Raw genomic sequence first — 144,179 nt, 5'->3', positions numbered from 1 at the left:
AAGAAGGTCCACCAAACTGGCGTCTACTGGAGACAACACTAGTTGAAGTTTGGTCTGACGTGATATCAGCGCAGAAGTTGGGGCACAAAGATTCGTGTTATTGAAACCAAGCGCCCTTTATGGTCTCACGATGTGAACATCAATCGGAGCTTTCATTAGCGTATGAGGCCGAGCTCAAGGCATGGTTTATTATTCGACCATTCCAGTAACTATAGGCGGCACATTGGTATGTCGAAATGGTGGACCAGACGTTGATGTCGCCAGCGTGCACGTCAGCGTCGCAGAGCGAGAAGACGCGTTCATTGGTTCATGACTACTGAGAAACCAAACTGCGTCACTGACTGCGTCGCACATTATCACCGTGTGACAGCTTCGCAGCACGGCTACATGCCACCGCCTGCGTCACTGGAATGGCCGAAAAATAGCTTGCTAAATCATAGGAATACAAACATAATGTTCATTACACTGCAATAAAAGAGCAGTCATCATTCTAACGAGAATTTTTATTCACGTGGCATGGCGTCTGTGTCTTAGGCTTACGAATACAATGTTCAATGCTTGGTTTTAAAATTTTATGGCCTCACTGCAACTACAAATTAAATGACACCGACTTTATGCTTTCACGGTGTCTTTTTCCAAATCAGCAAGAAAACACTTCATGGCTCTGTGGCAGAATACCTGACTGCCCTGGGATCATATCTTGTTTACATTCTGATCTATCATATTTGCATTTATCGAGCCTAGCCTTGCGATGTCAGTTTCTGTAAACGTTCTCGCATTTGAGTTACTGATGTCTGTTCTCGCTAATCTAGAATAAAAAAACTGTCTATCACCTGTGGCATATACTCGCATTCGTTGGTCAATCGTATGCGGGTATGAGCCACACGTGTCGGCAGAAAAGGTCGGTCGGTCGGTCGGTCGGTCGGTCGGTCGGTCGGTCGGTCGGTCGGTTCCTCAACACCTTGGCGCAACCCACCTAGGGGGATAGGCCATGAATGGGACTGTGCCTTGCTTTTTAATTCAATTACCTTCTTGAAAAGGAGGGCTGAATATTTAGGTAATATAGGTGATAATTTGAAGGTGTTGGGTTTCTAAACAAACGAAAAAATTTTGAAAAAACATAATAAACGCATAAAAGAAGGGAAAAAATTCTATACGTAAAATAACTGAAGTTATTCATTTTTAGCATTTCATTCTTTTAGATTCTCGTAAGAAATTTGTAACAGCAGTAAAAGCGCTCCTGTGGCTGAAGCTACTGCGCTAAATGAATCAAAGAAAGTGTTAAGTTCAAGTCCAAATTTCTTAGGGGTTCTTCTAGTAGATGTTTCCTTAGACTTTCGAATTTTCGGCATGACAAAAAGAAGTGCTCCACAGATTCACTCTCATTACAATAAAGGCACAAAGCGACTGTGCCAGACCAGACCTGTGAAGGTAACAGTTCGATGAAGGGACTCGACAACGCAGCCTTGTAAGTACTATTTCTTCTTTTCTTGATAAACAACACTTGTTCTTTCAAGGGAATTTTAGCTGTGGAAAGTCTGATAAAACAAAAGGGAGACTTTTTCAAGTTATCGGCCGTTGTGCGTTTTTCAAAGCATGCTGCTGTGATATATTCTGAAGTAGGCAAAATAGGTAAAACAGGACCATCAAGAGAAGATACAGCTAGTGCACCTGCATACTCATTGAGGGCTAAACCTCTATGGCCTGGTACCCAAACTAGTCGAACGAGTCGCACATGACTAGGAATGAGCGAGTAGAAAGTTTCTAAAGTACGCGAAAACGTTGGTGAGCTAAAGGCAGTACAGACCGAGAGACAGTCTCTTAGAACAATCACCACTGATAGACCTTGGGGTACTTTACGCAATGCTAGGACTATTGCCAGTAGCTCAGCTTGGTAAATAGGAATAAAGTCGGGTAATCGAAATGAGAAAGCTCGATCTAGAGAGGATGATACGATTCCTACGTCAGCTTTCTCTTCATAAACAGAAGCGTCCGTCGCTATCACAATCGATGTCTCTAGATTGACCAAATAATTTTCCAAAATATCATTTATATACTGGTATGGTAATTTTTGCATTCTTCGGATATATAACATTCAATTCAATCCTAACTCCATCTGCAGTGTCGAGTTCAAGTATTCCCTGAACGTTAACTCTTGAGGGGTCCAAAAGTTTCTTTTCATATATTACTTGAGGGCAACGTAATTTAGACCATTGGTGGTTGATGAATGAGGTCTGCTGGTTAATGAACACATAGTGTGCCCTCTAATGAGGTAATACACAGATTTTAAAGAAGGTTCGTACTGTTAGAATATGAAATCTTTCGATAAGAAAAGGCAAGCGGGGTTCTTCGTATAGGATATTGTTCGCAACGTATTAAGGTTTGCCCTAGGCATAAGAGTACAGATTCACGTTCTAACAGAATCAGTGGTCGAACTTTGTAAGCCGGAGAGCCAGAAAACAAAACACAGCCGAATTCTAATATCGGTCGAATGTATATGCAGTATATCAATACGAGCACGTCTCTACGCGAACCGGCACGATAATTACTGAGCCTTCTCAGCGTCCCTACGGCACGTGCTCCTTTAGCAGCCATGTTTTCTATGTGGGCACTCCAGTTAAGTGTTTCGCTGTAGGTTACCCCCAAGTACCTAACTGACTGAACCTGAGGCATGGCGTCTTGTCGTTACATTAGTGAAATTCCCCCTGGGGAATTTTGTGCGAAAACTATGATTGTGCTTTTGTTTATATTGAGGCATAGGTTGATATCCTCCAGCCACGTTTCCAGGCTATTCATGTATGTCTGCAGAATCAGATACAGTGTGTGAATGTCCACCGACGCAGCAAAAAATACAGTATCTTCGGATTACACATAGACCTGTACATTTTGCTCTATGAAAATGCTACATAGTATTGCATTAAACAATAAGGGCGATACTACTGACCCTTGCGATAGATTTCTCGTTTGCCTATATATCGAAGATTTGACACCAGATTGCGAGCAGTAAAACTCTCTATCATCTCAGAGAGCATGGATCCAAGCCACAAAGTATTAAGGCAGTCCTAAGTTCTGAAGCGAACCTAGCAGTTTCACATGCTCCACGCTATCATGGGCTTTTGTGATATCTAAGGTTACCAAAGCGGAGTATTGTTTATGATATCGAGCAAGTAGGATTCTGCTTGCGAGATCCACGTGCGCACACCAAATGAAGCAACCATGTCTAAATACATTTTGACATTGGCTAAGTGTCAATTTTTCTGACATCCATCGATCTATACGTCTTTATAAAATTCTTTCAACGAGTTTTATTATGTTCGATGTAAATGCAATGGGCCTAATATTGTCTAAGCTAAACCTGGAGCCTTGCTTTTTTAATAATGGAATCAATTTTGCCATTCTCAAATTGGGTGCAGTCCAAGAGCTTCTGAGTGAATGATTGATAATTTCGAGTAGGCCAAGTGGGTATATTTTATGTACTGATTTTATCACCGACGTCGCCATGCCATCAGGACCAGGAGCAGGATAGGGTAGTGTTCTTACTACGTGTGCTAGTTCTGCAGGTGTGACCTCTTCAAAATCCTAGGCCCTATGGGGGCACTAGGCTTGGTATGGGAGAATTGTCGTAAAGCGACTGTTTAGACCATGAGCTATATCTTCTACAAAGGACTTCAGTTCAACTAGTGATGATACTACACATTCTATATTTCTTAGTTCCGGAAAAAATTTCTTATTGCTCAGAAAGCGATAAAGTGCTTTTCTATTGATCGGCTTTCAAAGGGAACTCAGATTGGTTGTTGCTAAATTTGTCCTTCGCATTAGCGATGGTTCTATTAAGTATAGCAGCCTCATATTTATAATCACTCCAGGTCCTTGGACACTTGTTGAAAATAATTTTTTTCCATGCAGCTTTTTTTAGTCTATAAGCCCGCGAACACTCTGCATTCCACTAAGGATTGGTAGAAGGTTTTAGACCTTTCAATGGTGAATTTTAAATTATTCAACGACAATTTAAAATTTCCCTTATTTTGATGGCGTCTAGTTACGCATAATTCGTTTGGTTAGATAAAGCACCTCGTAATGATTTCTCGAATGTATTGAAGTCTACATGCGTAACCGATGACCTTTCTTGGAGGTTAGTGGACATGCCACCTCGAACAATATTGGCATATGGCCACTGCTTGTCCAGGAGTTAATCGCAGACCATGATAAGGTGGACAAGTTAGTGTTAGAAAAAGTTCGATCAAGCACCGAGGAGGACTGATTACACATAAAAGTGGGAGTTTTTGTGTTTATGCATATCAAGTTATTCTTGTTCACCCAATCCCACAAACGTTTGCCATTCAAATCAGTTTTAAAACCCCCACGAAATAGAATGATAATTGAAGTAACCTAGTAATACAAAAAGTTTTTGGCAATAGCAAACTGCAGTATCTAGAATGGAAGAATTTAGAACACCCGCAGGAAAATAAGCAGTAATAAATGAGAATAGGATGAACCCAGGTATAGTAATGCTTAATGCTAAAATGTCGCTTTCTGAAGTGATTGATTGATAGATAATTTTAGCTCTATGGGCGATTTTAAATGAGACATATTGCCAAACCTCCACTCCGAGTTCGGTGGTCTTGACGAAATGTGCGGTAATTTTTTATTCTAAAATACTTGTTTTCTGCAAGCCAAGTTTCGTTTAAAGCAACAATATCAGAGGAATAACTATTGCAAAGATGAAGTAAGTCTCTAAGTGCTGAAAAAATGCAGTGGCGATTCCACTGTAGTACTTTTATAATACCTATTTTGAAAAGATACCAGCAGCACTCACTGCTTTCTCTAAGGTGCTATCCTCTGAATATCCTTTTTTGATGGATTTTTCTTCTCATATTTTTTTATTTCTTGAGTTAGGACTAACTGAGGAGCCTGGTGCCTCCGGAGAACCACGTCTTTTAATATTTATTGAGTCCTAGTTCATTTGTTCTGGTTGTGAGACATAGGAATCGGAGTCAGAGCTCCAATCTAAGTCCTGCACAAGAGGCATAGTTATTCTAAGGCCAGAGTTCGGCGTATCTGGCTTTGACTTCGAAGGGCCTGGTTCCAATGAAATACCAGTAACCTTAACTGGTGAAGGTAGAGAAGGAGGCATGGTAGGTTGGTTATTTCCCTGCCAGATTTTAGTCAACTGAGTGCTCACTATTTGTGCCAATGACTCTATTAGGCTTACGAATAGAGAATTCATAAGCTTCGTTATGGCCCTTTCCACCATTGATGTTACTAGATCTGGGAACGACGACTCAAGCGTCTGGTTTGCCCGATTGGAAACGGTGGCATAGCCACGTGAGCGCTCAGAGAGAACAGATCGGCCCTCACGCCGGGAGCATCATTGTTGTTTGATGATCTCCAGAAGTTGCAACTCATATGTCCTCATGGGGCAACTTTCATCGTCAGCTGCGAGAATTTTTCCCCATAGAGAGCATCTCATCTCTTGAGTTTAACATTTATCGGGTTTATGTTGGTCAGTATATGTGCGACACCTTACATCCGATCTTGAGGGTTCGCCCATACCTCCAGCAATTTTTATACTGCAATGGACGAGGGGATAGTGCATCTACACAGTAAGTTAGTGGCCATGCCTTCATATCGGTTGGTCGAGTCGTGCCGGCAAAACTCACTATCACTGCATTTGTGGGGACCTTCCTGTTCTCAACTTTTCGCGAGCATCGAAGTACAGAGACTGCTCCTGCAGCCGCAAACATTTCAAGTATTTCGGGTGGTGTAAGGCTCAAGTTCACTCCTCGAACTAGTCCCTTCACACAGGCCAAATGGACAAGTACGAAACAGCTCACCGGATTTGAGGCAAACGTTGCGCATTTTAGGAGATCTGTGGTGCAGGCCTGGTTCGGCGAGCAGCACAGGATGTCTCTACGTCCGAATTGATGCGCCTCACTAATCATTTGGTAATAATCGGAAATCTTCCGGAGTTCTTCCTGAATTCGTTTCGAATTTTTCATGCGAATAGACTCGCCATTGGTTGAAACCAGGGCCCCAGGAACGCTCTTCAGACCACTGCGCTAAAGCAGATTGATTGGCAAATCGCTGTTAGGAAGGGAAGCCGACCAGGCGGAATATGCCTGGCTGGGAGAAAAGAGAGGTATCAGGTTGATAGGCTTAACAGCACCGCATGATCCGGCCGCACCCCCACAGGAGGAAGCACGAAGGTGCCCTTGAAGTAGCAGCTGAGGTATATCCTGAATTGAAACCGGACGCTCAGGCCTCAGGAAGCACTGGAGGAAACCTCGAAGATAGCGAGGACAGGGACATTGTCTTGTCTCCTCTTGTCGCCTAGAATATCTTGACTCATACCCACAAGGGGGATTGGCCATACTGTACCATATGATGAAAATTTCTTATACAAAGCTTGCTAAAAAACAGAGAAATCACCTTTCGTTCTTCTTCTTCTTCTTCTTCTTCTTCTTCTTCTTCTTCTTCTTCTTTTGGGAACTGAATGCACTAAATGGGAAATGTACTAAAAAATAACTGAATGTACTAAATGTAGAAGAAGAAGAAGAAGAAGAAGAAGAAGCTTGGGCAACCAAGCAGTCACCATGAGTGCCGCTGATCACCATCGTTACCAAAGCTTCACCCAGCAGTTCCTTACGTTTGCTGCCGTCATCGCGGGCAAGAACGGCATCTTCACTTTACCCAGACTCCTCTTCATTCATGGAGGAGCGCCGTTCATGATCGCCTACACGACGCTCACAGTAAGCGTCGTGATCCCGGTGATGCAGCTGGAGAGCGTGCTTGGTCAGTTCACGGGAGCCGGGAACATCGGAATCTTCGACACCGTGCCGGGAATGCGGGGCCTGGGCTACACAATGACCTTCTGCTTCACGCTTGGCATGGCAATTTTCGTGACCGAATGCTCCTACGCGACCGTGTTCCTGTCCAGTCTGATGCGGTCTCCTCTGCCGTGGTCCGACTGCAGTCATGCGCGGCCCTCGGACTCGTGCTACGTGCCCAAGAGGAAAATGGTGCTCTGCAGCAGCGTGCAGGAACACATACTGCAGCGCTACCGACACTCGCGCGATACGCAGGGAATGCCGGTCACCGATGGCACGACCACCGTGCTCGTTCCCGAGTCCGTCTACAACAACTTCAGTGTAGGGGACTGCATCAATGGTACCGAGAGTTCCACTCGCCTCTTTTTCGACTCCAGGGTTCTGCGATTTCCCGCGGACGGCAGCGACTTGTTTCACCCGGAGATTGCCATCGCAATGGCGGTTCTTTGGCTCACCGTCTTTGCTGCCACTAGAAATGGTCTCCAAAATGCCGGGTATGCAGTCTACGTTATCGCTTCCTTGACCATCACTACACTGACGCTGATGCTAGTCAATTCGTTGGCACTAAAGCACAGCGATCGCGGTGTCGATCTATTGCTCAGGGCACCGCTGTCAGGAGTCATCAGCTACAAACTCTGGCGAGACGCATTGAGGATGTCAATAAGCAACATCGGTATCTTCAGTGGAGGTTTCCTGAGCACCGCACGCTTCAACATGTTCAAGACAAATATAGGAACATTTTCAGTTATCGTAGCGTTAATGCAACTGACATCTTCCCTGCTCTACGGCCTCCTATTCTACGCACATGTTGGCTTTCTATCTTCAGTAAAGGGCACGGATATCGAAAGGGTCTTAGAAGGCGCAGATATAGAACACGTGATAATGCCGGAGACCTTGACTATCTTGGATACCACGCGGTTTTGGTGCACAGTTTACTTTACGTGGTTGTTATCCAATGCCCTCGGCTATATGATGATAGGTCCGGATGTTGTCCTCGAAGCAGTCGTGTTTGAATTTCCAGGTGTAGCGAGGTTCCGAAATGAGATTCGCATGGCTGCCTGCATCAGCTTTTACCTTCTTGGTCTTTGCCTAAGTTCTCCACCTGGACCATACATTATCAAATTGCTGCTACCTAACGTTGAGATTATGGCCACCCTGTCCCTCCTGTTAGAAGTTCTTGTTATTGTACACATTTACGGCCTTCACCGAGTAATGGTTGACTACCACACGATGACGGGCCACTATCCTAATATAATAACGCGATTATCTTGGACCTTTGGAGTACCTTTTCAACTAATGGTGCTTCTGGTGTTCGAAGTGATAGAGCCACTCCCAGACGGTTACAAGGGTGTCAAGTTCGGCGTCTTCGCCAAGATGTTCGGAATATGGATCATTGTCGCCGCATTTAGTTTCATTCCTACGTACCTATTTGCACTTCTGACAGTCGAACCTTGGGAGAAGGCGACGGAGCCGGCGATCACCAGGTTACCGGATGACAGGGTGGCTACTCGCGAGTACCGAGCTCTGCTGAGAGAATTCGGCTGCGCCTCCAAGATGGGACGAACCTCGACAAACGTTGTCGACCAACCGAGTCTGGCCACAAGCGGTCAGGCGAGCGTTGCTGCGGCGAGTCGCGGCGACACCGTTACCGTGGCGGAGACCATTGACCCACGCGAGATGGTTGGCAACACGGAAAGGTCGGTAACCTTCGCCCCCGACGTGATGACGACACCTCGCTGTAGCGAGAACTTCAACGAACTACTGGAACAGCAGTTTGGACTACGATCGTCGCGAATCTCATCTCGAGAAGTAAGCACTGAACATGGCTTGCTGGACGAAGCTTCTTCGAGCATTCAAATCAAGGGCCCTGGATTCGCAACAAACATTGACGCCGTGCCTGCTACCGTCTTCGCCAAGGAAGACGTTGAAGAGATTCGAAAGCTTATCGGTGCCGTCGATACGGTGATGGGGACGTATTCCCCGGGAGATGCTGGTTCTTGTGGGCACAAAGGCAAATCAGAAACCAAAGAGGAAAATGCTGAATCGCTCCTTCTAAAGAAAATGAAGGATGTTAGACAAAAAAGGCAGACGAGGCGTGGCACTATGGCTGTTTTAGCGCCTGTTATGTCTCCAGTGCAAGCACCTGAGCTTTACGAGCAGTGTACCATAGATGCTGATGAGACGGAAGAAGGAAAACAAACCTCCGCTCTGCAGCCGCTTCAATTAGCGTCGCCTATGCAGCCATTCAAATGCGATGAAAATCCCGCGACTGACCTCATGAAGGAAAGACGTGGTAGACAAAGCGCCGTTGTTCCACAGCTTTCAAGCGCTGCTTTGTCGCATCAACAAGAATTAGACATCAAGCCTACAAGCATGGTCAGCGCTGAGAGCAAGGTCGAGGGCTGGCAAACTTTACTTCCGGCTCCGGAGTTGATAACACCCGTTGCACAAGCAAGCGAAAGAGCCCTCAAAGGTTCTGACGACCAGGCTGCACATTCTGGTTATGACAGCCAGACGCTGAGTGAAAAACAAGCGAAACATTCGGTGACAAAGGAGCGGTCTGGGCTTAAAAGAAAGAAGCGCAATAGGGCATCCCCTTCCAGGTCTACGAAAAAAAGGGCATCTAGACAACAGTCGAAGCTTAAAAAGTCAATCGGCAAGAAGCGGAAATCATCCGAGAGTGAAACCACTGATGCTACTCAAAACAAGCACACTGCAGAGGAGATGACTAAAGGCAGCCCCACTGGAAGCCCCTGTAAAGCAAGCTCTACAAGAATATTCAAAGGAATCAATGAAGACGGCAACGATTAACTGTGCATCAGACTTTGTTCCTGATTTCGCAGTCATTAGTGTGCAGAAGGAAAAGTATGTTCTTAGCTGGAAATAGAATAAGCTAACTGACAATACAAAGAATGGCTTTGTTCTTTTTGTCGGCAATGTAAAATACTTGGCGCGATTAGTTATCTCTAACCTTATTCACTTTTTCAATGAATCAATACAACCTCTGCGCCTTGTTTCATACAAGATATTTCTTTTAACCACTGAATAAATTTCGCCCGGCTCACTGTTGCACGAAATGCCTATAAGCCGTTTATAATTTTACCTGGTCGGAAATTGTCGAAGGCAGCAGTCCACGTGTTGAACCTTGCATTGTTTATTTGGCTGAACTTATGGTTGGGAAATTGGAAGTCAAATTACGGCTGCAATTACAGTCTATATTTTTCGTTTGAAGTTAGCGCTCTTTGTCTCCACTTTTTTCCTTTCCGTCCTTGTTTTTTTTTTGGCTTTTGAAAATTGTTTTCTTATGCAATGGACGCTGTGTACAGACTCCGGAGAATAGAGCGTTGGCCGTCAAACTATCAAGCGGTGACGCGCGTTGGCAGTGCCGTCAAAGATTCCAGCGATATCGCAAGCGGTCATGTGAGTTCCAGAAGAAACTTTAATGTTCACGTCGTGCGCGTAATCATCTCAGATGGTCCTAAGATTATCTCGATGGCTCGTAGTGAATCCGCGTGCTTTGTTGAAGGCAGCGCACACACGTGTAATGAGCCATTAACAAAACTTCAAAAAAGAGTGTGGCATTGTCCCCCGTATAAAATAGGCATCGCCTCGATGATATAACAGCAAATGAAAGTACAAGAACTGAGCGAAAACTAGGGGACCCTTAGGCTTCACCTTTAAAGGTTTAACGCGGTAGCGATAGTCTCTTGTGACTACTTTAACCACTTTGTGAGTGCTTATATTAACACTATGTGGGGTTTTAATTCCCTAAACCACCGCATGAATACGATAGACGCCGTGGATGAGGGCTCCGGGTTATTCGCCGATCTGATGTTCCTTACGTGCCCTGACATCGCACAGTTCATTGACCTCAACTATTTCGCCTCCATCTAGATGCGCCCAGTGCATGAATAGTTTTTATTGTATGATGCAAGCATGAAAAGACAAAATTGTAGATTGATATAATGTAATCGATAAAGTTGAAAGTGGCTTGTGTCAGTGAAGCTGTCGCATGTGCCTGCATTCCGCCTACTGAGTAGTGTGATTTAAACCTCGAGCAAATATCAGGGTGAAATATTTTCGACACTTCCATGGACCCACTGCGTGGCGATAGGCGCAGTAACGTGTGAGCCTTTTACAGCGAAAGCTTTTACGAGATCACAACACGGGTCATGCGCAGTTGCCCGCCGCCACCACCGCCACCGCTGGTGTCTGTAACCACATCGCGCGAAATAAAAAATTGGCAGATCCAACGTACATTGGGAATCTATGATATGCGAAGCATGAATGAGGAAGGTTGATATGTCATTCTAAAATTACCACAATGTTACGAGGTGGAGGTAAATGATGCCGTACATGACTTACGTGTCATGATTATCATATTTCGATGTGTCGTTTACCTTCGTCATCTATTCACGTCACGTGATACCAAATTAAGTATATGTGGAGCTAGCGAAACGCCCACGAGCACGCTATGAGCGTGGTATGTCGTTATTTTCTTGAATGACGCGCTTATCAGCATTACCATGTTTGCACCAGTCATATACTTTCGTCATCCATTGACGTCACGTAACACGAAATTTGGTATTTTTCGAGTTAGCAAAACAGCCGGGAGCGCTTCATGAACATCAAGAAAAGCCCAATATACTCCAATGTAGCGTTTACGCGCGCGCACGCTGAGCACAGTGACGTTACGTAAGCAAAACGCCAGCACTCTGTTCACCTTTTCATAAACGCTTCCCTGGGCGCCGCCATAGCCCTCCTTGGGCTGTGCAAGTTGGCGCGTCCCCTCGAAAATGCACTGACAACGCTGCGCCCTTAGCCTTTGTACTCCCGCGCACAGCCCATCATGGCGGTGTTTTTTTTCTTCCTGTGAAAAGTTGTATAGTCTCACGCCATGCGCGACCGGAGTGACCAGCGTCCACCGGTGCAGGAAATCGCAACCGGTGCGAAATGCGACATGTTGCATTTAGGGCTGATGCGTTGCTCAGACAACACTGCATCTCCCTCTTTTCGTGATGGAGCGATGCTGCACACGCTGAAACGCGCATGCATCCAAGCAACGCAGTGAGGTGCACGCCTGCGAGTATAAGGTAAGACCGGCGCCTGGCGTGGCAATGCTGGCGTGACCCGACGAAATGAACGCCGATGAGCACGTGCACCGCGTCACGTCGAAATGTATTGACGCCTTGACTGTGGTATGTAGTCATGTTCTCACATGACACGCATCTCATGATTATCATGTTTGACCCAGTCACACACTTCGTCATTCTTTGGCGTCACGTAATACCAAATTTGGCATTTGTAAAGCTAGCGAAACGGCCGCAAGCGCACAATGACTGTGGCATGTAGTCATGTTGTTACATGACACGCATGTCGTGATCATCATGTTTGTATGTGTCATCTACCTATGTCGTCCGTTCGCGTAATAACGAGTTTGGTACATGTGAAGCTATCGAAACGGCCGTGAGCGCATCAAGAGCGTAGCATGTAGCCATGTTGTCACATGACACGCATCTCATTTTTATCATGTTTGCACCATTCACATCCCTTCGCAATCCATTCACGTACCGTACTACCGAATTTGATATATGTGACGCTGGCTAAACGGCCGCAAGCGCATTATGAGCATGCCATGTAGTCATGTTGTTACATGACATGCATGTCACGATTATCATGTTAGGGTCTCTCGCTCGTGTTCGCCATGAAATCATGTCATACCATACAAGTTTTGCAACATGCCATGTGAACGAAACCACCGCAAGAGCTGCAGGACCCTGAATTGTAAATCATGACATTCATGACATACATTATATGATTGTTATGTTATGACTAGTTAAATATGTTCTTCATACAATCTTGTTATGACGTACCAGGTTTGATATCGATACCATTATCGCAACGGCCAAGAAAGCTAAAAGTCATACGTGGCCAGACAGACAGACAGACAGACAGACAGACAGACAGACAGACAGATAGATAGATAGATAGATAGATAGATAGATAGATAGATAGATAGATAGATACGCTCAAATTAGCGCTAGTTAATTAACGCTCAAATTACTAATTACTAATTACTAATTTGTAATTACTAATTACAAATACTAATTTGAGCACTAATTAACGCTCAAATTAGCGCTCAAATTAGCGCTAGTTTTTTAAATGCTTCGCATTTAAAAAACTAGCGCTAATGACACAGTGGGGCTCGAACCAGGGTCCGCTGGGTGCTGCCCAGTATTCTACCACTGAGTTACGCTGGTGCTTGGGACTTGGCAAACTTTCCTTGCGCCGCCTTGGTGGTCTAGTGGCTAAGGTACTCAGCTGCTGACCCGCAGGTTGCGGGATCGAATTCCGGCTGTGACGGCTGTATTTCCCATGGAGTTTGAAATGCTCTAGGCGCGTGTTCTGAGATTTGGGTGCACGTTAAAGAACCTCAGGTGGTCGAAATTCCTGTAGTCCTCCACTACGGCTCTCTCTCATAATCATATGGTGGTTTTCTGAGTTAAACCCCCCATACCAAATCAAATCAACAATTTTGCTTTAGGCAAGGCTTGATGTCGGGAAAGCTATCGCGTAAATACGACTTATAATAAGCTTTAAAACAGCAAAAGAACAACCAGTCATTTCTCAATGCGAATAGCGTAACCAGTCGGTCGTCAAATGCTCCAACCCTTTACAAAAGCGCGTTCTTGTTCCTCTAATAATTGCGGCACATACCCGATTCAGCCATAATTTTTCATCGTCACCAGCAGCTGCATGGACAATTGGCACGAAATTTCTTGAAAGTGGTTAGCAGATACAACGCTTCTCAGAAGAACGACAAAAATAGCATAAAGAATGCCGGCCTACTACCCAAAAAGTTATTAATAATGCCCTAATGGGTATCAGGCAAATGTGCTCTCAGTAGTTACCTAATAAGTGTTTTTAAAATGCTCGAAAATGTCGCTCTTCTAGATTTTGCTGTGACTCTGTTTCGCCTTCCGTGCAGTCCCGGCGTTATTTATTGGTTGGCCAGTTTCAAAACACGATGTAATTTGGATAATCACTAGCTCTCACAGATTTCGCCACAAAAATATACGTAGATGGAAATGCGGCGTCTCCGTTTATGCGAATTTTTTAAGGGACGCCTGGCAGTGCTGGGCATGACGGTATGTGTGTTATCGAGGCTTGTAAAGGGTGGTGTCGAACAAGGCCTTGGCTCAAAATTGTATACGACTGCGTCAATGAAGGTTCTCTAATTCAAAGCTTTTATAAGGTGATCTCTTTCACTCGTAAATTTTAAAATAGAAGTCCACTTACCTTGACGACACAACTAAATGGCAAAGGAAGAAACACACGACATAAGGTGGCAGAGGGAGCGCTCACTCTGCCGTCTGCCTCCCAAGTTCAGCCGCCGATAGTGACGTTTTCCGCTTCGTAAAATCCTGCATCTTCGGAGAAGTTTTCAGTGTTAAATAAAACACGTTTCTGTGCAATGACAAAAATAAAAAGCTTAGCGCGTGCTTTTTTAGAAATAAATGAACCGCTTTGACGCAAAGAACGCGTTGCCGCCAATGCATCTTTGAAGTGTCCGGGCTCTACGTGAACGATACTAATCCGAGTCAAGTTCGAAACTCACATATACCGTGATTCTCTAGCATCCATCAGTTCATTAGTGCCATGTTTCCCTCTAGGTAGTTTTTACATAAGCTCATTTAGGTCTGACGCCCAATGTCATTGTACGGACGTACCACGGAATATTATTGCGATAATACACGCTATACTGTGAAGCCTGTATACATCTGTTTGTAAAACAGAAACGTTATTTTAACTGAATTTTATAAAAGATGAAGACTTTTCACCACTATTACTAAGAAGACGTATGACCTGCTAACCACAAAAAATGGCCCGGGCTAGATACTCACTCTCACGTGGAAGTTTTTATTATTTACTTTATTTACATCTTTCCCGATTTTTCGGGGACGCACAAGACGATAATTTTTTGCTCACAACTAATGACGCCGGAATTTCTACGAAACAAGTTCGTTGATGAGCTCGTGTTACAAAAGAACTATGAGTAAATAACACGAGCAAGCAATTACAATACTAAAGAAAAAAGTATAGCCCTCAGGCTCTTTAAAGCACATAAAACGGTTTGAGGCGCACGACAAGAACGACTTCGGGTCGCGCATGGTGTATCGGGCATGTGCTATTCAGCTACAGCTGATGCCGCTCGCACATGCTCAGTGTGCTGATGCAATGATATAAACACGACGCATGCATGAAAACCTCGTTTGTTCTTGTTCTGCACTCTGCTATTGCCTCAGTCATTTGCAAGGGTGTTACATGGTGTCAGAAGTGGTGCCAGCGCCGCCCGCGAAACAGCAGTGATGGATCTAAAACTCCCGGAACCTTTGCAGCTGACTGGTAACCTGGGGCCGAATTCACAAAGCTTTCTCTTCGCTACGCATTTTCTTAGCCAAGAATTGTCTTATATGAGGGATTACTATATAGTGTGGGTACGAATTCAACTCATTCGACACTTAAGAGGGCGAGGAGGACACACGATAGCCGATGAAACGACAAGGAAAGAAAGAAGTGTGTGTCAATAATATCAAGGTAGCACGCAAAGCGTCTAGCATTGAGAGTTTACGATGATAGCCAATAATTTGCTGAATCTAAGTTTCAGTTCAGCGAGCGTCTCCTAGAGAGCTTACGGGATGCCACGTACGTTGTAATAGACGTTTTGGTATGCTGTACAAAGCCAAGCACTCGCCTTTCATCAACGACTCTAGCTAAAAAAAAGAATTTGCTGTATAGCCTTAAGCCATCGAGCAATCCATGCACTATCTTGCCAAGCACAAGTAAACAACACTCCAGGTGCACCACATCAATAAAACCACGCATAAATCGATGCATGCAAGATGTGCCTCAAACGTCTTCCCCGGTTAACGCTACTATTTACCTTATATAGTTACCTTACCAGTCCGGGCAGGCAGCCATCCTTAATGAAATGAAATCCATACGTTCTACGCTCCTGCAACAAGAGCAAAAATTTGAATAAATTACTAAAAGACTTTCTAAAATTGAAGACAACTGCTCTGTAATAGCCGCGGTAAAAGAAAAAGTCGACGGCTTACAAACACTAACTGAGCAAAACTGTGGTGATATCGCTAGCCTTGTCGCCAGGATGGACGTCTTTGAGGAAAGACAGCGACGATGCAACCTTGTCTTTTACTGTTTTGAAGATGCCAGTGACGAGACCTGGGCACAGTCTGAGAAGCGCGTCATGGATCTATGTCTTGCCAATCTGGAAGTTTCAGTCCAACTTAGAGACATTCAACGCGCTCACCGCATAGGGTGTTTTCAACCAAGTAAAAATAGACCCATCATTGTCCGGTTCTGCCTTTTCAAGGATCGAGAACTAGTGCTGTCCAACGCCAAAAAACTAAAGGCACTAATTACAGCATTAGCGAAGATGTTTCCCCCAACACACGCAAGGCCCGTAAGCCCCTCATTGAATTTGGTAAAGCATCTCGCAAGGCCTATAAACTTTGGTACAACAAACTAACCATTGATGGCACCACTTATGTTTTCGATCGCTCTTCTGAAAAAGTAATCCCCCTCCGCCCATAGCTACCAACTCCTACCTCAGCGAATCCTTAATTAATCTCTGAACTTTTGTCAATTGTACCCACTAACATTAGAAGCCTCTTGCCGAAACGCGACTCGCTCTTTAATCTTATCTGCACGACAGAATGCAACTATGTTCTCTTAACTGAAACGTGGCTAAACCCTTCAATAAGCGATTCCGAATTAGCACCATACTTTCCTGGCTTTACTATTTTTTGGCGAGATCGTGATGGTAAGCGTGGTGGTGGCATCCTGATAGCTGCTCACAGTCGATTAAATTGCTCCCCAGTGGTCATTCCTTCCAGCCTTGAATTACTGTTTGTTTGCTGCAGAAATACATATCTTCCGGTTATTATCGGAGTCTGTTACCGCCCCTCTGACGCAGATGCTTCATTTATCGCAAATTTTCACAGTGCTTTTAACTTCCTGAATGCCTCTTATCCTATCATACCGGTTATTTTATTGGGTGACTTTAACTTCCCAGGAATAATCTGGTTTAACCTCGCGCTCACGATATCTAAACAAACTATGGAAAACGACTTTGTTAACACGTGCCTAACATTTGGTTTAACTCGACTTGTTTCATTTCCAACGCGAGCTACTGAGCACTCTTCAAATATTCTCGACCTAATTTTCACGTCACACCCAGACAATCTTGCATCCCTAGTTCCTCTCTCAGAGATTAGTGATCACGCTGTGCTTCACGCTTCGTTTTCTAATCAACTACCAGGCAAAAGCCATTCCAAGAAAACTCTCACACTCTACGATAAGGGTAACTATGCCGCCATTAAAAACAAACTATCCATATTTTGTGAATGGTATTTAAACGACTTCTTCCAACGCCCCCTTAAAACTAACTGGTCTTTTTTCAAGTGCAAAATCCATGATTTCATCATTAGATTTATACCCACAATTACAATTACGGAACGGGCGTCTTCACCTTGGTTCAACATATCTCTTAAGCGTCTTAACAATAAGAAAAAACGATTATATCTATCGGCTAAAATGTCTAACAGCGCGAGCGCTTGGAACAAGTACCGCGGAACGGCAAAAAAATTTGAATCACTCGCTGCGAAGGCTAAGCGTTCTTTTTTCTCTTTTACATTACCTAATATGCTACGAAATAACCCTAAACAATTTAGGAGAGCCATTAACCCCAACCCCACAAAAACGTTATCCTTACTTGATGAACAAGGTGGTCCTATTCCAGAACATGTTACCCCTCAAGTACTAAATACTGCCTTCTCTTCCGTATTTACCCCTGAATCTTGCAGCCCGCTTCCAGACTCCCCATTTCTTGATCATCCTGTCATGCCAGGCATTACTTTCGATTCATACGGTATTGCAAAACTAATTGACGAATTGAAATTAACGTCATCCACGGGAATGGATGGCCTCAATTCCAAAATTCTGAAAAACACTAAGCCTATAACAAGCATTATTCTTTCACACATATTTCAGCAGTTCACTTCATACGGAGTGGTGCCGGAAGACTGGAATCTTGGTAAGATTGTTCCTGTCCCGATAAAAGGTCTTTCATCATCACCGAGTAATTATCGCCCCATATCCATCACAAGTGTATGCTTTAAATTGTCGGAACAAATAATTTATTCCCACATAGTAATTTTTCTACGTTCCGTACATTTCTTTCACCCTAACCAACACGGTTTTCAAAAAGGACTTTCATGTGACACTCAAATCGCCCTGTTCGTTAATGACCTGAGTTCTAGCCTGGATAATAACATACCTGTAGACGCCATTTTCATTGATTTCGAAAAAGCCTTTGACAAAGTTTCTCATAACAGATTATTTTTGAAGCTTTGACGTCTTAACATTAATTGTCTTGTTTTTAATTGAATATGTGACTTCTTGACTAACCGTAAGCAGTTCGTTCGTGCTAATAACCATCGCTCCTCTCTATCCGCTGTAACCTCCGGCGTACCTCAAGGCACGGTCCTTGGTCCTCTACTATTCCTAATCTATATTAACAACCTCTCCAATAACTTAGCGTCTTACATTCGTCTGTTCGCAGACGACTGTGTCATTTATCGCCCTATTCACAATCCTAACAGCCCTGTCATCCTACAGTCTGATCTTTGTTTTATTCAATCATGGTGCGAAAAATGGCTGATGTCCCTTAACATAAAAATTTCCTTCCATCGCCGTCAATCCTATTCCTCCAATAAATACTTCCTATTTAATTCTGAAATAACAGCAGCTAATTCATGTAAATACCTCGGTATCACTCTAACTTCAGAACTGACCTGGTCATCCCACATTATGAACATCACTAATGACGCCAACCGCGTGCTTGGCTATCTCCGAAGAAACTTACGTCTAGCCCCACCTTCTGTTAAACTTTTAACCTATCTAACACTAGTCCGCCCGAAGCTAGAATACGCATGCGCCATCTGGGATCCCCATCAAATAACTCTTATTAAAAAGCTTGAAACTATCCAAAATCGTGCAGCCAGATTCATTTATTCTGACTATTCCTATCTTAGCAGCGTCACCGGTCTAAAATCTCAAGCTAACATGGTTAACTTAGCTTCACGCCGCAAAATTTCAAGACTGTGTTTCTTTCACACATTTAATCATGCATTGCACCTAAACCATGTTATCGTTCCAGCCCATCGTCTTTCAAGCCGTATCAGCCATTCGAAAGCGGTTTATCCACCCCGTGCGCTTACCACTGCCCATCACTCTTCATTTTTTGTGCAAACATCAACAGAATGAAACCATCTTCCTGCTGACATCGTGCACCACTCCAGCATCGCCCATTTCAAAGAAGCCATCGAACAAATCATCTGTGAACTGTCTACCCCCTCATGTAAAACCCCTTGACTGGGGCCCTTGAGATATTATAAATAAATAAATAAATAAATATTTAATGAAGCTGCGCTGCTACTCAACTATTCCGGTGTAATCAAGCACGGTATAGTAGTGAACGTAAGGGTGTTTTGTACCTAGACGTAAAAGGTTGCCTTTCTCACAACATTTCTATTACAACACACAGGAGCGACTTTTGTGCCTGCGGACAAATTGTGCAGAAATATAGAACAGCAGTAATCAAATGAAGTTGTGAGTAGAATTTTGCTAGTCCCATGCACAGCAGGAATTTTATGAAGCCGAAATGCGAGAACGTGCATACGCTTACGCTTAGATATGTGTCTACACTCTAAAGAAAGAGCGAGTAAAAAGGGTGTCTTTTTGTCCCAAGCAATTATCGTCACCTATATTGTGTTCCATCCTTGCGCTATCGCCCCGCGCCAGGTACATTCCGGTCACAATCGACATGCCCATTATCAGGGTTACATTGAATTCTCGATAGGAAAGTGGCCAGCGCCGAGTTTTCAGGAAAGGAAGCGCACGCAAGCCTGATCACGATTATTGTTGTGGGACAAAAAGACACCCTTTTTACTCGATATTTTTTAGAGTGTACGTAAAATGAGGGGGACTCGTCGGTAGGTGTTTCAGTGCTAATGCTTTTCACAAAACATGGTACAAATATTTCGTCCAGCGTTGTTTGAGTGAGCAAACAAAGCAAAGGACGTGTATGTGAATCTTGAAGTAGAGAGACGTTATCACAAGTGCGAAAAGGACGAAAAAAAAACAGAGCGAGACTCTCGCTTCACCTCCGCGAAAGCTTGAAATTGATAGATAATAAAGACAATTTCCTGGCCCAGCAGACGTAAGCAAAACTTTCTGCAAAGCAGCGTCGGCTGCTTGAAGAGCATAAAAAAGTGGAGTGGGCGTTTTATGGGAGCGACAGCCACACAGAAAGAGAGATGTAGTGTGACCGCCTTTAGATGTGAGAATCAATGCTAATTAGAAGAGTTGTGAGTTAATGAGCCAAATATTTCTTAAATAACTATAATGGAAACAAACTGAGTATTCATCTAAGAAAAGTGACACTGGTGACAGTGAATTCATAATAGTTGATTAACGTTGTCCCAGGCCGATATATATAATTATTTTTATCATTTATATTTGGCAAACTATGAGAAGGTAGCGTACGTTAGAACCGGCTATCCCAACATGATGACAGTAACGTTCAAGATGAATAGTGCACGGTTATACAGCCACAAGTAGCGGTTTCTATCTACTAACTTCGGGCAAACGCATTCTATTTTTTTCTATTTTTGCCCATGTTTCACCAGACGTTTTTGCATTAAGCGTCATTCGAAGCATTGCCGATATATCAGCAATAGGGTGAACGCAAGCACTGCTGCAGTGGACAAGCGGTTACACTGCTCAGCTACGATATAGGAATTACTAGGTTGAATCCGCGGTGTCACCGAGCACTTTTTTTCTTTTTAAGAGGTTGCCTGGCCTGAGATTATGCGTGGCGGCGGGTACTAATTTTTGAGAAGGTGGCTTTTGCGCTGTCTTCTTTCACTCCCCTATTGGCCCAAAAGCGCTGTGCCGTACTCCTTCATAAAATGCGTAACTCAGGGTTCATAATTTTCCCCTCCATCTTCTCTTATCGAAAAAGTGCCCAGTGCAGAAATACCAATATCATACCTGGTATATTACTTTTCACGTGTTTCGATATTCAACCAGCAATCAGTCGTCATGTTGTTTTGAGGAAAACCTAGACACGCAGCGAGCTAATTGCTTGTGACCAAGTTGACTGCCTTTGTCAGGACGCTTTTTCGTGCTAATTTGGTTTGATCATTACATGCAGCAAAGCCAAAGAGCGCGGACAGTTAGAGCAGACACAAACAGAGTGATTAGTTTGTGTCTTCTTTCTCGCTATCTGTCATGCTGCGCGCTTCAGTGTAATGTCGCTGTCAATGGTCAAAATGAACTATAGCCGTTAATCTAGTTCCGCTGAGAGTGTTCCCTATTGCCCAGAGTGGAACAGAGCAATGACAATTCGATTTGTGTCATATAGAGATACTCTGCTTTTGTTTACTACAATAAAATTTTAAACCGAAGTTTATTCTTGATACAGTTCCAACAGTTCCAGTACAGATGAAAGGTGCATAGACAAAATTCGTGTATTCAGCTTGACTAAGTTTGTGGCTTCAATAGTAATTGCCAACCGGTATTACATTATGCATAAATATCGCACACATATACAACCACGGGTGATAGCTTGTTTATTCCAATTAAAATTGATATGTTGAAATTGACATATTCGACCAACGCAATGTGCAGAGTAGCTATGCTCTAAACTAATCTTCGCTGGATGGTTCCATTTTACACAATTTCTTGCTCATGACTGTGCGTTGGCAAATGAAACAACTTCTTTAAATGTACATGTTTGTGTAAGGTTACATTTATTTTTATGCAGTAAAAAACAAATTGAAATGTGTAATGGCTCAGAAGAAAAAGAAATAGAATCAAATTCAGCCCAATCATTACCAAACTTACTCATCTATGACAAACTGATTCTCATTTAAAAGATACATACACACACACACACACCTACGTACATACATACATACATACATACATACATACATACATACATACATACATACATACATACATACATACATACATACATACATACATACATACATACATACATACATACATACATACATACATACATACATACATACATACATACATACATACATACATACATACATACATACATACATACATACATACATACATACATACATACATACATACATACATACATACATACATACATACATACATACATACATACATACATACATACATACATACATACATACATACATACATACATACATACATACATACATACATACATACACACATACATACATACATACATACATACATACACTGAGGTGTAAATATTAAGACGAATGGCTATAAAACAAGAAATCTAGTACACTCGTTTTAAATACAGAGAAAGTAACTTACGAGAGAAATCTACCAGCACGGTTAGTTCTGAACTCAGCGTTTCTCGAACCATTTCGGAAAACCTTAATGCATAGTTTCTGCTGCTGCCCAGTGACAAGCAGTTTTTATAAAAAACACAAGAATAAATCCCTTGACCATACCATGCTAAAACAGGGCTGTGCATCAATATTTTGCAAATATCTGCAATATTACTCCGTTTGGCTCATTCTTGGCTCATTCACAACACACTAACAAAGCATGTTAGGACCCTTGGGCTGAAAGTCGGCAGAGTGCAAAGAAATTTTACACAATACATAAATAAAACAATTCTAAAATACTAAGCTCCTTGGTGCAAACATTGTTTATATTGATAGCTATAGACCCATTTCGTTTCCCGAAAACACTAGTCGAAAAGACTTCAAAGTTTGCACATCAACACAGTTCCCACACAGCTGTCTGTTAGTCTGCTTCAAAACAAATTCAGTTCATTGGTGGGCAAAGACTGTACACTAAGTATGCGAGGTGATGCTCCAGTGCACTTCATGCATGTCTTGCTGCTGTCCTCAACTGCGATGATGCTCAGCACATATGTGTAAAATCACAACCGATCTTATGCCACGGCAAAGTGATTATGTGTCCTTTGCATGAAACAAGGACCACAATAAAATAACATATTAACATTTACCTTCACACAGTTCAAAAAGTGCAAATACATTTCCATTGAGTTTTCACAACTCAATTGAGAATAGTAATAATGGTTATAAACACACTTTTACTTCCACTAGCAAACTATTTTAAGATGCCAGATTCAATATTAGAGTATACCAGTACCAGTAGGGCTAAACAAATGTATAGGCTCCTAGAAAAAGATAAGTAAATACATGCTATAGCTACTTATAAATTAAAATAAATACTTTTATTTCTAGTCTGAGTAAAGCTGCATAGATGATAAGTCACTTTCATAGTACACAATTACATTAGGAACAAACCTATCCAAGCAAAGTATACATCAAAAAGTTACACTTCAACAGTAGAACCAAAGACGTACACTGTTGGAGGATGAACAGGCAGTGGGATAACAATACACAAGCACTAAAATCTACTGTTAGATATACTAGGAGTAGTGATGACCCCCTTCCTTCCAAATAAAATAATCCACATACATTCACTTCCCAGAGCTTGTGCACACATAACATCACTGGTGTTATACAAATGAGTGTATACCGAAGGATTATAGCGACTAAGTACAAGATTACCGCATCCATGGCTTTACTTCTTGTACTACAAAGAATGCAAACACAGTTACCATTGCCGATCATGGATGCTGTGGTTTGTGGCAGTTAAATGGAGAGACACGCAGGCACTTTGATTAACATGCAGGTTAAAACTTCAGCTCAAAATTATTTGCCCTCTTACACTACAGCAGACTTTAAATCAGTGTCATAGTTTGGTACAATCCATGCAAAATGTAAATCATTTGAAATGTAAGCAAAGAAACTGCGGAATAGTGCACTGCTAAGAAGTTAAACTTAAGCTGCACAGAATGTTACTCCGTATACAATTCAAACTGCTCCTGACATCACAATGTGCTCTTTATGATGTCGTAAACTTTGCGCACGAGAACAGCCACTGGCAGTCCCTTTCTACTTGTTGGTCTTCTGTGCTCTATTCTTGATTCACTGTACATGACCATGGACCACCGGATTCCTTGTTACTGCTGGAGCTTAGAAAATTACAGATCGTTGTTGCAACCATACTACATGCAAAAGTGTACAGTCATTAATTATGTGCTCATATTTATAGATGCCGTTTTTTCAGAAGCCAATGACAAGCCTCAACACACACACAAACAGTAAATACTGAAAATATATTTTATCATGATACGAGAGCAAAACTTGAATGTTATACATGAAAGCATGAAACTTCTGCCGGACATAATAAGGCAATAAATTTTCTTCTATTTCGACTTCATACTAGGGGCGAGAAGCAGACCATAAATAAGTTCACTAAAAAACACAAGTTAGATGAACATGCATTACAACACAACAGCTAATGTTCATAACTTTAGGGCTGTCAAACATAGCCAGCTCACCATACCGCGTATAGGAGCAAATGGGCAGTCTAGAAGGCACAAAGCAGTTGTGGATTATGAGTGTGCTTGTTGCTGACACCTATTATTTCAAACGAAGAAAACCTTTGAAAAATGCCCTTCATCAGGGGGAATAATCATACGCAACAAACACTACGAAATCCTACTGGTGCAACCAACACTCACCATATTGTTGATATCAGTGTCTTGCCGGATGGATATGCTGTGTGCTGTAGAGAACACCAAAGGAGCACTTCATGACTTGGCTTGCATGTGTGCTGGCTGCATCGCAATGCTGCTGAAGTAGGCTAGCTACAGACAGAGAGATGAGGAGCCATGGCTTTGAAACACACTGAACGTCACCTTTAGAGATCAACAATGCACACTTAGGTCAGGTACAATCGGTAGAAAAAATATATCACTATGTAATCGTGGTGAAAACGTTCGGCTGAAACACAACATGCCTCAGCACTGAGAGAGAAAAAGCTACATCAAGTAAAAGATGCAGTTACTGACCCTCTGTCGTCTGAGGCTTGCTCAATAGGTCTTTCTCCTTGCAAGTTGTGAACAGACAGGTGATTTTCACCCACTTGCTATTTCTTTCCAGAGCACTTGATCCACAGAGTGAGTCACAAGATCGAGAGCTCAATGAGGAATCAAATTATTTGTGCTCGTTCAAAAGCCCGAGCTTTTGAGCCTCAGATGATTGGAGTTTCATTCATAAGCTGCAGGCTTTCAAATTTCAACATTCTCAATTATCTCGCAATTTGGTTCTATTATGGTTCAATAAGCATTATGTGTGAGAATAATACAGGTATCCACTGCAAGCAACCATGCTTGGGTTTTCAACTTGTGCACAGTAAGTGGTGTTCACTTGATGGTAAGTATTAAAGAAAAAATGGCAGCATATCCACGGAGTGAATGATGGACCGTGGGGCGAAGCATCCGTCTGTTCATTCGTTCTTGCTTCCGTCCATCCATGCGTGCGTCTGTGTGGTTGCCCGTGCGTCCATGCACCCGTCCGTGCGTGCGTCTGTTAGTGCGTCCACACGTTCATCTGTGCGTCTGTCCCTGCTTTCGTCCATGCATCCGCTCCTGTGTTCGTCCATGCGTCCAAACGTTCGTGCAGCCATCCGTGGGTCCTTCCATCCATCTGTATGTGTGTCCGTTCGTTCACCTATTCAACACTCCAAGTACCACCATCTCGCCTTTTTTCATCATAGATTCCTCTTATAGAAGCACCGCCATCAAGCGGACATTCCAAGGACTGAATGAGAGAAGGCACACGCACACTTTATTACGGCTTGCGCTTCGTGTCTACTTCCCACCTTTAACTACCTCGAGTTCATGGTATATACTAGTTCACTGTACGCACTGCACTGCGGCCCAACGCTCGCTAAACCTTTTTAAAACCTAGGAAGTTACGCCCAGTGAGTATAACGTAGCAACACTTTCTTGTCTTCTGTGTGTTGTTGAACAACAAAAAATTCGCAGCGTGCGCGTTAGCTAAAAGCCGAATTCTCCTGTCTCTCATTCCCCTTAGCAGCTATTGGCATGTACATTGAGCACTATATTTTATTGTTCAACGACGCACAGAAGAAATCTCTTACTGGCACCACCTTGGCGGTCAAAATATAATACTGGTTACACACTGCGACTACTACTACGAGGGACGAGCGGGCGCCGCTTTAAGGAGCTTCACCCCTAAAAACTAACCTTGTAGCCAGCCGTTAGGCAGTTTTGTCATAGAGAAATAAAGGTTAAGAGTGGACACTCCCGTAGACCCCAGCGGCCCAATCGACCCTAGCACACCTAGTGGTTGGTGAGAGCAAGTGGCGTGCGCTTCCTGTTTCGGTTTCACTGGCGCAAATTTTGAATTGCTTTGCATAACCGACGTTTGGCTACGACGAAAGTTCATGATTTCAGACCACTACTCATTACCCAAATGAATAGTTTTTGTAGGTCGTTTTGATTTAGCGATTCCCTGTTTTGTTTTGTTCAGTGGTTCGTGCGAATCGGTCGTGACGTAATTTTTATTTCGATTAAGTTATAATAAAAAGAGATGCAGGTAATGATAATTCACTACGGTTTTATTCATCGCACTTGTGTTTTTCTTTTGGAACGAGTGATCAATGTATATATCAGTCAAAGAGACAGAGTATCCGTAATGTTTTATTCAAAGGCAAGGTAGAGTCTGAGAATATAAAAAGCGCAATATGACAAAGGTAGACAACAAATGCATGTCGCCTTACAAATAAATTGTAACAAATACAGAGAGAACACAGACAACGCACACATCGCTAGAGTTGGCAGAAGCCGAGAAGCTGGTGAAGTATGACACACCGGGCCAGTGGGTAAGTAAGGATCTATGGCAAAAACACAGCGCACAATGCTGATGAAGAAGGAAGAAGTGACATATACACAGCAATGAAGTCGCGAATCACGCCTGGGGTTAACCGAAATAATGCATAGAAAAAAAGAGCACACAGAAACCACACGACACAATATAGCAGAAAGGCAAAGGTGCAGTGTGCTGGCTGTGCTTAAGAACAGCTAGTCCAAAATGAAAAAAAGCAGACTTGATGCCTGCTTGTCCTCAGAAAGGTAGGGCTTTGCAGCTTGCTCACTACGTGAAAGACAAACTTTACGCTACAACACTGACAGGTTTTGTGGCTTTTGTTAGGCGTCGCCTTCATCAAAAACTTAAGATCCCAAGTGATTTGCGTCTGGGTGTTGCTGTGACGATTGCGAGCTAAAATAGATTGTAGTCATCACTTATCCAGAATTGTGGACCTTAATTGGTGCTACGAGAGCGGTATTACAGGGCTAATAAATAGCAGAAGGAAACCACTTTGGCTCATTATTTTTCACAAAGGCTCTACATCGTACGTTATCACTCAAAAGCTATATAAAAATAAAATGGCAGCGTCCGCAGCCCCATCAAACGCTACAAGTTTGGGTATTCTTTTGGAAATTTTGATGGGCGAGATGAGGAGGTTGATGAGAAGCTAAAATACAAAAAGCGTGATAACGTGAACCATGCCCACTTCATACTGTGTTCCTTACCCGCTCGAAGACATTTCAACAAGCGGTTTTGTTATCGATATATTACTTGAGCTGGAGAGATAAAGCATACACAGTGACCAAGCGATCACAAAATTGAGTCCATACGATCACAAAATTGAGCTGTAGTGATGGCCGAGGCAGGCAGCACCTTCGCATACACCAATGCCGTGATAGCAATCGAAACTGATGCACTGAGGACCTGAGTTGCTCTGCTGACCTTCATATTAGAAAAAGGTTTCTGATGAACGTGCCGTTCAGTCAACTTTGGAGCCAATCGCAACCACAACTCATGTGAGGATTGGTAAAGGCTTACAATGTGCGACCAGTTAACGATGTCATCCCTAATGTATAACTTGTGTGCTTGGACATTATTGCGCGTTGTTTTAATTAAATGCGGAACATCAAAAATGTAATATACCCGCTCACCATTAACTTCAAAAAAAAGGCTTTGCTACAGTCACTCTTAGTTGGTTCGCGAGACTTACATTTGAACTGCCCTGGTCACAAATGACTGCTTTCACTGCAATATTAATGCTCCTAAGCTCCGAAATGAGTGACACCAGCAAGTTATGCATAACAGATGATGGTGTTGATGTGTGCCCTGTAGTAAAAGCAACCGGTTGAACCCACTTTCTCGAAACGCCAACAAGAAGAAAAACCAGTGCTCGATCAGCGATGGTTGAAGTGCGATGAGTGCCATCATCTGTAAAACCCTGGACAACGTCTCTTGCAGCATCATAGTACAAATTCTTTTTGAGTGCTATTTCATCAAAAACTAAAGCGCACACTCGGTCCCGTTCATTCCAAGCTTGAGTATTTGTTGCAATGGAAGAAAGGATTCCTGGAATTATGCCTGGAGCCATTTTTACATTAGCTAGCCACCTCCTTAATGAACGCCGGGAGGGCAAAGAAAAATATGGAGCCAGAAATCGGTATGCTCGCGGACCTCGGAAGTTTAAGTGAAGAGCAAATTTCTTGAACCACACGGGAAACCGCTTGCCCTTGCGTTTGGGCCTCAAGCGAACATGTGTAGAAAGAAGTTAAAAACCTCCTCGGTAACGTGCGGTCGGATAACTTCAAGGGCCTTTGAAGTCGATGACGGTGCTTGGTGAGGCTGTCTCCGCAGTCTTTTGATAGTTTTCCGCTGTGCTGCTACTTTGGCTTGCAGATGTTTAATGATTTGCTTGTACTTCATTGATGGATATATTGTCACTGGCACACAGGAAAGCACTGCAATAAAAAAATGGATGTAAAAGCGAAGAACAACTAATCCCATACGAGCACTTTCCTCGCTCTTTCAGACCCAAGGTGCACAACTTTCTGTGGTGCAAAGTTTTCGATTCCACTACCTAAAAACAAACCATTCATAATGTTGACAATGCACAAAAAAAATAAAAATCACTGAGAGCCCACCCTTACATTTTGTAAGTGCACACGTAGTGTCCTTTTGAGGATAGTTTCCTCAGAATGTCCTAGACATAAAATAGCACATTAAAAACAGCTGCAATAAAAGCATAGTCACCATTTTCTCTAGGGAACTCAGGCGTGGAGCTGTTGGCGGAGACGTCTTCTGGAGGGTTTTGTGAAGCTTGTTCATGGCCTCGGACAGTGCTGTCGGAACAATCTTGCGAGCGGCCTGCGGAAGTCTCTATATCAATCTACTCTGGTGTTGAAGTGAACATACAACTTACCGGTCACACAAGTTGCTTTTGTGACAGCTGAATGACTGGTTAAGGTTTTCTCCGGCAAGACAAAGTCAGCGGAAATTCTTTCACCTGCTACAAAGGAGCTGCCACCTGCAGAGGTTTGGTCAACAGTCAATTTCGGTAAAAAAAAGAAATCGCGACACTGAACGCACCCTGTTCATCGCGGCACCTCAATGTGTGGGAGCCGCTTTTTGAAGCCTCTACCGCAGGTCCTGAAGAAATGAAATTACGACAATGTATCAGTAAGATGCTTAATATAACACAAACTGAAGCTCATCCGCACCTTGCAGTGCAGCTTCTGCAGCCATGTCACAGTCACTACTGGAAGCGACGCTCAGAGAACCTGCATATATGTGCACTTGGTACAAGTTACAAAGCTTGTAGCATGGGGAAACTTAAACAGCTCTTTCAAACGCATAAATTGGTCGAACGTGGAAGAAAAGAGAAGGCACCAACTAGGAAACAAGTAATTTTTGATTTTTGGAATTATCAACAGTGCCAGCTTTCACTGATCGAAGGTATACGTACATGTGCACTCAGGCTTGAAGATAACGTGAAATAGCCTTTTAAAGTCTTTTAAAACAAGTTGCGCAGGTCAAGAGCATCAAAAAACGACAGAAATGTAAAGCTGCTGTTAGGAAGGTAATAGCCCACAATTCACAAAATTTAAGACTTTCCAAGTGTTACTTCCATAGTGAGGCTTCTCCATCGGCTACAAAGTTCTTCACGGTTAACTGTCGCCACTGATTCAATACAAGTGGCTGCTATTGCACATATTTGAGTTTCAGTCAATCACTTACATGGTGCAGCTGGTTGCACACTGGGAACAGCCATTCTTGTAAGCCTTGTGTGCCCAGGGTCCATGAAACTTTGAGCAGTAAAATGGTCGCTACAAACCCTGTACGTTGCGTACAATAGGCTGGCTGGCTTACTAAGGAGATCATCGCGTCCAGCATACTGCATCCATGCTTTCATCCTGCATTGGCAATGAACTATCAGCTGAAAGGGGAAGTGCTTGAATAGTGATTTTTTATTGTTACGCTCCCTGAGCAAGTACGAACAGTAAGCCTATAGACATGCAAACCATACAAAAGCTTTAACACACCTGCCGTCCCGTGGTATGCGGAAGAAACTCATCCCAGGCTTTTTGTGGGTTCTGCCATTGTTGAAGCACCACGATACACAGCAGTAGCTGCCGTAGCTTGGACCGCCGGACGGCATGGCGTCAGCGCGGTCTGAAATTGTTAGTAAGTGGATGGTTCGCTGTCAAATTACGAAAAAGATATGTGCACGTCATAAGTGTAGCAACAAACCCCTTTGAATGATTAGCTAATCAATGCACAATACAAAACCAGTAATACATCTCTGACCCATAAAACTCTGACTTGCAAAGATATACGTCAAGACCACGTACAAAGATCTTCAGAAGTTTTCAGGCCACTATCCCTTGTAATGCAATGGTATCGCGGCCTGGGAACTTTAGAACACCTTCGTACGTACGCAGTATCAGCAGTACCTTGGGAAGAAAAATCGTAGTTGAAATTTATGCGGTAAAAGTATATTAGAAACGTCAAAAAAATTTGTGAGCAGCTTGCACTAGTGGCACAAGTCTAGCGAAAAAACGAAGATGATGGCCACTTGGCTAGTCCAGATTTGCCTCCGGCACACCAAGAATTATTCGTGTTCCGAGCCTTCGGGAAACGCGTCGTGAAGCATGCGAGGCCCAGCGAATGCTTCTCAAGATTTTGCACCGAGCCTATGACCTAGCTGCCCAGTTACACTCAGCGCACAGACGCTCGCGTCCGTGGCAGACGCAGCACGCGTCGCCTCGGCTTGACGCCGTGCCGCCTTTGCTATACTGCATACGTTGCACAATGTTCCCGTCTAGCCGCCGCATAGAGGCGCAAACTTTCTTTTTAGCGAACCTCCCAGTCCTTACAAGCTTCAGAAAAAGGTTACAACTGCGTGAATGAGACGCCACGTAAGAAACAAACTCGCACACTTGAAGCGCAACGTGTGTGTGTGCATCTTTCTATGTTTCTTGCATGGTGTCTTATTCGCGCAAGTGTAACCGTTTTCTGAAAAAATGACCCAACAAGACCAACAACATGTCATTCAACAAGCTTCGCTTGAAAACGTGCCTCACCTGTTATCTCACGCACGAAAACGCCGACGCAGCCGACGTTGACGAAAGCGACGAAAGCTTCTCGCTGTCAGTCATGCATGGGCTTGCCGCTGGGTAGATGGTGTTTATGACAGTACGGCTTAAGAAAAATAATCACGTAAGGTGTGTTGAATAAATTGTTTTTATGTATAAAGAACATACCAAATTTGGGCGTATAATTATTATTTTGTAAAAACAATTCTGTTGCATTGATTATAACTTTTTTTGCGCTTGCGCCCTCTCACGTTTGGTGAGAGCACTAGTTCGTTACGTAGTCGTGACGCACTTCCTGAGGCCAGGTTTCGCGGAGTGTCCGCTCTTGTCTTCTTCTTTCTCTATAGTTTTGTGCCTGCGAAGCTCCCAAGCAGATGGCAGCCCTTCCAGATTAGGCTGACATGCATGCTTCCATATCACATCCAGGTCCGCTGAAAGATAGTCCCAGCAGCGACATAGGCTTGCACAGTTAGGAAGCCCGTGTCCTTCCTAATTTTGTACAGGTGCTCCAAGTTATGATGAGGCTTGATGTACCAGTGTGTGCAACCGATGCATCATAGGACCTTAGCAAACTAATCTCTGCGATCTGTGTAGAGCCAAAAACGAGATATTTAAAAACAATGAATTAAAGCATTTCTAATCTTTTTTGACGAAGCTCTCATTTCGTCAAAGTGACCAAATCTGCTGTAAATACTTTGAAACAAACTAAAGCCCTATGTATAATTTACGTACCACAATATATATGTCCTAGTGAATTATAGTGCTATCACAGCGGTAATCGTCTATAGAACTAATTTTTCAAAAAAAACAAAGTTCTTAAGTGCAACCTGGCTCCTGGAAAATAAATTCACATTAACTTTCCAACTATCAAACGTGGTAAATCGACAAGCCCGTCATAATGAACAAAAGCTTTCTTATATCAAATCACAAAAAACGTCTGATGTATTTGCCCGCCTCTCCATGATATCTGTATGTATATAACAATAGTAGTGAATTTTTCATGCTTGAACTTACCATAGGGAGACATTAGATCTGATGGGCTTAAAAACTTGCACACGTTACAGTACTGCATGAATAGCAACAAATTTAGTTGTGCAATTTCAACTCAGTAATGGCAGCAATTAGTAGCTGTCAGTGTCATGAGAAACCAAGTGTGATTTAGGGCCAACAGGCAAAGGACATCTGCAAACTGGAAGCTGCTGATGACAGCAATGAAAGGCTGGCCAGGCATGCACGTGCATTGATATAATGTAAGAAATGGCCATGACCCGCTGTTGTCAGGGCTCTTGTGCCATGCAAAACGATGGCCAGACGAACTCATAAACCTGTAGTTAGCCGGTACTGGCCTACAACTTCATCCAAAGCAAGGCACCGGTGAAATCTTTGCTCTTTATGGGAGCCGGAGGGAAGCTTTACGTTTACGGGCTCTTGCTTCCACGTATAACTCTAAAGTTCTTACGGAAGAACAGTCAAGGCGTGCTGCCAAAGTAACACGATCTACAACAGAATGTAGCAAGTCGCAGCTTCAGTTCATCACATCACAGTGCTAGGACTATGGTTATCAGAAAAAAAAAAGAAGTGACGAGTTAACAAACAAAAGTGCCAAGCCCTGACACCGCAACATCGGAGGGCAAAACAGTTATCAACGCTGTCTTTCAATTTCCGGTAACACGAGCACAGCTTCTTTACATGTCTTGGAAATGTGATACAGCACTACTGTTCACAACGAACATCGTTTCACTCCCGAACACTAGATTGCTCACAAGAAAATAGAAGCGTGTGGGCGAACCAGTGGCGAAGCAAGAACCGAACACAGCGCGTAGTTTATACGTTTCCGTACGTACTTGGGGTCACTCAAGTAACGTGCCAAAACGCTGTCAATCCGAAATATCGCACAGCACCCAACTGAGAGACTTGAAAGTCAAGCGAACGAACTGTTATCGGCACACAAACACACATTGCAGGCTTCTCGAGTGCTAGTTGCCGTCGATACACCGGCGCCAATCCCCGCTTGATAAACACACAGACGCGCAGGCTTCACTGCGCTTCACCGTACACCATTGCACTGCCGCAGCTTCCTACACTGCTTACACGCACCTAAAGAGCTGCCGTAACCACAACGCATCCGGTCTAACGCTGAGAGAGAGAGAGAGAAACAACTTTATTGATGGCATAGGAAGGTCGGTAAACTTAAGTTGCCGTCAATTCGAAGGGTAGTGGCCAGAATCTTGACACAACCGTTTGGGCCCAGTTAAGCACTTCTGCATGAAGGCGGTAGTCAGCTGACGGCAGGAATGACTCCCACGCCTCGAGGGAGGAAGCTGGCAGTATTGTTCTTGGTGGGAGGTTACCTCGCATTTCCAAAGAATGTGATTTTGGGTAGCTTTCACGCAGCTGCAATGTCGGCAGTTTGTTGTAATCTCTTCTGGATAAATTTTAGACAGCCGATGAGGGCTGGGCAAAGAATCTGATTTTTTTCTCCAGTTCGTGGCCTGTTCGTTTGACATATCTGCCTGCGGGGCCGTGTATGTCTTGCGGTTCTCTCGGTAATACGCTTTAATTTCGTTATGCGTGGTGATCCCTTCCTGCGGGAAGTCCAGGGGGGAGGGGTCCACGTCGCGGTTGATCAAACCTTGGGCTACGCGGTGGGCCGCCTCATTCCCTGGATTCCCCGCGTGAGCGGGCACCCATATAAGTTGTATTTTATTGTGTCATTTCTTATTTTTGATATTGTATGCCGCGATTGGCCCAACACAGCCCATCGTAAAATTCATGAACGCTCTTTTCGAATCACTCAGGATGGAATTGGTAGCCGGAATCGAGATGGCCAGCGTGATGGCGGCTTCTTCTGCATCTAATTCTGAGGTCGTTTTACGGTGGCTGCAGTACTAAGTTCCCCATTGCCGGTCGCCGCGCATATGGTGTAACGGTCTCTCGCTTGTCGAGCGGCGTCAACATACAGAACGTTTGGGTGATCCTAAAATTGTTTTGCCAGGTTTTCTGCTTTTGCCTTTCGTCTCTCGTCATGTTTTTCTGTCAGCATATTTTTGGGCAAGGGTTTAATTATAGTGTCTGCACGAGTTGCCGCTGGCAGGAAAACCTTGTTGTTGAGCATGCAACTAGTTCGTCGTCCGAGACGGCTGAGCATGTGCAAGCCTGCTTTGGTTCGTGAAAGCTTTCCTTCTTGGGCCGTTAAATGCCCGTCCATTAGTTCCTCCACTGTGTTGTGGATATCAAGGCGCCGTAATTTTTCTGATCTTGCGTATCTGGGAAGTTCTAGGGCACGTTTATATGTTTGTCTAATTAAGGAGTTTAGTTTTTCCGCATCCTTCTTTCTGAGTTGGTAGTAGGGGAACGAGTAGGTGACTCGACTGATTACAAAAGCGTGGATTAACTTGCATCGGTCGGATTCCTTCATTCCCTGATTTTTTTTTGCCACTCTCTTTAGAAGCCCTGTCGTTTGCTGTACGGATGCCTGTAACTTGTTCATAGCCTCGGTACTATGAGTGTTATGCTGGATGAGCATTCCTAAAACCCTGATTGTGCGAACAGTGGGGACAACGTTTCCATTTACTGTGATATCAATTGCGGAGCGCACTCTACTGCAGGGGTCGTCTTTCTTGTTTTTGGTTCTGATTACGAAGAGCTCGGATTTTTTGGGAGAACAACTAAGGTCCACTTTCTTTACGTACTGCTGTACAGTGTCGGCAGCTGTTTGCAACGCGTCACAGATTTGCCCATCTGAGCCTGTGCAGGTCCATATGGTGATATCATCAGCATACAGCGAGTGCCTATTGTGTGGGATTTCATCTAAGAGAACGGGCAGGTCACGCATCGTATTGTGAAAGAGTAATGGTGATAACATGGCTTCTTGTGGAGTGCCCCGTGTTCCAAGGATGATTTTGTCGCTTTTTAGGTCCCCATTGGTTAGTTCATCAATGCGTTCATGGAGAAAAGTTCTGATATAAATGTAAGTGCGACTGCCGACGTTGATTTGGGCCAAGTTGTCAAGTACAGCATCATGGGACAAATTATCAAATGCTTTAGTGATATCCAGGCTCAGGATGGTTCTGGTAGCCACTGTGTGTCTAGGATTTAATATATCATTATGAAGTTGCAACATTATATCCTGTGCGTATAATTTCTGGTGGAATCCCACCATCGTGGGGTGTAGCAGGTTCCTCGACTCTGCATAAGCTGTTAGTCATTGTAGAATTGCATGCTCCATTATTTTCCCTAAACACGATGTATGGGAAATAGGCCGAAGATTTTCCAGACTCGATGTTTTGCCCGGCTTGGTAATAAATATTACTCGAGCATGTTTCCAACTTGGCGGTAGTGTCCTAGACGCCCAATGTTTGGTCATAACATCAGTAATTGCCGTAATAGACTTATCGTCTAGGTTACGCAATATTTTGTTGGAAATTTGATCATCTCCTGGGGAAGCCGTTATACGATAACTATTCAAAACAGCACGTATTTCCGCCTCGGTGACATCACGATCTAGCTCATGGTGAGTATTTCCGGAGTATTCAGGCTTTTGTGACGAGTCTACCTGTGTGTTTAAATACCTGTTTTTCATTTCTTGCACTAATTCATGATTGGTACCCTTGTATTTGTAAACAAGCTGATGCATTTTATTGCGCGACGTGCTTTTAGTCTGCTCAGGATCCAATAAGTGTCTCAGGAGATGCCAGGCGTTTTTATTTCATAGCTGACCGTTGAGCCTGTCGCATAGCTGCTTTCATTGTGTTTGACTAAGTTTTTTTGAGTACTCCTCGATGTTCCTGTTGATTTGCGCTAGTCGGTGTTTCAACTTTCGATTGTGCTTTTGGTGGAGCCATCGGCGATGTAAGCTGGCTTGTGCTTTCCACAGGTGCACGAGCTTCGAGTCCTGGAAGGGGGCCGTCCTGCTCCATTGGGGTTTCGCATGTAGCCCGTTTAGCATCACAAGTGAGATCGGTAGTCCACTCATTGAGATCTTCGATAGTGGTGCTTAAGCGCTTGTCTCTAAGAAATCGAAAGACATCCCATTTCGTGTGTTTAGTAGCGAATTTGTTTTGTGCTGTCTTTAGTGAATACGTTGATGGAAAGCAGATAATGGTCGCTTCCTAAATGTCGTTCAGTGTTTTCCCACGTAACTGCGTAAGCGTTTTAACAAGTGTCAAGTCGGGGGTTGTGTTGCGACGGTCGCTATTCCCAATCTTGGTTGGTCGGTCGGGAAGCGTGAGTAGGGTAAGACACAAGTCCCTAATTGTTTCCCATAGTTTAGTGCCCTTGCGGTGAAGTTTGGAGTTGCCCATTCGGTATGTTTGGCATTAAAGTCACCCAATATCATCAGCTGTGAGTGACCCGCAATTCTGCTAAATTTTCTTAGAAGTGAGGCCACGTGGGTACTAGTATCTCTGGGTGGACTTTACAAATTTAAAACGTATACACTGCTATGTGAGCATTTGTGAAGGAGAAGTTCTACAAGAGTGTGAGCTATCTCTGGATCTTGCAAGTCATGTTGGATTGCCGTGAAAGTGCATTGCACCATTATGGCAGTAGTCGGTGTCTTACCGGCAGTGGTAAATTTGTTGAATACAGCATATCCAAACAGTTTCGCAGGATAGCCTGTCTCCTGTAACGCAATTATATGAGGGGACTGGTCGGTGGATTGGAGGTGAAATTGCAAAGCTGCCCGTTTGTTGCGGTAGCTCCTGCAATTTCACTGCAAGAAGAGCGTGCTAGTCTCGCTCACCATCTTTTCTTGAGTATGGCGTTGATTGATATGTGGTGTTTCCACCACCATATGATTATGAGACACGCCGTAGTGGAGGGCTCCGGAAATTTGGACCACCTGGGGTTCTTTAACGTGCACACAAATCTGAGCACACAGGCCTACAACAGTTCCGCCTCCATCGGAAATGCAGCCGCCGCAGCCGGGATTCGAACCTGCGACCTGCGGGTCAGCAGCCGAGTACCTTAGCCACTAGACCACCGCGGCGGGGCCCGTTCTATATTCCTCTACGCATTTTTTATGTTATTGTGATTGCACCAAGTGTTACTATTATTGCCATACCTTGCCGAATCGCGATGGTCCACTACATCTTACCCGCCGACGTCGTCTGCCGTCATCTGCTTTCCTTCCTGCTTCGTCGTCACTTCAGGCGTCCTTCCCCTCCTGGTATATTTCTCGATCCACGCCTGGCCCTGGCTCTGCTTCTGGACCTTGACCTCGAGTGACATGGTCCCCGAGCTCCCAGCATGGACTTAAATCAGGACCTTGACGTGGGTGTGCGGGCTGGTTAAGTGTTGCTGCTTCCCCAGGTGTCCTGGTCTGGTGAGCCATCTTCTCGCTGTTCTTTCTCGTTTGTCCTCGCAGCCCACCTTCGTTCTTTTACAAAGTATGGCGTCTTAAATTAAGCGCTGCAAGTGTGGCCTGCCGCGGGGTGCTCCTCTCCACAGAGCTTGCACTTGGGTGTGCATTCATGATTTTTGGTAGAATTCCCAGCATCTTTGAAAGAAATTTATGTAGCGCGAGGCGAAAAAACGAACACAGGAAAGAATAGACTGAAAAGAAAGAGCGCTACTATCAACAACATGTTTATTTTCAACCTCCAAGCTGCTTTTAAGCCATAATCGTCAGGCGACCAAGTAGATAAGCACGTGTAATTCAGATACAAGCACGACAGTGCCATCTAACTACAAGAAAAAAACGATAAATAGGACAACGAAAAACCTCACAGATAAAATCACGGATCACTGCGTACGCAGGAACGCCAGCTCCTTGGGTGACAAGGCAATTGAAGGCTTGCTAATACATACATCTCCAAGAACATCAATAAGTTCGGCTTCTATGATCAACCGAGTCATCTCATCCATATGCCGACCAACAATGATTGTACTCTGGAACAAAGGCCGGCAGCCACACGCGTGAATGTGAAGAGCGAGAAAACCTTCTGGCAGCACTTTATTCGCCTTGTAATTGTGTTCTCTCAATCGCTCATTCACACACCTACTAGTTCGGCCGACATAATTTTTCCCACATGTGAACAGAATAAGATAAATGACGAACGAAATGTACTCCACAAACTTATGTGTATGCCTTTTTGTGCACAACACCCTTTCCCCACGTGACGGATTCGTCAGCACACACAATTTCCCAAGTTTATGACGTACTGAAAATAGCACCCTAATATTGTCCCGAAGTGCCACTTTCTTAAGATTATGTGACAGCTGGTGAACATATGGAATTACGGCCGTGCGTCTTGACTTTGCCGGTGAATTGACATGAACATTAGATTTGCTTGACCTTGCACGAATCCTTTTCAACTCTTTTTCCGCAACTAATACTAAAACATGATTCGGATAGCCCGATCCTTGCAAACGAGTGATCTGATTATGGAAACTTTGCTTCATAAGGTCCGCACATGACTTGTTCAATGCGTTTTTGAGGCAAGTCGTCGCGATGGCTCTCTTGGTTAGCTTGGAATGACCGGAATAAAATGGAGCAAAGCTTTCTGAGCACGCGGATCATAGCCCCAGCATAGCAGGTTGTCAGAACACTGAACACTTAAATCTAAAAACCTTATTCGTCCGTCACTAGGCCATTCTACTGTCAGTTCAGAGATCTTAAGACCATCACAAAACACATTCAACACACTAGTACTCTCACTTTGGAAATTTTCCCCCGAGCTGTCAATGAAAATAGTAAAATCATCTACATATCGGAACACTTTCTTGGCCGTCGTATCTGCGAGACGATATGCCACAATTCTATCAAGTTCTGCCAGAAACAGATTGTTCAAGACAGGCGCGATGCAAAAGCCGACACATATACCCTGCTTTTGCAAAAGAATATTATTGTTTCATTTAAGGAACGTCGAAGTAAGATAAAATTCCAACAAGGTAAGAAAATTATCAGCGGATATACCTTACTCAGGCGAAAACTTAACAGCACCAAATTCATCAATGCTACATCCAACACATTTTAGCATTTGTGGATGGAGGAGGGAATAGTACAGGTCTGTCACATCAATTGAGAATGCTCTTGGCCCTTCATTTTCATGAGCTTCCATGAAACTTAAAATACTATCAGAACTCTTGACTAAAAACGGATCTCGGACTTCGAGAAAATTGAGTTTGCGTAACAAAAAAGCAGCGAGTTCTTTCTGCCAAGTACCTACTTCCGAGACTATTACTCGAAAAGGAGTGTTAACTTTGTGAGTTTTCGCATTAAAGATACATCGAGGCTATTCTTCTTACATTTTTGAATACTTTTTAAAGTTCCAACTACGTTCATGTTTTTGCACAATTGGATAGCCTTTGCTTTTACTTTGTTCAACGATACGCCATCTTTTACATGAAACACCCTAGAAATAGCATCATTGGATTTTTTAAAGAAGCATGAACGAGAAAAAACCGCGAAACCACCTTCCTTATCTCCCTGCAAAACACACAGCGAATTATTGTCCAGGTACGACAAAACACGCTTAACAGAAATGTGAGAACACACAGGTTTACAACGCGAAATGGCGTCGACTCCTTCAGAGGTAGTCCTTTCCTCCTCACCTTCAGTCGCACAACGTGCCACCTGACGAACGACAGTCAGGAGTTCAGGATTTGTCCTCTCACATTGAAGCCCGAACTTCAGCCCCAACTCTCGCAGATACGACGGCCAAGAAAGTGTTCCGATATGTAGATGATTTTATTATATTCATTGACAGCTCGGGGGAAAATTTCCAAAGTGAGAGTACTAGTGTGTTGAATGTGTTTCGTGATGGTCTTAAGCCCCTTGAAGTGACAGTAGAAAGGCCTAGCGACGGACGAATAAGGTTTTTAGATTTAAGTGTTCAGTGTTCTGACAACCTGCTATGCTGGTGCTATGATCCGCGTGCTCAGAAAGCTTTGCTCCATTTTATTCCGGTCATTCCAAACTAACCAAGAGAGCCATCGCGATGACTTGCCTCAAAAACGCATTGAACAAGTCATGTGCGGACCTTATGAAGCAGAGTTTCCATAATCAGATCACACGTTTGCAAGGATCGGGCTATCCGGATCATGTTTTAGTTTCAGTCGCGGAAAAAGAGTTGAAAAGGATTCGTGCAGAGGTCAAGGCAATCTAATGTTCATGTCGATTCACCGGCAAAGTCAAGAAGCACGGCCGTAATTCCATATGTTTACAAGCTGTCACATAATCTTAAGAAAGTGGCACTTCGGGACAATATTAGGGTGCTATTTTCAGTACGTCATAAACTTGGGAAATTGTGTGTGCTGACGAATCCATCACGTGGGGAAAGGGTGTTGTGCACAAAAAGGCATACACACAAGTTTGTGGAGTGCATTTCGTTCGTAATTTATCTTATTCTGTTCACATGTGGGAAAAAATATGTCGGCCAAACTAGTAGGTGTGTGAATGAGCGATTGAGAGAACACAATTACAAGGCGAATAAAGTGCCGCCAGAAGGTTCTCTCGCTCTTCACATTCACGCGTGTGGCTGCCGGCCTTCGTTCCAGAGTACAATCATTGTTGGTCGGCATAAAGATGAGATGACTCGGTTGATCATAGAAGCCCAACTTATTGATGCTCTTGGAGATGTATGTATTAGCAAGCCTTCAATTGCCTTGTCACACAAGTAACTGGCGTTCCTGCGTACGCAGTGATCCGTGATTTTATCTGTGAGGTTTTTCGTTGTCCTATTTATCGTTTTTTCTTGTCGGTAGATGGCATTGTCGTGCATGTATCTGAATTACACGTCCTTATCTGCTTGGTCGCCTGACGATTATGTCTTAAAAGCAGCTTGGAGGTCGAAAATAAACATTTTGTTGATAGTAGCACTCTGTCTTCTCAGTCTATTCTTTCCTGTGTTCGTTTTTTCGCCTCGGGCTACATAAATTTCTTTCAAATGTTTCACCAACAAGCCCACATCGCCACTCTTCCCAGCACCACACACAGGGCGTGTGCCCGTGCCTCCCGCACTCGTTGAAAAAGTCTATTTGCTTGTGTAACAGGAAAATATTCATCATGATGCTCTTGAAGTAAGCCCACATGGGACGCTGTTGCTTTCGTACAGCAGTATTACGGTGCTCGTGCTCCCTAGTCTCCTGGCGTACGCTAGTGAAGGGTTCCTCGCGTTTACCAGTGCATGCACGAACAGATCACGTGTGTACTTCAAGGGAATTTGGCGGATTATACCCTTGTCTGTGTGTTCTTGTGCCGAAACGTACACGTTGGTTTCGTACTTCTTGTTGATTTTTAAATCCTTGATTTTGACGAATCTCGTCACCGTCTTCTCGTCTCGTGTGCTGATCACAAGTATATTTTGTGCAGGGTATGAACAGATCGGGATGATCTCGTCGTTGCTCACCCCTGCTTCTGGACATATCACTTCGTCAAGGCTGGCTATACGCGTCTGCGTAATGCTCAGCCCGTCTCTTGGTCTGAAGGTTATCTTGATGTCATTTGCAGGTACACTTGGCATCTTTCCTGCATGTAAAATCTTGCTTACTGTGCTCTTATGACCACAGAAGGCTGTCACGTACATCTTGCTGAGTTTTAAATGCGAAGATTTCTTGGTGAACTTCGGCGACTGAGCGTATCTATCTACATATCTATCTATCTATCTATCTATCTATCTATCTATCTGTCTATCTATCTATCTATCTATCTATCTATCTATCTATCTATCTATCTATCTATCTATCTAGCCGCCTTCGCCTTTTAGCTCTCCTAGCCATTTCGATTATGGTATCGATACCAAACTTGGCATAGCATAACATCACTGTATGAAAAACGTATCTGACAAGTTATAACATGAAAATCATGACATGTACGTCATGAATGTCATGATTTGCATTTGATAATACTGCAGCTCTTGCGGGGGTTTCATTCACATGGCATGTTGCAAAACTTCTATGGTATGACATGATTGCATGGCGAACAAAAACGACAGAACCTAACATGAAAATCATGACATGCGTATCATGTAACAACATGACTGCCTGCCACGCTCGTGATGCACTCGCAGCCGTTTCGCTAGCGTCACATATACCAAATTTGGTATTACAGTACGTGAATGGATGACGAAGGTTTGTGACTGGTGCTAACATGATAATCATGAGGTGCGTGTCATGTACCCACCTGACTACAAGCCACGCTTATGGTGCGCTCGTGGCCGTTTCACTAGCTTCAGATGTACCAAACATGGTATTACGTGATGCCAACGGATGACATAGGTAAATGACACATCCAACTATTATAATCACAACATGCGTGTCATGTAACGACATGACTACATGCCACACAGATGATGCACTTGAGGCCGTTTTGCTAGCTTGATATAAGCGAAATTTGGTATTACGTGACGTGAATGGACGACGAAGGTCGTTCATTCTGGTGCGAAACATGATAATCATGAGATGCGTGTCATGTGAGAACATGTATTAATGCGACAGTCAAGGCGCCATTCACATTATGATATGACGTGGTAGGCGTGCCCGCCGGCGTTCGTTTCGTCGCGTCACGCCGGCGTTGCCACGCCAGGCGCCAGTCCTGCCATTTACTCGCAGGCGCGCGCCGCGCTGCGTTGCTTTGACGCATGCGCATTTCAGCGCATCCGGCGTCCCTCCGTCACGAAAAGAAGAAGATGCAGTGTTCTCTGGGCAACACATCGGCGCGAAATGCAGCATGTTGTATTTCGCGCCGGTTGCCGAGGGACGCTGCTCGCACCTGACGTCAGACTATAGAATGTTCGCGTTTTGCCAACGTAGCGTTGCTGTGCTCAGCGTGCGCACGCGTCAACGCTACATTAGAGTATATTGGGCCTTTCGTGATGCGCTCGTGGTCGTTTTGCTGCTCCATATATACCAAATTTTGTGTTACATGACGTCAATGGATGACTAAATATATGACTGGTGCAAATATAATAATCCTGACACGCGTGTCATGTAAGAACATGACAACATACTAAGCCCATAGCGTGCTCACGGCTGTTTTGCTAGCTCCACATATACTAAATTTGGTATCACGTGACGTGAATACATGGCGAAGCTAAACGACACATCCAAACATGATAGTCATGACAGGGAAGTCTTGTACGGCATCATTTACCTCCACCTCGTAACGTTGAGCTGATTTTGAAGTTACATATCAACAATTCTCACTCGTGCTTCGCATATCATCGATTCCCACTGTACGTGGGATCTGCCAATTTTTTTTACTGCTCTCACAGAAAGGCCGCCAGGGAGCTGAGGTGTGTAGTCGCACCTCACATGGGCTCCTGCTCTTTTTGCTATTAGATGCCGAGCATCTAATACTCGAGGCTTGTAGTGCGGCGCCGTCCGCAAGCTTCCTCCTCCTCCTTCCACCATCTGTGCATCCCTTCCTCCTCTACACACCGCGCGCGCTTCACTCCTCCACCATCTGTGCACCCTTCCTCCTCTACACACCGCGTGCGCTTCTCCTCTTCACGAACATTCGCTAGGTGTATAATGTAGCGCGCATGCGCCGTCACGCTTCGAGAACATCAGCAGCTGACGCGCGCGCATGCGCCGTCGCGCTTCGAGAACATCGGCAGCTGACGCGCGCGCATGCGCCGTTGCGCTTCTCCTCTTTCTCGAACATTCGACAGCTGACGCGCGCATGCACCGTCACCCACCATCTGTGCCGCGCGCGCTTCTCCCCTTCGAGAACATTCTACAATTCTCCTGATTCTCCAGTGGACGCGCATGCGCCGTCGCGCTTCGAGAGCATTCAACAGCTGACAGTGCATGCGCCGTCGCGCTGCATATATACTCAAGGTCGGCGCTCGCTCGCTCAGTTGCCGCTCGTCGGTTGGTTTGTACGGCGCGACGACGTCCAACGTCGCGGTGAAATGAATGCCAACGAATCCACAAACACAATGATCGACGTCCCTTCGACCAGCGCCGCCCTTTCGCATACGTGTGTACGTGTTCACTCATTTAACACCCCCTCCTACAACCACGTTAACCAATTTAGCCATCGACCCAAGTAACTCGCACTTTAACACCCCGTTAACCAATTATATGCTCCGCATTTTCCTCAGTGTTCCCCCGAGGGAAGCTGTTTCATAGTTTTTTTTCTGTGCAACCTTGCCTGGACACTGCTCGCGTTTAGTGACCTGGGATTCCTCACGTTGCCTTGCAACGTTCGACACCAGACTCATCGCAGTGAGTGTACTTTTTAACTAGATATTGAACTCTAAACATATTGTGCCTGCTCGCTGGGACGTGCCAAGGAGTTCAAAGGACGCGCTGCACGCGAACGCCGCTGTGGACGGGCCTGCGAAACGAGCTGGACGCCAGCGTCCCGTAGGTGCACGAGCACGCTGCTCGCGCAACACAGAGACGCAGCGTCTGAGGTAAAGAGCTAGCGCTCTCATGGAAACGCAGACCTCTAACCCATGTCAAGAAAACCCGAGTACGATGCAAGTGGACAACACGGAGGGTAACTCAAGAACGGCATCACAATGGACGTTTGATGAAAATAGTGGCAAAATGACAGGCAAAGCCCACATTGAGTGGCTTCAAGCTGGCCGTAAAGGCAGGTCAGCCAAAGAAGAAAAGTCAGCCGAAGAACGAGCTACGCAACCTGTGAAGCCAGACGCCGAATCTCAACCGCGACGTCAACGCAGCACTAGGATGCGGCCATTCTCTACTGATGACTTCAAAATTGCATTCCGCCCGCAACCAGGACTAGATCTTTCAAAACGAACACTCATCGAGGTTACACATGCCATCGGAAGATCCAGTGGCTTGGCCCAGCAGGACTTCTATGACCATGTGCGAGTGCAGGTGCAAAAAGTAGAGAATGTGATCATCGCAAGTACAGCAAGTACTGAACAAGCTTCCAAACTACAAAGTATAAATGCTATACAGCTCGGTGGAGTAATATATCAAGTGAATCCGCACATTCGACACCCCCATAATGTGTGCCGCGGAGTGATCTACGGCCTCGAACCAGGAACAAGCCCCACAGAGATTGTTGCAGGACTTCGTGTAGACCCAAGATACCACGTCCTTGGCGCGCACATGCTGGGATCTTCCACAGCTGCAGTTATCACTTTCGACGGACAGCACGTTCCTTTTTACGTGACGTACCTCAGTGGAGACTACCGATGCATGCCATACCGGAAGTCCATCGAGCATTGCCGAACCTGTGGCGCCCTAGGTCACCGACAAGACATCTGCCCTCAGCCGAAAGCGAACTTCTGCTACAAATGCGGCCACGACAAGGACACAGAACCACATGACTGCCAACCGATGTGCAAGATCTGCGGAGAAGACCATGAGACTGCTGGAAAGGAATGCAAGAACAAACTCCGCAGCAACCCCCCTCCTTATCAAGTAAGACGCCACCAGCTCGATAACGCCCGCGCCCGTGAGAATCACTGGAGTGCTTGCACCAATGATTAACCCGGGTCAGTTATCACACCAGAAATTTCACGGGCCCCCTCTTTTCCTCCAAAATTTGACCGAAGTCGCTCTCGCTCTAAAAAAGGTCGCTCTGGATCCCGCACGCCATCACGGTCTCGCTCCGTTAGGGGAATCAGTTACGCCGCCGCGGTGACCGGTAGTGACGGGCCCAGTTCTCTAAATACTACAAGTGCATCGACCATCTCGCCTGCTCAGACAGCGACCATCCGGGCTCTAGAAAATAAAGTCCAAGATCTACAACGGAGGATACAACAACGCCCACCAGCCGAGTGTAGCACACTAGAACTTGACGACAGCATACTAAAACAGACGGAAGCCAGAATAATGAAGCGGGTAAAAGAAAGGCTGCAAGCGCATGAAGCGAAGATGCTCGACCTCGTCGAATGACGCCTTGAAGCTTTCGAGAAAGCCCTCACTGCGAAACTCCTCGCATCTATAGACACAATCATAGAGAAAGTGGTTACTAAAATTATGGAAAAGGTAGACCCACTGACCCGTACTGTAAGCACGCTCGACGCCAAGCTTGATGGCTTCATGGCACAACAGCATAACTTCATAACATATGCATACAAAAATTTCGTTACCCATGAGCAGCTGGTAGAGCAATCAGGGACCAAGCGGAAAGAACGAAAAACTTTATGGCATGAAACTGCAGCGGAAATTCGATCTACAGCACCAAACGACCGGCACCAGGCGGGAATCAATTGCCAGAATGGTAGCTCCCACACATAGACAGTCTGCGCCACTCCCCACTCTTCGAATTTGGCACTGGAATTGCAGATCCTACAGACCTCGTTCTGCAAACTTGCAAGAATATGTTAAAACAAATAATCCAGATATGATCGCGTTGCAGAAAACCCACACAGAAAAAATCAAGCTCCCTGGCTACAGCACTCTCACATGCACACCCCGCACCGCAATTCTAGTCAAGAAGACACTTACCGCACAGGCTCATGAAATTGAAGACATTGGCATCGAACACACTATCGTAGAAATAATCCCCACTCGGAAGACTCAACAAAGCTTATACCTGGCCAACATTTACAGTCCTCCGCGGGAGCAGTTACACCAATACGACCACTTCGTCCACGAGCTCCGTCAAATGGTTAACGGCAACCGACTCGTCATAGATGGGGACTTCGATTGATATGTGGGGTTTAACGTCCCAAAACCACTGATGATTATGAGAGACGCCGTAGTGGAGGGCTCCGGAAATTTCGACCACCTGGGGTTCTTTAACGTGCACCCAAATCTGAGTACACGGGCCTACAACATTTCCGCCTCCATTGGAAATGCAGCCGCCGCAGCCGGGATTCAAACCCGCGACCTACGGGTCAGCAGCCGAGTACCTTAGCCACTAGACCACCGCGGCGGGGCATAGTTGGGGACTTCAATGCTCCACACGCGGCCTGGGTCTATCACAGCACCACCAAGAAGGGGGCGCGTGTTCACGACGCTGCGCAGCAACACGGTCTGACGCTGTGGAATGACTTGCTTCATCCAACCCGAGTTGGCAACAGCGTCTCGAGTAATACTAATCCTGATCTCACGTTCACTAGAGACGTGCACAACGCAACGTGGACAAGGCTACCAAACACTCTTGGGAGTGACCATCACATAATTCAAATAGAAGTCGAACAGGCTCACCGCCCGCTCAAGACAGGAAAAGCTCGGCTCACGGACTGGACTGCCTACAGGAATGAGCTTGATGATGATTCGACTATCGAAGACATTGAAGCCTGGTTAAACAGTATTGTAAGTGTTGCTGACGGACATACCAAAACGATACACTTGAACGAGGACAATCCGGCAGTCGATAATCATCTCGTTCACCTATGGGAAGCTCGAAGATCGCTTATTAAACGATGGCAACGGCAAAAGCCTAACCGCAAGCTGAGGCGCCGCATCGCCGTACTCACTAGACAGGCACAGGAGTACGCCGAAAACCTTGCGAGCCAGAACTGGCGGTCCTTCTGCGGCAAACTTCAAGGGACATTGAGCACAAAGAAGACTTGGCGCATTCTTCGAGCCCTGATTGACGACACCCACACCAAAACTAACCAAATAAATACAATTCAGCGGCTCATACCCTACTATGAGGGCACAGAGCACCAGTTGCTCCAAGAACTTCAAGCAAAACTTTGTGGCTCGGTTAACCAGCAAGCTACCTCCATCAACAATTCGACGCCCAGGGAGTACCGAGAAGAACCGAACGAAGCACTAGACCAGCCTTTCACGCTGGCAGAGCTACACGCGGCCCTTGCTAAGCTTACGCGCAACACAAGCCCGGGAAAAGACGGAGTGACCAATGAGAACCTACGACAGCTACCGCCCCGGGCATTGACGGCGCTCCTTCGGCGCTATAACGACTGCTGGAGGAAGGGCGAGCTACCGCAAGCCTGGAAGCACTCAGAGGTGACCATGGTACCCAAGCCAAACAAGCCAATCTCGATTGCGAATCTTCGTCCCATTTCCCTTACATCTTGCGCTGGGAAACTCTTTGAGCACATGGTAAACGAGCGGCTCACCACACATCTCGAAGACAATGGTCACTATCCGAACACCATGTTCGGCTTCCGCCAAATGCTCAGCACACAAGACGTCCCCTTGCAGATAAAGGAAGATATTCTTCTCTGCTTGAGCAAGCACAGTAAGTCATCTGTTCTAGCTTTGGACGTAAAGGGCGCATTTGACAATGTGAGCCACGAAGCCATTCTGCGTAGCCTGGAAGATGTCGGCTGCGGTGCCAAGACATACGCCTATATGCTGGCTTTCCTCACCAACCGCACTGCCACTGTAGGGATTGCCAATATCAGGAGCGAGCTTTTTCAACTCCCTAAAAAAGGCACGCCGCAGGGCTCAGTGATATCACCAGTGCTTTTCAATTTGGCCCTCCTTAAGCTCCCACGTCTCTTGGACGCTGTCCCTAGGATACATCACGCGTTATACGCCGATGATATCACTATGTGGACAAGAGGTTCAAGCACGGGTGAACAGGAGGACCGACTTCAAGAGGCGATTAACATCACTGAAGGATATCTTAAGACCTGCGGCCTCCAATGTGCTCCGGAAAAGTCGGAACTGTTAGTACTTGCGGCACGCACCCGGGGTAGGCCACCGAGCTGCGACACTCCTGACCCACAAGTCTTTCTACAGGGAGTCCAAATGCCACAAGTTGACACGCTTCGAGTCCTTGGACTACACATACATAAAGATGGGTCTGGCTCCGCTGCCCTACCCCGGCTGCAGAATACTGTGACACAGCTCACCCACCTAATCCGAAGGGTGGCTAGTCGCCGCAGTGGCTTCAAAGAGCACGACACCCTAAAAAATGGTACAAGCTCTCCTTTACAGCCGCATAACGTACGGAACTCCCTACCTCAACCTGAAGACAGCGGAGAAACAAAAACTTAATCTGCTCATACGAAAGGCTACAAAGCTTGCCCTAGGACTGCCGCCAGCCGCCTCCACTGACCGACTGCTTCGCATGGGAGTTCATAATACGTGGGAAGAACTCACCGAAGCACACCTCATCAACCAGGTCGAGAGACTCAAGCTCTCACTCACAGGGCAAGCCGTGCTTCGACGCACAGGATACCAGACCACTCTAGAACCCAACGAAGAACGCAAAGGCAAAATACCGTCACAGCTGCGAGAAAGCCTTGAAATTCAGCAGATCCCTCGGAACATGCATCCTCAACATCACCGATAAAGGCGGCTCGCCAGGGTTAACATGATCCGGAAAAAACATGGCAATGACCCGCAGGCGCGATACGTGGACGCAGCCAAATATCCGAGACGTAATGCCTTCGCGATTACCGTCGCAGATTACAAGGGCACGGTACTGGCATCGGCGACTATCCTCGCCAAACGTGCGGAAACAGCTGAAGAGGCTGCTATAGCACTCGCCACCCAGACGAGTGAGGATCCCATCGTGGTCTTTACCGACTCACAAACAGCGGCACGGAACTACCTGAAAGGCAGGGTCTCCACGGGGGTGATTAGGCTACTAAAGCGCATGGACAATCCTCCTCCCTACACATGCATCGTGTGGATTCCGGGTCATGAAGGTCTCGAGGGGAATGAAGCGGCACACACCGCAGCCCGCGAATGCGTCAACCGGGCATTTCCATACAAGATCCAAGGCACCTCCCACTCAACAACAGAATCTGAGACAAGAGAAGCCATACCACTAACGTACCATGCATTACTGCAACATTATCGGCTCGAAAGCAGGTTATACCCCCCGCCACATCCAAAACTCACAAGAGACGAAGGGACTGACTATAGGCGTCTTCTTTTTATTTATTTTTTATTTATTTATTACATACTGCAGTCCTATAAGGACCAAGCAGGAGGGCAGATGGGAAAGTTACATGTATCGCATTGTAGCGGTGAATACATATCAATTAGCATGTTTTGGTCATAAACACGAACAGTATAGGTATATAAACAAATACACACATACATACAATTATACACACATTTTCAGGTAAAAAAAAACGTTGCACAGTGCAAAACTCATTGGAAACTAGAAAGTTGCAACGATCACACTGTCTCAAGGTCAAGCAAACAAAACCATTATACAGTAGAGCTCGTACATTCAATGACCACCCTAAATTTTTCAACTTCAAAAAAATCAGACAAATACGCACTTTTCCTAACAAACAATGAAAACCCACGACTAAAACATCCTCAACCGTTCGAGAGCTACACAAAAACTAGAAAAGCACTAGCAATCGGTCAGCAAACCTCTGAAACAAAGACGATAATTATTCTAGGGCAGCAAACACCTTTGCTGAAAAAGCGGCCGCAGTTCGCGCAGAGAAAACCGAACTCGGTAATGCATTCCAATACGCAATTGTCCGCGGGAAGAAAGAGTATTTGAATAGATTTGTGCGAGCTTTGTAAGGAAGAAGATTGTGTGAGTGGCGATGTCTCGATGCTCGAGGTAAGAACGGCTTCACATAAGGGTTTGCGTTAAGCTTCAGGTGCCCATGAAAAAGCGAAAACAAAAATTTTAGGCGGGCTAGTTTACGTCGCTGCTCTAAAGTTGAAATTCCATTTTGCACCATCAACGAAGATGGGGAATCAGTGGATCTGTACTTGTTGAAAATAAGACGCACTGCCCAGCGCTGCAGCATTACTAGCTTTTGCTTGTATTTCTTAGAAAAGGGGTCCCAAACAATGTTCGCGTATTCAAGCTTAGGTAACACTAAGGTCTTATAAGCCAACAGTTTTGCTTCTGTAGGGGCAGCTTTAAGTTTGTGCTTTATGAACCCAAGCCTGCACATGGCAGCTGCGCAGGTATTTTCAATGTGCTTAGACCACGATAACGTATTGGTAATTGTCACCCCTAGATATTTGTATTCCGGGTTTTCTTTAACAGTCACTCCATCCATACAGTAAGAAAACTTAAGCGGCTCTCTTTTATTTGTGATTCGCAGTAGAACAGTCTTGTCCGAGTTTAACTTCATGGACCTCGACGTGCACCATTGGCCAACACGTGTCAAGCTGTCATTTAAGAATATTTGATCCTCAGTACATGTAATTTTTCTAAAAATTATGCAATCATCTGCAAATAATCGTATTTGAACATTAGACGAGACAATTGAAGTTATATCATTTACATAAATTAAAAAGAGAAATGGGCCGAAGATGCTTCCCTGTGGAACACCCGATAAGACAGGTAATGCGCCTGACGAGCACCCAGAGATCTCCACATATTGAGTCCTGTTGTAAAGGTAAGATTTAATCCAGTTAACAAGAAAATCGGGTATACCAATGTTTAGCAGGTTGCCTATAAGCTTACCATGAGGAACACGATCGAATGCTTTGCTGAAGTCGAGGAATACTAAGTCAATCTGGCTGGCCGAATCAAGGGCAGAGGCGATCTCGTGCACCGTGGCTATCAGCTGTGTGTGCGTCGATAGCCCTTTACGGAAACCGTGCTGAAATTCGGAAAGTAAGCCGTTACGTTCAAGAAAGTCTGTTATGTAGTGATCAACAATGTGCTCCATCAATTTACAGCATGTGGACATTAAAGAGATCGGGCGGTAGTCTTCTATCCGTAATCGATCGCCCTTTTGTGTGTGGCCAATATGCGAGCAACTAGCCAGTCTTAAGGCAAAATGGCAGACGCTATGGACAAACGAAAAATTTCAATTAAAATGTGAGATATTGGTTCGGCGTATCTGCGCAAGAATGCGTTGGGTATGCCATCTGGTCCACTAGATGACTTGTCTCGCACACTGACCGACAGTGATAACACGCCGTTTTGACATATAAAATCTTCAGGAGGGCAGGCTGTAGGAACCAAGGGATAACTGTCATCGTGTGGTGCGGAAAATACTGAATGGAAGTAGTCGTTTGCCTTGTTGGCCACTAAACGGGCATCGGCAATAAGAGAATCATTATGTTGGATTTGTTCTAGTTTACCACTTTTGGAGGCTAGATAACGCCAAAATTTTTCCGGGCTTTCTTTGATGAAGTTTGGCAGCGTTATTCCAAAATCTTTGTCTCCAGAAGTCGCCAGAGCTGTGGAGAGCTCAGTCTGCAGCGTCTGTATCTGTTGAACACTTACGACCTGTTTTTTTCTTGCGCGTTTTAGTCTTCTTTTTAAGTGTATTACGTTCCGATCAACTCAGGGACTTTTGCGCCGTGACTTGATGCGGCGTAAGGGAACGTGCTTGTCAATACAGTCCTTCACAGTTATCTTGAATGTTTCCCAAAGCGTTCGTGGATCAGTATCAGAAATATTGTCAACAAGCTCCCACAGTCTGTCAAGTATGGATTGATCATCAGCACGTGTAAAATTTTTGATTGTTTTAAGTACAGGCCTATTAGGTACACACTTATCAAAATCGCATGTAAGAAGTACTATTTTATGGTCCGATACTCCCGGCTCCAAACTTAATTCATACTCGGTAAATGCGTTGCTTACGAAAACAAGGTCTATTATTGAGCCGCTGTCACCATGTTCATGCGTGATGGTGCATACTACTTGTTGTAAATCGCATGCTAGCATTATATCCACCAATGGGCAATCGAGCGAATCAGTAACATTTTTCCGAGACCAGTCGATTAACGGTAAATTAAAGTCACCTGCCATTATAGTTTTTTTATGAACCAGGGAAGACATGTACCTGTACAGAGAAGATAAGTACTGAGATGGCGATGAGGGCGAACGATACGCAGCGCACACTGTACGAATGTGGCCACAGCAGTTGACTTTTAGAAATAAACTTTCATGTTCATCAATTTGGGCAACAATATAGCAGAAAACGTGCTCTTCAATGTTATCGCTACCCCACCACCGCGGGAAACGCGATCCCGGCGAAATATCTGGTGCGAGGGACCGATTAGCATATCATCCGTGATCCCGTCGTGAAGCCAAGTTTCTGTTATGATTGCTACATGCGGGTCGTATTTCTGAAGCAGATCTTCCAGTTTATTAATTTTATTTACAACACTGCGGAAATTTGCATTTAGGACACGCAGCTACCTCGAGTCACGCTGATGCACCTGTCAATTGGTTTTCCGTGACCTAGGAGCTTTATGATAACACGGCAGTTCTTGGAATGATCCCACGCATAAAGGGTCCCATCAAGTTTCAGCTTATCATGAATAAGATACGCTTCTTTGCCGTTAGCTTTATCATCCTTCGCTGTTTTCCACAAAAGCTCACGCTTGCGCAGCGTAGCTCTGCTAAAATCGTTTTGCACAAATATGTCTGTGCCTTTCAAGTTCTTCGCACGGCGCAAAATTGTCTCTTTCTTACGAAAATCTTGAAAGTAAACAATAACTGGCCTTTTAGTGGCACCAGGCCTTCCAATGCGATGGATTCTAGCGACAGAGCTGCACTTCTGTTTAAACTTCCGTTCAAAAATGCTGTCTATAACCTTTCTTCTTAAGCTTTCATCGTTTTCTTCGCTGTCCTCTTCAACGCCGAAGACGACAAGGTTGGAACGGCGGCTTCGGTCTTCCAAATCGACAAGTTTCTGAGACTGTTGCTCAATGACCCGTTCGAGATTTGATACCTTTGTCTGTATTGTGTCAATTTGCAAAGTTTTCTCCCGAATTCCAAGGAGCAGTTCGTCGAGATCATTCCATCGAGTGTCGAAATTTGCAACAGTATTTTCAGTCATTGTTAGTCGTCCTCGAAAATCAGTAAGTTCCTTTAAGATGTTTTCCTGGCCACTCTGAATTTTCGCGAACATTTCCTCAACGGTAGGACCTGGGTTCTCTTCCACGTCCCCACAAAGAAGAAGCACACATATACGCAAGCAGTTTTGAACATACAAGACACAGGACCGCGGGCACGGCAAAATAATCAGCATTGGATCATCGCAGCGAAGTGTCGACACGGTTTCACTAACCTGTGTGGTGAACAAAAATTTCTGGATGAGCGACATGGTTCCCGCTGCCTCGCCGCGCCCACTGGTGAACTGCAGCCACAGTTGATCCTTTATAGGTTGGACCAATGACGTCACAGTCGCTGGAAGACCCCAGTGCAGAAGACTGAGGCTGCGCAGCTGTGGTTGTTGGGGCAGCAGCAATGGTTGATAGCCGATGTCTTTGATGTGGTAATCTTCTCGGCACGTTCAACCCGTGCACGCGCCTACCTGAGTTCCGCAGGCGTATTCATCCGCTCCAAATACCGGTTCGGCGCCGATACTTGCGACGAAAAGGCAGACCTGTGTGGTGAACAAAAATTTCTGGATGAGTGACATGGTTCCCGCTGCCTCGCCGTGCCCACTTCAAAGCAACACGTTCACACACGGCGTACTATTGCACCATATAAGGCCAACGTTGCACAGCTACATCTGCCCTCACTGCAACGTGGCAGACACTCTGGCGCACCTCCTACTGCAGTGCAAAGTAAGCGTCCCAAGACTACAAGCAGCAGCGCCAGATGCGGACCAAGACCTCTTCAGTGAAGCGTGGGAGGCTGCGATCTCCCAGCCGGACCTGGTCGAGCAGCGTCGACTCGTCGCTCGAGCTCGGCGGGCTGTCCAAGCCAGAGGGTTCCTGGAATAAGGGACCCTCCCACCTTCACTCACAAGATTCTTTAAATAAATGTTTTCCCTCTCTCACTGCTCTCACACACACTTGCCACACAAGCGCCCGCAAACAAACGCGCTGATAGTCGCCATGGGCAGCTGCAGTAACGTCTAGGCAGTGGTAAGGCAAAAGGCAGCCAGAAAGAAGCAAAGCGTTTATACTTACAACGAAGCCTCGCCGTGGTGGCCTAGTGGCTAAGGTTCTTGGCTGCTGACCCGCATGTCACGGGATCGAATCCCGGCGGTGGCGGGTGCATTTACGATGGAGGCGAAAATGCTTTAGGCCCGTGCGCTCCGATTTGGGTGCACGCTAAAAACCCCAAGGTCATCGAAATTTCCGGAGCCCTTCACTACGGCGTCTCTCGTAATCATACGCTGGTTTTGGGACATTAAACCCCACACGTTGGTCTATTTGCATATTTACAACGTATGTACAGAACGTGGACGAGGAAGCCGCCCTACGCTAAATGCACGGGCCTTAAATAGGCACGGAGACGCTGAAGGAGGAGGGGGAGGCTCCGCAGTTAGACGCGCGCAGCGTCTTTGACGGATGCCTCTGTTGTCCATCAAGGACGCTTGGAGAGTCTCTTCGAAAGCACCCAGTGTCTTTGCAAGGGACGCTAGCACACCCGTAACAGCAAGCACGCGAGACATCTGCGTGTTCACAACATGCGTACCCATCCATTGTACAACAGAGCTCTTCAACAAAAGGATCACAGCCAAGTACTTAGTCAAAAAACGAAGTTTGTCCAGGTGTTTATCTGTTGTTCGTCCTAGAGAAACTTGTGAAAACTCACTGGGTCACCGATTCTGATCAGGCAGACATCCAGCACACAATAGTATACAGGCATGGTCGCTACGCGGGCAAACCACCGGATATAGGTTATATTTCAGGTTAGTGTTTGTGCGCAAGCGATGAGCCTAGATCGAGAGAGTGAGCATGCAGCTATGATTTAGAATTGAATTAAAATATATTCCACACGTTAGTTGTGTCCGACCCTTCGTGTGGAGAGTCCTCGCATGCAAAGAAAGCCCACAACAAGATTAGAATAGCCTAGAAATTTGGTGACATCATCTTTTACGGAAAGCCATCAAGCCACTTTCCAAAAAAAGTGCCAGCAGCTGGAAGTGAGAGAACTCATGTTCTCCGGGCTTATTCTTCCGGGCTGATGTGTCCGGGCTCGAGAGCAGGCTCGGGTGACCAAGCGCAAGCAGCAACTGCGTACCAGAGATAAAGCGGCCTTCTAAGGCGCTCTGAATCAGAAAGCGGAATGCAAGTGCCAAAGACTGGCGCATTCTGCCAATCATTATTTTTATTAAATCCAGATTTTCAATGCATGTATCCCCAGCCAGCCGAAAAGACTGCGTTTCGAGCCGTGGTGAAAGCGCGTTCGTCGGGACCAACACCTGCTTTCAGGAGAAGTTTCTCGAGTGGCTTCGGCTGCGACGCCAGAAACCGCCTCTGGCCGGAAGTTTCACCTTCGCTAGTTAATCATTTGTATGGAGGGCACGGGTAGCGATTTCTTTTTCGTTCAAAGGTCTATACAAATTAATTCCAATCCACCCAGACAGCCATTCAGAGCAAAGTAAAACTTGAAGGTTTGCGGCATTTACTGTCAATGCAGAAGCAAATGAACTTCTGCACGCAGCCGTACATCCGTCGCCTAAAGTACCGTTGTCGAATGCGATAACACAGGACGGCTACTCCAGAGTGCGCACCCTGCGGGCCATAGTGGAACGACTCGCATATGTCAGAAGGTAAAGTTACTATTAGTACTTACGAGTACGACTAGTACCCGCTGGCTGCTATCAGCCTTGTAATTTCGTAGGTATAAAAATGTCATCGTGAATGGCGAATCAGTGTGCTTGACGACTCAGTGCGCGAGTGGTTGGTGTTACCGGTGAATCAGTGAGCAACTCTATTACGAGATGTGCTATTGATGTTTGCGCTGTTCAGTACTGATAGTGGGAATTTCCATGCAACAAATGACAGTGTAGAACACTGAACAATAAGCATTGTCTTCAAGCAAGAGACCGTGCTTGAGGGCATCGGTGTCGAAATGCTTGCCTATGTCTCGGTACAGCAAGTGGATGACGTAGCCTTGCCGGCAAAGTCCCCAGCGGGTGAGAAAACCTGACTGCCGACAACCAGTACACTGCAAAAAATATTTTCTCTTGATTGCGTAAAAAGGCGTAGGTAACATGCTGTCAACCACTTCCGTAAAAAGAAAATAGTACACCAGAGATCACGTAGAACACATAGAACGTACAGCCTGTTCAACTTTCACGGAGATCTTCACAATGAAGAAATGAAGTATCTGCTGCTACGGAGTAACACCTGCTCCATAGGGTCATTTCTCACACATTATTCATAATACTAATGCTACATGTCCGTTAATAACAAACGTGTTTCCCTTAGATTCAACATGAGGCATACGTAATCAGCAGATTTTTCTTCTGTTAAGTACAAGGTAATTCAAAATTTCTCAGGCCACTATTCCAACTAATACTGTGGCAGCGTCACCTGAGAACTTTTGACTGCACCTGCACATGCTAAAAAATTTGCGAAGTAAATTCAAATCTTTAAAAACCAACAAAGACAAGTTTTCTATTCAGTGAAATCGAACTATATTTTCCGATGAGTATAAAACAAAATACAGCACAAACATGCTACAAATTGTGTGAACGAAAATTGTCGAAAAATATATTTTATTTCTGCGGCTTTGTATCTAGAATTACAAGTACGCAGAATGAGTAGCACAACCACACCAGACGAGTATAGAGCAAAAAACAGTGCGAGCACAATAACTTTATTCATTTCAAGACTCCTAAAATGCCTTGTTAGAGGCACTTGCTTGCTGCACGGAAATCACACATAATAAAAAGTAGTACTCATAATACAAAACAAAATGACTGAAAGCACAAACAACTTCATAAACACACCAAAATATTGGCTAACAGTGTTAGTTGAGGTAAAAGGAGCAAAGGAGTAATTAAATGTATTAAACAATACAACGATTAGCTTATGCCATGCAAAATCGCCCAGCGTTTTTTTTTTATCGTCATGAATATGGCAAAAAAAAATTCATGTTTCTCGAAGTTTGAAACTCGTCCTGGTTATTTAATTCCGTTGCGAAAATTTTGCTCCCTAGTTATGAGTCTGTAGTATGGCGCTGACTGAGCTAAGTCGTCAAAAACAATTTTTTTCTGTAGTCGTTTTGAAATGCTCTCAATAAACAGCATATCCATCATGGTAGTGAAGTGATCTAACTTAAAATATTGACCTACTTGTGTACATCAATTTTTTGAGAGCTTTTCCTATGAGAGATAATAAATAATGTTACCAGGTTTGGGATTTTTCGCTGGTGAAATGACAAATTCCAAGGACCCAAATAAAATATGTGCTGGTGACCTTTTTGACATCCTACAAATTAAAAATAATTTACGTACTCAAGTTTAGCGGAAAGTCTCAAAAATTGTGAATTTCACCTTTGGAGGAAAGGCTCTGTATTCAGCATCAAAAAGCTTGCCTTGGTAGCCGGACAAAAATATGCACAACATTTCATTTCGAAGCTCCATGTACAACCTCAATATGGGTGAAGTTACCACAGCGTATTATTTATTAAACTCAAGAAGAATTTTTTTGAGCTTGGGTATATCCACCAGCTTTACCCCTACCTAACTCAAGCGGCATGAAGCACTCGCAAGGGAAATCTTCAACAGACTTCCACAGACCTGAGGTACACACAGCAAGCTTGATGAGGAGCGATTGAAATTAGATTGGGGCTATCATCTGCATTGCATTGCCAACAGAGGTGTGCTGCAATGAATGGCGCTAGATTGTAGGGACCAGTAGCGTAGCAAAAAGATTTTTTTCACGTGGGTTTGGTGTGTGAGGGAAAGAGTGTTATGTTATCATCGCCCATAGAGCGATAGCAGTGGCTCGACTATCGCGACCGTTGAATATATAAACCCAGACATGTGGCCGCGCAGCCGTTGTCTACTGCGCGCTCGCATGGAAGAGATTACGTTCAGTACTGCTCCCGTAGTCTTCTATCGGCGGTGGTTTCCAACCCCGACGGAGTACGACATTGGCGACGAGGGTGGGACCTTCACCAATTCTTCGGCAAGCTGACATTAAATGGACGGTCCGGCAGTGGCGGGGGTAGTGACGCAGGTCGTGGGTCGACTGGGACACATCGAGCCATTCAATGAGTCTACTAGCGACTGGCCGTCGTACGAGGAACGCTTGTCAGCATATCTTCAAGTGAACGGTATCTCCGAGCACAACAAGGTACACGCTTTCTTGAGCCTCATAGGCCCAAAGACTTACGGTCTACTGAAGTCATTGACCGCGCTGGAATTGCCGTCAGCTAAAGGTTTCGAGTTGTTAAAGAAACTTCTTAGTGACCAATTGCCACCGAAGCCGTCAGTCATTAGCGAGCGTGTAAAATTTCACAGAAGATCGAAACTTGAGACTGATTCATTTTCGGAGTATGTTGCGCAGTTGCAGAAATTGGCACTGACATGCGAATTTCAATCCGTCCTCGATCAGTCACTGCGAGATCAATTTGTCTGTGGTCTGTGCCGAGAAGATATACAGCGCGTTTTATTTACAGAGAATAACAAGCTAGTATTCCGGAAAGCCTTAGAACGAGCGCTAGTGATTGAAGCAACTAATAAGAGCGTAGCTGAAGCGCACGCTTCAGAATCAAGCCTACCAGACGTTCACAAAGTCGAAGCTCGCAAAGTCGAAGCGGTTGTGACAACTGATATGACGCAGGAAAAATGCTACCGCTATGGGTCTGCATAGCATGCAAGCAGACTTTGTCCCCACATCGCTGCCATCTCTTTCAAATGTGATAAGAAACGACACATTCAAAGAGTGGGCCAAGTTAATAAGCAGAAAAGTATGAAGGGAGCACGCCGAAACGTGATGAAAATATTGCATTCTGTTCAAGTTTCTGTTAGAATAAAGGAAATTTTTTTCGCCGGGTCTAGAGCCAATGAAAACTTCAATTCAAGTACAAGACCTACCTCTGGAAATGGAGTTGGATACTGGGGACACTGTGAGCGTGATGCGTTTGAATCTGTTTTGTTAAATGTTTCCCTCAACCAAGGTCATGCCAAGGACGCTGAATCTGCGGTCGTTCGAGGAAGCCATCATCAAGCCTGTCGGAGTTGCCCACGTGGCTGTGCAGTACGGAAAGCAGAAGGCCCGGCTGTCTCTTTGCATCACGAGAGAAAAGGGACCGCCTCTGCTAAGAAGGCAATAGTTGCACGCCAACCAACTCGACTGGAGCCGTATTGTCAAGCTCAACGCTATTCCCAGTTTCGAAAATTCTACATGTACCAGACTACGCGCTCTCCTAGACAAATGCAAGAGTTTGTTTAAAGACGAACTGTGGACAATTACAGAAGAAAGAGTGGAGTCGTTGCTGAACAAAGGTAGCGTGCCAAAATTTTTGGAGGCAAGAAGTGTGCCCTTTGCATTGCAACCGGCAGTCGAGGCTGAGCTTAAGAAGTTAGAAGACATGGGAGTCATTTCACCAGTCGTGACAAGTGACTACGCCACGCCGGTTGTGCCAGTGGTCAAGAAGGACAGTGGCATAAGGCAATGCGGCGATTACAAGACCACTCTAAATTCTTGTCTTGAAACTGACCGATATCCGCTTCCAAAAGTGGACGAGTTGTTCGCGGCGCTAGCAGGGGGCGAAGAATTTTCGAAGATTGACCTCAATCGAGCATATCAACAGGTCGTAATGTCGGAGTCGTCCCGAAAGTACCTAAAACTAAATACTCATGCTACAAGCTGCCACTCTAGCGTCGCCAGCACGAAGTCAGCGACGGGAATGACAGCAGGTTAGTTCGTTCCGTACGCAAGCAGAGACAGTGAAGAGATCAGAGACGTGAGAAAACAAAACAAACTTTACTCTAGTGATATTGCAGCACACGGGATCTAGTACAACACCTCAATACAACTAACAAAATACATCAACACTGCTGCTGCTATCGCCCATAGTCGAGCCGCTGCCGAGCCCATAGGGCGATAGCAGCGGCTCGACTATCGCGACCGTCGACTACATAGACCGAGACATGTGGCCGCGCAGCCGTTGTCCACTGCGTGCTGGCATGGAATAAACGACGTTCAGTACTGCTCCCATAGTCTTCTTTCGGCGGTGGTTTCCAACCCCGACGGAACAAGACAAAGGCGATTTCAGTCATACTTCATGTACATTCTTGTGTGTTTGTACGTGTGCACATAGGTATGTACTTTCAGAACTAAGAAAATCACAGCATGTCTACGAAGTGAATGATGTGGGGCGAAGCTTCGGAGGCTTTTATCGGTAACCGTGAATCCGTCTGTCTGTCTGTCACTCACACTCGCACTAGCGCCTTGTGCTGAGTCATCGATAAACTAGGTGATCACGAACCGGTCACAGTAGAAGGACAAGCCACGGCTTTAGGATAAAAAATGTCTGGACTGTGCTGGGGGGGGGGGGGAGTTAAGCAGTTCCTTCTGCCTTCCTTGCTACGCCACTGGTGATGACTCCCAGATGAGCCATCAAACCGTTAAAAAGTATACAGTACACAATTATCCCTTACGCATAACATAAACGAGACTTTCGCCTTGGCCACCAGTTCTTAATTTAAAGTTTTTTTTTGCTTCTGTATTCATATTGTCACATGGTCGTGACGTAGGCCGAAGACAGGAGACTGTTGGGATTTAACTGTTTATTTGGGCGAACCTGTGCCTGGTAAACGAAAAGTTCGATCACAGTAGCAGTCACGCACAGATAGCGTTTAAGAGAGTTTTATTCCCGGATATATCTTGCACAGCTTATGTGCACACATAAAAAATGGACAATGGTGAACAATGCGTATGTACAATGCAAGCTGTTATATACAGCGAAAGAACTTATAGCGTATGCAGTGACGTACAATGCAAAAGTTGTACAACAAAGACAGGACATTCATGACATTGAGACGATTAAACTTAAATGAACAGTAACGCTATATGAACAAAAAAAGGGGAGGTCATTCACAGTGTAGCGTGATATTTTGCATTCACCTGTGAGAACAATTTGCTCTCGCGCTCAAGAACAATATTGCACAAAAATACATGTTTCTAAAGAAGAAAAAAAATACACACTGTAATGTCACAGTGGTACAAGCTCTAGCCCACCTCCTGAATGAGCGAGGAAAGGCATGAACACTGTTGTTTTTTACGATAACAAATCGCGTAAACCACCGTCGGAGGAAAGCCTCCTCCGTGCACGTTAAAGAACCCCAGGTGGTCTAAATTTCCGGAGCCCTCCACTACGACGTCTCTCATAATCATATAGTGGTTTTGGGACGTTAAACCCCACATATCAATCAATCAATCAGGAAAGCCTCCTCTTCCAGCATGACTAGTTCTGCGTTGAGATGCATAAGCATTATGTTTCTTAGCCGATGTAGTAGGGGAAACATGGCTCTCTGGGGGCGTCCCCTCAGGCAGGCCAGTCCCCTTCGTTTCCATAAGACGAAGGCTCCGATAGCCATTAAGAGTACGACAAAGTTATCCCTGTGGCTAGACTTCCACTGCATACTTGTTTGGAACATCTTGGTTAACATGCGCCAAAAGGTGCGCGCTACTATACATTCATAGAAGACGTGGTTCAGTGTTTCGACGCGACGGCATTGTGGGCATGTGGCGGAGGGCGCCACGCCCCACGCCGCAAGGCGGTCGGCCATTGGTAAAGCCCCCCATTCCCTGAGCCAGTTTAGGTCACGGACCTCGGAGAGGAGAGATGTGTTTGTAAGAGTCCAGCGTCTTTTCGCCCGGCATTTCCGGCGTTGTTCTTCAGATATGCTTTTAAACGCTATTCATTCGATCATCTCGGTGGGGGACATTTCCATAAGTTCTTGAACAGGAAAATCGTTTCGCCATTGTTGCAAAGATTTTATAACATGTGTGTAATACGCTGGTGGCTGCTCAGCGGCTGGTCCCGTGTCGTTTGCTAAACCAAAATGTCTTCTAGGGGTTCCTAGCAGATACACTACAAGATGCCTGCCTCCATACGATGAATTCTCTAAGATTGCCCAGGTGTTTTTGAGAGCCAACATGAAGCACATTACGTCAAGGTTGGGTACACTGAGCCCTCCCCATTTTACTGGTAGGTGGACCAAGGCTCTGGAAACAGCTCCGGCGTGGCCATCCCTAAAAAAGGAGCCGCGCGCAGTAGCCACTCTCAGCAAAACCCGTCGAGGTGGTCGTGCAATTCTGGCTACATAAAGCAGTGGCGCTGTTATGCTGGATTTAATTAGATAAGCTCTTTCAGTAAAAGGTAGTTGAAACGTTCTGGCGACTTCAATGCGTCTGTCCACTTTGTGTTGGATTTCTTTTCATGTGATGCGGGCTACCACACCAGTCGAAAGGAAAGTTACACCTAAGACTTTAACGCCTTGGACGATTTGGACGCTATCAGGGAACTCTTCAATTTGCATCCCAAAGCACAATGCCTTGCTTTTTCCGGGATTAAGGCATGCTCCCGACAGGTAACTATACGTGTGGAATATTTGCAGAAAGGCTCTGTAGCTATCTAAGTTCCGAATAAACAACGAGATGTCATCGGCGTATGCCGCTACTTTCACCTTGCCCAAGCCTGGAAGAGGGAAACCACGTATCGAAGTACATTTTTGGATTTGTTTCAATAATGAATCTATGCATAATACAAAGAGAATTGCGGAGAGGGGATAGCCTTGTCGAATGCCCCTACTTACTGCAACAGGTTCAGATGTATAGCCATTCACTACTAATGACGTTTCTGAGTGTGTAGAGTAAACGAAGGGTGTCGGTTAAATGTGCTGGGAAGCCATAACACTCGAGCACAGCGAAAAGATAGTTCCATTCTACGCGATCAAAATTTTTTCCTGATCCAAGGAAACAAAAACGCCAGATATTTGTGTTCTTGTAGTGTATGTGAAAAAATCGCGAGTCAGCGCAAGCGAGGTATAGATTGCACGACCTCGGACACAGCATGTTTGTATGTCGCTTACTATTTCCGGTAGAATGATTGTTATGCGGTTTGCAAGGATGGCTGTCAATATCTTATAATCCGAGTTAAGTAGGCAAATGAGCCTCCACGCCCTTGGGTCAGACGGCTCTCCCTCACTTTTAAGCAAGAGTATAACTCTGCTCTCACGAAACGTATTCAGTCTGATTCCGTCAGCAAGAAGCCCATTTAGCATTGTCAAAAGGTGGTCTTGTATTGTTTCAAGGAAGGTTTTGTAGAAACTCAAAGGCATCCTGTCAGGGCCGGCAGCGGTGGTGGTGTTCATGCGCTGAAGCACGATGCGTAATTCATCCAGCGTCACTGGGCTGCACAGACCATCGCGGAGCTCCTCCAGTACGCGGAAAATTCCCTCGCAAAACTCATTACCTATGGTGGTATAGTTCGCGTCGTTTGTGTTCTCCGCTCTGAAAAAATTCAAAAAATTTGTTTCAAAGACCCTCATTATGTCTTCTGCTCGTGTAGACTGTTCGCCGTTCGGCAACTGAACGAAAGGGACATGCATTTGTTCACACAAGGAGCCGTTGCGAACACTTTGAAGAACAGCTGGATCTGATACCGGTCGTCCGTTTATAAAAGACTGCGCAGTCGTGCGCGAACTAAGATGTAGCAAAAGTTCGTACCGCGCCTTTTACTGATCGAGAAAGTCGTGCATTGCAAACGTCAGCGTCTCGCCTCTGCGTACAATGCTCGCTTTTCGTAGCGTGTCGTTTTTCTCTGTCGTCAGGCGCGCTTTCCTTTCGCGCGCCACTTTGATAAGCTCGGCGTGCCAACTGTGTTTCAATGCGTCCCAGTTACGGGGTTCAGGCGGCCTTTTGCATGCTTGCTTTAGTGCATTGCGCAGTAATGCTACGCTTTCTGGGTCGTGCATGGGTGTGATGTGCATTTTCCAATGGTTTCTAAATGTAGTGGATTGTTCAAACAAAAGTTTTACAGACACTGGAAAGTGGTCTGTAATGCATGGAACGTCTGGTAGGAAATGTAGGAACTCGCAACTAAGGACGTGAGTGGCTGGCACTTCTGTAAAATAGTAGCGGTCTAGCCGGGTCATGCTGGGACCCCGTTGCCAGGTTGCAACGAAGTCATTCCCGTGAGTGTCGACCCACGCATCCCTAAGCTTGAAATTGTGGATGAGTTGTCGCAATGCGCTAACTCCGTTATATAGTCTGCTTTGTCTGCGTCCGCGCACATCTCTGTCGGTGTCCCCAACACAGTTGAAATCTCCAACTAAGAAAGTGGGGTAACTGTCAAACATAAATGAGTCGAGTGACTTGAAAAAGTCGGCCGTGCCCCCACGTTGAGCTGGGGCATATATTACGAGCGCCCTTACTTGTCTGCCGTGAAGGTCAAAGGCTACTGCTAGTGTGCGGCCGTCAAAACTAAAAACACAGTGTGCTCTTCGACGTAACGCTGGTGTCAAAAAAAAACAACTCCGACTCTGCACATCTTTGAATCAGTCAGCGAAAAAAAAAGGCCTCGACTCTAAAATGTGAACAAAAGAATTGCACATCAAATGGGGTTCTAAAATTACATTCCTGTAAGAAAAGGATATCGACATGACGTGACCTTGCGAAGTGCATGACTTCTCTCTGCTTATCTCGGCGTCTGAAACCCCTGACGTTTAAGGAGAGAAAATGCACCATAGCCATTTTAAAAATAGGGAAAGTGCGCGCAAGCTTCAGAGAAACCCCTAGCAGGGGGTGGGGCGAGCGCTCAACGAGTGAACAAAACAAAAGAGAAATGCTCTGACGTCGTCAGAGCATTAGCGAGTTTTTGGAGCTTACTACTGTCCGTAGAGTCCTCAGAGTCCGTGGTCGGTGGGTGGGCTCGTTTGGTGGCTGGACGCTCTATTTTCATGTCGCTGGCACCGACACTCGCACCGGCGGCCGCACCTGTAATCTGGTAAATGGGGTTTGACAGGCTCAGTTTGCGGGTCTGAGCCGCGTACTTGCTGGCACGGGTGCTCGTCGTTGTCGGTGGCATAATCACTGTTGTGGTCTTGTCTGGGCCGATGATCAGAGCGTCTGCACGTCCCGTCCTTCGGGTGCCGCGTCACGTCGAAGCTCTCGGCGCTACTGGTGGTGCCAACTGTGTCAGAGCTGTAGCTCTCGTGGTCTCCGCTAAGTGCGGGCACTCGGGCTTCGGCTTTGGATGAGCTGTGTTCTTCATAGGCGTCCGGCGAGAAGTCGCTGGTCTCAGACGGGGTGTGAAGGGTTGACGAGGCTTTTTCAGACAGGGGAGGCAGGTCTCCTGCGTCTTGTGGTTCAGCATGGGCGTCAGTGTCGCTTGTGTCAGTGTCGTTCGCAGGCTCGAGCGCCAGATAATCGTCTTGCAATGCGGGCGTGAGGTCGGTGCACGCTTGTTCTTCGGTTGCCGCTGCTGCAGCCGCTGCGAAGGACTTCGGACGTACGCAGTCAGCTGTTTCATGGCTGCCCGAGCACTTGCAGCACGGTTCTGCGCATCCCTCTGTGGCATGTCCAAACACGTTGCAGCGCGTGCAACGGGCCGTGGCACAATCTTTGACGATGTGGCCAGCATTCCTGCACTTAGAGCACACTTTCTTGACACCCCGGTAGTCACACGTGACATTGTAGCCTTGGACTGTCAGAAAGTTCGGTATTTGGCTTTTTGTTTCCACTCGCGCCACACGGACACCTGTGCCAACCCCAGGGCGGCCCTTGAGCACTGGCTCGTGGATATGTTGCACGTTGACGTAGGCGGAGAGAGCAGTCGCTAGGGCTGCGTCGCTTAGCCAAAGCGGTACCCGGAAGACTGTGACGTGGACTATTTCAGGACCTACGCTGACTAGTGGAACTGATTCGCCGTTCAAGAGAATGGCGCCCCGGCTCTTCAGCTTGGTGGCTGCATGGACGTTTGCGGCTGCGGTGCCGAACTTTGCACCTCCCATGTGCTGGAGGGACTTGATACCGGCTGGGCCGGTTACTGCTTCGAAGGCATCTATGATGTCGTCGACGGTGCTCCCCTCTGGAGCACTGAAGTTAAAGCAATGAGCTTTCGGCGGTGGCGCTGCGAAAGCCATCACACTTCCGTCCTGGCTCTGGCTCCCACGGCTTGCGCTGTGGTGCCCGGGCGTTGGCTCACAATGAAGGCCTGGACAGAGCCGGGGGGTTGTCCAGGGGTTCGTTTGATGCTCGATGAGATGGGGTCGACGACTGGCAGCGTGCCTGGTCGCGGGAATCCCGGCACCAGGTAAGCGGGGAATGGGGCGTCGGCCGTTGATCAACTACTGACACGCGGCGAAGTGCGTCGGCATTTACACTCTTGCCATCGAATGTTCTAGCGTTATCGCTGGCAGGGACGAGTGTTCCAGAATAATCTGTACAGTTCGCGGAGCGGGGCGTGATCTATCGAAATGATCTACTACAGTCCGGAAGCTTCTCGAAAACTGCAGGCACGGTTTGCGTTGAGAATTGTGTAGTGCTTTGGGACGATAACAAATCTTGGGAAATGGAACGTGGCAATATGACAGGCTTTGTGTCTCAGGGAGCAGAGTGCTTTCTTGAAAGCCAGAAAAATAAACTGTTGTTTTACGATAGCACTTATCAGTTTACTGCATCAGTGCTACTAGCATTCTATAAGACATATGTACTGAATATGACTGAATATTTTATTAAGTGTATAATACACACCTACTGCATTTGCAAAACTCTCCAGGAAAGCCGGATGCCTGACTTTTTATCTGTAAAGCTGCATGGCTCACCTGGAAGTCACCACAATGAACCCAGTCTTTGAAGCACCCCTCCATTGGCAATGGAATGCAGATGATAACCGTATTCCCGTTTCATTTACTCTATAGAGAGCACCAAACTTGCGCTCTGCATTCCAGTTCAGTGGGATTATGCTGAAGATTGCCCTTGCGAGTGTGTCATGTTGCTTGAGTTACGTTGGCGAAAAGCTGGTGCAGATACTTATTTCAAAACAAGTATTTTTCAAATTTAAAAATAATACCCTCCAGTAATTCCACCTATAGTTAGCTTGACCATAGAGCTTCAAAATGAAATTTTGTGCATATTTATAGTCCGTCCACCAAGGCAAGTTTTTGATGCTCAATACCGAGGTTTTCCCAAACAAACAAGTACTCACAATTCTTCCCAGAGTATCTGCTATAGCATCAGTGCCCAAGCTATTTTTAATTTGTAACAAGTTGACAGGCCACCAGCACATATTTTGTTTCGGTCCTTGTAACTTACTGTGTTCCCGGAAAAAAAAATCCTAAATGTGGCATCTTTATTCAAAATTGCTCGTGTGAAAAGCGCTCAAAGAATTTATATGCATAATTAAGTCATTATTTTAAAGTTCGATAACTTCATTACCTTGCCAGAAATGTCTTTTATCGGGTGGATTCCAAAAACTTCTTTTGAAAAAAATGTTGTTTGGCACCTTTTACCTTACTTCGCGCCAAACAATAGGATCTCTTAAATAGGAAGAAAAAGTTTTGGCAACAAAAATAAATGAACAGATCAAGTTTCGCACTTTGAGAAACATGTGGAAATTTTATCAGCCATATGCGTGATGGTCGGAGAAACGTTGGATGATTTGGCATGGAATGACTCATTAGAGATAACATCAACAGCTTAGTCAAAAAATATGTCAAATATTTTTAAAAGTTAGAGAAAAGAGGCAATTGCGTGCTGCATGCAGCTTTGCCTTCCTGTGGCAGATGGCATCTTCAGATAGATACAAACATTAATTACGGCAGTATTTGTAGAAATTAACACAATTATCTATTTAACCAGTGGCGATAGCAGGTCGGGTCGAATGGGCAAATTGAACCCTTTCCTACAAATAGTCCATAGCTAGTTTAAAATTTAGGAAGAGCGGCTACTGGTAATCACCGCATAGCGATGTATTCTGCTTAATTTAGCTGGAAAAACCGGAAACAACGCACCAAACAGTGCATCTGCCATTCACTTTGACAACGTCCTTCATGGCAACACTGTTACTCTTGCATTGGGGGAGAAGATTAAGTGAGCGTCGATAAGCGGGCACAAAGCAAAGTGTCTAAATTGACGGTTGATAACGGCTAGAGAAACAGTGTCGTCATTGAGGGCGTTGTCGAAATGAATGGTAGATGTGCTGTCTAGTGCATCAGTTTTCGTTTCGACAGCTAAATCAGGCAGATTGCATCACTTCACAGTAATTATGAGTGGCTGCTTTTCCAAAATTTCAAAGTGGCTATAGACTTTTCGTAGAAAGGACTTGAATATGCCCATTTGACTCGACCAGCTACTACCACTGGTACAAAAGGTAATTGTCTGAATTGCTATAATTACTGCCGCAATTAATGTTTGTGGCTATCTGAAGATTCCTTTTGTCACAGGAAAGGGAATGTCGCAACTAGCACGCAAGTACTTCCTTTAAATGTAAACACGACTAACACAATCGATCCGCGATCTCCGTAAATGCTGTATTTTCTGCTCTGAGTACGCACTCCGCGTCAGAAAAAGCATGAATGATACAAGCCGCGCAAAAACGACGTCGACAAAGGAGCACTGCGTTTATGGCGTTTATGGCCGCGATTTTACTCGAAGTGGCCTAATCTGAGATATTGCGTAGGTACTACTTGACACAGATCATCAGTGGCACGAGCTGTAACCCAAACGGCGAGTAAGTGAAAAGTTAGGCACTCATCTCCAAGATGCAGACCAGACTAAAAAGCAGTGCCAGCCGGATCCCGTTCCATGTGTGCGTCCTGGTCTTAGAGGAGGGTAGTCGGGCTAGTGACTAGTGACTGCCGACGGATGAGTGACGATGGCGGTGCGCCTGCCGCGGTCAAATGGTTCCTCTATCCGCGAGGTCCACCTAAACCACCGGAACAAATACAGTTCCGTAAAATAAAAGCGGTGCAGAACACGTTGCGGCGATGGATGCAATGATGGTATGCGACGGCCATATTAGTAGAAATTTCTGGAAGTCATCCGCATTGAAAATGATTACTTTTGTCTAAGTTTTTGTTGATGGAGGAGACACTTGTTTTTTGCTCAATACAGTGAAACATCATTGGTAAACGTGCGCTGTATCCGTAATATTCAAGAAGTGGCGATGTCTGTGATTCTTAAACGTGTGCTGAATCCTTGATGTTGGCGAAGGGGTAGAGTGTGTTTATTTTCGGGACACTATGTGCGCTTTTCTGTCCGTAAATACGCGCAATTTTTTGCAGTGTACAGTGCATGATGGTCCGTGGTGGCGCCTTATTGGCAACCATACAAAGAATATCAGAACTTCGTAGGAGCCCACGTGATCTCCAAGCGTTCTTTTTCAGTGACGGTTCAATGGGCTTCAGCGTTATTAAGCGTACAATTTGTGTATGCCACGACACAAGCCGCAAACATTCGTTCGCTCTGCGCAAGTACAACACCGAGGCCAAGAGCACCAATGCGTTCGTGTTAACCTCTGTAGGGCCGTAAGGTCGTAGTGGCGTAGTTTAATAAGAGACGTCTACAAATGACGAAGCTTTGCGAAGGCGTCGTCGCACTCTGACGACCACGAATTAAGAGACTCGTTATATTCAAGGAGCTTCGTAAGTGGTGACGTGATAATGGCGAAATTTCTAATGAGCCACTGAAAGTGGGAACACAGTCCTACGAAACTGTGCCGTCCATTCACATACGTAGGTTTCTAAAACTTATCCATCACCCGAAGCCTCACCAGATCCGAGAGAATTCAGTCTTTGGACACGATGATGATGATATGTGGGGCTTAACGCGCCAAAACCACCATATGATAATGAAAGACGCCGTAGTGGATGGCTTCGGAAGTTTTGACCACCTGGAGTTCTTTAACATGCACCCAAATTTGAGCACACGGGCCTACAACATTTCCGCCTCTATCAGAAATGCAGCCGCCGCAGCCGGGATTCAATCCCACGACCTGCGGGTCAGCAGCCAAGTACCTTAGCCACTAGACCACCGTGGCGGGGCGTCTTTGGGCACGACGTAGCCTACACTGGCTACAAAAGAAATTCATTCGCATTTAGGGGAAGAAGAAGAAGTGGTCATAGAGAACAGCTTCTACTTCGAGCTCTGTGAGTGTTCTAATTCTCTTGCCAAGATTTTTCAATAATCGACACACCTCGGAGGGACGTTCTTTTTTAGAATGGGGGATCAAAACCCCATCCAGCAACCGGAACCGGGCCGACCACATCAGAGTGCGTCCGACGCAAGTTCTCACTCCGGCCCAAGCGTGGTCCACGTTGACAATTCTGACGACTCCTCCGTTGAAGATATGGCTTCGGACGGTGACTACGTGGTCGTACCAAGCCTACGCCTGAAGAAGAAAATCAGCCGGACATCGCCGACTGGCCGACAAGCACAGACAAAGGCGAGTAGCATGCGGTCGTACACTATTTCATATGTGCCCACATTGAAGGCAGGCATCTTTAACTCTCCGAATAAGCAGAGCCTGTCGGAGTACTTTGAGCTCATCACCCCAGGGAAAGTCACAGAAATACACATAAATACTCGAAAGAACATCCTGTCCGTGGAGGTCACTACGAAGGCCTTATTAACACGTTGAAAGCGATTGTTCAATTAGTAAATGATACAGATCACGCATTCTCTGCGTACGACGACGAAACGACAACAGGAGTTATACACCATATGGATGAGGAGATAACAGACTCAAGTCTCGAGAAACTGCTGTCATCGTCGGCTCCCGTGCTCGATTTCCACCACTTTGGACAAAAGCGATGTGTTGAAGTAGTGTTTTAATTGAAGACGTTACGCACACATGTAAAAGATGGGTACGTGAGGCACTCGGTACGTCCTTACGTACCAAAACCTCTGTAATGTCATAAATGCATGAAATTCGGGCACGTTAGAGCAGTTTGCAAGGGTGCTGTAACCTGCAAGTATTACGGTGGCCTTCATGATGGAGATAACAGCGATGCTGTGGCCAAATTCCCAAACTGCTCAGGCGCCCATGACGCAACATCAAAGTAATGTCCCGAAGTGAGGAATGATATGAGTATCCTAAAAAAAGATGGTCCGAGACCACTCCACTCACAGAGAAGCTGCGAAGGCTAGACTGCACCGTAAACATCGCTCGCGACACCGACGCAAACGAAGCAGCAGTGCTCGTAGCTTATCAAATTCGACCCACAAAACTGTACCCGCAACACCTCCTAGCCTACTTTTGTCAGCCAGAAAAGAGGATACAGATGCTCAAGTGCCAATACAGTCCACGCAAGTACAAGGCAACCAGTCATTGGCTCTCACCACGTCAGAGGCTCAGTGACCTTCACTACCATCAAGAGCCGACGTAGCACTATTATCACATAGTGCATCTACCCCCAATGAAAAAAACAAGACGGACAACGCAGACGTCAAGGCAAGGCTTAAAAATTTGATGGGTTCGATGCGTAAGATCCTCAGCAGCCTAAACACTCCCGCTGCTAAGGTGGCTGTGCAATTACTTAAGGTTTTGGAGCCTCTTCTACTGGTTCTTCTATAAGTGAATATGGCATTGATGTTCGAAGAACGCATGCGCCAGTCGCTTGTTATCTAATGGAATGCTCGTGGTCTACGTGGTCATCTGCCGGACTTCAGACAATGGGTTTTTAAATATAAATTTCCTGTTATTGTTATATGTGAGCCGAATATTGTTTCAACTTTCCGTATATTTGGATATAAACAGATTAGGTCCCGCAGTGATCAACGTACGAGCAAAGTTCTCGTTTGTATACGCCGTGATTTGACACTCTTGAGGCATGATGTCACGTCGCATACCAGCAATGATTACGTGAGTCTGACTATAACACATAAAAAGCGGACATTCACAGTTATAAAAGGATACATACAACCAAGCGCACAAATAGACTGCTTCCACCTGGCGACCATTCTTCAAGCAGCGCAAAGGCCAGACATTGTGATTGGCGATTTTAATGCACATCATTCTCTCTGGGGTAGCACTACAATGAATTATCGCGGAAGAGATTTGGCCAATTTTATACCCAACTGTAGAGTAAGGGCCAAACAACGAAACGTTCCTTTCCTCAGTAAGGAAGCCTTCATTTTTGTGAGGCCGCCTTATGTCACTCTGAAAGCTTCCTCACTAAGGAGCCCTCGGTAAAGGCTTCCTTGGCGCTTCCTCAGCTTAAGGTTGCTTTGGGGCTACCTTCGTGCGCCCTTAGGTCCGCTCCTTACCCTGAACGAGCGCTTCGCCTCACAGCTAGCCCACGTGATGTTTTCGTTTTCGAGGCAACCCTCTCACCCCACCCCTGCGGGGAGACACGAGCGGCGAGCGTGCGTGCACTGCACCACGGAGGAAGGAAAGAAAACCTGTTTCCTTCCTCCGTGGGGCGTTTCAGTGTTGCTAGAATGCACCACGTTTTGCGCTCGACTACGGTGGCTTTTCACATTCAGTAATCGTAGTTTGAAGAAAGCGTACACGCGTCTCTATATTAACACTTCAATTTGGAAGTGATGTGGTGACCCAACTTTTTTTACAGAATAAACGCTTGTGAGCAAAGCTTATATTCGATAATCTCGAACGCAGGAGCGCGGCAACCATTCCTCCCGCGAGGACGGGTTAAGGGATCTTTCAGAGTACGCTTGCTTCCTCCGTCGGTACTTGGTTGTAAGGAGGCCTCACGTAAGGAGAGGACGCGGTCAAAGGAAAGGAACGTTTCGTTGTTTGGGCCTAAGTGTGGTCAACGACGGATAACCTACATTTATTCGTGGCGCGTCCTACAGCAGCTGCCTCGACCTCTGTTTCATTTCCAGAAGCCTTGTGTCTTCCGCATGTTGGTGCACAGATTTGGACACTCTTGGCAGTGACCACATTCCAACCAATGTTCAGTTCAGGTAGTTTCGCCGCACACACACACGCTACATCCGTCAAACTGACTAAACGCTCTTCAAGGCATATGTCAAGTCCGGCTGTGAACCACGACTGATTCATCCGAGGAAAAGGACATCATTGCTTCTTCACTGCGTGAGACAGCCAAACAGGCTAACCTACCGATGCAGAGATCAGCAGTTGACTCCCAATACGAGGCCCTTCGTGCTATCCGTCGCCGTGCAGAACGCCGACACAGACGAACGAAGTCCCCTTCAGACCTTTCCGCCTGTCGTCGAGTCAACGACATGTTCTTCGGCATCTTGACAAGATTGACAGGCAGCGTTGTAGAAAAATGTGTGGATCTCTGGACCCTAGGCTACCTCTAAGATCTGGCTGGTGTTACGAAGTTTGCAGACAAATCCCCGACAACGTCACCCATTTCAAGCTGTTGCTTTACATCAAGGGCGCACTGAAGTTCAGATAGCCAGCGACTACTGTATACTATAGCCTTCTTGTGGACACCACTGATGGTCTTGCCACTAATGAGCCTCTTACTACCGTTGCGTCTCCATCGTCTTACGAGCGCCTTGATGTGCGTTTTACAAGGCATGAGCTTGACGCTGCAATTTCTGCCTCCTGACGCTCATCGGCACCAGGACCTGATGGAATCACGTATGCTGCACTCAACCATCTTGGTACAGAAGCACGACATATCCTGTTATCTCATTATAACACCTCATGGGAGTCCCAGCTAATTGGAAATGCAGTAGCATTATTGCATTGCTTAAGCCGAGGAAGTGTGCTCATGCACTTTCCTCCTACAGACCAATCGGCTTAGCCAGCTGCGTCGGGAAAGTAATGGAAAGAATACTACTGTCAAGATCAGAGCGGCTTCTAGAGAGCAACAACTCTCTCCCTGCATTTATGAACGGCTTCAAAAGAGGCCGATCTGCCATTGACGGTGGGGTCGTGATCACCAGCGTTGAAGAGGAAAGAAGCCGACGCAGACTAGTGGCAGCGGTCTTCCTACACATCAAGGGTGCCTACGATAATGTGCTGCATTATGCGATCCTTGACGCACTGGAAGATTTCGACATCGGTGGATGACTGTATGGTTGGATTTTTAGCTATCTTAATGACCACGCCATTTACATGACGACGAATAACGGAGACACCGATAGATATAGGATTCATAGTGGTGTTCCCCAAAGGGGAGTTCTGAGCCCAGTTTTATTCAATATCACAATGATTGGCCTAGCATCAGAACTTCCCAGCACGGTGAAGATCAGTGCATATGCTGATGACATAAGCATATGGGCATCCTAACTACTTGTACGCAATTGCGAGCTCGACAACAGCGTGCAGTGACGATAACATACAAATATATACGACGTCAGGGGCTCACTCTTTCAATCGACAAATGCGCAGGGCTTGCGTTCACGCGCAAGCATATGTCGCAATACCCGATATTTATTATTGGGCCAGTGATAGCTGCTGTAACGCACCACAAGTTTCTTGGGGTTGTCGTACAGAGAGATATATCGTGGATGAGACATGTCGCAGTACTTGAATCTAAATTGAAAAGCTTTGCTCTGGTTCTTCGCCACGTGGCAGGAGCAAGTTGGGGTCCATCAGAATTATCGCTACTTCAATTGTACAATGCTCTATTTGTGAGATGCATTCGATACAGCATGCCGGCGCTCTCCAATATGAGACCTAGTTGTGTGAAGACGCTAGAAAGTGTTCAAGCTTAGTGCTCAAGAAGATGCTCGGGTCTACCGCACTGTACTTCAACAAATGCGACAATCGCAGAGGCTCGGGCTTGTCTCATCAGTGTATACATGCTCTGCGAGCCACTTAGAGTTCACCTTAGATTGCTGAGCCGACACAGACAGCACCGACTACCAGTACTACCCGCCACTCACCCAGAGTGCAGTTTCTTAAGAGTGGTATCGTGGCATGAGAATATTCTACCATCAAGGTTTCCCTGCCGAATGTTCCTGCAGTGCCTCCATGAGTCCTGCTTAAACCACCTGTTTGTTTTACGATACCTGGAATTACGAATAAGTCGCTCGTTTCTTCTGTTGTCCTCAGACAACTGACCTTACACCCCATTTATACAACGTACGCTGATTCTATGCACTTGTACACCGACGGATCCACCACACTAAGCGCCTCCGCCGCAGCCTTTGTCATCCTAGACATGGATATCGCTCGACGATTCAAAGTGGACCATCAAACCACACCAACTGCCGCAGAGCATGTCGCTATCCGGGAAGCAATAGGATTTATTTCCGGAGAGTGACCTCGAACCTGGACGACTTTTTGTAATGCCAAACCCGCTTTGCAAACCACTAATTGCATCGTGAGGCAAGGTCCATATTACATCTTGGCAATAGAAATTGCAGAACTTACTCAGGTTGCTTCAACAAATGGCCATCTTATCACTTTCCAGTGGATTCCCGCGAATTGCAGCGTGATGCGAAACGAAGAGGCAGACGCCGAAGCTAAAAATGCCTTAAGCAGTGCCCCTGAAGTACACATTGCGTTTTCACGAGCTGGCACGAACGCCCTGCTTCGATGCGTGATGCGCAGCTACACACTTCAGCACTGGACCAAACCGGAACGGCAACACCGGCGACTTCACAAATGGGACCTGGAAATCAGATTCCGCATTCCCCCTAAATTGAAACGACAACTCACAAGTATGATCCACCGCATTCGTCTTGGCGTGGCGTACACCAGACGTTACGCGCATATCATCGGTCACAGTGACACCGGTCCTAATAATGAACACTGTGATGTGCCAGAAACACTTGAGCGCATATTTTGTGTCTGCCTAGCATATGCACGTAAGCGACAAACGCTGATTTCTTCTACTGAACGATATCGCAGTAGGTCATTAACTGATGAGACCGTGTTGGGCCCTTGGCCAGGCACCAACAGTGCAACTGTGGTCATAATAGTGGTTGTAACTTTTTTGGAAGCAAGTGGACTATATGCGCGGCTACAAAATTTGTCTCAGTTAGAGAGAATTCCACATACTTACCTCTCTATCTCACCATCGTCATACATTAGTCTTTCTTCTCCCATTTCACCTCCCCCAGTGAAGAATAGCAGGCTAGAGCAAGCTATGGCTCAGGCCAACCTCTCTACCTTTCTGCAAATAAATTTTTTCTCTCTCTCTCTCATTCGAATTTAAAATATGGACGCTGTTCTGGATTTGCACTCAATGGCAGTTGGATCTTCGCAATTTAGCTCTGTAGCCTGCGTCAATACTAAGAAAAGTTGTCACCGAGTGTAATATCGTCAGCTGTTCCGCTAAAAATCGGCACTTTACAAGATTCAGTAGCAGACCGGCGTTGTACAACCGCGCCAAAATCTGTCGTAGGTGCTACAGATGCCTAGTAATGTCCGGAGTGAAAACGACGACGTCGTCGAGGCGGCACAGGCACGAGTGCCAAGACACACGTGCTTGTGTACATGTCACGTTCCTACGGAGAGACGTGTGAACACCTAGCGTAAGTCCACGTCACGTTCTAACAAAAAAGCCACCCGCATCTTCTCACGAAGAACTTGAGCAAATGCATTTTTTTGTATTTATTGAATGAAGGCAAAGCGTTGCCTTCAACGCTTGGTGTGAAGGCATGAGTGGTTTGATGCTCATGCAGGATTGTGCCACACTACTGGTTTTAAGTATTGCTATTTCCATCGAAACTGCTCGAATCAAGCAAAGCGTCAAGTCAAGTAAAAACTAAGACGCCCATGACTAAATTTCGATTGAGTGATCCACTGCCTGCGTATACGGGGTGGCCAGTGAACGGTTATGCAGCGCAAACAGTCGCTTTTTGCAAGCACACTCTGCCTGTTTCGGCCTTCAATGGTGCAATTTTATACGCGTTCCGAATCCCGACAGAGGTGTCTCGTTCGTCACGTCAAAAAGTGGGTGGTGCGCATCGGTCGCGAGGACGAGGGGAAGTGAACAGCCAATGTGGGAAATGGAGGCCTGCGTCACATTTTGACGTCGGCTTGAGGACCAATTGGGCGCAATTGAAACGTGACGCGTCCGGTACCTTTGTGAGACGCGACCCGTATGAAAAGAGACGCATCGAGCGTCTTTGTGGGACGCGCGAAAGACGCACCCAGTATCCGTAACGGACGCACTCTGTGTCTCTGCAAGGGACGCAGCACGCTTGTAACTCCACGGAGTGAACGATGATGAGTGGGGCGAAGCTTGAGAGGGCTCCATCGGTAATCAGTGAATGCTCCGTTCGTCTGTCTGTCTGTCTGTCTGTCTGTCTGTCTGTTTGTCTGTCTGTCTGTCTGTCTGTCCCTCTGTTCGTCCATCTGTTTGTTTTTTTGTATCTGTCTGCCTGTCTATCTGTCTGGCAGTCCGTCCATCTGTCTTTTTGTTTGTCTGTCCGTCCATCTCTCTGTCTGTATACGACAATAAACACGAACAGTAGGACGGGGTGGCTACGACAATGGAGGGGGGATTGAGCCACAGCATAAGCGCATGAGGCCCGCTGTGACACCATGTGTTCAAAATACCCGAATACTGAAAGGCACGTAGCGCTTACATTTAAATTCAATCCATGCCGCCTCCCAGCCACTTCAATCCATCCGTTTCGTTTCGGTCGGTCTCTCTAACCGTTCCTTCGCCTCCGTCCGAGAAACGGGCGAGAACAGACGCGTGACATCTTCGCTCACGTGACATGGAACGTCGCGGCATTCGTCACGGCTCAAATGGGCCACTCGCGAGTGACTCGATGGAGCGGAACGCCTCCGTCTAGATTTGAAACACGTATAAAATTGCACCAAAATCGCGCAAAGCGCTAACATCTTCCACATGTTGCAGGCATGCCAGTCAACTCCGCACTTCACCCCAAAACAAAATGTCACCCGGGAGGAATGGGAGGCAGCTCTGCTCAGCTGTTCCGATCTGGCGAGCCACAAGGCTCTGAACTGAGCTAGAGTCGCGTTGGCTGCCAATGGACTCCTATATATATATATATATATATATATATATATATATATATATATATATATATATATATATATATATATATATATATATATATATATATATATATATATCTTTATAGATAAGGGAAAGAAGTGTATACCTAAGGGCTCGTTTTTCCGTGTTTTAACACAATAATAATGAGATATAACAGACAGTAATGCCAAGGAATGTACAGGGGAAGTTATTAACATTAATGGAATGTAAATAAGAAGAAAGAAAAAAGAAAGAAAAGTGGTATATATATCTATATATATATATATATATATATATATATATATATATATATATATATATATATATATATATATATATATATATATATATATATATATATATATATATATATATATATATATATATATATATTAAAGATTTAAATGCGAAGCATTTCTCAGCAAACTTCGGCGACATTGAGCGTATCTATCGATTTATCTATCTAGCTAGCTAGCTGCCTATGGCTTTTAGCTCTCCTGGCTGTTTCGATAATGATATCAATACCAAACTTGGTATGGCATAACATAACTGTTTGAACAACATTTTTGACCTGTGAAATTAAAAAATCATGGCATGTATGTTATGAATGTCATGATTTACATTTCATGGTCCCGCAGATCTTGCGGTGGTTTCGTTCACATGGTATGTTGTAAAACTGGTGTCGTATGGCATGATTGCATGGCGAACACAAGCGACAGACCCTAACATGAAAATAATGATAACAGTGTCATGTAACAACATTACTACGTGCCACGCTCATGATGCGTTCGCGGCCGTTTCGCTAACGTCACATATACCAAATTTGGTATAACAGTACGTGAATGGATGACGAAGGTATGTGACTGGTGCAAACATAATAATCATGAGATGCATGTCATGTAACAACATGACTACATGTCACACTGATGATGCGCTCGCGGCCGTGTCGCTAGCTTCACATATGACCAATTTGGTATCACAGGACAGCAATGGAGGAAGAAGGTACGTGACTGATGCAAACATAATCGTGAAATGCGTGTCATGTGAGAACGTGACTACATGCCTCAGTCAATGTGTGAATACATTTCGACGTGACGCGGTACGCGTGCTCGCCGGCGTTCATTTCATCGCGTCACGCCAGCGTTGTCACGCCAGGCACCGTCCTGCCACATACTCACAGACGCGCGCTGCGCTGCATTGCTTTGACGCATGCGCGTTTCAGCGCGCCCGGCGTCCATCCGTCACGAAAAGAGGGAGACGCAGTGTTGTCTGGGAAACACATTGGCGAGAAATACAGCACGTAGCGTTTCGCGCCGTTTACCGTTGGGCCACGCCGATTGACGCCGGTCGCGCCGGTCGCGCCTGGCGCCAGACTATAGGGTACCCGCGTTTTGCTAACGTAGCATTCGCTGTGCCCAGCGTGCGCGCGCTTCAATGCTACATTGGAGTATATTGGGCCCTTCCTGATGCACTCGCGGGGGTTTTGCTAGCTCCACATATAACAAAGTTGGTGTTACGTCAATGGATGAGAAAATAAATGACTGGTGGAAACATAATCCTGGCACGCGTGTTATGTAAGCACATGACCACATACCACGCTCATAGCGTGCTCGCGACCGTTTCGCTAGCTCCATGTATACCAAATTCGGCATCACGTGAAGTTAATAGATGACGAAGGTAAACGGCACATCCAAACAATCATGACACGGAAGTCATGTACGCCATATTTTACCTCCACCTCGTAACGTTCTGGTGACTTTAAACTGGCATATCAACCTTTCTTATTCGTGCTTTGCATGTCAACGATTCCCACTGTACGTGAGATCTGCCCATTTTTCTCTCTCTCTTTCGCTAGGGGAGAGCCCTGTAGCGCATCATCATCGTCATCATCATCGTCGTCGTCGTTGTCCTAATAATCATCATTATCATTCTCTAGACCTCTGCGCCGCGCCTCTCGCGTAGCTAGTGCCTGCGCTGCGCGAGTACAGAACGAGTACACGCAGCTGGCTTGAGGGACGCTGACAGCCGGCGCCGCTGCACTTTCAGCCAACGAATAAAGCAGTGAGAACGGCACGGCCCCGTCGGCCGCCTTCCCGACGTCGTCTCACGTCTCTCTCCTCCACTCGCCCACTACGACTGGCTGCCTTGCGAGGCAAAACGGAAAGGAGGTAAAGCAACAGTTGGAACGAGACGCGAGCATGCGCAGGGGAGGGGGGGGGGGGTGGACTACACCACCGAAGCCAGATTTGCGAGTAGATGCGACTATAAAATGCTCCGAATTTAAAGAAGAAAAAGCGCCGCCCGCGTGTAGCTGCCAGTAGACTTTCCATGAGAAGGCATGATGACGCTGAGTCTTAAAGCCATCCGCCGACGCCGCTTTAATGCGTCCATATGGTTAGTGCTTTAGTCTATCAAAGTCGCGAAGCGTGGTAGTCATTTGCATGGGGGAAACTCCCGACACCTCTCCGTGGCATCCGCGATCATCTGTTGCGTGAATCACCGAGGCCACGCTCCCTTATTGCACTATGCTCTTCTATTCTCCTCAGTATGGCACGAAGCCCTTTCCCTATTTAGAGGCAATAGAAAACACGAAGAAACCGTGATTAGCAGGAAGCCACGGGAAACTTACCAAAAACTGTACAATGTTATTCCCTTCCTTAAATACAGGTGGCGCTGCATTAGCAATACCTACCGCTTCCGCCCATTCTTCTCAAGGGCGTGAGTACCCTCGATCGTGTCCACTAGACGAAGCCAGCTGAGCTAGCACAAGGCGTTCCTGTTTCTGGTGACAAGAAGGTGCAAATAATTGCTCCCAAGAAGAAGGACGCGTCCGAAGGCAACCTTCTTCGACAAGATCATGGATACGTCTTCAAGAGAAAGTCGCAATCAACGCTGGACGAGCGACAAGGAGACGCGGCTGATCACCCTCTACGAACGACACCAGCTGCTGTGGGATAGCCGCCACCCGCACTACCGCGACAGGGACAGACGTGAACGCGCCATGAGCAACATTGCGCAGGGTCTACAGGACGAATTCGATGGTGAGCTTCTTCGAATCGATTTGCGGGATAGTTGTGGCTGTAGCGTACTACGCATTACTTACATGACATTATTGTCATGATATTCACGTTAGGGTTTGTCACTTACGTTCACCATGCAGTCATGTGATGCCATACCAGTTTTACAACGTCATGTAAACAACACCACCACAAGAGCAGCAAGACCATGCAATGTAAATAATTTCATACAAATAATGATTTTCATGTTATGACTTGTCACTTGTGCTCGTCATACAGTCATGTTAGGCAACCAATTATTGGTATCGATACCATTAACGAAACTGCCAGGGAGCTAAAAGTCGTAGGCGGCTAGATAGATAGATAGATAGATAGATAGATAGATAGATAGATAGATAGATAGATAGATAGATAGATAGATAGATAGATAGATAGATAGATAGATAGATAGATAGATAGATAGATAGGTAGGTAGGTAGGTAGGTAGGTAGGTAGGTAGGTAGGTAGGTAGGTAGGTAGGTAGGTAGGTAGGTAGGTAGGTAGGTAGGTAGGTAGGTAGGTAGGTAGGTTGGTAGGTAGGTAGGTTGGTAGGTAGGTAGGTAGGTAGGTAGGTAGGTAGGTAGGTAGGTAGGTAGGTAGGTAGGTAGGTAGGTAGGTAGGTACACTCTAAGCCGAAAAAGACTAAAGTGGGGTATGCCATTGGTCTTTTAGGGGTGTAAGTGCGTTGCCACAGATTTTGAACCAATTTTGGACTAACTGCGGGAGTAACTGCAAGGGCTCAACTATTACCCCAAGCACTTACTCCACTTGGTTTAAATGTTGGCCCCAGTAGAATGCTCCAGCGGGACTAACAGTTGAACCGTCTGGACCAATGGCAAAAAAAAAAATGGCGACACTGCGTTTGTGCAGTATATTTAATGTTTATTCCAATTTAATCAGCACTGAAGATCATAGTATGTTATTCATGCAACACACACACACACACACACACACACACACATACATACGCACTATTATTTCAAAGTAAAACACCGCAAACACTGACTGCCCGCGCTGTACTACAGAGAAGACTCTCGGGTATATATAGCACAGTATTTTGACCTCCCATCTAGTGCCAGTGGGCGACTTTTACTCGGCTTAAGAAAACAATAAATATTGACACCGTAACACGAAAATTTACATGGGCTTATTCGTAGCACCGATGCGCATCGATCTTTTAATATGGATCTATCTAATCTTCAACATGTCTCCAGCCCGAGAATACGAATTATCAGCTGGTATTCGATCATGTCGGCCGAACCAGCGTTCGCAGTGCTGGCGCATGAGTCCGCAAACACAAACATAGCAGCGGCGCTTGTGCGGGAAAGCCGGCGAAGCAGCCGCAGGTGCCCCGCCGATGCCATACCGTGTCGGCCTGCCGACGGCGTCGCTAGGCTTACGACGAGTACGGCTAAACGACCGCCGGCGATCGCAACATGCGGCTCGCGTGAAATTTTCGTCGTCGTTATTTTATAGTCACAAATGAACAATAGGTAAGTGCCCCATGTTCGCTGTGTCTTACGGAGTGATGTAGATATCTGTATACTTACAGCGACGAGACCGTTCGCAGGCACGGTTCTTTCATCGTGCTGGTAAAGCACAACCTGTGTACCGCTGGCCGCACGATTTGTCGTATCCGCGATCGCCTACACGTTGGATTTTTGATAACAATTGTCGCATGGATAAAAAGACATAAGTTTGCCTGAGCTACTATTTTTGTGAACTTGTACGCGACGTTTCCTTCGATTGTGCCGGCAATGCACTCACACCGGCAGCCCGCTTGATACCGATGACGTACGAAGCCTACTTTTCCTATCTATCGCTTTGAACTTGTGGTCACTGTGTGGGTACACGACCGCTGATGAACAGCTTACCTTTATTAGCATTGTCAGTGTTCACCGTATTTCGAACTTATTCAGCACATTAAAGCGAGTTCTCGGCGTTGTCCGTGTTTGCGGAGACTTTCACTTGGCTTCGGCTCGCCCGTGCCGGCATGGTGGAAACGCGAGGGCACTTGCTGTGTGCACTGACAGCGTGTTGTACTTCTTTCCTCTAATAACATCTTCTATTCGTTTCATAGTGCTTCACTTTCCCAGTGGCGTATAGCCTATTTAACATGTTTTCATGATCGCCGACCACGCCGAGCATTGCAGTGCAGCATCTACAGGAGGCGATCGCAGCGCAGTTGCCCTCCCCGTTGGTCCCTTCATTGCCGGGCGTTTGCGCAAGACACGCATTGTCACACATTTAGTCCCTGTTGGACGAACCGTTCGTCCATTGGTTTAACGACTGCAGTTAGTCCAACTTTGCCGAATTTCGGCTTAGAGTGTAGGTACGCGCGCACGCACGCACGAACGCACGCACGCACGAACGCACGCTCAAAGTCGCCGAAGTTTGCCAAGAAATGCTTCGCATTTAAAAAACGCCGCAAATAGAGGCACTTGATCTTGACCTCCGAGATGTTTCCACTGGGAGATATCTCTTGTGCGTTGTTTAAGAAATAAAAGAAAAAGTTTGAGATATTCCGCTTAGCTGAGGATCGACTATTAAGACGATCGAGACCAGGGACTGCTTCGAACGAATACGGTTTATTTGAAGAAGTGAAGTAGCGCGCGCTCGCTCCAGGCAGCAGCCTTCTTTCTTCTTCTTCCGGCGTTTGATGATGATATTTTATAGGCTCCCGCCCGCCCAAGTTGAAATGTGATAAGCTCTCGCGGGCTATTTGAAACAACCTTCCATTGGGTATATGTGGTTCACCGATCTTCTTAGAAGCTCTTTTTTGCCTGTGTGAAGGAGACAAGCTCTTGTTATTCCGTCTCGCCCAGGGTAGAGTTTTTCAATCCGGCACATTTTCCAAAATGTTCTTGGAGCCTTGTCCTCAACCAACACGATGTCACCCTGTGAGAGTGGTCCTGCTTGCCGTGTCTTGGCCTTAACCGTAGCTCCTATCTCCCCGATATATTCCCGATGCCATCCCTTCCACCAAGCGCGCACGAGTGTGCATCTGCGTCGCCATGTGTCCTCAATGTCACCGTTGTACAGTCCCGTCTGTCCGTCCTGAAGCTGTCGCCGTCCACCTATGATGTCTGCCGGCGTTAGTGGCATTGGCCCGTCAGATTCTCCATATACGTAAGTCAATGGTCTATTGTTGAATGTTCCCTCAACTGCTGCTACAATAGTGCGTAGCTCCTCTACTGAAGCCGTGCTTTTCGATATTATTTTTTGCATCGACGTCTTCAAGCTTCTTATGAGGCGTTCGTAAAATCCTCCCCACCATGGCGCGCACTCGGCTATCATTTTCCATTGAATTTGTTGGCCACTGCAGTAATTATTTAGGACCTCGTTTTCAATTGTCTCGAGCACTCTGTTGATTTCCTTTCTAGCCCCTATAAATGTCCTGGCGCTGTCCGAGTATATTACCGCTGGCATTCCCCGTCGAGATGTAAATCGTCGGAATGCCCGTAGAAAACTCGACGATCACAAATTGCCGGTAATCTCCAAGTGCACTCCTCCCGTCACCGCGCAGGTGAATATCAGCACATATTGCTTCACAATCTGGTACTTGTCTTTTGCGTAAAGAGGTCCTGTGAAGTCAACTCCCGTAACTTTGAATGGCTCTGCTTCAGTGACTCTGTCTGCCGGAAGTGGAGGCATGTCCTGAGTCACCGGTCTGGAGTTGTGCCTCTTGCAGACGACACATTTTTTTAGAACTCTTTTCACTGCTTGTCTACCATGCAATATCCAGAACTTAGTTCGAAGCTGCGCCAGCGTCACCTGAACTCCTCCGTGTGATACCATCCTATGCACGTGACGTATTAGCAGTTCCGTGAAATGCTCATCCTTTGGAATTACTATTACGTGCTTGTTGAATTCTTGGCTGCACTGCAATCGTCCTTTCTGTCCGATGATTCCATCGTCATCAAGGTAGACTTCGTGTCCATTAATTTCAAATGATCGATTGTTTGAATAGGCCTCACCCCCTGTTTGTCTCAGTAATATTTGGGTCTGTCGTATCCAGTATTTCTCAGCATTCGTAACCTCTTTTCCTTTCGCCGGCCCTTTGTGATTTTCCTTTTTTGTGTTGTTTATGAATCTGAACACCCATGCTATCACTCTTATAAGCCGTCCATATGATGAATACCTTTCGATTTCCAAGATTGGCGCAATTTCGGATCTTCCCATGCATTGGTGACATTGTGTTTTATGCTGGTCCTCCACGTCTGTATTTGTGCCAATTATGCCTACTAAGCTCTTTTCCAGTGATGTTATCCATTCGGGACCGTTCCACCATAACCTTGACGTTATCAATGTCCTTGCGCCTATTCCTCGTGCAAGTAGGTCAGCAGGGCCGTCGTCACCCTTAACGAATGACCAGCTTGCCTGAAGTGTTTTTTCTCTAATTTCTGCGATTCTGTTGGAAACAAACGGATCTCCCCTGCTTGTTCTCCTGATCCAGTGCAGCACAATAATTGAGTCCGTCCAGCAGTGTACCTCCTGAAAGCTTTCGTTGAAGTGACCTTTCATGCAGTCGCATAATCCCGATGCCACCACCGCTGCCATCAGCTAAAGTCGCGCCAATGTCAGCTCTTTAATTGGAGCTACGCGGCTTTTTGCTGTTACCAGCCCTGGTTCTTTGCCTCCATCGTGGTATACTGCCATCAAGTATGCCGCCGCTCCGTATGCCAATGGGCTCGCGTCGGCAAATACATGAAGCTTGTATGCTTGTACTAGTTGATTCTTGCTTGCGTAGCATCATGGGATTTCTAGAACTCGAAAGTCCTCCGCCCCAGACATAAGGCCCCTCCATTTGTCGCAGTCATCCCTAGGGAGCCGGTCGTCCCACGTGACGCCCATCCTCCACAGTCTCCGCAGTCCCACCCTCGCGCGCACTGTGAACGGCGACAACAAACCGAGTGGGTCAAACATCTTCGCTGTGGTCTGCAACACAGCCCTTTTTGTCAAGTGCGTTGTATCTGTCAATAAATTCCACCCTTCAATAGGGAAGCAAATCATGTCCTCCGAGTGCCTCCACATCAAGCCCAGAATCACTGTAAATCCTCTAGATCGGAAATCTATGCGAGAATCGTCTCCCACGCCTTCATCAATTATTTTGTTCAATCGCTCTTCATTGGACGTCCATCCTCTCAAATTCATCGCTGCCTCTCTGAACACTTGCTTTGCCTCTTTGTACAACTTAACTGCTTCATCAAGCGTTGCAGCTCCCAAAATGACATCATCCACGTAGATCGCTTTCTGCAGTGTCCTTGTCGTATCAGGAAACTGGTCTTCCACTTGTTTCAAATGGTGTTTAATTGTAGCTGCCAGTATAAACGTGTTTGGTGTTGTTCCGAACGTTACTCTTGTCATGCGCCATGTTTGCACTTCATTCGTTAACCTTCCTTCAGCGTCATGCTTCCACCACAGAAATATCATTGCATCTCTATCCTCTTCATGTATAGAGATTTGTAGAAATGCCTTTTCAACATCTCCAACTAACGCCACCTTTTCTTTTCGGAAATTAATGAGCAGCGATAGCATGTCCTCATTCAAATTGGGTCCTGCCTCTAGGTTCTCGTTTAGAGACATGCCTTTTCTAGAATGTGATGAGGCGTCAAACACTACTCTAACCTTTGTTGTGGCTCGGTCTTCTCTAATGATCGCATGATGTGGCATGTAGTAGCAAAGTGCATTTGGCTGTTCTGATGGCTCTTGGACCTCCTCTGCGACTCCTAATGCCATGTACTCTGATATAGCTTTGTCGTAGCGATACAGCATGCCTTCATTTTTTTGCAGCCTTTTAGTCACTTGCTGTAGTCTTTTTATCGCATTTTCCTTGTTGCTTTCCAAGATTACATCCTGTTTCCATTGCAAGCTGATTTGATAGCGACCGTTTTGTTGTACAATCTTGCGCTCGAATTTTTCGACCACTTCATTTCCGGTGTTATCCAAACTATTTATTGTGATCCCCGTTGACTTTAGGCTCCATAACTTCTGTAGCTCTTGCTGGAGTTCTGTCTCCGCAGCTTCGACCTTCAGAACCATGACTGCTTGATTATGTGTTAGTTTTGTCTTGCTTTGTTCTGACGGCCCTTGCAGTACCCATCCCAGTATAGTTTCTACAGCCATCAGTCTGTCCTCGATTCTTTGAGTTCTACCAGTCAAGAATTCCCAATAATAGTCTGAGCCGATCAGTAGTTGTACAGAATTTGTTGCAGTCGTCATGGTCCTGTGATCAGCCACTTGCATATTTAGCTGTTTTATTTTCTTGCTGAGTTTCTTAGTTGGAGTGGGTATACAACTGTGCGAGATAACGTCGACTTGTAACGCTTCAATCACTGTTGTCGTGCTTGTTTCTCGTGATCCTACAGTCACTTGCACCACGTTCATTAGTTTGACCTTTTCGTCTCCTCCAAATGAACCAATCGTCAGCCTTTCCTGTCGCAACACCTTCGCACCTATTTCTTTCGCTAATCCCGCTTCAATAAATGAACGTTGACTTCCGCTGTCTAATAACAAACGGCAATGTCGGCCACATGTTTCTCCTTCTACGCACGCTACAGCCGTCTGCAAAAGCACAATCTTATGCTTGATATTTTCGGTTGCGTGTAGCGTAGACGTCGTCGCTTCGGTTTGCGCTGTTGAGACCAGCTCTGCCCTTGTTTTCTGCATCACCGTTCTACACACTGACGTGGCATGTCGTCCCTTGCATTGCTTGCATTTTACTTGGGCCTTGCAAATGCGTGCAGTGTGGTTTGGTCGCGTGCATCTGAAGCATGCTCTATTTTCGGTAAGCATAGCTTTCTTTTCATTCATTGGAATGCTTCTACGACAGTTTTCGATTGCGTGGGTTTTCTGCTTGCAGAATAAGCATATTCTGTCCACTGAGCTATAGAAGCTTGAAGTTGTGCGCATCTGTCCGCGGTTCTCTCTTGGTTTTGCAGTTATCCTCTCTTGTTCACGTCGTGTTTCTTCACGAAAAGCCGCTTGCTCTCTTAAGAATAACATAAGCCTGTCCAGCTTTTCCTCGCACGCTTTTCCCGTTGCGTTGTTTTGCTCGCCGTTTTCTGAAGCTCAGCTGTTTCTCATAGCCTCTTTTTACTTGAACTGCACTGATAATTCTGGTGGAATTGCTCTTTTCAATACCGGTAATAATATCGGCGCATAGCTCTCGGTTTCCACTTTTAGTGACATGAGTGCCAATATGTTAACTTGCACTCTCTGTATTAGCCTATTTAAGTCATCGGTATCTTGAACAGACCTCACTTTCTCCAAACTCAATAGCTCATTCATGTGCATTTCAATGGAATGTTCTCGATTGCCGAACGTTTTTTGCAGTATTTTGATTGCGTTATCATAATTTTCCTCTGCCGAGTACTGAAGTCCTTCAATAGCAGCCGCCGCGTTTCCGGTTAGTGATGCCCTTGCTCATGTTCGGTCTCAGGTGAACTGCCGACTCGTACTGTGACCAAAAGCGGTTCCACTCCAAAGTTTTTCCCCCAAACTTTATCATTTCAAGCTTTGGTAGCTTAACTAGTTCCGTTGCTTCTTGTCCCGTACTTGAGGGCGTCACCTGCCTTGTCCTATCGGTTGAATCCGATTGTTCAGGCTGTCGAAGTCTGATTTCTATTGCAGATAAGATCGTCGTTAATTTCATGTCGTACTTTATGACGCTTTCGAATTCAGCTACGGCATTGTCTTTTGTTAGAAACTTTTCCATTTGCTCGTTTGCGCTCTTGAGACTGTCGCTTATTGCTTTAATCTGCGCCTGCGTTGTAAGCAGCTGCTCCCGGTTAGCTCCATCATTAATTTGCTGCTCGGCTGCCTTAATCATTCGCGTGATCTGGGAGCGAAGGGCTTTCCTCTTCTTCGTTATCACTTCTTTGCTCATATTGGAGTGGTTAACAATGACTCCTTACTTGTCAATCGTTCGTTCTGATGCTCGTACTGTCCACCGTGGTCTCGTCGCTCGATCCAGGTCGATCCTCTGCTCCTCCGCCGTTTTCTTCTCTGCTGCTCCGTGGCAGGTTGACCTTTCTTGCGGGCGAAGAGGTAGTATCCTGGTTCACGGCACCATTATGAAGACGATCGAGACCAGGGACTGCTTCGAACGAATACGGTTTATTGGAAGAAGTGAAGTAGCGCGCGCTCGCTCCAGGAAGCAGTCTTCTTTCTTCTTCTTCCGGCGTTTGATGATGATATTTTATATCGACGTTGTGCGAAGCATGTGGAGGGAAGATGACCGTTGATATTTTTATCGATCCACACGTCATTAAATGGCGCTAAACATATGTGCAAATGTTGCACACACAGACATATGTTGAAGAGTTGCTGATGTTTATATGACCAGTTGCTTGCCCTTCGCAACGATGCCAACTCAAACATGCGGGTTAGCAGCACCGGAATCTGATATAGGGCGCTGATTCTCACGAGGATGCTGGCCCTAGAGACTGCTACAAAAATGAACTTCAGCGCATGGTAACTAACCACAATTGACGTTAACCCGACGTGACAGCTGTATCAAAGGAGTACATACATAATGTTTGTTAAATTTAGTAGGCAGCACTGCAACTAGTATTGACGTTTGACAAAGATTATCTTCTATTTGAAAAGTATTGATTGATTGATTTGTGGGGTTTAACGTCCCAAAACCACCATATGATTATGAGAGACGCCGTAGTGGAGGGCTCCGGAAATTTTGACCACCTGGGGTTCTTTAACGTGCACCCAAATCTTCTATTTGAAAAGTAGTTTCGAGACCTGGCGTAGCTCTGTGAAAAAATGCTTCATTGCCACGCTGTCCAATGCGAATTCGATTCTCAGCTTGAACCCTCACAATTATTATTTGCATTCGTCAGGTCGACGCGATCGATGTCGAGTATTTTTTTTTAACGCTCGCGCATTAAAATTGCACATGTAGGCGTCTCCCATATTCATATGGTGGTTTTGGGACGTTAAACCCCGCATATCAACCAAAACTGCACATGTATGCAGTCATCGTTCCTAGTTGGATACTAAGTGTCAATCACCTGTGGCACACACCCGCATTCCAGCGGCACATACCCGCCCGTGGGTATGTGCCACTGCCTGGCGAGAAGTGTTTGATGACGTACCCGACGGAATTGTGACCTTATTCATGTCTTGACCAGCACGTCATATTCGTCAAACCATCTTACCCTCCCATGCTAATTTTGGATCCCGCCAAGTTAAGGGGGCGACAACGACAGCACCCAAAGTAAGCGACTAGGTAGATAGATAAATAGATACGCTCAAAGTCGCCAAAGTTTGTTATGTAATGCTTCACATTTAAAGTTTGCAGTGTCCGCTTTAACTAAAAGTGGACTGCGGGTCTTTTATTTTTCACTTCCCATTAGCAGCGATTAGCATGTTCCAGTAGGAAACTTCGGTCCATCACTGCGTGCTTTGCGACTCTGAGGTTTTTCTCCTGCTTAACGCATCGATGAGAGCCCTGCAGGGTCAGTGCCGCCTAAGTGTAAGCTTTAGCGCCCGCTGCTTCGCATCTACACCTGGTTCTGTTTAGTGAAAGATGGTGTACTTTTTAAGACTTCTTTAGTTGTTGCTACACTCTTGTGAAGAAATTTTTTAACATGTACTTTGCTGCAGTCGTAGCGCATACCCATAACTGTCGTATTGAAGAAATTCATCGCTGGTTAAAAGGGCCAAAGAGAAGGCACGCAAAGCACAGTGACTTCAGTGATTAATTCACGAAAGCAGTAATTACCTAGCAAAGGGGCCAAAAGCAAGGCATGGTTGGACTGCAAGGCATGGTCACTCCAATGTGTAATTCGAAAAAGCAGTAATTAAATCAAAGAACGGAACCATGAGGGTATACGGTCATCTCGGTTGAACAGTGCACGCGAGACTAGGACGAAGAAAAATTGCTTGTCTGTGTTTCTATTCTTCGTCATGGTTTTGCGTGCGCTGTTCAACCAAGACGAAGCGTAATCACTTATCAAGTTTGCCATAGAAAACGTACGTGAGGTATGGCGACTCTGATGTGTAATGAGAAATAGCAGTTTTACTTAAAAAAAAGCTGACGAGAAGGTACGCAAGGCATGGTGACTCTATTTTGTTATCACGAAAGTAGTTATACCTTAACAAAAGGCCCGAAGAGGAGGTATGCAAGACATGCTGATTCCAATGTTTACTTTACAAAAGCAGTAATTACTTAATGAATGGGCTATAGAGAGAGTACGCGATGTATGGTGACTCAGATGTGTAATGAAACATAGCAGTCAATATTTAACAAAAGGGCTAACGAGAAGGCACGCAAGGCATGGTGAGGATAATATGGGAAAGGCAGTAATTGCTTAACAAAGGGGTAATAGAGAAGGTAGGCAAAACATGGCGACTTTCATGTCTATTTCTGGAACGCGGTGTTTTATTAGCAAGAGTCTTAATTTAGGAAAAAGTTAGTTGGAGAATGCGGTTACCTTATACCAGAGTAAAGCATGCAAGGCGAACGTGAGTGTGGCGAGATTACCTGGCGATCTGAGGCAACTCATGTAACGTAAACAATAACAGTGCAAAGAACAAACGGAATGGTAAAAAAACTACAGATCGCAAAGTACTGACACGAGCCCCTGTTTCTGAGCTAGTGGGTCCTATAGACGCCCAAGAAGCACTAGCTGAAATAAAGGACAAAGAAAAGAGCGTCTGAATTGGCACAAAGAAGGTTTGCATTTGAAGCGACCTTAGGCCATTGATGATGTAAGATGTCATGTACCTTAAACCGGCAATGTGTGCAAGTAGTACGGCTGCGTGTTACAAAGAAGCAAGCAAGGAAGTACAGCGGGAACGCACGCTCTCGAGACAGAAGACACACATACACAAAGGTGCTGACTTGGAACTCATATTTTGATGGCTCCATGAAATGGATTACATTAGCCAGAGTGAAGCTTTAAAAAAGAGAGAGGGATAAATAACAAGACTGCTTCAGTGCACAGCGCCATCGACTCAAAGAAGCCGGGCAATGAATAATTACAACAAACGCGTTTTCTTTCTTCTACTTCTCAATCTAAGACCCAACAATCTCATCTAGCAATAGAAATTGGGCATCAAAGGGGGCAATAGGTGAGGTGTTAACGCTCTTGTTATCAAGTTTCTTATATACGCTTCTAAAATAACGCGTGCAGTGCAGTCTTGTGATTACTCCTATGCAGAATCGTCGTTCCTTCTAACTGGACCACACATCCTGTGCACTCACTAACATGTGCAATTATACGTGCGGAGTTGTCCAGCATTCACAATTCTTGTGCGTGTTCCCCCAAATGGTCAATAATACTGCAATTGATTTGCCCAACGTATAACATCCCACATGAAATGAACGGTGCTTTTCGCTTCTTTTCAAATTACACGTTTGCTGACGTTGCACATACGTTGACACAACTTTCTTAGCTTGTTGGGAGCAGAGAAACACGCAGGAACTCCGTCCCTATACTTGCCACATTTTTCAGGTTGTGGCTTATGAACGCTTGGCACAAGATCAAACCTAGGCGCCTCCCGGTGTTCCTCAACCGCCACAGTTTCCGCTCAACGTTTCAATTTTTCAAGGAAGGTTTCATAAACAGCCACCAAGGCCTAGTTGGGGAACCTCTCAGTCGAAAAATTGCGGAGCTTACTTTAAAAGCTGGACACAATTTTATATGGGCATGACATTTTTAGTGCCAATTCCAGGTATGTACATCAACGCTGTAGCTCTCTTGATTTCTTTTGAATTGACTGAATCAAAGGGCAGCAAATCCTTCTTAGCTCTTGGATAATATCTCCGCAAGTGTGTCCATCACAAAACTATATTTGTAAGTTTAGAAACTGTAAAACCAAAGGATCGTGGAGTTCGGGGGTAAAATACAAGCCAGCATTCCGTGAGCTAAAAACTAATAAAATTTCACCTACTGTAGAAGGGTAGGCAAAGGTGGGCTGTTCCTTTGAAAGCACTGAAAAATTGCCAACATAGCTAAAAACTGTCAAGACTGGCCCCTCATCAAAAACCTGTTTTAGACGCTTGTCAACCTTAGCAAAAAAAAAAGTCACACGAGGCAGGGGTTACGCAAAAATAAATGTATATGCCACTGCGCTGCGAAAGCGGCCCTTCGCCAAACAAAACAAAAGTACAGTTTAGATAAAACTGCAAAAACGACAAAATGTTATGGACAAACCATACCGCCGAGTTTAAGAAAGACACGTCATCGTTATTTTCTACGCATTCTTTCGCAGAGACCATAAGTTGCTTTTGTGGAACAGAATAAATGAAATCTTGCCCAATCTACTGAAAAAAAAAGAAACCACAAGAACATCTTGATTAACTTAAAAAAAGATTTAGCGTCTTCAGTCAACTTTTTTTTTATTCAAAACAAGTCGTTCGTCACGCACATTTTGAGCTGATTTAACAAGAACTGGCTAACATTCTTCTGCTGCGATCCCTCTTCACGAACTATAGTCCTCAACGGAAATTCAGGCTTATAGATCTTGGCAAAAAAAGAAACACTGAGGCTAAATCTTCCACTGTTATGTCTCTTGGTAGCATGCTGAGACTCAACCACTTCCAACAATAAATGAACCTTGTTTTCAGTCTCAATGCAACTTTCTTTCCACAAGGACGCAATTCTTGTCAACCTCTGCCAAAGCGTTTTTGTTATAGGTTCCCCTCGGCAAAACAGCTCTTTATTGGCTTATCAATGTTTCGGATTATTGCTCTTAAAGAATTTCGCCAAGGAATCTAACAAGCTATTAAAAGCTGCATACGCTAAGTTTTCTACCTTTCAATAAAAAGTTCTCTATCTCTCTCTGCAGTAGCTACAGTCACCGCAAATATGCTTGCGGCGACTTCCTAAATCTCCGCAGACTATGTTCACTGGCTACCGCAGTAAAACGATAACAATGTGCAATACACTTATCTTGCGCCCAAAGACTTTTCTTTTATAATGATCATGACGACACTGCTTCATTTATAATGCGCATCCGCACCAGTGCCGATGAATGAAGAATCAGGTGGTAGATAAGAGAAAGAAACTCTCAGGCTTGGCCTCACACAAACTTGGAGAATAAATGGGACATGCAATCGACTATTATCGTAGATGTACGATATTAGGATTAGATATTTTATTGATATGTGGGGTTTAACGCCCCCAAAACCACCATATGATTATGAGAGACGCCGTAGTGGAGAGCTCCGGAAATGTCGAGCTCCTGGGGTTCTTTAACGTGCACCCAAATCTGAGCACACGGGCCTACCACATTTCCGCCTTCATCGGAAATGTAGAATTACAGAAGTATTAGGTTAATAACAAGTTGTTCTTTTTCCGTTCACGCTCGTTTACCTTACATTTTTTCACCAACAAGCAGATCTTTGCCGTCACCGGCCCTGTACAATCATGGTATATCCATGCTCGGATATTTATTGACAAGATAACGGTAAATAGCTCGTTTCGAAAAAAATGCTGGTGTCCGTGTCGGCAGTGACATCATCGGTTGTGAGCGAAAAAAATATTTTCTGATGCATGACTGAAAAATTAGGAACAAAACAAAGAATAAGAAAATTGTGGATTAGAGTGGGGATCAAGACCGCTTCTTTAGGATCCGAGAGGGGATCGAACACGGACTGTTTGCGTGCAAAGCTGGTGCTCTACTTGTTCTACTTCAGAGCCACGCATGCTCTTGGAAATGCAGTGCAAATAATCTCCTCTGCTTGTGTGTGCAGTGAAGGCAACAACCGCCCACGTCTTGTATGCATGCTTAAAACTACTACATGTAATATCGCAGTGATACACGGTACAAGCGTACAAGCCTGCGTGGTACATGTGATCGGGCGTCACAACATGCGGTTATGATGATTTCATGGTGTTAAGCAGGCCACTCACTTCAAAAGGCAGACACCTTGCTGCGCTTTTTTTTAGTGGGTGCATTACAAGCTGCAAAACAATTTCATGCGCACAATGGCCCATGGTTGAAAGCATGCTACCCATTACATGGAATGCAGCCGTATGCGAAAGCTTGACTGACACAAGTCATTATAAAGTCAGTACGCACTTGGGACAGGATATCGCTGTCGCGTTCAAATTTTACAGGCGAAGCTTAAAGAGACACTAAGAACAACTATAACGTCAACGTTGATTGTTGAAATAGTGGTCCCGAAACCTCGTAGTCTTACTTTCGTGCCAAGGAAGGGCTGATTTTGAAATAAAATCAAGCTTTAGTGGTGCGCCTCGGGTTAACGCACTTGAAATTCCACCCTCAACGAAACGTCTGACGTCACTGTAGCCGTGCGCAACGCTGGCCGGCAACGCGCAGTCGCCGGCCACCGCTGGAGGCGTGAGCGCTGCAATCGCTGTGACGTGCAGGGTTAGATCACGTGATCTCGCCTCGTTGTGGCAGAGGAAAGTTGGCAGTTGGATGCGTTGTTTTTATACATGACTTCAGAATGTTTTCATTCTTGAACAGCGTTGTATTGCTTGGACTTAAGGTGCACAGACTCTTGCAGCGTACTCAATGCGAAAAATCGCAGTAAAAGTTACCGGCGGCATGCCACAGTTCGCAGCGTATGCGATGCCGCTGTCACGGCCGCTGGATGTGCCACTGTCACCTCTCTCTCTTTTTTTTTTTTGTAGCGGTTATTTCGTGCCCATGGGGTTAAACTGAGCTCGCAGCATGAATGTTCACATAAAAGCAGATTATTTTAGTTTCCACATGGGAACCTCGTTCACAACAAAAAAATGAGTGTGGAAACAGCTTAATTATGTATATTTTGAATTAGGACGTGGGAGTCTAAATGTGGGGGAAGTTGCTGTTATTACATTTAGAAAAGTGCGGCGTTGTCTGAATTGTCAGAGAGTCAAGATAGCACAGAAGTCCAATTATTTTTCCTTTATTTTTGTCATTTTCACCCTATTTCGATCTATTTCGTAGTCAGTTGCTTCTGCGTGTTTGGCCAGAGCATTCAACGAAACCTTCTTACTTACGTCATATATGCGCTGCTCCAGTCTTTGCTAAAGCTTACTTCTATTGGTGGTGGTAGTTGTTAGAAGATGAGAAAAGGCACCTAATTTCTGCAACCCGGTCGGGAGCACGGCACAGTGCCTAAGGTAACCTTTACCGCAGTCTGCACCACCATCCTCCTCTCTGGTTGTTCGTCCCCCTGTGTGTACCCGACCACACTGGTTTCCATCCACCAGTGGCGTCGTAGCCAAAAGCTGCCACACCAAGCGCCCCCCCCCCCCCCCAAACAAATTCCATGGTGTATTCGCACAAACCAATGGTGTACCACCTCTGCCTGTCCGGACCCAACTCTATTCAAAGGGTTTGCCCGTTCGAAAAGTTTCTGCCGACGCCACTGCCGTCCGTGACTTAAGCTCACAGGTTTAATTCCTTAGATTACGTCTGCGGATTGGTGCATAGGCACCGTCAGTTCCTCTCAATGTTGTTTTGATCTACAGGCGAAAGCGTGGTCGGCTTCGAGAACTGATTCATCTTCAAAGAGCTGCCATGACATATAACAGAGCTTATAAATAAATATAAAAAAACTGGACATTGGAAATTTAATGAATTTGCCATTTGGATCACGGTACGCGAGACCCCGCAGCATGTACATTCAAGGGCACAAAATGATACGGCTGGCTGATGGAATCGAATGGAATGAAAAAAAAAACTTTATTTCAGTCCTGCAGGACGCGCTTAGCGCGTAGCGGGCGTCTCCCACGTAGGGACCGACAGGGAGTACCCGGCGGCCGCTTCGTGGGCCTGCTGGACGGCCCATTGCTGGTCGGTGAGAATTGAGCTCCTGAAGGACCTCTCCCACTTGCTTCAGGTAGAGTCGGGATCATATTTTTTTATCATAATTTACCCGTTTATAGAAGCGCTGTACCTGAGCCAATTATTCACGATTTTCGCCGACGTGTGGCTCGATGGTGATCGAACGTGCAACTTGTGGCCACCATAGAAATTTTGTGCAATAAATATTAGGACCGTGCCGCGTAGAAAAGTTACAACTGCGAATGAGGCACGCGCGTGCGCGACACTCACATTTGCCCGCAATAACCCCAATGCAGCCGCAATGATTCCGGCTGCATGCGGATGTAAGAATGCTGTGTTGCTTCACACAAAGCATGGAATCCACTTGCGCTGCGGTTCGTAGGGCTATGTGTGCCAAACGAAATTGCATTTTACGCATGCTTGTCATGTCAACCGCGGCGCCTCTTTAGACGCAAACCTGCAATGAATTAGACAGTGCGGTTGCGCGGATTTCTTGTATCAAAGATAAGTTTCTTTACCGTTAATACCCATTTTATACTCCAATTCGACACGGAATGAGTTGTCACGTTTTACAGAGGCGGCGCACTCGGCCCCCGTGGTTTTCATTCAGCTGGTCATAGCAGACGACGCCGGCAGTGAGGCATTATGAGAAGCGTAATGCTTTTCAAGGGCAATTATTTTGCATTTCATAGAGTCGGGGAAGAAGCTGGAGCAGTATTTTACTGAATTCGTTGAGTGAAGTACAAGAAAATAAATATAAAGAGAGGAGACGCGACTCCGCGCGAGAGAGTGTCGGAGCCACGGAGGAAGGTTCCTCCGTGGGCAGAGCAATCCAACCACGTACGTATATGTCACAGGGACACCTTCACATGGTGGCGTAACGGTAAGTCCTGGTGCCCATAGAGTTTCCCAAAATTAACTAGAGGGCACTCTGGCGCTGCGATCGTTATAAAGGAAAGACTGCAGGCGTGGATAGAGGATGAGGGGGTGCTGGGGGAACTGCAGAATGGGTTACGGAAACAGAGGAGGTTGGAAGACAATTTGTTCTCACTGACGCTGTGCATCAAAATAGCAGAAAAGGAACACAGGCCCCTGTGGCTAGCATTTTTGGATATCAAGGCAGCGTACGATAGCGTGGTCCAAGAGGAATTGTTGGGAATACTGGACACACTAGGCGTGGAACATGTAGTCACTAATCTTTTAAAGGGTATCTATAAAGGTAACAAGGTAGTTATAAAGTGGGAAAAACAGGTATCCAAGCCTGCAGAGGTAAAACGGGGGCTTAGGCAGGGGTGCCCCCTGTCACCCTTATTATTCTTGATGTACCTACAAGGATTAGAGGCAAAATTAGAGGGAAGTGGACTGGGCTTCAACCTCTCTTTAGTCAAACAAGGAAAACTTATTGATCAGGCACTACCAGCATTAATGTACGCAGATGATATAGTGCTAATGGCCAACAACAAGGAAGATTTGCAGAGATTGATGGACATCTGCGGTAATGAGAGAGATAGGTTAGATTTTAGATTCAGTAAGGAAAAATCAGCAGTCATGATTTTCAATGACAACGAAGGTAGTGAGCTTAGAATACAGGAGGTCACGCTAGAGATAACAGATAAATACAAATATCTGGGCGTATGGATAAGCAATGGGACCAAGTATCTGAGGGAACACGAAATATACGTGACGACTAAAGGTAACAGGAATGCAGCAGTCATGAAAAATGGGGCACTGTGGAATTACAATAGGTATGATATGTGAGAGGAATATGGAAAGGGGTCATGGTTCCTGGGCTGACGTTCGGCAATGCGGTCTTGTGCATGAGATCAGAAGTTCAAGCAAGATTAGAAATTAAGCAACGTGGAATAGGTAGGCTTGCTTTAGGAGCTCACGGGAATACACCAAATCAGGGAGTACAAGGTGACATGGGATGGACATCATTTGAGGGCAGGGAAGCTAGCAGCAAGATAAAATTTGAAAAGCGATTGAGAGAAATGGGGGAAGAGCGTTTGGCTAGGAAGGTTTTCAGCTACTTGTACATAAAGAATGTCGATACAAAATGGAGGAAGCGAACCAGGAAGTTGACTGGTAAATACTTAGGAAACAGCAGGTGGCCAAACCAAAAAGAACTATCGGTTAAGAAGAAAGTGAAGGAAACGGAGACTGACATGTGGAGAATGGGCATGATTAAGAAGTCCGCACTAGAGATCTATCGAACTTTTAAGCAGAAAATTGCCAAGGAAAGGATCTATGATAATACTCGGGGTAGTTCTTTACTGTTTGAAGCCAGGACGGGAGTACTGCGAACCAAGACATATCGGGCCAAATACGAAGGGGTAGACACAGTATGCAGTGCGTGTGGAGAGGAAGAAGAAACTGCCGAACACTTGATAATGTTCTGTAAAGGGCTTCACCCTATAGTTCAGGATGATGGCGCACAGTTTTTCAAAGCACTGGGGTTTAGGGACCGGGAGGGCAAAATAAACTTTAAGCGGGTAGACTTAACTAGAAGGAGGTTATCTGATTGGTGGCTAAAGTCAAAGCACGAGTGAAAATTAAACTATTCACTGCAAAGTACGAATCCTCAAACTCACTCTTTAAGGGAAAAAAATAAATATTGTTTTTTGGTTCATTTAGTATTACGGCTTGGTGGCGCTAGCCACCGCCCGATCTAAAGGGTACAGCCATATCCATCCATCCATTCATCCATCTGTTCAGCGACCATGGGAATGATGGGTAGTTGTACGTAGTAGTACACACGTTTGCCTAGTCTTCGTACTTGCGTGTGGCGAATCGTACTTGCGGCTTCGTTTGGTACTGGTTATGGTTTTGTTTTGAAAAAAAGAACAAACCCTTTTGAACTTAAGGACTTGATTCGAAATAGTAAGCTTAAAAGAATAAGGTTGTGAAGTGCAAACGGTGAACATTTGCTAATTTAGTTTTCGTGAAAAAACAGCTCCAAGCCACACGAACACACACAAAGCCAGAAGCACGCCAGAAGTACAAAAATTAGACAAAAGTGTACTACCGGCTTTCCCATGCTCGCTGAAGCGCCGTGTGCTGCAACTCCCATAGACACTAGCGCCAGAGTTCTCTCTAGTAAGTATTGTGGAAAACTCTGTGCTCGCACCCAATATAGCACAAGAAGGAAAGTAGTCGGAGGCACAGCAGCAACAACGGCCACTGAACAATTTTGAGCAATGACCTTCGAAATTGCAGGCCACGGCTGGTCTGGAGCGCGCGCCTCCAGACCGGCCATGTGCAGGCCACCATGGTGCAGGCGTGTTTGTCTCAACTGAGCCCCGCTAGATGCCACGACCTGTCCAGTTTAACCACTTGAATATTGAGTTTTCAAACCAGTCGCGCCATTACCCATAGTTCAGCGGTTCTTTTTTTCAGTGACTCAGCATTTTATTGCGTCTCCTGATGCAGGGAAGACTCTTTATTTTGTGCAGATTGGTTACTATTGAATAATTGTAGGCGATTCGTCTGACGTGATAGTGAAAATTTGGAGAATGTCATACTGCAGCAAATGTATTCATCTGCATTTACCTTAATTTCTCGGTAAGTAGAGCACTGCTGTTGGTAATATTGCCGTTTTAGATGTTGTCATACATTGAGCTTCCACTAAGAAGCAAACTGTTCTTTGACTTTAGTGTCCCTTTAAACACTAGCGCTCGTTTCTCGCCGGCCGGAAAGATTCTAGGGTATACATTTCCTCCGTTTCCCTTCAGGTGCTGGTAAGGTCGCGCTCTCCCGGTATGTAAAGCCCAAACTCCATAAGCGCGAAAATGCACGCGACAGCGACGAGCGACGCTATGAGCGACGAAACAGGGCGTTCGCGCGACGTGTCGCGTGCTCGTTTTCGCGCGATCGTTCGCTTCTCCAGATTTGGAAACCGTCGCTCATCACCCGGAAGTGCTGGGCTCAAGCAGCCAATAGCGAAAAACCGGAAAAGACGAAGACTACATAGGTGCACGTGACCCTGCCCGAGTCACGTATGCGCAACAAGAAATAACGCAATGTTTATTACGCATGCGCATATAAAAAATGCTGCAAGGCAATAATGAACACTTTCCGTTCCATTACACAACAATATATCTTATTTTTAATTGGAAACCGCTCGCTACGCGGTTTTCTTGGTGCTAGTTGACGGCCTCATGCCAGCAACAGTGGAATTCGCTCGCCGAAGCCGTCGCGTGAATGAGGTTTGCCTGCGCTAGCGACTGATCGCGCGACGCCGATCTACGTCGCGTCGCTCGTCGCTGTCGCGTGCATTTTCGCGCTTATGGAGTTTGGGCTTCAACTCTGCGCACGAAACGTCTCGCACTCGTGATTGCGCTCCTAGACAAGGCTGGTAGTTTCTGTTGCATTGTGGTGGCGTACCACAAACGTGAATGGATGCGATAGAAGTGATGCCAGCAGTGAAATTCCAGCGACTAACATCAGAATGCCCGAAACAGACAACCGGGCATAGATAGTGCACAGTACAGTGACTCGCTCGCTGTCTTTCGTGCCGACCGGTTGGGCCCCGCGATCTCCGATGACAGCGCAGCTCTGGCCGACTCGCTCGCCCTATGCCATATCCTGACGCCGACTAGAGCTCTCACTTAGAGCTCCCCTTCCTCGGTCTCCTGCGACCGTGTCCACCTTTCCTATCTTCTCTTTATTTTCGTGTCTCGCTGCCCCTCGCTCTCTCCTTCTTCTCACCCTATCTCTATATCTTTTAATCCTATCCTTTTAATACCTCCTTACCTCCACGCCTCGCGAGCTACTGTTGAAGTGTCCTCCCCCTGAGAGACAGTTAGGAGGCTCACTTTTCTCTTCTTTTAATTTAGCAATCACTTCTCCCCACAGTACAGCGTAAATGGACTCGCTTGTTGGATTCCGTGCCGACCGATTATGCGCGCGCTTGCTTGCGATCTCCGGCGTCAGCGTAGCCCTGGCCGACTGGGCTCGCCCTACGTCACCTCCTGACGCCGACTACCTTCGACGACAGTGTAGCTCTGAGCGACTGGACTTGCTCTATGCCATCTACCGACGCCGACAAGAGCTCTCGCAAGTGTGCCCCATCCTCGGACTCCAGTGACCGTGCTTCCTTCTTTCCTATCTCTTCTATCCCCTCAGTTTGTTGTCGCTCGCTCTGGCTTACCACCTCACGTCTCTTCCTCTTTTCTACACCTTTACTCCTACCCTTTTATCCCTCCTCACCCCCATCCCTTGTGAGCTACTGTTGAGGTGTCGCTCACTGAAGCAGACAGTTACGGGGCTCACTTTTCTTTTGCTTTCGCTTTTAGGAATCACTTCTCTCTCTAAACTCGTCTTGTATGCGCTGGCACTTCTCAGAGTTCACACGTTCTGAGAAATATATTATGTTGCCCTATGCTCTGATCAAAACTATAAAGTTATTTCCTTCATCACTGGTGAACCGATCACTCAAGATTTTGTGTGGCACGAGGCTGCTCCTGTTCGTGCCGGCGTAAGTTGGTGAAATATTCTGTACAGTTCTGAATCTGTTGACGTCAAGGGAAATGACAGCTGCATGCTTGCGAGCAACGGAAGACAAAACGCCGCAACGCTATCGGCTCAGGGAGCAGAACGACGAAAGCTATGAAAAAATAACAGAACATGTCGCATTTTTTGCTCGTATGTATATATATATATATATATATATATATATATATATATATATATATATATATATATATATGTATATATATATATATATATATATATATGTATGTATATATATATATATATATATATATATATATATATATATATATATATATATATATATATATATATATATATATATATATATATATATATACATATGCATGCGCCTGAAAACTGGGTATACGCTGCAAACAAGCTATTATTTCTATGCGAGTAGGCAACTGTCTGGTCCTAGGCGCATTTTCGATTGAGACCAAGTGAACATTTTTCCACAATGATGGCCTTGCCTTCACAGAATTCACGATAAAACCTCTACGACTGAAGTTTTTCATTGCTATCAAAAGCCACAGTGCAACTGTATTGTCAACCAAGGTTGTGAGAATGTCGTCTGTCCATAAAATAACGCGTGAAAAATTGTGTTGCCAACGTACAGAATAACTTGCAAAGAATTACTTATCGCGGATTGCAAGCATGCTAAAATGCACTCAGTAAAATAAAAAAAATGTTCACTAAAAGCAATCACTGCATCATGGCTGCGGGACATGTAGAGCTAGCGCAACATAAAAATCATTCTCATAGGCATGCAGTCACAAACATCCATAGTGAGAAAATCGCTCAGTAAAGTATGCAAAACCGAAATGTAATGATCAATGTACAAAACATGCTGCGTATACCTATCATGCCGTGTCGTAAGTGGAGCCGTCCTTAACTTGTGAAACGAACTTCGCCCCGACGATGACTACGCCATCTACGCTTAGCAAGAGATTAACAATTAACGATTTCTTCTCTGGTCGGGCGGGTCGTCGCAAAGATGTGTTTGCGAAGACTAGCCCATTCATTGGCGCGACGAGAGGCCATTGCTCCAAACGGCCTTTCTACCTGTCACTAATTTTACAGCGCTTCCTTCACTTTTTTTCTTACTCTCTTTACGAGCATACGCAGGGAAAAGGGGGGGGGGGATTTCATGGCTTGATATACATGTACATCATATGTGCTCAAACTACCGCCGTTAGTCAAGTCGAAGAGGAAAGCTAATGCTTGCGCCCACCTCCCCTCCAGAAAAAATTTATTGGCTACGGCCCTGCTTTTCTTAACGACAATAAGGCACCCCGGAGCACATCTTGACCCGGACTACGGAGCAGTGCGAAACGTTTCAGAACTGCGCGCGATATTGTTTTTTTTTAATACGATAAGCGCAAAAACGCAAAGTAATATGTTTGGATGGGCATATTGGAACCTCAAGCTATGTGAAGTCAAGTTGCCTATTGAAAAAAAATGACGCTAGATGAAACAGCGATCTTCGCTGGACATCTCTTTCATTATTCATTGATCTAGTGTAACCAAACTACCACTAAGTATTCATTCTGCAAGTGCACATCTTTTTGACATTCACAGTCGATGCCTGAGTGTAGAAGAGTCATCTGCACTTTCTCTAGAAAGTTAATAGCAGCGGCATTGGTTGAAATTGTTTTTACATTGTGTGTGACCTAATGTGTAAAAGTATATGCGGCTGAAAAGTGCAATATAGTAGATGTGAATAACAATGTCAGTTAGTAATGCCACGCCTATTGGTGAAGCTAATCCGGTGTACGTGACAGGATTATGTCATCTCAAATTGCCTCTTGATATTTCTTTAATTAGACAGTGAAACAATATAGAGTGCTCTAACCTCAAGTGGCTGTCTTTTTCCAAGTGGCTGTCCTTCATTTCTTCAATTCAGCACTGTCGTTTCTCTTAATGCAGTGGTAAGCGTGAAAAATAAGATCAAGTGGTTGCGCGACTACTTCGTCAAGGAGCTCAAGAGGGAGCTAGGCGTGACGATGAAGAAATCCTCGTACCAGATGTCAAGCTCCCGGGGCTACGTGTCCCGCTGGGAGCACTTCCACAAGTGGGACTTCCTGCGGCGCATCTTCAGTGCCGAGATCTGTTCGCCTTCGACCGCGAATGGTGTACATTCTGTAAGTGTAACACGAGTCGCTCAGCAGCTTTTACGTAAGAGACTCAATAGTTGTTCTTGCGGCAATTCGACGGGAGCACATAGAAGGGACTTTCTGTTCTAGTACATATCCTAAGCGACAAACTTGACTATGAGCGCACGTGTTATTGAGTGCACTTACTTAGGTGGTTGGTGTCATACTACCGCATTTAGATAGCCGTGTAAGCAGCGTGTCCAGTCAATAATTACGGCATGAACGAAGCCAGTAAATGAAAGCAGGATAATTTAAGGGGTGATGTTCAATTCTTAGACCTTAGTGAGAACAGACTTAATTCGAACTAACAGGCAGTGAATGCAAGAAAGCGTAGACGACGCTATTAATAGGGATTACGGCATAAACAGGAGTAAATTAGGCAGGACGAAAGGCAACTTTCTGCCGGGAAAGACTCGGTGGGTGATAAGTCCTGGCCGGCAATCCTGCTATCAACAAGGTTAGTCTTGTTGTTAACAAATTACGCTTAGTTGCGACGAAAATTGCCAGATGTGCTAAATGAGAGCGCCAGTAAAAAGTATATGAATGCGTGGAAGTTTTCCAACAGTATCATCATTGTTTATATACATATCATAACATAAAGAAACACTGTCGGACAGTAAATTTCGCTGGACCTGCCATATCTACGACAATTTTTTACCCCTGGCAAAACACTTCCTGCAGAAACACTCTTTATTTGAAGACAGCCGATAACTACAAGCTTACAACTTCCTCCGAACTTAAGGGACCTTTAAAAAAACTGAAGATACGTAGGACGAGCGCTTTATTCTCTCTTGGCGTTTCCCGCCTTCCCTGCACTGTTCCTGTTATCATCAGTTTTTTTTTACTGGATGTAATGAAATAAGGTTTCCAATGGTTCGTATGCAAGAGTACCATTTGTACCCACATTGACACCTGGTCACACGCCAGTTTTGCTGTGCCTCACCTGAGTGTTGTGGTAGGTCAACTAATTCGTGCTTCATTTTGTGGGTTTTCGAAAACGAAGTAGAAACGCACTTACGTCGTGTAGGCGAAATATGTGAGATCCTGATAGGCTGAAATGCTTTCTGCTAATTCAGATTTTCTGGGTGTTTGATTAGGACGTAAGTTGGAAAGAGGTGATAGCTCGGGCAGTAACAATAGTCCAAGGCGAGAAAAAAAACCGTTATTTTGCCTTTGAAACCTGAAAGACTTAGCTGCTTTTTAAGCCTCATCTTCAATCCATTGATTGATTGATATGTAAGGTGTAACGTCCCAAAACCGCACAAATGATTATGAGAGGCGCCATAGTGGAGGGCTCCGGAAATTTCGACCACCTGGGATTCTTTAATGTGCACACAAATAGAAGCACACGGGCCTACAACATTCCCGCCTCCGTAGGAAATGCAGCCGCCACAGCTGGGATTCGATCACGCGACCTTGAGCCTCTTTATTTTTTTTATACCCCCATATGTTCACGCAGGAAAACCAGCATGACTCTCAGGATACGGAGCCCCTGGTCATCAATGGCGAATGCGGAGAATCCGAAAAGATCTGTTCTGTGCAAGACGTGTCTTCGGACAACAGCAGGCCACCGACTCCCTCGGCCACACTCGAGAAGGATGCTGAGGAAGACTCAGCACCCGGGATGGTGCACGTATGCGAGCCATGCGGTATTTCGCACTCGAGCACCACATCAGCATTGACTTCGTTAGTCAAAGGAACGAGGCCTTCGGAAAACCATCAGGTAGGTAAAAGAAATAGTTTCACTGCTTCCTTGTTCCAGCTTTCCTATTGCTTTCTGTGGCATAAAAATACCTCGGACTTATTTGTAGGATGTACTTTTCTGCAATTGCGCAGCTTCTTGAACGATGCAAAATACAACCAGGCACTTCGCTTTTCGGTTGACCAAATGACTCAACAATTGCTCAATGGCGATGATTATGGTATCTAAAAATCAGCACGTCTACTAAGCAGTTCTTAGATCATGGCCTCCGAGATGGCAGGCGCGCGGCGTGTTTCTCTCCAGCCATCCCTATTGCACGGAGAGAGCGTGTTTCCAGAGGTGCGCGTAGCCCTCTCTTTTCTCCGCACGCACCGCGGCACTCCCACAAAGGATCGAAAAGACTGCCTCGGTTGGCGCCGCTTGCATGTGGGGAGAAAAAGATAGCTTGGCGCTTTTATATAACTTCGCGCTGATTAGCAAATGTCAGATCAAAGTGTACAAGAGACAAAGTCAATGCTGGGGCGTATATATTCTAACATGGGCTTTTTTGCTGTATATTTGCGCCGTCCATATAAGAGAACTTGTATTGCGATGCCTCTGCAAGAGATGCACATAAGTTGGAAATTTACTATACTTCGAAGTTTGTGGTCCGTATTGTATGGGCGCACCGGCGAAGAAGAAAAAAATGACAGCTCGCTCCACATACGAAGTCAGAAGGGTGCTTCTTTTTACAGTCATGGGTTATATTCGATTACATGCTTTTTTTTCCTTTCATGGAAGTAGCTCCGCTTTTCGCCGTAACTCCGTTCAGAAAATTCTCGCAAGCGTGCTGATGTAATCCCAACTAGCGCGAAAGCCGTGCTCACATAGCGCATAACGCTTAGAACTTGCCTGTAAGGCTATCCCAGTTTCTCTTTCCAACTACCTCCCGTCATGCCGCAGCAGCAGGATACAGGGAAGAGGGTGCAGGCGGTTGCCATACACTTAGGCTGTAATTTGTCACCAATTCTGCAACGACCACAGGCTGTTACAAACGCGTTTGGTCACTTAGAGTCACCTGTTCACACTGTGAGTGTCACAGTATTAGGTGGATAGATTAGCCAATAGAAGAGCGAACATAAAATTCAGCGAACATCGAAATATTTTGTTTGTTGACGATGAACTCAACACGTGTTCAGAGATTGCTGTGCCTGGCATGAAACATTGTTCGTTACATAGCAGAGGCAATTCGTACTTGCCCCATTGCAATGGTCTATTGGCAAAGGTACTCGGCTGCTGACCTGCAGGTCACGCAATCGAATCTCGGCTGCCGCAGCTGCAATTTTGATGGAGGCGAAATCCGTAAGCCCGTGTGCTCAGAATTGGGTGCACTTTCAAAAACCCCAGGCGGTCTAACTTTCCGGAGCCCTCCACTACGGCGTCTCTCATAATCATGTAGTAGTTTTGGAACGGTAAATCTCACATCGATCAATCAATTAGTATGTACTTTATTCTTCTTGAGTAGTCTACCTCGACGAATACTTAGTTTTCTTCAACAAGACGCTGTTGGGCTGCATGTGCAAATCTTTTATTTGGATGCAGTCGAGAGTACAGCATGATGCGTGTAAATGAACACGACACTGATATTGGCATTGTGCGACTAAAGCATAAAAAAAAATCTCAGATGGCGGAGCACGAGACGATGATCACTCTGACACTTTCACTGTGAAAAACGTGAGGAGTACGTAGGTCACCCAATCGAAGCCTTCTAGAATATTCTGGCTCAATCTCTTGTCACCTTACTTCAGTGACATGACCAGGGCACTGCCTTGCGCAGAGCATTACTGTGCTTCGGTAGACCGTCTCATAAATATTAGTGCGCAATAAAGTAGCAAAATGATGTGTCATGATAGGAAGGAAATGTGATTCAACGACGATAATTATTCCGCTGTTCAAGCTTAACATCTTCATAAAAATGAATATATTGCCACTAGTAAAAGTTCTGCGAGTATTATTTCCATAGATGCTGGCAGGCTTGTTTGTGCCACTGTTCAAAAGAGGACGAAGGTGCACTTGCAGAGAAATGATCAAATAACAAGAGTTTTTTAAGAATGACGCATTGGTTAAAGTATCGGGCAAATTCAACTTATATTGGACCAATCCCCTCCTTTTGGTACGAGCCATTTTCAGAGGAAAACAATAACAACAACGATAAAGTCGGATTGCCGTTGATTGAATCAGTCTGACGTCCTTGTCTGCTATTGTCTACAGGTTGTAGTTACGGTGTAACGGGACACTGGTGGAGGTGCTGAGTAACAGTCTATGCAATGTTACCACGAGAAATATCTCGGCCCCAACATCGACGCCTTCGTAGAAACAGCCGACCTTCGACGCAATCGGCGGCAACTAGGCCTACCACCCCAATTCTGCCCTCTTCCGGAACGCCCCAGAATCATGGCAAATGCGACAACTGCAAGCCAGACAGAACAGACCGCCAATCCCCCAGTTCCATGGCCACCAGCCCCTCGAACCCCAAAGCCCTTCCATGGGGAGCCTTACGAAGACGTTGAAGAGTCGCTGGACCAATACGATCGAGTAGCCATTGCCAACGAGTGGAACGTACACCGGAAACTGCGGTGTGCCTATTTCTACCTGAAGTATTCAGTGCGCATTTGGTTTGAGAACCACGAGGGTGCCCTGACAACCTGGCCGGTGTTTTGCACTCAGCTGCGGAACACTTATGGTAGCGCCGACCGGAAAGAACAAGCAGAATGTCTCCTCGATTCTCGCAATCAAGGACCAAATGAAAGCGTGGCCATGTTCATTGAGGAGATGTCTCGTCTGTTGTGTCGCGCTGATTCTGCAATGACGAAAGACAAAAAGGCACGCTTTCTGATTAGGGGTTTCAAGGAGCAGCTGTTTGCAGGACTTGTACGAAACCCACCAGCTACGGTGGCGGAATTCCTCCGCGAAGCGACAATAATAAAGTGAATGCTAAGACAGCGGTCTTTGCAGTATGAACGATCCGACAACCTTGCATGTCTGTCAGCACCCTTGGCTACACTCGACGTCACAAGCGTGAGAGACCTTGCTGAGCTAGCCCGTAGCATTGTACGCGACGAGCTGCAAAAGCTTTGCGCAGTGCCTTCACAGTCTCAAGCGGCTGCTCTGACAGACGTCGTCCGTGAAGAGGTGCGGCCGCTGGTACAATCATTAGTGGTGCCTCTAACCGAAGCTCCTCTGCTAACGTATGCGGAACCTGTATGCACTCCTGTGCCGCAGCCAACTATTTTCCCTGGCCGACCAGCCTACAGACGCCGCAACATTCTCGGGCCTGCCGCACTATAAAAACGCTCGACTGACTTGCCTGCAGATGCTGCAGTGCTTCTCGGGCCCGCCACACTATGAGAATCAACGACCTAATGTGCAGAAATCTAGCGTGCGGCGCGCTTCTGACAATTGGCCACTTTGCTACCATTGTGGTGAGCCAGGTCACTTGTACCAGGAGTGCTCGAACAGACAGATGGGCCTACCTGGAGCCGATACAGTCGATGTAAATCTGAAGCTGTCATGTGCACAGAAAGAGCAAATCCGCTGTATCCTCCACATGTTTAGCGACTGTTTCGCGTCTACAACCAAAATAAAGCAAACGCCAACCGTGAAGCACCGCATTGTCACAGACCATGCTGAACGACCCATACGGCAGCACGCCTACCGCGTATCACAAAAAGAACAAGAGGCAATACATTCTCAAGTGAAGCAGATGCTCGAAGATGGCGTAATCCAACCCTCGAACAGTACATGTTCGTCCCCCGTCGTGCTAGTAAGGAAGAAGGACGGCACTCTTCGATTTTGCATCGATTACCACAAACTCAACGAAGTCACAAAGAAAGGCGTTTATCCTCTTCTGCGCATCGACGACTCACTAGACCACCTCCAACGCGCCCGATACTTCTCCTCTATGAATTTACGCAGCGGCTACAGGCCGATCGAAGTTGATGAACATGTCCGAGAGAAAACAGCATTCATAACGCCTGATGGTCTGTACGAATTCAAGGTGCTGCCCTTCGGTCTGTGTTCTGCACCTGCGACATTCCAGAGGATGATGGATACAGTGCTGTCTGGTCTCAAGTGGGAAGCATGCCTTGTTTACTTAGATGACGTGGTTGTTTTCTCACAAACGTTTGAGTAGCACTTGCAGCGAATCAGATCTGTGTTTGCTGCAATTCGCACGGCAGGCCTGAACTGCAACCAGAAAAATGTCATTTTGGTAACAACGAATTGAAGGTCATCTGCCGCCTTGTTAGCCACGATGGTATTCGGCCGGACCTAGACAAACATTGGCTGTCGCAGATTTTCCACCACCTGCCAACAAACGTGATGTGCGTTGATTTGTAGGCCTCTGCGCATACTACAGATGTTTCGTGCAAAATTTCACAAACATTTCCGAACCCCTCATTCGTCTAACAAAATATGTTCCTTTCGTGTAAGGCCCTGAGCAAAGACGCGCTTTCTCCGAGCTCTAGCAGCGTCTCAAGGCTGAGCCCTTACTCGGACACTACGACGAAGATGCCGATAGTGTGCTACACAGACGACAATAACATCGGCCTTGGTGCAGTTCTCGTCCAGGGGAAAGGCGGCATCGAACGTCTTACTGCTTATGCGAGCCGGATTTTATCATCTGCGGAGGCAAATTACATACCCACTGAAAACGTGTGGCTACTTGTTGTCTGGGCAATAGCTAAATTCAGACCATACCTGTATGGTTGCCGGTTCAGGGTCGTTACCAATCATCATGCGGTCTGCTGGTTGGCAAACCTTAAAGACCCTTCCAGACGTCTGGAAAGGTGGAGCTTACGCCTTCAGGAGTTCGATTTGACAGTCGAACTGCCTTTCCCGAGCTCCTCTTACGACAGCGCCAGCTGATCACGATCTCGACGGCCGTTTTCTCTGCGCCGTTAATGTATCCGACTTGGCTGAACTGCAGAAGAACAATTCCAAGCTTCGACAATTTATGGATTGTCTTGAAGGCCGTACGCCGCATCCACCACCAGCATTTGCCCGCTCGCAATCATTGTTCTGCATTCGCAGAAATACCCTATATAATAGAAACTTTAACCCTCACGCGACTGAGTACCTGCTCGTCGTCCCGCCAGCGTTACGAGCTGATGTCTTGTCTGCCTGTCACGATGAGGCTTCCTCAGGCCACTTAGGATTCACACGTACCATGGCCCGGATTTGCCAACCCTACTGCTGGACTAAGCTCAATCGGAACGTGAAGCATTACGTGAAAACGTGTCACAAGTGCCAGTACGTAAAGCACCAAATCAGCGCCCAGCAGGCTTTTTGAAGCCCGTCGCTCCTCCGACACAACCGTTCCAACAAATTGGCATGAATCTGTTCGGACATGACGCACTACTGCGAAACGAAGGCATTACAACATGGCACCACGATTGAGACTGCCCGCTTTTTTTATGAAGAACATCGTCCTCCGACATGTAGCACCAGCAGTTGTCATGACTGATCGTGGCGCAGCTTTTACCGCCGGATGGTACAAAACTTCATGCAGCTTAGTGGCACAGTACATAGAAAAACTACTGCATACCACCCACAAAGCAATGACCTTACAGAGCGACTAAACAAGACGATCGCCGACAATCTATCCATCTGTGTTGACCAAGACCACAAAAACTCGGATGACATCCTCCCTTACGTCACGTTCGCTTACAACACCACTGTGCAAGAAACAACTGGATTCACACCATTCCGGTTGCTTCATGACAGGGAGGTCACTACAATGCTGGATGCCATGCTTCTACCAGACAGGCACCAGATTAGTGTCAAGACGAATGAATTTATCAGACTGGCAGACGCAGCTCGTAAGCTTGCAGTCGAACGAATCCATAAGCAACAACTCATCGACTCGCTGCGGTACAACGCTCGTCGTCGCGATGTCTTTTACTAACTCGGAGAACGAGTATGGTTGTGTACTCCCATTCAACAACGGCGACAGTAGAAAAAGTTGTTACCCCGCTATTTTGGTCCCTAAAGAGTTCTCCGTCGTCTCAGCGAAGTGAACTACAAAGTTCTTGACAAGGACATGGCTCGTCAATCCCGCCATTTACAACAGCCACACATCGTCTATGTTTTGAGAATGAAACCGTTTCACCAACGCTGGCTATTCGTCAAACTCCTTTGAGTAGACTTACAGTGATTGTGAATACCCCTTGTGTACTGCTTATCGTGTTTTCTTTTTCATCTGGTAATTATGTTGTGACATCGGGACGATGTTCTTTGAGAAGGGGGGTAATGCCACTAGTACAAGCTCTGCAAGTATTAATTCCATAGATGCTGGCAGGCTTGTATGTGCCGCTGTTCAAAAGAGGACGAAGATGCACTTTCAGAGAAAATGATAAAATCTATTGCTGTTGATCGAATCAATCTGACGTCCTTGTGTGCGCTTATCTACATGTTGCAGTTAAGGTGTAACGTGACAATATTATTCAAATCTAGATATTTAGCCCCGAGACAAAATTTACGATAATGAAAAAATACTGCGACGAAGGAATTAACGCCTCCTTACAATAATCTATATCAAGAAAATTCAGCATCTGCTAAACTTTTCTTTGCACGTCAAACCAAAATAAATGCAGCAACAGAAAAAGTGCTTCCCTTCAAAGCAGCCCAAAACCTCTGGCAGCGATGTTTGCTCGTACATGAAAAAAATAGTGTGCCCCCACTAGAATAGTTTGCGCTCTGCATTTTTCCACGGCCTTTGGCACCGTCGGAGTTCACAGTTAATGCTCCCTCTCGCAATAGCCAGGCGCGCGAGGCGAAACTCGTTGGTTTTGCTGGGGAACGTGGTGATTGGTACGGCCAGAGAGAAACACGCCGTGCTCCCGCCATCTCTGAGGCCATGCTGAGATAAAGCAAGAGCATTATTTCGAACTCTATTTCAGCCAAAAAAATCATAAGAAAAGTTAGTGCAGCTTCCAGAGTGTCACGCAAGGCTCGGTAACAGTAGAACTGATGGACACCAGGCTCGTCCTGGCTTGGGTAGATATTTACTCTCTCATGTATTTCCCACCAATTATTTTCCACGATACGAAGCATGCATGCTCTATTTATATTATTTTCGAGGCGTTTTATGATCGGGCTCAATCTGGTGTGCGGCATGATCACCCTTTCAGCACATGTCCACATCTCCCTCTCTCCTACGCCTCCTTGCTCGCCTCTCAATGCCGACGCAGGCAGCGCCTTCTAGCTAACGCCGTCCTTTCTCTCCACTAGGCACCTCTCCCAATGGCGTTTACACCCCCATTGCGCATGCGGTCCCCACCCTCTCTCGTACTCTCCCACGCTACTCCTCAATTGCCTCGCAAATGCCGACGCAGGCAGCGTCTGCTAGCAAGTTCGTTGATTAAAAAAACGTGGCTGGTTGCTCTATTTATGAATCGGTATTACATGAAAGTGAAACTTATCTTCACAGAAGTAGCTGCAAATTTATTGTTTATTGTTTCGCTGCAAGGGCAAAGGAATGAATTCCACAACAACAAATTCGAATGTCATGCGAAAAATGGCAAGCAGCTCAGAATGAGCATACACAGGACGAGCGCGGACATCTTACTAAAGCTCGACACCGAAAGTTGCGAGCTACAAAAGTGTAGTTCGCAACTTTGCTTCTAGACCGGCTCCCTTCCCTCGTTACTTCCTACGACAACTGTACAGACAGACAGACAAAGAACTTTATTCAGGTCCTGAGGAACTGCGTTGTAACGGCCCCGTTTAGGGGGAATCCGTAGCAGTCGGGGGCCGCTCCCACGTAGGGACCGGAAGACCGTGGCCCTCCGCCCTCTCGCAGGCCCTCTGGACAGCCCGAAGTTGAACCAAGAGGTCGCCGCTGTTAAGGGCTTCCTCCCAGTCCTCTTCTTTGTTGAACTCTGCGTCACGTAACGCAGGACATTGCCAGAGCATATGAGGTAATGAGCAATACGCCTCTCCGCAGTCCGGACAATACGGCTCGGTGTTGAGTGAAAAATGACTGAACCTGCCTCGCGAAGGGAAAGACCCCGTTTGGAGCATCCTGTAGGCCGATGATTGCGGTCGCATAAGTTTAGGATGAGTAAGTGGAAAAGCCCTCCGAGATAGATGATAATGAGTCATGATCTCGTGGAAAGTGAGTAGCGAGTCTCTGGATCTTCTGGCGTCCCCGCCTGCGAATCCGCCGGGACCGCCGCGGTGAGCGATACCTCGCGCACGGTCATGGGCAAACTCATTGGCGTTTGGGACATCAGGATGTACGTTGGCCCCCATGTGGGCCGGGAACCATGTTATGGTGTGAAACCCGGCAGCCCCCTCACAGCCGAGTATGGCCGCTGCCTCACGCGAGATCGAGCCCGAGGCGAAAGCCCTAGCTGCGGAACACGAATCTGTAAAGACATTAGGACGCGATGGGTCCTTCATTGCTATGACGATGGCGATTTGCTCAGCCACCATTGCCGAAACCTTTCTAACCGAGGCAGAGCATAGAAGTGTGCCACTATGATCGGCCGAGACCACTGCGAAGCGATCCGAACGCCTGTACTGGGCTGCATCGACAAAGGTCGCGAGATGCGGTCTGTTTGCAACTGAATTTAATAAGGAACGGGCCCGAGCTATGCGGCGCCCTACCTTGTATTGTGGGTGGACATTTCTTGGAAGTGGAGCTACCGAAAACGTGCCTCTGATCGAGGGTGGTAGTGTTACATTACGCTGGTTAGTCTCCGTAGGACCGCAGCCTATGGATTCCAGGATGCGCCTACCAGCCCTCGAGGACGATAGTCGCACGACCTGAGCCATCTGCTGGGCCTCGACCCCTCCGAGAGGGAGTTATGCATGCCCAATTGTAGGAGCTTCTCGGTGCTAGTGTGGATAGGCAAGCCTAGAACTCGCTTTATGCTTTTGCGCATTAGTGTATCAATTCTTGCCTCTTCTCTTTTGGACCAGCGCAACTTCGAAGCGACATAATTAATGTGGCTCATGAGAAATGCATGATAGAGCCGAAGGAGATTGCTCTCGCTCAGCCCACCCCTGCGGTTCGAGACCCTGAGTATGAGCCTAAGCATGTTCTCCGTCTTGGAGGTGATGCGGGCTATAGTTCGTGAGTTGCCCCCCTTGGACTCTAGCAGGAGTCCGAGGACCCTGATGGAGTCTACCCTGGGTATTTCCTGCCCATCCCGTGTGTATAAAGCTATGGGAATCTGTTCTAAAGGAGCGATGTTCCTCAGTCCTTGTCGCGTGGGTCTGTATAGTAGTAACTCAGACTTTGCCGATGACAGGCTCAGGTCCGAACCGACTAGAAAGTTCTCCGTGATGTCTAATGCCTCTTGAAGCGCCTGCTCTACCCCGGCGTCGGACCCCCCAATGCACCACACGGTGATATCGTCCGCGTAGAGAGCATGGTTAACCCCGCGCACCGTAGCCAGTCGCTCCGAGAGGCCCTTCATGGCAATATTGAAGAGTAGAGGAGAGATAACTGCCCCCTGTGGGGTGCCTCTCGCTCCCAAGGTAAATTCCGTGGATTGGATTTGAGCGATCCTAATGGTAGCCCTGCGATCCCTGAGAAAAGACCTAACGTATGCGTGGAACCGTTGTCCTAGACCCATAACCGGAATTGCCTCAAGCACAAACTTGTGCGAGATATTATCAAAAGCTTTGGCTAGGTCTAGAGCTAGTATGCCTCTAGTATCACTGGTGTTGTCAATAATTTGTCTTTTGATAAGCAGCATCACGTCCTGTGTGGATAGTGCAGGTCTGAATCCTACCATATTGTGTGGAAATAGCTCTCTGCATTCTATGTACTCGGATACCCGATGGTGAATCGCATTTTCGGCCACCTTGCCCACGCAGGACGCAAGCGAGATGGGTCGCATGTTCTCCAAAGCCAGAGGTTTGCCTGGCTTTGGGATGAGCGCTACCGAAGCTGTCTTCCAGGATTCAGGGACGTGCCCCGTCTCCCAGATTTTGTTGACTTCCTCGGTAAGCTTCTCGATGGATTTGCCATCCAAATTACGTAATAGCTTATTCTAGATTCCATCCGGGTCCGTTGCGGAGCGCCCGTTGAGCTCGTGGAGGACCTTCCAGATTTCTGGTTCAGTGAAAGGTGCGTCCAGCTCCGCCACCATTCCACCCCTATAATGCGGATAGTCCGCATCGCCGGAAGGGCCCAGCGGAAGATAGCTGTCCGCTAACCTCTTCAGGGGGGCCTTTTCGGACACTCCCTTCGCTTTTTGATTGTGAACGAATCTGTCAATAGCCAATCGCTGATTTCCCTTCGACTGTAACTCATCAAGTAATTGTTTGAGGAGGTTCCATTTGGCCCCCACTCTCATCTGTCCGTCAACCGAAGAACATACTTCATTCCACTGCTGTTTGGAGAGCTCAATAGAGTAGGCTTCGATCTCGCGATTGAGTTGCGCAATTTTCTTTCGAAGTCTGCGATTGAGCCTTTGCATCCTCCACCGGGACAGGATGGAATTCTTAGCCTCTAAGAGGTGCGCGAGGCGTGCATCCATCCGATCAACCCTCAGGTTCGTTTTGACAACCTTGGTCGCAGCATTAGCATCCTCCTTGAGCCTTGCAAAGAGGCTGTCTAAGCTGTCGTATTCATCCTGGTCCTCCTTCCGCAATTTACGAAAGGCATCCCAGTCCGTTACTTTAAATTCCCTGGGGGGAGCTGCATTGACTGCTAGGGTAATAGCCACTATGAAGTGGTCGCTACCTAGATTCTCTTGCAAGTTTTGCCACCCTGTTCCGGCGACGTTCTTGACGAACGCCAAGTCTGGAGTTGTGTCTCGGACCACCGATTTGCCAATTCTTGTCGGGTATTGCGGGTCCGTAATAAATTCAAGAGAACAGCTAGATACGGCCTTTAGGAGGTTGTTGCCTTTGGGGGACTGCCTGGCGTATCCCCAAGCGTCGTGCGGAGCATTAAAGTCTCCCGCTACCACGATGGGGGCCCCCCTGGCCAGAGCCACCGCTTTTGCCATGATCGAAGCGAACCCCTGCCGCTTGTGCGACGGCGAGCTGTACACATTCAGGAGGAATACGCTGTTCTTGAGCCAGCTGTTGGGGATTATTTCGAGGATAATGACCTCAGCCTTGCTGTTGCCAAGCTGTAGTTTGTGTTCATGAAAGGAGCACTTTTTTGCGACCAACGTTGCCAAACCGCGCTTCCCTTGCTCGCGCACCGAGACGACTCGATAGCCCGTGAAAGTTAGCGCATGACCGAGAGTTTCCTGTAACATAATTACGTGCGGTTTGACCGCCTGAGAAGCAATAAAGTGCAGCAGTGGAGCCCTGCGCCTTTTGAAACTGGCACGGTTCCACTGCTACACGACCAGTTCATTAGTGTTGTCCGCCATAATTACTGTTCTGAGACAGCCAATCTCCTGTCGGGTTGACTGTTACCGCGCCTGCAGGCGACTGTGCCCTGTTCGGGCCTCTCGGAGGCGAGCTACCCGTAGCTAGCGCTGCCTGTGTACCTTCAAGAGACGACGCCCTTTTCAGTAGGGTAGTCATGCTATCAGCCAGTTGTTTAATCGATTGCTGCATGCTTTCCAGAGCCTTGCTGTTGGATTCTGTCTCCATAGCATCCCACTCCCCTTGGGGGGGTGAGGCCCTACGTTTTCCCGAGCGCGCCTGCACGTCCCCTGGTGGGGGAATCTGTTGTCTTTCACCCTGCGAGGAGTAATGTTTGCGGAACGACTCAAGGTCAGCCCTCAGCTGTTGAATCTCTGCCTTAAGGCAAGCATTCTCTTGGATCAACTTAGCTACCCTGGGGTCTTCCCTATGCTCTGGCAATGGTACCTGCGTTACCTCTGGTGGCGGCGCCGCTGGCTTCGGCTTGGCTCGATCCGCCCAGGTAGGTACTACCTGGATTCGTGCCCGGGAGCAAGAGCGCCCTTTGGTGCGAGCGCGGCCCCTGGAGCGGTCGCGCCGGCGGCCAGCCGGCGTGACGGAACGCCCCTGCCTGGGAGCACTTGCCAGGCTGGAGTCCCTTGACCGGTCCTCTTCGGCCAGCTGTTGCTGAGACTTTTTGACGCGCTTTTGGCGCCGTCGTCTTTTCCGTCGCACGACGTAAGGAACTTGAAAGCGTTCTTTGCACGTTCTGTCCGCCGTCGGGTGTGGGCCTCCGCAAAGGGCACATTTCGGCGAGCACTGGTGATCGTTGGGTGGAGACACGAGCCCACAGCCCCTGCACACCCTCTTGTTGGGGTTGGGGCAAACATCGGCCCTGTGACCAAGTCCTCCACACGCGTAGCACACGTCGGTTTGGCGATTGTAGAGCATGCAGCGCAGCATGCTGACGCCGCATATGACATAGTTTGGTACCTTCATGCCGTCAAAAAGCACTACCCCAGTGGTGGTGTTCTTGATCCTTTTGGCTTCTAGGGCCTTCGGATTTCGCTGGTTGACGATCATCGTTTGGAGCTGGGCCTCGCTGATGTCAGTGTCCACTCCTCGTATGACTCCTTTACAGGTGTTATCGGGGGCCGCGACATATGCCGCCACATGGTACATTCCTTCGCTTATCCGAATCTGTTGGATCGCGGCGTAGGCGTTTGCGTTCTTCTTCTCCGGTGTGGAAACTACGAGAATGTTCTGGGCGATGTTTGGGCAAACGATGTCCCCTTCCGTCTCTGCCGGGGCAAGAGCAGCTGCCATGGCAATAGCCTGTGCGAGCCTAATTTGGCTTACTTTTCTGACGTCAAGTCCGTCCCTCGGCCTGACGATAATTCGTACGTGGTCCCTCGGCAGCCGGGGGAGCCTCGATGCAGCTGCGAGGCGCTTCATTGCACCTTGCGGGGCTGCCGTGCGGCGGCCTCCCTTTGAGCCCACATGTGATGCGTTGCCCGCGGAAACTGGCGTTTCTACACGAGCTTTCTTGTTCCTGCCCAGCGCTGTCGTCCAACCCGGGCGATTGGCTTCTTCGTGAGAGATTTCCTCTCCTTCCGCCATCTTTACTTCGGGCATGTCGCCCCTTTTCTCCCGCCCCTCGCCGTCGACGCTAGGCTGAGCCCGGTAGGATTAGTCGAGCCGCGGCGCGTTCCACAAGAAAAGTTCCAATAATTCGGCAAAAAGACCACTCACCGAAAAAAGTCTGGGATCGACGTGATCCTCAGAAGAAACTGCGTCGAATGAAACGCAGCTCGAGCACAGGCACCACAAAAATTCTAACGAAAACATTAACAGAAACGGGAGCCGATCTTCTCGCGTCCGCACTGGTCGGCGCCCCCTGCGTCTCTCACGACAACTGTACTGTCCAGTTTTAATTGCGTGCCGACTGCATGATATGGTTACTTGTTGCGCCGGCAGCAATGCATTTTAAGGTGTTCTAGCAACTGCAGAGTGCGGCTTTTTTTTCCTGTCGTATCACGGCATTGCATAAACCTAGCATTAAAAACTGGTTCAGCGACGCACAAGTGCTGCGCCACAATAAAATTTGTTGCAGCACGACAACTTTGCACATATAGCCTTGGTTATAGTGAACTTCAAGGTGGCGGTGATTTGTTAGGCACACGCAAAGACCCACATTATTCAGTTATCGAAGTACCGAGCACTTTAGAGAGTGTCAAGGAGGATACCCAAATAGCTTATCTAAAGATACTTTGGAGCATCTGCCATCTTCCTTTGAACTGAACTTGGTATACGATCGTTGAAATACATGGTGTTGTAAGTTCTGTCAATTCAAACACAAACATCAGCCCATTCTATTTACTCGGTGGTTTTAACATATCCAAACATAAGGTGGTGCTGCACTCTCCCATCATTCACCCAGCTTGCTCTTTGGCTGAAGCTTTTCCAGATTTATGTTTCTTTTTCTCATTAACCTGGCTTGTTAGGCAGCCAACACGAATTACACCGTCTGTAGTAAACAGTCTTGACATCGTTCTTACATCTGAAGCCAACCTAGTTTCCAACATTTCTGTCATGAGGCTAAATGTGCTTCGTTTTAGGGCAGAAAAAATAATGACGAATGGTCATCGAAAGACACGAGGCTGTTTGTTTACGAACAAGACGCACACACTATATTCACAGCTCATATAGAGCATATAAAAGAAAACCTGCGTTGCACAAAGTGACAAGTTCGCAAGAAAAATTCACCATTAGTCTTGAAAAGGTACGGATGCTGTTGGGGATGGTCTCAAATGCGGATGGCGATGGCTTGCGATGGGCGGGCACTGTGACAGCAAGCGACGACTGTAGACGCGGCGGTAGACGCCTAACCCGGTTGAGGTCATTGGCCGGACGCCCTTTTGGCATTCACCAGCCAGCGCTTGCTTGTAATCGCGGAGTCAAGGACGGGCTTGAATGGCACGTCCTTCTGACGAACTAAACACGCCTGTGCCGGGTTGAAGCTCGACGTGGTGCAAAGTGGGAGCCTGCAGTGATCTTCTGTCAGGAATTGGACTGGCCGCCACTCCCACGCCTTCGACACCATATTCTCTGGGCTACGTCTCCACTGCAACTCTCCAGTCTCCTTTTCCGAGCCACCGTGAAGAATGCTCATTGACGGTCCTTCTTGCGTCACGTGCAGTAGGTGCACGTCTTTGTCGTCGGCTTCACTTTGCTCGCACACATCATCACAATTACACACTTGCCTGGTCTTAGCGATCATGCTCTACTTTTATTTGAAGTGAATACTGTTCGAACCATGCTTCTTAAACAAAAAAAATAAAGAAGATTACAAAATCCTAACTATGGTGGCATAAACGAAGGGCTGATTTGATTAGTATGTGGGGTTTGGCGTCCCAAAACCACCATATGATTATGAGAGACGCCTCCAGAAACTTTGACCATCTGAGGCTCTTTAAGGTGCACCCAAATCTCAGCAGACGGTCTCAGAGCATTTTCATCTTCATCAAAAATTAAGCCGCCTCAGCCAGGATTCGATCCCGCGACCTGCGGGTCTGCAGTCGAGTACCTTAACCACTAGACCACGGCGGCGGGGCAGCGAAGAGCTTGCAGCCTTTCTTCATAACTTCGTAATCGGCTTTCAGAGTCGTAATGAGGAGACTATTTGAAGCATGCTTGTAGCATTGATTAATAATTAAAAATTAAAGATGTTCCTGCTATCACCGTAAGCACGGATTTGAATGCTCCATCGTACAACAAGCACCTAAAGCATTTACCAAACGAAGACAAAACGTGCTTTTCAGTTTTCTAAGAATTCTCCTAATAACCACTGGACAAACTACACTAAATTTGCTAACCAATAAATAAAATCATTAGCAGGAGCAAAATATCACTTTCTGAATAGTACTCGGCCATCGGTGCAATTAATGAACAAGAAAGCTGTGGCGCATGAAAAAAACTAAGCAAAAATGATTGTATCCTCAGAACTGATAGCTCAGACAACACCATCTTTTACAATGCACGTTGTGAAGATCCTAACAAGGCATTTTTGAATAATTTTTCTTTCAGCACAAATAAATCCGTGCCACCGTCCCGTACTCAGAACTGCTCAGCCATGTTTCCTGTAAAAATCAGTTTTGGTGGTCTCACAAAACGTCAGTCAGTAAGATCGTTATCCGGGCCAGGATTTCCTCAAATTGAGGCAAAGCTTTTAAAGTGTATGATGGCGTATTCATCTGCCTAATAACTATGATTTTTGAACAGACTCTTAACACTCGTTACCTTACATCAAACTGGAAAACCAGAAAGGTAACTTTCTTCTTTAAATCAAGAAACTGGCGTATCACTCTCAACTACGAGTTCATTTCTGTTAGATACATACATACATACATACATACATACGTACATACATACATACATACATACGTACATACATACATACATACATACATACATACATACATACATACATACATACATACATACATACATACATACGTGCAAAGTCACCAAAGTTAGCTAAGAAATGCTTCGCATTTAAATCTAGTGATAACGATATAACTGTTCCTCAGTCTGACCTTATTGCAGTCTGTGTGTGGTGCAAGGTATGGTCGGCGGAATCATACATAACCAAATGTAAAATTATGTGAGTAACTCAATCGAAAACAATTCAATCTCAATAGTGCACCATCAGAACCTGTTTCATCGTACAAATATATTCGTGTATATATAATGTCGGAGCTAACGTGGTATGATCATATCTCACAAAATATCATGCTTGGTTAGAATCTTGCTTGGTCATGATAAACAAAATATCATGCTTGGTTAGAATTGTCGAAATTCCTGAAGATCACCACTTTTTAAAAGTTTTTTTCTCATACAAAACACTAAATAGGTTTAAAATCAAACATGCTGCATGAGTACGGGACTTTCTTATGGAAGTTTCTGGCCATCACTAGATATGATTCAGTACAATTTTGTTCTTTTTTGGTTGTTGTTGTCTGTACGTTCGCACACACCTCCAGCATAACAGCAATGAGAAGTAATCCTAATTTACGATCTCTCGCATATCGACGCAAACAACGTCGTATATTAAGGGCGAAGCTCCTTAAGCCGAGGGTCATGCGTCCGCGATGTATGTACGTAGTAGTAGTAGTAGTAGTAGTAGTAATAGTAGTAGTAGGTAGGCTCCTCCATGGCCGGACTAGAGGAGCAGCACGCGTGCGCTCCTTTGAATTGAGGAGAAAACCCGCTCATGTTATTCACAAATAAAAACACCCTTGTTTCTGATGAAATAACCTATACAGAGGCTAGTATCGGGGACTTAATGTGCAATAAAATTTGCCTTGAATTTGATGCTTACTAAATAGAAACTAGTATCAGAAGAACGCACTTCGAGTACTATCTAACAAGACAGGGTTGCCACGTTAAACTCGCTTGGCGTAATCTCCTTGCTTTTAGCAAGGTTCAGCGAGGATTGGGCCACAGGGCCATGAACTTGAGGTGGTGCAAGCTAAGAACTAGACACGAAGCGCAGGTCATAAGAAAGTGGGCGCGGGCCGCTCCTCTAGTCCAGCCGTGCCACCTCCCGTTCAGTCCTTGAAGTGTCTGCTGGACGGCGGTACTTGGAGTGTTCACTAGATTGACGGACCGAGAGATAGACAGATGCATGGACGAACGGATGGACGGACGCAAGAATGAACGGACTGACGCACGGACGAATGGATGGACGCATTGACGAAAGGGCGGACGGACTTACGGATGCTTCACCCCACTCATCATGATGCACTCCCTAGATATGCTGTGACCTTAGTTCTTCGTAAGCCCTACTATGATCCACACTTGTTTAGCGAATTAGTTTTCCACAGTATGTTTCCAATAGACTCGATCATATTCATAAAGCTCCATTCCACAGTGAAGAACTCACGCATTTTTGAATTCAATCATACCACGTACATTGAAAGAGTGAAATTTCTTTCTCGCACTAGCGGCTGAAATTAAAAGACAATAAATTTGTAATGCTTGCATTACCATTAACGTCAGAATTACATTAATTTACTTTTATATTTGATTTGATTTCTGCTGCGTTTACTTTTGATAGTGTAATTGCCATGTGTCCTTTTACTTTATGTACGGTGCTACTTCAGTTTTGAATGCATTATTGTGTTACTTTAATTTCTTTTCCTTCTTTTACTCCTGAGATGTAACATTTTTGTGTCACTTATTGGGTTATTTGTAATATTAGTTTATGCACACGGTGTGAACTTAACCTATTGTTCTATGGACTGTAGTAATCCCTTTTCTTGTAACAACGCCCCTCTGTTGTGTCGATTGATCGTGAAGGTAAATGAAAATAAATATATAAATAAAAAGTGAGAAAACCGTGCTGCTGGTGGCATTTGCTTCATGTTTTCCATCCTCCTTATCATAGCACTTTTCGTTCCCGCCCCTCACTATACTATGCATAACTACGCTATGCTTTCTCGTCCCTTTCCATCGTTGTCTTCCTCACTTACCGGTCTTTGCCTTACTGTACTATACATGACTTTGGTGGGCTGTACCATCTCCCCTGCTTTTCTCAGTTCTCTTTACCATCACTGTATTTCTACATGTAGCCTTCCATTTTCCACTCATTACTCTTCGGTAACATAGCTACGCTATGTTTTACCATCTCTCCTTCTTTGTTCCTTCATTCACCATTATTTCCTTTTCCCACCCTCTCACTATATTTAAACACGCTTTACGCTCTCCCAACCTTGTTTTTTCAAACTCACTTGCCTTTCCTGCCCCTTTATTATGATATACTTGGCTAGGCAATGCTATAAGCTGCTCGGCACATACTCTTTCCCAAACCTTGCTATGCTGTGCTACACAAGGCTGTACAATATATACAATATATCACAGTCCCCCCTCCTCGTTTCCCTTATCATCACTCTCGCTTTGTTTTAACACCACCGTACAATGCTGTACTATGCGTTGCTATGCTGCGCGAAGAGCGCCTTAACATAGCCAGCTTTCTCTGATGCATATTTACCGAAATCGCCACCGATCACCTTTGAATTTTGCGAAGCTTAAACATCTCCGCTGTTATTACTTTGAGCGTGTGATAACGGGCCACTGATCAGTGTCTTCTGAAAGAAAGACCGGAAATGTCAAAGTATATGCAACACAAAATTCTTGCATATACGGTGCGTGTACGAGTTATTGCAGAGTCAAATATATATGTCAATTCCACTCCCATCACCGTTTTAGTTTACTTTTTGCACTACGGCAGTTTGATATAGTGCTGTGAAACATCCTAATGAGAGTAAACATGGTTAGTTTTTAGGCCATGGCATCAGTAAAATAGCGGGCAGGGACATTTGTAGTCGAGTAAAGCTGAACTCAAGCAAACTTCACTTTAAAAAATTTTAATTGGTTGAGTTGTGTGATTTAACGTCCCAAAGACACCATATGACTTTGAGAGAAGCTGTAGTGGAGGGCTCCGGAAACTTCAACCACCCGGGGTTCTTCGACGTCCACTCAAGTCTGAACATATGGGCCTACAGCATTTTCACCTCCATAGAAAACGCAGCCACTGCAGTCGGGATTCGACCCCACGACGTGCGGGTCAGCAGCCAAGTACCTTAGCCACTAGAGACCACCGCGGTTAAAAGCTATAGGGCGTTCACGGCACGAAACGTTTTCTGTAAGACGGCTCTATGTACACAGCATTATTACGCTTGAATCTGGCAAACAAAGGTAATAGTTGTTTTGACTAAAATGTTACACTCGAAATTACGTCGTTGAGACACGACATGAAGATAGTGTGAATGATATTGAATGCGTTACTCAGCCTTAAATTGTTGTTTTAGAATCCGTGTGTAATGTGCATTGTAACATCATTTAAATTTTGAAAACCGCCGGGTATGTGAGAAGTACTCATTATTACCTGCGTGATATCAGCGCTAGCTCGATTGTTACATGGATTGAGGCCCTTCGTTTTGCAAATCATGTATTAATAGCTGACAGGACTCATTGCAGTATGCAAGACTAGAGAAAAGTCCCAAGCTGGTAGATAAGATACCAGCTGGACATTTAAAGGTATGCAAATATTGTTGCATGAAGGTTAGACATGCATTTGGCACGACAGTGTTTATTTGACGTGCCACACATTTTGGCTCGCATGATCGCGGTCTCGGAGGAGTGTAATGAGCAGTTAAAATATTTCTCTAACTCCGTTAATCGCAGTGGCTATTTTCTAACCACAGGCGGTCACAGGTGTCACCACCGAAGCCAAGGTTGCACTCAAGAAACTTTGGCTGAAAGTGGTCGTTTGACCTGGTGAACGCACTCCCGCAATTATCAAGTTGACGCCGCAATACCACTTCTTCGGCGCTGGTCGCCTGGCGTCAGACTGTAGAGTACTCGTGTTTTGCTAACGTAGCGTCGCTATGTCAATGGAGCGTGCATGCGCTTAAACGCTACATTGAAGTATATTGGGCCCTTCACTATGCGCTCGCGGCCGTTTTGCTAGATGCACATATACCAAATTTAGTGTTACATGAGGTCAATGGATGAGGAAATATATGACTGGTGCAAACATGATAATCCTGACACGCGTGTCATGTAAGAATATGGCAACATATCACACTCATAGTCTGCACGCGTCCGTTTCGCTAGCTCCACATATACTAAATTTGGTATCACGTGACGTGAATAGATGAAGGTAAACGACACATGAAAGCATGATAATCAAGGGACGGAAGTCATGTGCATCATTTACCTCCACCTCGTAACGTTGTACTTATTTCAAAATGACATAATTTTTCTCGTTCGTGCTTCCCACATCATCGATTCCCACTGTACATGGGATCTGCCAATTTTTTTCTTTTTCTTGCAGATCATGTAAATCCAAAATTGGCGTTTTTTTTCAAAGAAAAAAAATGTACTAATTTGTGCTATTCTTTGCATCTGCTGTACATCGTATTTTACTGAGGATGTTTAATGTGCTACCACAAAAAAGAGCAAAGTATGACTAAATAGTGTTGTCTTTCTAATTTGTGCTATTCTTCGCATCCGCTGTACATCGTATTTTACTGAGGATGTTTAATGTGCTACAACAAAAAAGAGCAAAGTATGACTAAATAGTGTTGTCTTTCTTCGTTTATTTTGCACAAAGGGTACACGTTCACCTGGTTTAGATCTATTGTACATGTATTTCCTTTGTAGAAGCACGGGTGTGTACTCTAATGGTAAAGACACTTGGTTTCGGAGCATGAGGATACGGTTTCCAATCGCAGCTTTGAAAAGACACACTTTTTTGTTGTTTAATTCATGCTCAAGACATTATCGAGAATTACCAGCCACACGTGGTGCTGCAGGCAGTGCAGTAGCTCGGCTGCAGAGCTTTACGGGAGTTTCCGTTCTTTACGTATGCTTCTATATGCATTAAATGCATATAGAAACATATTTTCTGCATTAAATGCGTCCCTTGACTGGCCGCGTGTATCCACTCGCAATCCTGTGCACAGTTTTTAGGAAGGGGGCGAGCCGACGAATCTTTGATTGGTAGACGCTGTGTTTTGATTTCGATTTTGCTTTTAAGCCACAAATGTACCAAACATAGCAGAGGCGACAGCTGAGCCAGTTTGTGTGGATCTATGGTAACAATAAAGGTGCATAAACAATACGAACTCACTGATAAGAAAACAACGACAAATGCTGGTCCTATTTTTTCGCGCTGCATGCTATTAGGGTAACAAAGGCAGCTTCAATCACTGCGGAGCTCTCATTTCATTAGGTCAGTGTTTTGTCGAGTTATGCTAGGTCACATGCCAAACGACCTGATAGCATTAGTTTTAATAGCGTTGCAATCCGTTGCCATTGCATTTAGTGATTATCCATGCAGTGAAATTGTGACTTTTTACCGAGTCCTTTGTTTCTGAGCCTAACAATCTCAACCTTAAGATGTCACACTAAACGCTCCCACTTTTTTTTTCTTCTCAGCCGGTCCCCGAAAACCAAAAGCAGGGTAAAGACGCCGTACCAGCATCCCAAGTACCACCGTCAGATGAGAGAAAGGGACGCGACTCGCCAGCCGATTCCACCGATAGCACCAAGCAGGAAGAGAGCAACGAACTCGGTGTCACAGAATTTGGCGAGACCCCCTCAATAGACGGTTTTTCCCTCTTCGTCATATGGCAACTCCGACAGATGAGTCCATACCAGAGAGATCTAGCCATGCTGCGCATACGGCAGGAACTATTCGCCACAAAATACACTGCTGACTCAAGTGTGGCTGTTAAAGGGTCGCCTCGTTCAAGTGCTCTCGGAGGCATCAGCTGCTCTCATGCTACGGAAGGACAGCAGGCAAGCATAACGAACCAATCGCGAGGAGCCTGTACCGAACAAACCCAGTCGCCCGTCCTGACAACAGACGTTTCGTCCGGCGGCACCGCGCAGCCGAGTGCCCGCACCGAAGCAGCCAGCGTTTGATCCACAAATATTGAAGCGGCATGCTCTTTTGCGTTTCTTACAGGTTGATTCACGTGAGTAAAGGAAATAGCTGATGTATTTTATAAGCAATAAATAAATGTGAATGGAATCTTATGAGACGGTCTTTTGTTAATGCGCCCAAAATACACTTCGAGGCGTTCAACACTAAGCAAGCAAGCGTTGTAACAGAGAACGGAGGTGCGGCTCATGCTCTTCAGGCGTCAGGCTGGCAATGAGGATGCCATTCAGCTACGCAACCACAAAGCGGAGGCCTCGCATGACGTCTAAAATCAACGACTGGAAGGTTTGAACCGTATTACGCAGTCCAAAAATGCTTCGCACATACAAACCAAAAGGTGTCGTAATGGCGGTATTAGGCATGTCAGTGGGATCGACATGAAAAATAATATCTGGGGTTTAATGTTACAAAACAACAACATGATTATGAGAGACGCCATAGTGGAGAGCTCCGGAAATTTCGACCACCTGGGGTTTTTTAACGTGTACCTAAATCTGAGCGCACGGGCCTACAGCATTTTCGCCTCCATCTAAAATGCAGGTGCGGCAGCCGGGATATGATCCCGCAACCCGCAGGTCAACAGCCGAGTACTTTAGCCACTAGACCACCACGGCGGGGTGAAATCGACGGTAATCTAATGGAATCTAACCTTAACAAGATCCACTTTGCTAAAAATGGTGCAGCCGTCGAGGGGTGATCTAAAATTTCGGATGTGGGGTATGGCATAGCTGTCGTGGACAGTCTTGGCATTCAATGCTCTATAGTCTACACATGAACGCCTGTAACCGGGATCACGCTTTGGCACTAAATGCAGCGGAGAGGCCCAAGCGCTTCATGACGGGCTTATAAAGCGTGAGACAGAAGGGTGACTCTCCGTGCGAAGTGGCATGCGGCGCGACGATGCGGCAGTCGGGGTGGTGACGTTTCGTGACGTATCATCGCATCGCCACATCCCAGTCCAGCATGCATCAAAACGGTCAGATATTTTCGTTGCCGCAACGAATGGCCGCATGACTGCAGCAAATCACAGCGCGAGCGGACGAGTACCGTCATGTCAGTGATGGCGCCACCTTCCTGTCGCCTTTACGAGTTGGCTTGGCGGCGAATGGACGTGTTTTGCGATGGCTCTGGATCGACTGCGCATATAAGTGTTTTGTATACTTTGAGCTTGTTTTTATTAATAGATAAGGTAGTAGTGTAAACCTTTATTGTACTTGGTACACTGTACGACTGTTCGGGGATCAGACACCTGGTATTTTTCTTGTTTGTGTTTTTTTTTCTTTCTACCACGAGGTGGGAGTGCGAGTAAACGGACACGTAAATTTTGGAGTAGACCTTGGACTTTTTTACTTAACTTAGACTTTATTACTTTTTTACGCGGACTACGACGCATTCGTCGTAGTCCGTGTCCTGTAATTATCCAGTGGGAGAATTCAGCTACTCAAGGACACTGGTGATTTCATGTCAAAAAGACTGTCAAAAAGACATGAAAAGACTGTGAAATGTTCAGGATGCAGGGTGGGCTTAAAAATGAAAGGTAGTGTGGATGTGAATGCAAAGGAAGGTGACGCCAAGTGTAGAAATTGTGAGGTCGAGGAAAAAAATGGAGAAAATGATGGTTGCCTAGAGTGAACAGAAGATCAGAATCGCCGAGCTGGATACTGCGGTGGAGACGGAACGAGAAAACGATACGATGGGAAGAAGGCTTCGGCCAGCCGAGAAGGAACTTGCGAAGGTGAACAAAGCAGCAGCCGATGGCTACAGCAGTAGGGCACCGGCGCCCAGAACTGCGGAGAAGAAAGATAAAACAGATTAAACTGGTTCAATGGTCACAAGACATGACTTCCGCAAACAAGGGGGGGGGAGTGGAAGGGGACAAAGCATCTGGCGTTAGAAGCGCAAATGACCTCCAAGGTGGGAGACTACCATAAAAGTCGGAGCACGTATTAATTGCCGAGGACTCGAATTTAAATCGATGCGCTGATGCAATCAAAGAGATGGTAAGAGGTGACGAAAGGGTTTCGATAAGGACTTACACAGGACTTCAGCTAGAATTAGTGATGAGACAAGCGAGTGCAAAACTCCAAACTAAAGCTAATGTATGAAACCCCGTGATAATTACGGGCTGTGTAAACGATGTATTGAATGAAGAATCGGCAGGATTAGTGACCGCAATGACGAAAGGTGCCGATGACATGTGCGCCATTTCTCCTCAGCTACAGCTGGTGGTATGCACGATACCGGAGGTGCCAGTACGTGACGGCAACCTGCAAAGAGCGGCTGTCGACGAAAACAAGGAGATATGACTGATGAGCCGAGATAAACACTTTGATGTAGTTGAAATAAATAGAGAGGTGCATAGGTGGAGTGTTTTTCAACGAGGCAATTCCCTTCAGTTGGAAGCTAGATCATCAGTTGGTTGGCGATTTGCAGGACGCACAGTATCTTTTTTGGGAGGCACGCGGGTCCTTTGGGATCCAGGGTAGCTAGTAATCAGGAAAACAACCATGGGGACCCGTTAGCAGCTGGATTAGACATATACGATTCCAAAGTAACACCAATATCTAAGTAATATCAATATCTAAGGGGAGAAATCGGTGTAGGCAGGAGGGCCGAGCCAACATAGATGTAGGGTATAATAACATGCAGGATGGCAGGAATATCTTAAAGTGGTGGGAGATAGAAGAACAGCTAAGGGAGGGGAAGCTTATGGTGTAATGATTTGTAGAAACACATCTTAGGCAGAACATCTTAGGCTTAGGCACGCGTAAATTGTAATAGAACAGAAGGCAGAAGAATGGCGTATTCATTCACAAAAATACAGACTGGCAAAGGGTCAATCAGGAGTGCGGGAAACATTTATGGCTCAAAGGGAAAGTGGCAGGGCAGATGACTCTCCTGTACCTTTGTGAGGATTCGAGAAAAACGATGACAACGACGAAAGTGCGGGGCAAGGCGCGTGTGATTTTGAGTCGACTGTGCGCGTGAGGTCAGCCAATCAGCTGATGACCTGTGGTGGCACATAGAGGTGGCGTGCCACAATCGGGCCACGTGTGACGATGACGTGGCGGTAAGCTTCGTGGCTGGGGACGAGCCGAAGCAGCGGCAGACGAAAGACAGCGGGCCGAAGCGTCGGACGCAGGTGATCCAGGTCATCTCATCTATGTTCTCATCTATGTTCCCTTCGTCCCATGAGTTTGTGCACTGGTACTGCCCATAAGGATGATGAACATAGATGTATATCAGTTCAGAAGCTTAGGGAGTGATCACAAACGTATCAAGCTGAAATTTGGAAAAGAAATTAAAATTGGAAGAAGAGAATTGAGCAAGCACATGGTAATATTTATTCAGAAGGCAAATAGACACAGCAACCAATGTTATTAAGAAAATAACCACCAAGGATACTGTGGACGCACACAAATATTGCTCGATTGTCTGAGTTAGAGCTTGCTAAGGTACGAGTCAAATCAACCGGGGAAAAGGAGACACAAACCGAACAGCTGGTGGGATTAGGATGTTAAGAGAGTCATAGAAAGACGTAAGGGAGCCTCCAGAAATCACAGTTATGCTAAACAGAAGGGCGAACCACAATATTATGTCAAACAAAATGCAATAACATTTTGAGCTGCAGAAGGGAAGTGTCTAATTTGATCAGTGAAACTTTTCAAGAAAGGGGGCACAATAAATGGCGGAAGTGAACAAAAAGGGAGAAAGGGAAAAGATTTGGCACCATCTCGATTCCCTTTGTAATACGGCAAACATGGAACGGAGGTTTATAACTACAGTTTTAGGCTAGAAGGAGATGAGGCAATGGAACATATAAGAACAATGACGACAGAAACGATTAAACACCAAGAAAGCATTGCATGTACCATACCGGATGAGGATGGACCAATCAGCGCAGTAGCTCCACTGTGACAACGTGAGTGAAAAAGCGCATAGAAGAGGGTTCCTAATAGCACATCAACAGGCCCTGATGGCATCCCAATAATGCTAATGAAGAGACTAGGACCAAACTCGAAGCAAACAATAAGAGAGGCAGCTAGCAAAGCAATAATGGGCGGTGAAGCTCCCAATAGGTGGAAACTAAGCAGGATAAGCGTGATCTATGCAGGAACGGGGGACAAAGCTGATATAAACAACTACCGTCCTGTAACAGTGACATCAGTACTTGACAGGCTGGTGATGCAGATAGTGAAGGAAAGACTACAGACATTGGTGGAGAATGAGGGGGTACTGGGAGAACTACTTGGGAACGAAGAAGGTTGGAGTAAAATCTGTTTTCATTGATGCAGTGTATTGAAATAGCGGAAAAAGAACACAGGCCCCTGTGGCTGGCATTTCTGGATATCAAGGGAGCTTACAATAGTGCGATTCAAGAAGACTTGTTGGGAATACTGGACACACTAGATGTGAAAGATAAAATGACTAATCTTCTAAAGGATAGCTATAAACGTAACAAGGTAGTTTAAATTGGGAGTGTCACCTTTGTTATGTATGCTGTATCTACTGGGACCAGAAGCCAAATAGGTGGCAGTCGACTCGGCTTCAGCCTCTCTTTTGCCAAGCAAAGAAAACACGTTGAACAGCCATTACCAGCATTGATGTATGCAGATGATATATTATTATTAGCCGACAAGGAAAATTGTACGGATTAAAAGAGATCTTCGGTAATGAGGGAGATAGGTTAAATTTGAAGTTCAGCAGGGAAAAATCGGCAATCATAATTTTAATGATAACAAAGGCAGTGAGCATAACATACATTAAGTCACGCTAGAAATAGTGGATAAATATGAATACTTGGAGCGCATGCATAAATAAAGGAGCTGAGTATCGAAAGGAGCACGAAAAATACATAATAACTAAGGGCAGCAGGAGTGCAGCTGTAATAAAAAATAGGGCACTGCGAAACTACAATAACATTGACATTGTGAGAGGGGTTTCAAAAGGTGCCATGGTCCCGGGTTTGACGTTCCGCAATGCGGTCTTGCGCAGGAAATCAGTAGTTCAAGCAAGATTGCAAATTAAACGTGGCATAAGTAGACTTGCTTTGGGAGCACACGGGAATACCCCAAATCAGGAGGTACAGGGTGACTTAAGATGGACATCATATGAGTGCAGGGAAGCCAAGAGCAAGATAGAACTTGAGGAGCGATTGACAAAAATGAGAGAGGAGCATTGGGCAAGAAAAGTTTTCAGCTAGTTATAGATGAAGAGTGTTGATACTAAATGGGGGAAGCGAACTCGAAAATTGTCAAGCAAGTACTTAGACAACAGCAGAATACCAGGCCAAAAGGAAACATCGGTTAAGAAGAAGGTAAGAAGAAGGAAAATTGAAATGCTTGCAAAATAATCACTGGAGGTCTACGAAACTTTAGAGCAGAAAATCACAAAAGAAAAGATCTACGATAAATTTCAGGGCAGTTCTCTGCTGTTCGAGGCCAGAACGGCAATGTTGCGGACCAAGACATACCGACCCCAATACGAAGTACAAGCACGTTATGTGGTGCGTGTGGAGCGGAAGAGGAAATGACTGAGCGTTTGGTAATGTTCTGTAAATAGCTCCACCCTCTAGTTCAAAATAATGGCGCGGATTTTTTTTTTCAAAGCATTGGGGTTTAGGAACAGTGAAGGCAAAGTAGACCTCAAAGGGGTATAAATAACTAGGAAGAGGCTAATTGATTGGTGGCTACAATCAAGGCGCGAGTGGAAGTCAATACTTCAACACATAGTGATAGTACCTAACTTAATGGTTAGGTAGCGTGAGCCGCCGCCAGATCTAAAGGGTACAGTCGGATACATCCATCTATCCATTCATTCGCTTCCATCACCCGTGATGCAGGCCAGTTCAGGCGAGTCAATGGAGTGGAGCGATCCTGAAGTTTTTTACATCGTTGAATACATTTTATTTGTGACTTGAAATTATCCTGTATTGATTTGATATGTGGAGTTTAACGTCCCAAAACAATTATTCTGTATTGAATAAAGCGATGCTTGAAGAGTGCCATTTCTGCAAGACAACGCCCATTTTGAAACAGCCAGCGAAATCGGAGATCGTGCGCAGCGATGGAAGGTCATTTCGCAGGGATAAACACAGCGGCACCAGCGTCTCTGTGAGCCGGCTCGGTTCGTATCCGCCTTTGCTCTTTACATCGATAACGTCTACAAAGTAATAGCGTATGCTAACGCATTACACACGAGTGCTGAGCTTAACAGTGTTGTCGGAAACAAGCGCTCGATGACGAGCTCGCGTGTGTAGCGCGCAGGCGACGGCCGGCGCCCGCCATGCTAGGCCTATCTGTCGGAGTCGTGAATAATCAGCTGTTGCCGATGTTGTGACGTTCATGTCGGTCAAGAAGGCGTTTCATTTATTTTATTTTATGGAACGAAGCCTGCTTAATGCATTGTTGCTTGTTTTGAGCTTCATTACGAGTATACGAAGTCAACCGACCGTGCATACCGAAGTGTCGTATGGGGGTGGAGCCTGCCGCTCGTTGCTCCTTCACACTCGTGTGTCTCGAAACGCCACATGCCGGTGCCGGCGCATCGTAACGCCGCATGCCGCAACGCACGGAAAATCCCACGCCGTCTCTTGCTTACTGCAGAGCTGCAGCATGTGGTCAGACTAGTTCGGCGATGGCTAGGCGGTCTCCAAAATGCAGCTTGGTCGAGTGGCTACTGGTGGACCAAGGGTAACGATGTGGTGTCACCGCATGTTTAGGCGGCTGAGTGAGATTGTATGGTTTGGTTAACTCCAGTAAACTCGCGAACGGTAAGAAAGGTATCGGCATGCGGATGGTCATAGGAACAGTGTCGAACAAAGCTCCGGGAACGGAGAGACGAGTCTATTATCTATGACGCAGCCACGCCTCACGCTGACGTCAAAATCTAAGTACGAGAGGAACTCTGAACCGAAGATGGGCTCAAAGACGTCTGCGATGACGAAAACTCACCGGAAAACGCGATGAAGGCCGAAGTCAAGGTTGAAAGATCAGAGTCAAAACGTCGCTATTACAGATCCATTGTCAGCACGAAGCGATTGTCCAGGTTATTTCGAACGATCAGCCTTAGTAGGGGACACAATGATAACGTCTGCGCCCGCATTTACAAAGAACACGGCACCAGATGGCTGGTTTGTTACCACAAAAAGGGCGACAGGGATGAAAAGGGAGATCACACGCCACCGTCAGTGATCCCGGCGAGTGTTTCCCCGCTACGAACAGAGATGTTTGCACATTGTGACTCAATTCTCAAAACGCCGGTAATACCGGCAGAGAGGCGGAGGGCTGGAACTCCGAGATTCGCACGTGCGTCGAAGAGCTCGATGACTGGAATGAGGCAAAAGTGTCTCCTGCATTAAATACAGTCTAGCAGGTCTCGCGTTTTTCATTCACTAAAAGTACCACTAGTTTTTGAATAATTTGAAAAGGCACAAATAAAGTATATTTTGTTGTTTAGATGATCCCCACGCCCATGCAGCTTGTACTTACCGCTAGGACGCACTGCTACGCATAAAAACGCGTGCAAACTCTGAGAGCGGTTACACCAATTCAAAAAAAAATTCACGCTTAACACAAAAATTGATTTGATAAAGCTTTTTGAGTGAGTAGGCATTGAAGGTCGCTATATAGTGTCTTGTCTTGCACGTGGATCGGTCCCTTGATGGTGCTTACATGCGACGGCACAGAGGACAAAACCGGGCGACGTGGCCGCGGACGCCACATTGGAGGCAGACGGGGCGCTCACGGGACATGCTGCAATTGCTAGTGGGAGGATAAATGCCGCGGCTGTCCCACGGTTGATAGACTGCAAATGGACCACGTACGAAGCCTTCGTCAATCTCGTAACCTAGATGGGCGTTCATTGCAGGGCTTGGTATCATTGGATGGGGTGCGAAGTAGTATGCATCAACGGAAGCAGCTTTGATGGACGTCACACCCGGATCGCACTGAGGAAGAAGCTCCTTAACCCGAGGAGACAGAACAGAAGCCGCTTCACGTCAGTCGCGCTCTTCCCGCACCACTTGGAGGATAATTGTCGCGAGGTCATACGGGCCGGAGCCACGTCAATGCTGGCGACAGTCGTTACGTTGGTCAAGCAGCCGAACTTCAGTCTGATGCGCTGAGCTCTTAAGGCTTCAAATGCGCAGCATTGCAGGATAACGTCACTCACGGACTGGAGAGACATGCTGCAATTGATAGCAGTACCTCATCGCGTTCTTTGCGATGACGTACTGCTAGACGTCTTCTGCAATTCATTTCAGAAGGTGATTCACTTTGTCCTCTTTGGTCATCCCAGGGTCCAGGATCCTGCATAACTTGAGCACTTATTCAATGCACGTTGAGTAGGTTTCCCCAGGAACCTGAGCATGCTGCGTAAGCGTTTCCTAGGCACAATTTTTTGGAAGGTGGATCTCCGAAGCACTTCCTAATCTTGTCGACGAACTTCTGGCATGTTGTCAAGCTCTCCTCATGGTTTTCATATCACACAGACGCGGTTCCCTTAAGGAAAAGGCTGACATTGGTGAGCTGACCTGTGGCATTTTAACCATTGAACCGACTTGCCTGTAGGTAGATGCTCAGTCATGCGTTAACATCGTCACCAGTTTTTCCTGCGAAGGTTCGTGGCTCGATGTATGGTTGCCATAGGCGACTGGAAGCGGCTGGTGCCAGGAGACCAGAAGCAGATGCCAGAGGCTCGTTGTTCCTGTCGGAATCTATTTCTGGTGGCAGACCAGCAATTCATCTACTTCGGCGAACAACCACGTATTGCGTCTCTGCAGTCGGTGCGTCGTCGTTCATAGGGAGCGCCGTTGTTCTGCCCAGCACCTCCACCAAACTATTACGATCAAAGATGTTTATTTGAAGATGGCTGATGAAAAGGGGCTGAATAGCTGCCGCCCAGCACCGATCCACACGCAAGACAAGCGCTTTTTGTCCTCCTCTTCTCTTCGCCCATCCTGTCGCGTTAGCGTAGCAATGGTTTTACAAGGACCACAAAATGTTGAATTCACAACCAAACGTGCAAATATGAACATTTTTGCAACTTTATTGCCACTTTCACACTTTATTTCGCACTATATTCATCTCAAATTATTTTTCGTCCACAGTAAAACAATTTGGAAATGTTCTAATGCCTACTATTATATTTAGCTGACTGTTGTCTCTTTATTGAAAATCTCCAATGAGGACCATATTCTTCATATTCCAGGAGGCTTAAAAAAATCTGCAATAGCGTAAAAGTTCATAAAACTCAATTTAAGTACCGAGCCTACTATTCTTCTAAATGTTAAAATTTTTGGTGACCTAATTTAAGAAGAACGAATTTTGAGACGTGTTTTACAAGCAACTGTATAGTGCTTACTGAAAAAAATCACATGACACTCACGGTAATGAAAATTTTTTTTTGCAAAAAATGTTTTGAAGGAACACTCTTGGCTTTAAGTAGATAGTTCTGAAATTTTTTCAAGCAAATCGTAGGTGTTCGCACGCCAAGGTTGGGAAAGTTGGCGTGGAATGACCCAAATATCGAATTTAACTATAAACATACTTTACGGTGCTTCTGACCCCTCGCTAGATGGTCGATTGTCTCACTTTTTGAACGAGTTTCATAATTTCATGAATGGGGAGGGGGGAGGCATACCTTTGGCAAGCTTTCTTTGTTCGGCGCATTGCCAGCTCAACGAGGTATCGCTCACTTTTTCTTAATGTTTCGTGCATACGTTCAGTTGTTTACATATTTTTATGCGCTGTTTACTGGTGTGACATATCAGACTGAACTAGCTCACAGAATATGTATACAAATAACCGCTCCTGTGACCATAGAGAAAGAAGAATTCTAGCTCCGTGCCTGTGACTGCCGACTGCTTTTGCTGGCACACGGCCAGCGTGCCCTCGCCTTTGGTGACGATGATTGCGACACGCTTAGCAACGCGACGTTGTGCTCTATGGTCGCCAAAGCTATATTCTCAAAACTGCTGTCTCTCTCCGGGGGTTCTCGACAATTGGTCAACATAAGTTTTCGAGCTAATATGCTATTGTGCTCATTAACAGCTGTGTCACCATTGCATCTGCAAAGTTCTTTGTGAATATTGTGAGTACGTAATTTGGCTAAGAAGACAACTTTGCTTCCTCAATCTTTAGTTTTTTCCTCCCACGTGCAATCAGCGAGCCACAAGGCGAAACAAAATTGCGAAATAATAATGGTATGTAAAAGTTGAGAATTAAGAAAGAAACTGAAACTTCCCGCCATGTACAGCAAATGCGCGACGTCGCAACTGCTTCCCGTTGTGACGTCAAATTTTTTAGTTATTTTTGTTTGCTGTTATTCCTCCTAATCGTAGATGGCAATGGTGGCAACGCGCCGCCGGCTGCTGGATCAATGGGCTTCTATAGAAGTTACACTACCAGTTAACATACACATTATCGAGCTTATCCTTCTACGCTGACGGCTGCGAATGCTCCCCGTCATGGCCTTGCGCAGCCTTCAGTCTGCAGCTGTACACGTGCGGTTGGTTTTTGACGTTAGACTACTATGCACTGCGAGGAGCAGTGTGGTGGTCGGCAAAGTGGCGGCGGGTGGTCCGTGCCATTCAAGAACTGCAGCCGCGGTTTATTAGCATTATAAGAAACTGCATGATTGTGCCGCGGCATGAGCTAACATTACAAGACAATTGCGTGTAGCCCAGCGATAGGAAGGACTGCTACGACACGGAGGAAAAATGAAACTCCTGAGAATCCTTCGAAATCAGCTCTTGAACGTGCATGATCCACTTTCGTTTCCCAACTTGCGCAATGTGTTAGTGCTCTTTTCTGGCTCCCATAGCAAATTAACATCATCACTACTATGTCCTACGAAGCTAGTCGATTGCGATGCACTGTGGAACAGCACTCACGGCGAGAAAAAGTGGGGACGTCAACAGACAAACATGCAATCAAAGGCACGCTTCGCGAAGATTGTGCGCATGCGCCACCCCTAACACGGCTACCGCTGCACGACTGGAGCGCTATAAATGGCTATGCTAAAACTTACCATCTTCCTTTTCTCACGCAGCCTCCTCCTCATCCACTGAAGACTCATCTCACCCGTACTCCCTTTTCCCACCATTTGAAAGCCATATTTATGCCTCACTCTCTCTCCTCCTTTTTCTCTTCAGCCTCAGATTATTCGGCCTAACCCTCACGTCAATCCATTTCTTTCCCACTTCCGTATACTCTGCTGCATGGCTACGTGTCACCTCTCTCACCCTTCTTTTCATCCTCCTAAGCCTATTATCGCTTTTTCCACTCCAGCACCTTGGATATTGATGCGTGACTTCAACGCTCAGCATTCACGGTGGGGAAGTATCAAGACAAATCGAAAAGGCACGAACTTAGTTGATCTCGCATCAGAGCACGGGCTTGAGGTGCTCAACGATGGCAGCCTTACTTATCTCCAAGAAGTAACTTATAGCAGTAGCCTAGACTTGACATTAGTGTCGCATAGTATTGTCACGAAAGTTCAATGGTTTGCAGATATTGAAACCCATGGCAGTGACCATATCCCGGAGTACGTGACAGTCATAGGTCTGGAAGATTTTCCTTCCCCAGGGCACTCAAAACTTATTGACTGGCAAGAGTGTCATATATCAGGGGAGAGCAGGTGCATGCACGAACCACCGGAATTTATTGAAGCGATTTGTTGTGCAATGGAGACTTAGATATCTTCGAAAGAATCGAGACGTACCGCACTCGACCAAGAGTTGGAGCAACTACGAGCAGTCCGCTGGTGTGCCGAAAGACGATGCAGACGCACGAAATCTATCCATGATTTCAGAGAATCCAGACGCGTTCAGAAGAAAATTCAGCGTCGAATTCACAAACTGAACAAACAGCATTGGAAGAGTTTTTGTGACTCGCTAGACCCTCGGAAACCTTTGTCTCCCGTATGGAGGATTCTTCCAGGTATTCACTCGCATCCGCAACAGCGTCATCCCTTCGCTGCTCTGGCGCTACATCAACGTCACTCACAGCTTGATGTTTCTGGTGAATTTTGTGCAAAGATTGCCAGCTACATCTTTATACCGATCAATCTATTGCCGCAGGAAGTCTCCGTCGCAAGAAATCAGGAAACGGAGGTTGCATTAACTATGGAAGAGCTTCATGCAGCATTGAACACATGCAGGCACTCATCGTCCCCAGGTCTGGATGCAGTGACATATGCTGCCCTACGTCACCTAGGCCCAAAGTCACAACGCTGTCTTCTGGACATTTTCAATGAGTCTTGGCACAATGTAATGGTGCCTGATGACTGGAACTGCAGTCGCCTGGTGCCTTTGTTGAATCCCGGAAAGTCTTCATGGGAACTGGCATCATACCGGCCTATAACACTAGCAAGCTGCGTCTGCAAGGTCATGGAGAGGATGCTGCTTACACGCATGGAATGGTACCTGGAACATTATAACATCTATCCTGATGCTATGGCTGGCTTTCGACGAGGTCAACAGTGTCATTGACTTCAATCGACAGCGTCATTGACTTAGTGACCTCTGTTCAGCAACAGAAAGTGAAGAAGCGGCTGTCGGTAGCTCTGTTCTTAAACGTGAAAGGTGCCTATGACAACGTGACCGATGAGGCTGTTCTCAATGCTCTCGAAGCAGATGAACTTGGAGGGTGTGTCTTTAAATGGTAAGAAAATACCACACAAACAGATTCATGTTCATTCTAACTGAAGATGGGTCTACGAATAAGCATTCACAAGTCTTGGGAGGTCGCCCCGCCGCGGTGGTCTAGTGGCTAAGGTACTCGGCTGCTGACCCGCAGGTCGCGGGTTCAAATCCCGGCTGCGGCGGCTGCATTTCCGATGGAGGCGGAAATGTCGAGGCCCGTGTGCTCAGAATTGGGTGCACGTTAAAGAACCCCAGGTGGTCAAAATTTCCGGAGCCCTCCACTACGGCGTCTCTCATAATCATATGGTGGTTTTGGGACGTTAAACCCCACAAATCAATCAATCAAGTCTTGGGAGGTCACAAGGCGGCATTGTGAGTCCGACTCTCATCGACCTGGTTCTGGTGGTGCTCACCGAAATGCTGCCACAAACGGCTTATACGGCTTATCTCTCTACGCTGATGACATATTCATTTGGGCATCCGACGTGACACGGCCTCAAGTGCGCGCAAGGATACAGAAGGCGGCAACAATGGCATCGGCATACCTTCGCCAGCAAGGTATGACTATCACCACGGAAAAATGCGCATCGGTGGCATTTGAACGTAAGCTGATGTCTTCCTACCCTTGCACATCGATGGCAGATCAATCGCTTATAAGAGCAGTCACAAATTTTTAGGTGTCATCGTAGATCATGACCTAACGTGGAGTCCACGTGTCGCATACCTAAAAAAAAGCTCATGGCATTGAGAATGTATTCGAGGTCGTTGCCAGAAAATTATGGGGCCTATCGGTGCAATCCATGCTGCAGCTTTATACAGCCCTCCTTCTCTGACTTCTACGGTGCAGCCTATCCGCCCTGTCCGACACGTACAAGACTACTATCCATGCACTGCAGAGCGTACAAGCCCAAGCACTTCGGACATGTCTTGGCCTTCCAAGAGGCTCGTCGACAGTGGCACCAATTGTTATCGTACAAGAACAGCCGGTCACAGCGCATATCATTGTCGAGACGCTGAGAGCGGACATTCGGCATTTATCACGGCTTCTGTCACATCATTTAGCATGTTTGACAGCGTGGGGGCCCCATTCTTCGGTCATCGGTATTGTGACGAAACATCAGGACATATTGCTGCCTAGCCTACTGAAAATTCCTACATGTACAGGACCTGCACATACGATGTTATTGGATACGGGGCATACAGGTGTTATGGATCATACGGGTGGTACGGGTCATACGGGTGGTGTGGGTCATACAGGTGGTATAAGTGTAACGAATGTATGGGTATTACAGGTTATGCAGGTGATATAGGTTGGATTAGCTATTTGGGTCAAAATTAACATGCAGTAAATGAAAGTATTAAGAAAGGCATGCCAGTTCATGAAGCACACAGTAAAATAAACAATGTAATGTAGGTATGCTGCAATGATATCAAATAAACACGATCAGGCTAGAGTAATGTTTTGACGACTCATTTATTTAGGTCGTTCAACATTTCAGCAATGAATCTGTTCATTTTTCTTAGCCTCTCAATTGCTGTCACTTCACTTGGTCTCCCAGCAATGTACTTGCTGAAGGCATCTGTAAAAATGAGCAGCAATATGTAGCAATTAGGGGCTTACTGGTTCATTTAGTTGATAAATTTTATTGTCCCTAAATTCAGCCAAATATACTAAGCATGAAACACTTACTTCCGACTGCCTCCAATTTCTTAGGCGTGAGTGCCCTCCTGGGTGGTGCCTGGTTTTCCGAGCGCACGTAGCGCCGACAAGGGGCTCCTGTGATGCTCCTGTTGTGGAGGGCACTCACACCCCACAGAAGCTTGGTCACCTCCTTACAGAACAAGCTGTCTCTCGGACTCGAAAGCAGCCATGCCCATTTTTCCTGCTCCAGGAATATGCCGTTTCCTAGGTGAATCTGCGCAAAAAATGTGGAATCATAATAAAAGACTCAAGAGAGATCTCGTTTTTGAAAATGTTAGTTGCGCTCTTTGGTCGTGCGAGTGTAGTTTTGCTCGTATGTATTCAAATAGTTCGGATGAATCTTACATTTCACTTCTGCAACTGCATGCCATCTTGTATAACACTGGCATACTAAACGTTATCCAAATATTCTTCGTTTTCTAAAGCAAGTACAGTTCACAGAATGTATGTAAGTCTACAGGTGCATATAGTACTCATTAATGGCAATACTACACCAGCCTTCACAAGGAGAATCATTAATTTTTAGATACTAAAAGACTGGGCAAAAAGTGGGGTGGCATAGTAAGTTAGAAAAACATCAACACAATCCCTATTTAAAATTTTTACACTAATGTGGCTCCAGCGAAACAAAAAAGCATTCCTTTCAACGATCAATGAAAAGCAAATCACATACATCAATGCTGTCTTCAAGTCTCACCTGAACAGTTTGTGAGAAGCTGTAAGACATTTTAAAAAGAAGCATATTTACAATTTCGAGTGCTCTAGATATGTGTGGAAGTTAAATTAACAACTATGTAACATATCTTACAGTTGTGTTACAGTTGTTAGTAATGTTGAGTCCATAATATTCTACTAAAGTTTAAGAGACCACCAGACACCATAAAAGGCACTTAGAGCTGGCACTGACAAAAAGTGCCCTGGCACATTGCAGATGAAAATTTCTTTTGTCAAGCCCAATAATGAGGCACTCAGGAATCAAAAAGACAGAGCCTCAATTCATTCCCCTTTTTCCTGACATTAAGACTTGTCACAAAAATATTTATGAAGCTTGTACTGAATGCCATGACATTCCAAAAAAGGATAATGCAGAAGACTGCACTGGTCATTCGTGAAATAACCTCCTGAA

At 46.0% G+C, this 144,179-nt stretch overlaps 2 protein-coding genes across 3 annotated transcripts in view; one reads left to right on the top strand and one right to left on the bottom strand.

Moving 5' to 3' along the window:
• Positions 1-81,369: 81,369 nt before the first annotated feature.
• Positions 81,370-128,800, top strand: LOC142764762 (uncharacterized). Of its 2 annotated transcripts, XM_075865285.1 has the most exons (5): positions 81,370-81,706; positions 104,906-105,120; positions 106,592-106,855; positions 116,702-116,830; positions 128,198-128,800. In XM_075865285.1, exons 1-5 carry the CDS (start codon positions 81,523-81,525, stop codon positions 128,684-128,686), a joined length of 1,281 nt encoding a protein of 426 aa, XP_075721400.1. In that variant the 5' UTR covers positions 81,370-81,522; the 3' UTR covers positions 128,687-128,800. The 2 variants fall into 2 exon arrangements, with proteins under 2 accessions (XP_075721400.1, XP_075721401.1); XM_075865286.1 differs by lacking the exon at positions 116,702-116,830 and having other exon boundaries at positions 81,372-81,706.
• A 13,970-nt stretch (positions 128,801-142,770) lies between these two features.
• Positions 142,771-144,179, bottom strand: part of LOC142764761 (BEN domain-containing protein 5-like) — an 18,911-nt gene continuing 17,502 nt past the window's right edge. The window contains exons 5-6 of the mRNA XM_075865284.1: positions 143,042-143,267; positions 142,771-142,931 (exon numbers count right to left, since the gene is read on the bottom strand). Of these exons, the coding sequence (XP_075721399.1) occupies positions 142,822-142,931; positions 143,042-143,267 (336 nt within the window). The 3' untranslated portion in view covers positions 142,771-142,821. The remainder of the gene's footprint in view (positions 142,932-143,041; positions 143,268-144,179) is intronic.

This window comes from Rhipicephalus microplus, chromosome 6 (genome assembly GCF_043290135.1).
Source record: "Rhipicephalus microplus isolate Deutch F79 chromosome 6, USDA_Rmic, whole genome shotgun sequence".
In the NCBI taxonomy this organism is placed as follows: Eukaryota; Metazoa; Arthropoda; class Arachnida; order Ixodida; family Ixodidae; genus Rhipicephalus; species Rhipicephalus microplus.
The sequence above is the reverse complement of the archived record's forward strand: the minus strand, read 5'-3'. Positions and strand labels throughout refer to the sequence as shown.

Excerpts from the sequence above, each read along its gene's own strand:
- LOC142764762 (XM_075865285.1), top strand. The coding sequence starts at position 81,523 with ATGGATACGTCTTCAAGAGAAAGTCGCAATCAACGCTGGACGAGCGAC. Across the intron at positions 105,121-106,591 it reads CCGCGAATGGTGTACATTCT|GAAAACCAGCATGACTCTCA; the intron begins GTAAGTGTAACA and ends ATGTTCACGCAG. Across the intron at positions 116,831-128,197 it reads AGATTTTGTTGACTTCCTCG|CCGGTCCCCGAAAACCAAAA; the intron begins GTAAGCTTCTCG and ends TTTTCTTCTCAG.